This window comes from Nannobrachium achirus (assembly GCF_963921795.1).
Source record: "Nannobrachium achirus genome assembly, chromosome: 11".
NCBI classification, from domain to species: Eukaryota; Metazoa; Chordata; class Actinopteri; order Myctophiformes; family Myctophidae; genus Nannobrachium; species Nannobrachium achirus.
Window position 1 is genome coordinate 30,349,081 of NC_137820.1, and position 111,578 is coordinate 30,460,658.

Consider the following 111,578-nt stretch of genomic DNA (forward strand, 5'->3'; position numbering starts at 1 on the left):
AGAAATGCCATTTCAAATTTTGCAAATCAGCCTCATGGTGACGCTATAACAGGGCAATTTGTGTTTTTACCTTTAACTCCACCGATAAGTGGGATAGTGGGACTTTGTATGCGCACTCCCTAGAGGCTAAGGATAAACCTTTGCCCTGCATTTTTCACATTTGCCTTTTAAAGCGCCACCAGGAGGACAACTTATGTAAAACACATTCTTTGCTTTTACTCCATCAGATTTTCTCCAACAATCATGCAAATCAGTACACAGTATCTCTATAGTCATGTGATCAAGTCCGATCCATCTAATATTTCATATTCCAACCTAATTGGCTAATATTGGCTTCCAAAGTTTGCAGGATTGCTCAGTTTTTGAAAAAAATGCCTCAAATCATCAACGCAGTTTGCGATTACCGTGAAAGTTTGCCACACATATTCCCACTAGGTCAAGGAACAAATGCTACCCTTTTCACATTGGCCTGTTATAGCACCACCAGGACCCCTGGCCTGGTGGAGACCTGTGCTCGGAAGAGCACTGTTTCTAGTTTTTCTTTGATTTCTTTTCCCACTTTTCTTGCTTTTCCTGCTTTTTTCCTTTCATACTTTTTCTGGCTTGGCCACTTTATCGCTGCTTGCAGCTTTATTATTCTAATACTTCATATTGCAATATGACGTTCATGATTTAATCTAGAAAGATGCAATTCTGGTGTGGTTGCCATTTTTGCATTTTCCCATTCAAGTCATACTGCCGATTTTGATGACGTAATCGGCCGTGTATCTATTGACCAGCATTGTAAGCTGGTAAAAAATATTATTTTATTTGCTACTTCTCCATCACTTTTTTGGGCCTACTCAGATCATGATGTGCTCTAATTGGATAGGGGGGGGAAGATGAGTCAATATATATATATATATATATATATATATATATATATATATATATATATATATATATATATATATATATATATATATACACATTATATATGTAAGTAATATATATATATATATATATAAGTCATATTTAGATTCTTCGAATGAGAGAAAGGGGAAGACGGAGAAGGAGATTAGCCGGAGAATCGGAGCAGCAGGAGCGGTTTTGCAGTCGATAAATCGCACTGTTGTGAAGAAAAAAAGAGTTGTGCCGGAAGACAAAGCTCTCTGTCTACCGAGCAATCTTCGTTCCTACTCCTATGGTCATGAAATGTGGGTCATGACCGAAAGTATAAGGTTGCGGGTGCAAGCGGACGAAATGGGTTTCCTCAGACGGGTGGCTGGTATCTCCCTTAGAGATATAGGGTGAGAAGTTCAGTCACCCGAGAGAGACTTGGAGTAGAACCGCAGCTTCTACATTTGGAAAGGAGTTCGGGCAACTAGTACGGATGCCCCCCAAGCGCCTTCCTAGGAAGGTCCTCGATGCACTAGGAGGAGACCCCGTGGCAGACCAAAGACCAGATCATCATCATTTTTGTAACAAAAAGCGGGGCATAGGAGCGGTTTGCACCGCTCAAAAACGGAGGTCTAGGAAGAAATAAAGCAAGCTTTTTATTTTCTAGCTTTTAAAAGCTAATTCAAATTTATAAATCGCACCGGTGCAAAGTGAGCGGTGCTTACTTCGCATGGTATCAAACACGACACATGTGCATCTCTCCTTGTATGGGCCATTCTGTCTGTGATGTCAGCTATAGGCTATCTCTCTGGCTGATCTCTGTCTCTCCCTTTCTCTCATTCGTGAACAAGACCCAGGGATACTTATGCTCCTTTACCTGGGGTAAAGTCTCATTCCCGACATGGACTTCTGCTTCATGTTGAGAACAGTTGCCTCAGATTTAGAGATGCTGATTCTCATTCTGGCTTACTTACTACGGAGCACATGGAAACGGCTCTCGCTTTGGTTGTAGAGACTGGATGGCCCTCAACAAGGCCCCCCTCACTCCATATTCCCGCAACATCTCCCACAGAACCCCCCCGGGGACCCAGTCATATGTCTTCTCCAAATGTCTTTCGGGCAATTAAACAGCAGCCAACAAGGCACCCAATAGAGACGGATAAAGCCAGTAGGATGTAGGTCAGGGTAGTGGTCCAGAAAGCAAACAGGTAGAGGGTCTTGTTACAGTACAGATCAGATGTCATATTATTGTAGTTGGGTGCATAGATAGAGTAGATCCACACGTTACCAGCAATGAACCAACAGGAGATGAACAGAGAGATCAAGGAATTCAAAGTCTTGCAGAATTGGTTGACGGTGCCATCCTTGGACTCTACATTATGTTGCATGAAGGAAAGCAAAGCCGACAGTAGGCCAAAAGCTCCTGACACCAGCAAGTAGATGGGTATCATGTGCTGCCTGGGGCATTCATCCAGGTACATCGCACCTATTGCAATCTGTGCAGGGGACAAGATGCCGAGAAGGGTACATGTAAAAGCATGAGCCTTGGAGGCGGATGTTGACGATGTGGAGGATGTTGACGTTGTGACATGTTGCGTGTGGGAATACATGGCTGATATTCTACTGAACTGAGAAATAGCTTGATTCGGGATGTGTTGGTTGAGCTAAGACTCACTGCAGTGGTGTTGAATTAGATGTCTTATCAATGGGAACTAGAGATATGGAGATATGTTTCAGTTCTTTGTTCCTTCGTCAAAAGATGCTACTTGAAGCTCTCGGATGCAAAAGTGGTGGTTCTGTGACTGCGCTGGTCCATTTTATACTGTGTCTAGTGGGATGCCTATTATCAAGTCTCTACGCCTCAGCCATAACCATATATGGAGTTCTCACCACAGCTACGCCCAAATATGGTGTACGTCGTCTAATCCATTGGTTCCCAATTTTTTTCAGCGGAGACTCAAATAACAGTCTGAATAATGTTACTCTTGGTACGGTACAATTTGATGCCAATACGTTTGTACTTTTACTCAAGTAAATTTAGAATTCCAGACTTTTACTTGAGTATTTCTACATTGCAGTATTGATATTATTACTTTTACTTGAGTAAAAAAGAGAGAAGATGTCATGATTACAAGCAAGACCATTCCAAAACTGACGTACTTTATTCCTCGGGCCATGTCAGAGGCTCTTTAAGTAAAACAATTGAGTACTTTTTCCACTACTCAGCATTTGCATCACAAGTGAACATTGTCTTCATACAGGTGAAAAAGAGGACAATAATCTCCCCCTTTGGAGGGGAGGGGGAAACGAGCATGAACATGATGTCTGTCACCTCTTTGTCTGAACTGATCAAAGCTGTTGATGACGATGATGAGTCAGGCTATATACACAGAGACCAGTGGTGGAAGAAGAACTCAGATTTTTTGTTTTACAATGTAAAACTAGACCAGGTCAACCTGGTTGTGCCAGACCCCCTGTCTGTCATCATCATTTATGACATCATGCCTTTTGTAGGCATGTCATCATCATGTCATCATCATATATACCCTTTATATAGAAAAGGGACAGACCGACATTTGCTTATGTAGGCCTACCCATTTCATGGGTCTGGCAAATATAATGAGCAAAAGTACAAAAGTGATTGTGATGTCTATTGTTTTTCATGTTTAGTATTTTTTTTGTTGAGGACCGCAATGGAGATAAGACCTCAGGCGTTCTTGTGTTTTCATCCTTGATGATGCATTGACTGTTTGTTGGAAAGTGCTCTGCACATGTGCTCTTTTATGACACCAAATAAAATCCAACAATCAATCAGTCATTGATTTGGTTCTACATTTTTAAATGTGTTCAGTTATACCACAAATAGTGTAATGATCACTATTTCTATATGACCTCTCACCACGCGCGCGCACACACACACACACACACACACACACACACACACACACACACACACACACACACAGGTGCACGCACACATGCACGCATGGCGCACGCGTGCACATACATGCACGTGCGTGTGTCTGTGAGAGAGAAGAGAATAGTGGTGGTGATCATGCAATGAATCATTCAGAAAACAGCAATGCAAGAAAATGGATTTTGTAAATCCTCATTTTGAATACTTGCGTATTCATAGTAGCCTACTTAAACTCAAGGGCTACTGAGTAATATTTGACCAGGAGAATGTAGGCTACTTTGACTAGAGTGCTGGTATTTTAATCTGACCATGATGAATGTTCAACTTTAGGCTAAATGCACTGGGTTCACACAAGTAACTCTGAATCACAACTTGCAGCATAATGAATTAATGTGGTGTAAATTGATCATTACAAATGAAACCCTCACCAATTCAACCTGGTTGATACGGTCTTGTTCAATGCACTTTTGGTGACAGTGTTTTCACATACATTCCAGAGGGAGAAGAAACAATTCTACATTTTTGTATTGGGCTACACAACACAATTATAGTGAGTTGTAAGCATGCATGCATGGTCGACAGGGGTCATCGACCTGCTAGCTTGTGGTGGACATTTTTGTCAAAATATATATTTTTTGCCACAGCCATACAAAATGAGTGGACACTAATATTTCCAGAAAAAACATAGCCCTGAATGAATGACCACAACCAAGTGTTTCAAATGAAACCAAATGAATTTGAATACTCTCAGAATTTAGGGGGTCCTCTTAAAGGTAGGGTGACCCTAAAAGCAATGCGCACGTTACCACGCACGCGCGTGCCCATTCTCTAACGTTCGTGCACACACGCACCGCAGGGTTGCAAACAGGCAGTGAGTGATTGACAAACAGGCTCAGTGTTGAATTCAGACACGCAGTGTATTTGTTCATGTTTTATGATTGGTTAGGTCAGGTGAGCATGTTTTCGTGAAAAGAACATGATAAATGTCTATGCAACCACTGAAAACAGTTACTATTATTTTAATTCTGGCGAAAACCGGAACAATTTTGCAGTGTATGTTGAAAACAGGGACATATTAGTGTTTTAGAGATATTTGTCTGAACACCGGGACACACAGCTTGAAAACGGGACTGTCCCGGGTAAACCGGGACGTCTGGTCACCCTAGTTAAAGGATAACTTAGTTTTTTTACAACAAGGGTTCATATTTTAGATAGTCATTAGAGAAAAGATGAGTGTTAAAAATGTTTCCATTTGCTTCTTTCTATTATTTTAGTGATTTTAACAATTTTGATTTGCATGCATGCCCCCAGGTTGGGGGCATGCATGCAAGTGGCCAAATATGTATTTTTAGACATAATAAGCCCATTCCCAAGATGCACCGCAATCTTTCATGGGCAGATGTGATTTATGGGGGCTGGTGTAAATAGTAACAAAGAAATTGCCAGCTTATTGTGTCTAAAAAGACATATTTATCCACTTGTACCCATGCCCCCAACCACTGAAATCAAAATACTAAAATAGGTTTAGGGTTAACCCTAGCAATAGAAAGCAGTAAATGAAAACATTTTAACACTCATCTTTTCTTTTCTCTAATTACAATCTAAACTATGAACCCTTGTTGTAAAAACAAAAACAAAGTTGTCCTTTAAAAATAAAACATTTGAGAATCACTAGGCTATACTAGTGGACTCTTAAGTGTCGTAGTAAACCAGTGTCATACCTATTCTGAAGGAACCCTGGAGACTGACATTCAGTAATTGGGTATTATGATCAAAATAAGAACTGCAAATGGTGTGTAAAAAAAATCTAACATTTTCCACAAAATATGAAATGAAATAAAACACATTACTTTGAGATAGGCTTTGTGGGTACTAATACGTTGTTACAGTATATGTGTTTCACTGTCTCTTATATTCCTGTGTTTTCAGTTGTGTTGTGTATTAGGCTAGTCTGGCCACCTCCATCGACCATCGGTCATCCTAGGCCAAAAACTCTGCAGGCTCAAAGAGGTGAATGGCCCATGCATCCATAATGTGATGGTTAAGGCCTAGATTATGTGGGCAGCCATTAGCAACTTGATCACTGCATTTTCATTGTCTAATCCATCAGGATGAGACATCATCAATAGCCTAGGCTATATGCATTTTAACCAGGTGAAAGAATGCGGTGACATTTGCATTCAAATGCACTGAACGAAAGTAGGCTACAATCCCAACCTGAAACTCAGTTCACACCTGTGTTCAGAGACAGCTCCCTACAGTATGTGAGGAGCAGTGGTGGAAAGTAGTACATTTACTTTTAACTTTACTGGAGTATCTCCAATGTCTTATACTTTTACGTTTACTCCACTACATCCCAGAGTCAACTATTGTGCCTTGTAATGCAATTTTGAATTATTAGAAAATTGTGCTGTGAGCTTGTAGATTTGCTATTTTCAAAGGATGTTTAAACATTTTATACATTTGAAACCTGTGAAATGGGACATTCTGCACAATGGATACTTTTACTTTTGGTAGGTCTACTTTAAGTATGTCTATTATTACCTTTGTACTTTTACTCAAGTACATTTAGAATTCTGGACTTTTACTTGTCACAGAATATTTCTACATGGCAGTATTAATACTTTTATTTAAGTAAAGAAAATAACACACACCAGCCACCACTGGCGAGGAGACTGTGTTACTATGTTTATTTTATTATTTTGGCAAAAAATATACTCTAATTGAATTAATAACAATAATGAATAGCCTACATTGTTGCATACTTTCCTAAATAATTATAATCAAATTCAATCTTTGTGGGTTATAATCTAGCCTATATCACTGCGAGTGACTGTTCACAGTAAATTAGCATGACATTATTTATTTTGCTGTGGCTCATCACTTGAAAATGTGTCAAACATATCAAAACACCTAAGGAAATAATTTGATGTTTGACATACATAATACATATAAATATATTTGAACTCTGTGTGTACTGTCCACGCCTACAGACAACTTTCTGATTTCTGTGGAAAATAAATGTATTTCTCTTTTGCCCTATAGCAGTCTAGTTTCTATTTACATTTAATTGATTGATTTGAGTGTATTTCCTCACACATGGAATACTGATTATAATGTTTAGTGATATAAACTGTAGAGTCAACCTGTTTATTTGTGCATAGGCTACTTTCTGTGTTTGTTTTCTGTAGCTGCATGTATAGAGGGTATGCACGTGACATCACTGTTGCTGGAAGTTATGTGGGAACGTCTACTGAGTGGCAAAAAACTAATTTCTGCCATTGACAGCCCATACATCCAAACAGAAAAGACCTTTCTTATTAGATTAAACAAAGTTAAACTCATCAACATTGAGGCTGTACTGAAAGATTGAATTATCCTCTTTCTATCTGCAAAGTTTTTGTTTCACAAAAATCCACCCTAGCCTAGGCATGTTATGAGCTACGTTCTGTCAAGACATTCTGTGCAGGGGATTATTTTTCCAAGTGTCAGACTTTGGAAGCACTCGTTTTCAACAACACAACATCCTGCTGCCTCCTGCATTATGTGCAATTTAGAAACAGGTGGTATGCAGGACCGCTGAGTGATTTGCAACTAGCACTTCCAAATTACAATGCTCCATGCTGCTCAATGTTTTGCCACTCAGTCTAGATTAGGGGGGCGGGTCCCAGTGGACGTGCATACCCTCTATAGGCTATACTGCTGAATCAGAAACTTGATGGTTTCAAGGCTATTACCATAACAATAGATGGCAATCACCCGCTTTGCACAAAGGCCACTTGCACTTCAGGACACAGTATATAAACTCCAGAGAACAGAGCAGGTTACTACTACAGTGAGTACAGTCCGCTTAACGAAAATGACTGAGCCACCTACCAAAAAGAGGTTTGTCCAAAGCAAACTTAGCCTTAGTTTTGCGGCCTGGACACCTAGACCTGCACCAACATCCCAGCCAGTGGACGCTTTGCTGCTCTCAGATGACGAGGAGAAACCAACACTACCTCCAACAACAACTAGATCTGCACATACATCCCTGCCAGTGGACACTATGCTCTCAGATGATGAGAAACCAAAACTACCTCCAACAACTACTAGATCTGCACAGACATCTTTGCCAGTGGACACTCTTCTCTCAGATGAGGAGGAGAAACCAACACTAGGCCTGCCACCAACACCACCACGGGAGGAAAGAGAGGAGTCCCACTCGCAGCTGCAGACCCCCGCTGCTCCTCCCGGGCTTCAGTTTCCACCCCCGGTGTGTGTGGATACCTGCTGCCGGGACACGGAGGCCCGCACCCCGACGCAGCCTGTCGTTCTTAAGAAGGACACTGGCAGGACCTATGGAGGCAAAACCGGCGTGCGCTACTGCAACCCAGAGTGGTACGCCACTCGAGGCTGGCTTGTGCTGTGCAGCACTCGAAAGAGACTCATATGCCACATTTGCCGTTTTGCCGCGTCCCGCAACCACACCAGCACAGTCTCAAAAAGTGGAGAGGACAACTTCACGGCCACGGGTGTTAACAACTGGAAAAAATGCCCCCAGATCCTGGACAACCACGAGAAAACACAGAAACACCAGGACGCCGTGCTGAAGTGGCTTTCTCACCAATTGCAGCAGACATCCGCCGACGTCCAGCAGGTAAAGAACCAACACAGACAACACTCTGCTGACCAGAGCCTGCGGCGAGAGGGCATGCTGCAGGTACTCGAGATTCTGCGTTTTCTCGTGAGTGTGGGGCTCCCTATCAGGGCACATGAGGATAAGGAGTCAAACTTCCATCAGCTGGCTACCATGATGGCAGGAGCTCACAACAAAGCGCTGGAAAGTTTCATGGACACGGGTAAATACGTCTCCCACGATATCCTGAACGAACTGCTGCAGCACATGTATCGTATCTCGTTTAATGCGCTGCTGACCAAGATCAGAGGTGCTAGACATTATGCCGTGATTGTGGATGAGATCAAGAACGAAAGCAGCAAAGAGCAGCAGCTGTCCATTTCTATTCGATGGGTGTCAAAGGACTACACCGTACACGAAGACTTCATTGGGATACACGACTGTCCTGCAACTGATGCACAGTCCATAGCGCACACGGTTGAGGACATTCTGTGTCGGTGCAGTCTGGATATGATGGATATGCGGGGACAGACATATGACGGTGCGTGTGTTCTGCAGGGCAAAATGTCAGCCGTGACCAAAGAAATCCAGGATAAAAATCCAAAAGCACTTTCCATCCACTGCATGAATCACAGCCTCAAACTGATTCTCCAAGAGGTCGCATGGAGTTGTCCAATGATTTCGAGTGCCCTATTTCTTGTTCACGAAATTCACAAGATGATCGCCTCCTCACCAAAGAGACTAGACATCTTTGGGAAAATGCGTGCCTCCCTCTCTTCCAATCAGCCTGTCAACAGGGGTGGCTTGAAACCCACCTGCCCGACTCGTTGGACCTGCAGAAAGTCAACTGTGAAATTCCTACTGGATAACTACGAGGCAGTGTATGATGATGTGTGTGATCTAGCAGAATCACGCTGCGAAGTCGTCATAGGGGCCGTCGGGGTGCAATCACTGATGCCTCTGTTTGAATCTCACCTGGGCTTGAAGGTTTTCCTCTGCCTGTTCTCCACTGTTGAGGAGGTAGCGCGAGTCCTTCAGACCAAGGACGTACGCGCAGCAGCGGTCCATTCCAGTGTCAAGATGCTCAGCGCACACTATCAGGGAATGAGATCGGAAGCATTCTTTCATAGAATATACGAAAGTGCAAAAAACAACGAAGTGACCCAAGCTCCCAGGCTGCCTCTGACTCGACCGCGCGCTGGTGTGGTGCCGGATGCACGGGGAAGCCCAGAGGAGTTCTACAGGAGCCAGTTCTTTGAGGTGCTTGACCTGCTGACGTCTGAGCTGACCAGTAGGTTCAACCAGCCCACCCTGGAGCTCATGTCTCACATCGAAAAGGTCCTGCTCGATGCTGTCAACAGGTGTGTTTTCTATTCATGCCTTTGAGAGAAACCAAGTAACATTATATATATATATATATATATATATATATATATATATATATATATATATATATATATGCTTACTGTAGAACATTATTGCAATTGTTTGTTATATCATTGTACTAATGTATGCCTATTCTTGTTTTAACAGCTCAGGTGATGGGCCAATTGAATTGCCTCACGAATGCATGGCAGATGTGGACATGGAGAGGCTCTCCACACAGCTGTCAATGCTCCCGAGCCTTTTGACAGTCTACAACCACAGCACGAAGAACACACGTGTCGCAAAGGTAACCGACATAGCCACACTGGTGGAAGTGCTGGCTGCATTGGGACACACAATGAGTGCCTTTAGCGAGGTCGACAAGCTACTTCGCCTCTACCTAACCGTGCCAATGACGAGTCCTACCGCCGAGACGAGACCCTCGGGCCTCAGTCAACTGAAGACCTGCTCCTCGATGAGTGAAAAACGCCTCAACCACCTGCTTTTCATGGACGTTCACAAACAGCTGACCGACAAGTTGGACCTGAACGAGGTGTTGAGAGACTTTTGTTTTGGGAATGACAGGCGTACGCAGTACTTTGGGAGATAAACCGTGGCAGCTGTCAATGGTGCTGACTGACTGATTCTTGTATATTGTTATTGCCTTCAGTGCCATTTTGTCCCAGCTTTTCCAACGTTCAGTAAACTTGTCGTTCCAAACCGGCGCCCCTGGACTGTAGTTGTGTATTTAGGCTACAGTAAATAACACATCTCAGTTGGTTGTCACATTCAACTCAACTATACATAGGCTACTATTTTAAAATTGTTGTTTTTCTGAAGCTTGCGCCTCGTTTTAACGTGAATACTGTAGTCTAATTGTACCTCTCTTATGGACATGTATTGTGAAAGATTGTGTTCTGTCATTTCTTAAGCCAATAAAACAGTTTCAGTAAATTCACATCTCCTTTTTTTTACTCGACAATAGGCCTGCATTCAAAAGTTGCTTAGTTGGATACTTTGGGACAGTATCATAGCCTATTCTTAAAAAAACAGTTTACAAGTAATGCATCCATAGTTGGACTCATCAAGGGTCAAGTAGATTCACTTATCATTCAATGTTTAGCACACATGCATTTTGAGTATGAAAGTATGATTTTAGACAATGCTTGGTCTTCAGAGGTAACATTATGGTATACCTACATAGTATGTAGGTATACCATAATGTTACCTCTGAAGACCAAGCATTGTAGTACATAGGCTACATTCAATAAAGTACTGCTGCTATATGATGTCCCTACGTAATCTGGGTTTCAGGTAACTCATACTCACTACTATAAAACTACCATAAATTGACACTTCATAGACACCAGATGGCGCCAAAGGTACACATTTTCGACCCTCTGCTTGGCAAAGTAACATGTCTAAGTGACAGTCAAAAAATGATGAAAAATATGCGTGTGTATTTCAATCAGTCTGTGTGTGTGTGTGTGTGTGTGTGTGTGTGTGTGTGTGTGTGTGTGTGTGTGTGTGTGTGTGTGTGTGTGTGCGTAGTTATTATACGCTTACGTTACATTGTGATTGTGTTAAGTGTGTATAACAGAGTTATAAGTTTTATGTAAAGCTTTCTTGAGGTGTTTATCCTTTTAGTTGACCTTAGTTGTACCAGTGAACTGTACTGTCATGTAACACATGTGTACCCTTTCCTATGCAACCTTCGAATAGTCTTCAATCAATCAATCAAACCGTATGCTACATTCTGGATCATGTGCATGTGGTGGAAAGCCTTCATGATGACGTCAGATCGCAGGGCGTGGTTTGATGACGCATTGCGGATCGAGCGAGAGAGAGAGAGAGAGAGAGAGAGAGAGAGAGACTCGTGCATGTGGTCCCTATGTGTGTGTGTGTGCTGCTGTGTGAATGTGTAGAGTGTTATTTGTTAGAAAGCAGAGAATGAACGCACCACGCAACAAGCCTGTGCGCTGCAGCCAGCAGACCGCGGGGACATGAGGGCATTGCACATTGCTCTCTTGTGTTAGCCGGTTGTTATGGTGATTATTACAGCTTCTACTGACATTATTCATAGATATGGCGGTGGTGGTGTTGAAGGCGAGGTGAGAGGAGGAGGCTGCACGTTCCACTCTGTACCAGCCTGCTTGTTGTGTGCAGCAGGCAGCGCCACAGCTTCTCCACAGCCACGACAACAAGTGAATCCAATGAAAAGAATTTAACCAACGCCACATTCCGAGAAGAAAGGGAAATCCGTTGTTATTCTGCTGGAGGAGCCATCATGACAACGGGCCAGGATGAGAGCACTGTTCGAGTGGCACTGAGGTAAGAGACCCTGACACTGCTCTGCTGCTGCACCTTGCGTGCAAGTTAAAGTGGAAAAGGCATCTCTGTTTTGAGTGCTGCTGCGATATGTTGATTGATATTATGATTATGTTAATTAATTGCACCTGGCTGGCTGTCTGTCACTTTCTTCTCATCGCCGGGGGGCTTGATGGCCAACTCAATGCATCTGTTGATGATAGGCCAGCAGCAGATTAATGTTTTTTCTTTTCTGGCTGTAGCACACATTGACCCATTTCCAGTCAGCCGGTAATAATGGGGATATTTTTTTCTCCTTCCTACACTTGGCATTCTGCATGAGCCGCATCTCCATGACCCGTTGTTGCTGCTTTTTTTTTTTAAATTAAAGTGTCATGACGCAGCAATGTACCGATGCAAGGTGCATAGATAGGCTGCGGCGCATATGAGCCGTTTGCACGTTTTTTTTTCTGGGAGGATGATATCATCTTTTGTAACGGCCAAAGCTCTCGGCCAAAACGCGTTGATAGCTTGTAGATCAGCTTGTAGTCAGATCATCTCTTTTTGGGTGCATGCCAGTGTTAATACCCACCCAAAAAAGAGTCATGCTTCGGTTTATAAATGAGGTTTGAGAGTTTGTCAGAGGGAGAGGGAGGAGGGTTGTACTGTTTGTACAGTAGTAGCCCGTCCTGCACTCAAGGCCTTCTCACCGGGGGCATAGCGTTTCACTCTCCTCCCGTGGGCGGCCATCCATTCATCCATCCCTCCCCATCCATCCACCCATCCCCTCAAAGACACGACTGTTTGTTGAGCGACGGTTAATCGATGAAAGAAAGTGCTTCATAGACAGCTAACCGTCCAAAGGAAAGACAACCGTTCAGAGCTTTGTTGCACTGTTAAATGTAGTGCTTTGTGTTTTCAAACGAGACTGACTGAGCTACTCAGTCGGTCGCGCACTAATGCGAGGTTGTTGATTGAGACTTTTTTTGTGTGACTTTGAGGTGCCCACCACAATGTTTAGATGCCCACTCTTCTTGTAACCTCCCTTAGCTATCATTACCTTATATTGTCAGTAAACTAACCAGAATCAGATCCACTGTTTCTGATTAGTCCACTGCAGGGCTACATGTGTGTTATTGATATGCCACTGTATTGAAGTCGGCCGCTCCCACCCAGCTGGTGATGTGGCACAGTGACAGACACAGGATGGGCAAGACAGCTGGCATCACCATGGTCTGTTTGTCTCTTTCTGTCTGTTCCTCTGTCACCCTTTCTGTGTGTCTCTGACTGTCTCACTTTTGTATGCAAAATGCAAGCATGCACATCAGGTTTTACTCAAAGCACACACGTTTTGCATTTATTGAAAAATGATAATTGGTCATTATAATGTCGCAGGGTTTTGAATTCCTATTGTGTGGGTTTGGGTGTGACTCTCTGCTTCCCATCCTGTGTGTCTGACCATGATTGCCTTGAGCTCGCTCACATGTTTCCAATGTTTACTGTCGAGTGCTATTTCGATATACTGTAAGTGCGTAATGTACACACACTTTTGACATGTGTATTTTGGAGCCTGTCCGATTTGACATTTTAATATGTAGACATCTTGCCGATTTGCTTATCCAGTGTGACTGATAATAGGATAACTGTGTGTGTGTGTGTGTGTGTGTGTGTGTGTGTGTGTGTGTGTGTGTGTGTGTGTGTGTGTGTGTGTGTGTGTGTGTGTGCTTGTACGTGTGCAATTGTCCATGTGTACTGCTAAAGGACACACTGTCTAGCTACTAGTATATTGTAGTAGGGATTAAACTTAACAGGACTATTTCCAATCTCTAGTTAGTAGACAACCTCTCCTGTCGTGTACTATTTGCTAGTATTGTTGCAGAGTATACCATTTGTAAATGGCCCTTAAGAGTAGCAGGTGTTCCTCAATCCCCATGTACACATCTGCTCATACTTTATGTGACCCTACAATCTACCTGCACACCCAAAACGATAGCATGCAATTGCTCTGCAACGTTTCAGGTTACAGAAAATTATTCCCTACTGAAAATCATCTTTGTAATGATATTGAGTACATGCTTTATGTCACAGTTGTTTACAGAATGGATTAAGGAGTGACTTGCATTGTCATCAAGTCTAATCAGAACATGGTCTATCAATCAACCGGTTCCAGACCCTGTGTACATAATATCCTCACTGTTAATTTAACTCTGGTCCATTTTACATTACATGAACGGACACAGGGGATTCATTCAGTTTTGGCCGCCCTTGAACCTTGGCTAAACTACAGTGCTCAAGGTAGATGGTAATTTCCAATAAGGTTCATTGCTGAGGTTTTCCCATAAATGTTAAAATATGTCAGCAGATACACAAGCTCACATTTCACAGCAGCTTTTTAAACAATGAAAATACAATTATCTTAAAAACAAAACCAAAACACTTTGAAAACAAATGTAAAATGGGGCTTACAGACTTTCTAGGGAGGGGTTCTGTTGCTTGGGCCTAAACATGGAGGCTGGCTAGTTTTCCTTGGAGGGGAGTGAATCCATAACAAGTTTAAAAAGATTCAGAGCTGGGTGGAAACTGTACTCTTCATGCTGCTGGCTGCACCATGACAACAAAAACACTAAACGACTCACAAGAGGAAATGGGAAATTGAAATAACAGTGCAATTCACCAAAATGCCCCTGTTTTATCTCAGAGATGTTTAGTCCTGAGGTTTAGAATACATGCTTTTATAATGGTTAAGTCAATTGGTCTGAGCAGCTCACCGAGAGATGTCTCAGAACTGTAAAGGGACTAAATAAGGCAGATGTGGAGGAGGCAAAGCTAGAATTACAACCAAAGCACCACCGAGACACAAGATTACAGAGGAACCACTCAGGACTGTAGTCGGACAGGGCTAATCGTTGCATCCTCCAGCCAACACTAGGGCTGTGAGCAAGCAGCGCTGCAGTGTAAACAAGTATGATGCTGCGTCACAGTTGTTCCAGTGTGACTACAATGACAGGGTGAACAACAGCTTAAATGGTGCTGAAGAAATGACCTCTGATGAATGAATACAAAGACAGATAGAACAGGCGTTAATGGTAGCTTGAGGTTCAACTGGAATATCAAGTGTCCCATTTGAAGTTTATGGCTTAACACGTCCCAAACGGGTCATCAATTTGTCCGTACGTACACGGACAAATGTGTCCGCGTCAAAGACTTGGTTCTTGTCCGTGGCAAATTTTAGATGTTCTTTTTTTACACACCATTATAATGTTTTTGTTTTGATCACAAGACGCAGTTAGCGAATGTCAAGTATCCAGGTTTTCTTAAGAATATGTACTGCGACACTATGGCATATTAGGAGTCCGACTACAAGCACTAGTGGTTCTCAAATGTTTTATTTGCAAGGACCCCCCTAACTCTGAGAGTGTACAAATGGATCCATAAGGGCCCATTTGGTTCCATTTGAACACTCTCAGAGTTACAGACCTCTTATGGCCATTCAGGGCTAGCTCTTTATGTTTTCTGGTAATATTATTGTCCACTCATTTTGTATGTCTGTGGCCAGGTACGCTGGTTGGGTAGTCAGTTTGTGCTGTTAGTGTCTGTGGGTCCGTGGCTGACTCCTGACCCAGGCTGCTTGGTTCGGCGGAGCTGAACAAAGCAGAGGTTCTGGGGAGGCTTTAGTCTCTGTCAGGCCTTTTGTGTTTGACCACTGCTGCCATGGGTGACAGGCACACATCTGAGCTCCTCCTCTCATCCATATTAAGTATGTATTTCATTCAGAATCAGTGAGCGCTGTTTGGTATTGAATCTAAAAATGTATAAAAGCCTTTTGGCAAAGGGTAAATGGTGCATTTATATAGCACCTTTATCCAAGGCGCTTTACATTCACCCATTCACACACACATTCATACACAGATGGTGGAGGAACCAACCTTCTCACCAGGAGGAACTGTTAGACACTAACTCTGGGGGAGTCCGGGATTGAACTGGGAACCTTTCGGGAACCTCCGTGTTCAAATGATGGTTTCTCTACCCCTGAGCCATTAGGGTCTTGACAACATGATCAATCAGTGACTTAATGTTACATTTTCTAATTGTCAAGAGCCCAAGGATCAGACAATTATGTGACAAATAGTCCAATGTTTCTATCATGTACTACACATGTTCTTTTAATAGTCTGCCTTGGTCTTTATACAGCTGCGTGTTCAGTGCTTACATTCCCCCACGCACCAATGACAGATTGGCAGCCAAGAGCCACGGTCCAAACCTTCTGGTGGTTGGATGCAGACAGGGGTTCAGTGTCCTCCTGAGCCCCAAAGTCAGCTGCCTGGCTGGGCCAGGGCTCAGTACTGTAGGCCAGCAGAGATACATGACCACACAGAACTATCAACAGATGAACAGCAGAGTGATGGATGGATGGATGGATGGATGGGAAGAAACAAAGCAGACAAAATAATGTTGTCTATATCAGTGGTGCTCAAACTTTTTAATGTCAAGGACCCCTAGAATTATATGTATTTGACCATGGACCCCCATCTCAAAATATTTTCTTCCAGGGACCCTGAGAAAGAAGGATTTGAGTTACAAATGTTTGCTTAAAAAAAAAGATATATTCAAAGATTTGCAATCATTTTTCAAAAAATCAAACCTCGGTTTGAAGTGGAGCGGTGAATCTGAGCAGCTATACCCTGTGTGTGTGTGTGTGTGTGTGTGTGTGTGTGTGTGTGTGTGTGTGTGTGTGTGTGTGTGTGTGTGTGTGTGTGTGTGTGTGTGTGTGTGTGTGTGTGTGTGTGTGTGTGTGTGTGTGTGTGTGTGTGATGCGTGCATGTGTGAGTGAGTGGTAAGTGTGCCTGGCCTGCACAAAACAGCGCCCCTCCTTTAACTAGTGTGTTGTGTGTGGCCACTCAAGGTATTGCCAGGCTACGGACGGACGGATGGACACGGCCAGCCAGCCAGCCACATACCCACGGACATACCTGTCTATTGGGAGCGCTTTCACCGCTCCAAAAATAGCAGATCTACAAGCTCAAGCTCACAGCTTGCCTTGTATATCTGCTATTCTTTAATAGTTAAAACACAAAAGAATGGTTAAAGTGGTTCAAATCTAACCCGACACAGATGTGCTCTAGGTCTAAATGGCTTAAGAAATCACAGAAATCTGTATCTGAGATGTTAAGCGAGGTCTTATTCTTGGGCACAGGCCCAAAGGCCCACTTGTATAGTTGGCCCACTGGGCATTTGCCCGGTATGCCAGATGCCCAGTCCACCCCTGGGGTTTTACGTATACATGCAAGTTAATACTTAACCACTTGAAGCCTAGCTTCCTTATTCTGGGGGGGGGGGGGACATTGGGTAGAAAAAGCATATTTACAAGCCCGGCTGTGATGCTTTGTGAACTTGGGCTTGTGGGCCTAGTATAGAGCCCTGGGGGACTCCGGTCAACTATAAGTATAGGGTTTAACATAAGTGGTTGAGTGATGTAGTGACACATTTCTTTCCATTAGCATCATTATTATGCCCTTTAACCGTGCAGAAACCTCAGCGTGACATTATCAGTAAGCAGGAAGTACACACCATCTGCTTTGAAGCAACTTGGATGTGGCCACCGTTTATCCTCCAACTAAGCCTACATCAAGTTTTAATTTGAAGCTAAACAATCGTGTCAGTGGTAATTGCAAAACTACTTCCAAGGAGTTGTTAGGAGCAGTTAGAAAATCACAGGATGTGACACGCCTTCTATATTTGATCCACGCTGCTTGTCTATCGTCACCTAGAATGTCAAGCAGGAGCGCTGGCATAATACAGTACAACTGGTCAGCCCTGTTGCTATTAAAGAACAAAAGAGAGCAGATGAATACTCCTAGCTGGTAGTTTATTCACAAACCATAATACCCCCCCTGTCGCTTTGATCCTTAAAGCTTGTCTGCCATCAACCTGAACATCAATTATACCTGCCTGTCCCTGAAATAATAACCTCGGTGGGCTGGTTCAACCAGAACTGTTACAGAACCACCCTTCCCTTCAGTGTTGACCTAACCCTCAACAACAAACAATGGTGGCACGTTGCACTACGCAAATAAAACGTTCCTTCCAAAAGCTACAATATTGTAGTCAGGAATGTATGCATGCTGTGATGCTTTCAATGCACCGTCTGTGCAGCTTGCAGATTGCACATTATGTAAACAGAAAGTATGGCCCGGGCTAAAAGCACATGCAGGGAGCAAATGTTCAGAGTGTTGTGTACCTGTTTTGACGGAGTTTGGGAAGAACAGGTCGACTTGTGTTGGAACTAAGCTGGGGGGAGGTTAAAGGGATTGCTCAATCCCCAGGCAAAAACCTCAAGCTCCTTAACCCCAACCTATTATACACAACAACATTGCAACTCAAGTTTGTATGAGAGAAATGCAGTATATTAGAGGGAAATAATCGCAGGAAGGAAACCGCTAACCTCCAAGGTGAATCTCATTGCTGTCGGGCAGAAACCTTTTATCTCGTATTGTATAATTAACAAATTAATGCCCTACTTATACTTACATACTACAGTGTTGCACAAAAGCAACACAACGTACCAAAAATAGCTCTATGAGCTTGTAGATCAGCTTTGTTAAATTATTCTTTTTAAAGTGGAATTGAAAGTGGTTAAGTCTGTCTGTGGGTTTATTGAACCAATGAATAGTAATAACAAGAGCTTGAGAGTAATAACTATAATGTATCCATTTGGACCACAGATTCTCTTTTCCATTTCCTTAAAAAGTAAAGCTTTTGTAAAGCTTTTGGACATACAAAGTTTCCACCCGAAAGACAATATTGTTCATATGTTAGTTTGCTTAGTCACTGCTGTAGTAATTATTTTCAGAAGGCATTCCATAATCATTCCCTCCCACACGCACAGCACATGCACTCTAGGCCTATAATAATACATGGATCCACACATAAGTGAGCGCATGCAGTACGACCGTGTACAATTAATATGCTGGGACGTAAGACGGGATTTGATCACCCCGGCTGGGTCACCTGGGCGAGGGTGTATGATGTTGGTAGACCTGAAACACCCGTCAACCTCGGGCTACATCTCGGATGATACGTCCCAGTTGCATCCTTGTGATGTTTTTTTTTCATTATTGTACTGATTTTCTACGGTTTCTAATGTTAATCTCCCTGTAGATGAATGTTCCCTGTGGTTTTATACTGTGTGCAGTTTGAATACTAATCAAATGTGCCACATCTGTTGTTACGTTGACGTGTGAACTAGTTGGAAACTCCCATGGCCAGCGGTCATTCACCTCACAGGTCTAAGCCTTCACCTCAGACTCAGATATACTAGCTAGGATGGTTGGCGGACGCTACATGTATTTCCGTCAAATTTCCGTTGAGGTCATACCATGTATAATAGCATATATTTGTAGAACACACTACTGTACTTGGTGGAACGGTAGAAGATTGATATAGATTTACATTTAGGCCTATTGCTTCCAACTATTTGGCCCATTTTGGAGCTGGGACGGCTCTGAACATGTCAACAAAATGCAGAGGGAGTGGGTGGACCTGTCACATCCAATTAGAACTGAGAGCACACACAAACACACAGTGATCCTCCCATCCATAATCATATCGTGTTGTGAGCTTGTAGATCGTCTATTTTCAAATAGCCAATTTATATATAGGGTTACATTGGCAAAACAGATTTTGATGATGCTATAATTCATTTTGCGGAGAACTCCCTGGAACCCCACTTTGAGAAACCAGTTAGATATGCTATCCAGATGGAAGCAGAGCTATGAATATCATTACTTTGCCTGGAGCGCTAAATAGAAGGATTGTTTGGAACTTAACCAATGGTCACCTTTGAAATAGACTTGGCTCATAGCTGATTAGACTTGAATAGCTCACGACATAACTGACCTTACTTGGTGTTGTGATGAGTTTCGCATTGACACCACTACACCTTGGTATCACACAGACGCCTCACATTATCAAAGCGTTTTTCCTGAATTCAAGGATTTTTTGGTGCAACCCAAAATAGGTTTTAGCTACTCACAAAGGAAAATTTGTTAAATTACCAGCGCTGAAATGCACGAGAACAAGATAATGTATCCTTGGTGCTCAAGTAAGATGAGCTGTTAGTACACATCAGTCACTATCACCTGCCTCTTCGATTGGCTCATGGCATTCCTCTCCCCTCAAACTCACTCCCCAACCACCTTCCAGTGTTCTAGTACAGTTATTGTTCTTTCCACCATTTTGTTAATTGGGCTAATTTAATTTCCTCAAGCTAAATAGACATTTATATTCATCAAAATGGTCAGAAATTAGAAGGAAATGCATAGATTTACTCCCAGATCAGGTAACAAGACTAAATTGCCTTTACTGTTATGTCTCAGAAAGATCATGCTTTATGCGTAGTCTAGTCACCAAATAAAAGCCCCATTACCAGTAAAAAAAAACCTGAATGGTAAAGGCCTTTGTCAGAAGAACCCTATAATGCAGTCGTCTAAAACAGTGGTTCTCAACCTGTGGGTCGGGACCCCCAGAGGGGTCCCCAAATTATTTTGGGGGGTCCCCAGATGTTTAGATAAATGTTAACATTATATTCTCACTCAACAGTAAATAAACCATCATACAGTATAAGTGTATAGAAGGTATCTAAATTGACAATTTAAGGACTTTAAAAACCTTTTTAGTACCTCTGGTCAAACATTAGTCAAATTGTCAAATATTAGAGGCAGAAATTGTGAAAATAGCAGATCTACATGGCGCAACACGAGGCGTTGTGAGCATGTAGATCTGCTATTTTCACAATGGTATAGATCGAGTCAAACTAAATGTAATGCCAACTCCTGCAATTCCAAGTGTTTGTGCAGGGTGAGGGGTCCCCAGTTCAAATATGATTATTTTGGGGGTCACGGCCTGAAAAGGTTGAGAACCCCTGGTCTAAAAGAGCGAGACACAGCGGTTCTCCAGAGCTTTCGCTCTTTAGCAGCCACGCTCCTCTTCCTAGACTGATGAGTGTTGTGTTCCAACGCACCGCTAAGCATAGGCTACACTTAAGGCTGAACTGGCCACCAAAATAGACGCGGAGCGACCACGGCGTCACTGGAAGTCCTCCAGTTATCTATATATCATGACCTCTGCGTGAGGAGTCAGCACATTTTTCTGACAGACGCATCCGCACCGACGCGGAAACCGTGCTGCACGCCCACCACTGGCCACCACGTGTAGACATGTTTATGGCATGGAATGGGGGCTGCTATACAGTCTCCTACTGTTTGTTGTGGGGCGGTGTGTTTACTGTTTACACTTTCGAACTGATAAACTTCCTCAGCAGAAGACTTTACTGGACCTCCTCTAAGGCCTGTGTGTGTCAGTGTGTTCCCGTGTTTTAGAAAAAGGAGAGAATATGCATAACATAACAGTGGTTTTCAAGGATTCTGTGCCCATGGCACACCGAAGGGCAGGTTAAAATCTCAAGGCATACCCGTTTTATTCATATCCATACTTAATGACCTGACCTCTATGCTAAATAACGTCTGTAGACATGTTTATTTCATTTACTAACGCCAAATAAAAAAGTTACACTGCTGAAGCTCTTATTTCATACTTTTACACAAGTAGCAACAATTGTTTTAAAGTAGCAAAAATTACCAATCTATGAACTCACACAGTGTTAGGAGGATGCGTCGTGATATGCTATTTACCGCTATTTTTGAAAACGGGCACAGAAAGCAAGCAAGCTGACACGCAGGATAATTTGGTTGTAATTGCATAGTACTACAGCACAGTTACTACAGTGACTCACTTTCACTCCACATGCATGAAAGCAAGTCGCTCGTTTCTGTTCTTGGCTTTGTCTTTTCATGCTGCACTGCACTGCACTGTACTTCCCCCCCTCTCTCTTCATTGTTTTCTCCGTCCCTTATTTTCCTGTTCCCTCTCTCGAACCTTTTATTTCAGTGCCGTACAATGTTTTATATGTTTACAGTGTTGCCCTTTTCCTCAAGATACCGTTCAGCTGGCCTGCTATACCAGCCCTGCTGAAGTGGATGAGGTTTGCACCTCCTCATCTATATATGTGGAGGCCTGGCCATACTACAAATAGGCTATGGATGTAACTTAACTTCCACCGTCATCAAACTGCCAAGAACAGCGTCATAAATAGATCTCAGACAGTCACAAATAGCACGGTTTGCTTGTTTTAGTGAGCTGTCACCTTGTTATTTATTGCTCCAGTCTATATCTGCATATGACCAGCAAAGGATGTGTTTCCTAGTACAGTAAGTCAAGCATGTTGCTGTGAACTACGCACAGCTTATTATTATTCAGTGCTGTTTAGCTGTCACACCGCCGTGCAGGCTAGAACGTCTTGACACTGTAGTGTCTCTTGACTAAAATATAGACTACGTTCAGACTGTGTAGAGAACAGTGTATGCAAATGAACTCCCTTCCACACCTGCTGTTATCGCGCCCGCGGCTGTCTGGTTCTGCATATTCATGAAGTGTGAGCAGTTTGCGTATTTGCATCAGGTGTGAGGAAGGATCCACCAGACAGTGTTATTACCTCGCTCTGCCAACCAAGTAATGGTGTATGTGGGCTGTAGCTAGAGAGAGACAACACTGTGGCAGCTGAATTAATCGTATCACTGTTACACAATTCACCCTTTGTTAGCCTCCTGGTTGGTCCCTGACTGACCAACCAGCAGGCTCTATCTGCCTTGTCCCGCCCTGGTTCCGCCTTTTTTATGTTGAATTAGCTAAAACATAATCTTTGGAGAAATAAAAACATTTAAAAACATGCTGATTCACTATGCTGCCACTGAGCAGCTCCAATTGACTGAAACAAAGTTTGAAATTAGAATTGAGCCCACAGAATAACAATATGAAGCAACTGAATTAACATGGCAGTGGATGGAATGTCCCACTGAATGTCCCACCAAGACACAGCAACCAATGGGTGTGGAAAGGGGCAGGACAATGGGCGGGACTTGACAAAGGGTGAATTCTCACTGGCAAAAGATAGCAGTACAGTTCTAGGGCTGGGCAATTAAGCGAAAACATATTCCAAACTGACATTTAGAAGAACCACTTATGACTTAATCTTGCTCACGCAGGTTATTTGAATAACCGAGAAGAAGCCGTTTTTTATGCAATGTGTTCTTTCGAAATTTCGTTTGAAGAATGTGAAATATATTTATTTTCATAATCGACTAAATCAACTAGTGTGATTAATCACTTAAGCCCTGTAATATACTTTGTTGTACATTGGTGGCATACAAAAACAGTGAGCCCATACTATTTACAGTACAGACCTTGGGAGAACTATAGAGGGAGTGTATTATAATCCTTCATGAATCGTAATCTAGGCAAAAGTGATTATGATGTTGATTTGAAGTCATATCTCCCAGCCCTTAGTTCTACAGTAAAATCTTCCCAACTGGATCGATATACTGTAGATGCAAAGGTTTAACCACAGACATGTGTTAGCTTTGTCGTGACCTGTAATATAACCAGTGGTGGAAGAAGTAGTCAACTTTCCCTACTTACAGTAGATAAAAGTAGTAATGACTCAATATAGAAATACTCTGACTGTTACAATAAAAGGCCTGTATTCAATACAATAAAAGCTGCATATATCCTAACCTAAATATCTCCTGCCGACCCATTATCTCTGTTATCTTGTTTCCTTGAAAGCTGTTGGCCAGCCATGTTTTTCGGGGCTGGCCTTTGTGTCCCTCCCTCCCTCCCTGGGCCACTGGCCCGTTGTTAATGTTGACACAGACAGAGATGGTACCCTGTGTCAACAGGACATGGCTGAGTGCTGGTGGAAGGGAGAGGGCAAAAACACCATGCATGTGCAGCATGGATTAAAGTTGTCAGACGCCACCACCGATTTCAGTCATTTTCACAAGTTTAAAGAGTACTAGAATGGGTCAGAGTAGCCATAGAATACATGTTCTGTTGCTTAAATCCAGAGGCATCCATCTTCCATAAAACCATAATGATCTTAGATATTTCATGTACAGTAAGAGTAAAGGTTAATGCCTCCATCTGTGCAGTTCTTTAACTGGGTGGTCGTATGTAGAACTGCAGGAACATAGGTTTAGAATGTTTTTAGAATAAACGTCATACTTTTACATGTTGTGTTGATTGTTTAGGAAACAAAGCACTAGTGTGTGTGGAGGACTCCTTTTCACGCTGTTTCACAAATCACAGACTGGGAAAATGTTCAGACGTGAGATTAGTTTTCGCTTTAATCCGAGCATGTGACGCACGTCTCACTTTGTTACTCTTTTTCCGTCTGTTTCAATTGACGCTTATTGCCACTTGCGCTCCACACCTATTCTTTAGTTGTTGTTGTTGTGTGCTTTGTGGACCAAACTGTGTGTGTAGACAGAGTAGCAGACTGCATTTAGGGGCGCAAATGGCAATCAAGGCTACTGTATACCGAAATCTTCAAGGCTTTATGCTTTGTCTGTTTGTTTTGACTTTTATTTTATTTTATTCAGTACACTTCAATTATGTAATTTGGCATAATGACCAGGAAGCATTTTTGAGTTGTTTTAGGAGTGATCTGTGCTGTGTCATTACATTGGCGCACGCCACTGGCTAGCTGCCTACAGGTATACACTTTACAGTTGAGCATGCGGCCGTATGAAGTTAAAAGCGTGTAATTTTTACCCTTTTTCACCCAGGGAGCTGTAGGAAATGAATACTGTAAACCTTAATTGTGCATTGCCAGATGTTTTTCTGCATACAGTTGTCAAGTGAGGCTAAGTAGTAAAGGAGTGCATGTGAATGTGTGTGTGGTGTCAGCAATATGGATATGCGAGGAGGGAAGGGTCTTGTTTCTGTCCCCACTCTATGTTGACAGCTAGAGATCTTCCCTTCCTGACACCTCCTGTACTCCCCTCCCTTCCCCTCCAACACACACACACACACACACACACACACACACACACACACACACACACACACACACACACACACACACACACACACACACACACACACACGTTCTAACTACTATGCTTCAGAGTACACCAACATTTTAGGACGGCATTGACATTGGTAAAAATGTTTTGCTTAGATCATCTATGTCTCAATTTGTGACATAAACCTAACCTCTAAATGTCTAACCTAACCCCATCCTGAATCTCTAATCATCATCTGTTTTAAGTCCGCTTTCCAGGCACCGCTGGGTTGGATCCTGAATCTCTAAAAAAATCTACTATACTTATTGGGACATTTGGCTCCAACAAGTATAGTAAAAACACACGTGCACACTCACACCTCATAATGAGGGGGGCGGTCTGCTCGGCGACCCCCTGACCCCACAGGAAGTAGTAAAGCCATTATCAACGTGCCACAGAGGGTTACATGGCCTTGTTTGTTTTGGAGTGTGTGTGTGTGTGTGTGTGTGTGTGTGTGTGTGTGTGTGTGTGTGTGTGTGTGTGCGTGTGTGCGTGTGCGTGTGTGAGTGTGTTGTGTGCTCACTAGATCTCAGTCAGATCAGCTTCACTTCTGGACATACACACAGCACAGCAGCCATTGTCAAGTGGATGATATGCAGCTGGGCTCAGATCAGTGTTAGAAGAGCCCTTCGTTAGCCAGTGGAGGGATTGTTTGTGTTGCTTTTTTTAACAGGGTTCCCACGGTCATGAAATTCCTGGAAATTTTTTGAAATTAGAAAAATATTTTTTCCAGTACTGGAAAAGTTTTGGAATTTATCAAGGGTCCATGGAAGGTCCTGGAAAAAATAGCTATGCTTTGTCTTTGGTTATTGATTTTGTTAATACCTCTGAAATGACAAATTAAACACTGGCCAAAATTGTCAAATAATAGAGGCAGAAATTGTGAAAATAGCTGATCTACATGCTCACAACGCGAGGCGTTGTGAGCATGTAGATCAGCTATTTTCACAATAGAACCGTGTTATACAAAATTCCTCAACTTTTAGTGCTCATCAGAGAGGGGTGTCCCCAGTTAAAATGTGATTAATTCGGGGGCCACAGCCTGAAAAGGTTGAGAACCAATGGCATACACTACCTGTCTTTGGGCATTGTGCATAGGAGTAAGCGACCTGTTATTGAGCTGAATTATTGTTATATAGTCCTGGAAATTGGGTTAAATATTCTGTAAAAGTTTTGGAAATTAATTGGTAAAGATGTGTGGGAACCCTGTTTTAATAATAAACACCCAGTGCTACCAAATATACAGTGTATTTGACATTGTATTTTAGACAACATTTCCTCTGTGTGTCCAGAACAGGCATGCCAGGGTTCATGTGGATACTAGACAGTTCATGTAATCGTAATAACGAGGCCACCCGGCTGCCGACGTGCTTTATCTTCATTTGTAGTCGGTGCAACGTTAAGTTCCTCACAAGTTGCCATTCCAGACATGTTCCACGTCCAAGGTCTGGCTTCAATTTCAGGCTGTTAAGTCCAATAATAAGGTCTCCGATAAGGGTTAGGTGGGGCTGATGCATGCAGGCCTGTGGTTACAGTGTCTCTCTGCCTTCCCAGAGGTTGTTAAAATGTCGACAAAACGTACATGTGGGTCCGCTCCTCCTCCGTCCGCGTCTATGGCAACTGAGCAAACGGCAACAGACCCCCATGAATTATCCTAGGAGGGGGAGGTAATGGGTTTTATGGCCTTTTGATATCAGACGCACCATCCACCCATCACATTTTTACCACTTATTTCCCGTGAGTGCTTTTCAGGAGCTGTCATTTGGGAGTATGCTAATAATAGTATTTCAGCCCAAGATCCAGTTCACCCTAATGCCATGTTTCTCCATTATTATAATTTTTTTTCCCTGCTCTGGTCTGGTTTTCTTCCAAAGGATTTTGTAGAACTGGAGGAGACGGGTCTAGGCCTAGGTTAAGGGCACTTTTACACAAGTACGAATTGCTCTGACTCCGCTAAACTAAACTATAGATACGGTGATATTGACACACAGAGACACGTATTTATGACCCAGTCCACATCTTTTTTTGGTTACGGCTCCCAGGGTGTATTTCCTCGTTTTCGTATTGAGTACGAAGCTGTATAAAAGGACCAGTACGGAGAAACCACAACGAGGACCGTCCTCGTTTAAACATAACCTTAAACTTGTTATCCTGAGTAGAGTACAGATACCAGCATTGGAAATAAATGCCTCCAAATTTGCCTGAAATGCTGATATTTGGGAGTACACAAGTCTATACAGGATAGATTTCTTTAAGTTGATGCTGTACTATTGTTTTATAAATGTCTTCTTGTTTCACTAAATTGTGGCTGTGCTTTCAGGGTTTCATAATGAAATTGTTATTTCGATTTATGCTCTGGCATCAGATCGATATTATTATTATTATTATTATTATTATTATTATTATTGACCCTTTATTTAGTTAAACAGATGAAAATCCCATTGAGATCAAGAATTATTTAACACGGGAGCCCTAGGTCTGTTCGGGGTAGCAGCAGGACAAAGCTGCAATGTACACAACATAAAACATAACCTGCAACATAGGACAATATTCTTGCAAGTTCAAGTGTCGGAAAACATTGTCATCAGCACACCTCTAATCCTAGGTCTGGTCGTACAATAGAACTCCTGAGTTATAGCTACTGTATATAATAAGCCAAGAAAGTAATAAGCTGTCTACCTTTTCCTTTGTGTACTCCTGAGTTGAGTGCACATGCACTACTACTAATAACAGTATTTCCACCAGGCTCTAATCCATCATTATGACATTTTTCTTGTGTAGAAACCACTCCAATTAATTCCTACCCCTTTTTGTTTCTTTGCACAGGAAGATTTTAGGCAGCACAAGGAGAGGTTTGAGCAATGGTCTAAAGTAACTAAGTTCATTTACTCAAGTACTCTACTTAAGTACAGAATTGAGGTATTTTTTAACTTTACTGCCTGGATATTTCCAATGTTCTGTACTTTTACTTCTACTCCACTAAATCTCAGAGGCAAATATTGTACTTTTACTCAACTACAATTATTTGAAAGCTTTAGTTAGGCTACTATAGTTACTTTGTAGAATCTGATTATTACTAGTCCTGTGCCCGGGGGGTATGCACACTCACAGTATATGAGGGATTGAATGTAGGAGTCTCAGAAGTAATGTTGGAGAACCCAGAACGGTGCCTGTTGGGAAGAATAGTCACCATTGATGTCCAGTTGTGCAATACCGTTGTATCAATCTGTGATGTCAGCACTATGACGTTAGAGTATGACGTCAGCATGCAGACAGACAGCGGACATCATCTCCAAATGTGGGCATTGTTTCAGCATGCGGCTGTTACCATAGTGGCCACACTGTTTAGTATCAGTGATGTCAGCATGCAGACAGACGGTCAGACGCCGGATGGACAGACATTCGCTAATTAGCGTAATTAATTACAAAACATGCATTACCCACTTCGGCCTTATATACATTTTGACCATGTGAAAATAGCAGATCTACAAGCTCACAATGCATCGCATGATTGTGAGCTTGTAGAAGATTGAAAATTTGAAGTGGGACATTCTGCATAATGAGTACTTTCTACTTTAAGTACATTTTGATACTGATAATTTTGCATATTTTCTCAAGTACATTTTGAAATAGTCTGTTACTTGTAACAGAGTATTTCTTCAAGCTTGTAGATCAGCTGTTTTCAAAAGACCTTTAGCCTACACATTTTATACATTTGAAAACGTGTACATTTTGATACCAATACTTTTGGACTCTTTTACTTTTACTTCTGCTCCGGACTTATTGATGCTTTTACTTGAGTAAATCATTTGAGTACCTTTTCCACCACTGGGTTAAGGTTTGGTGTCCTGACACTGTTACAGCGTCTCCATGGAGAGGGACATGCTTTTACCTGTTAGACTAGGATTACACTGAGCCTTCCCATTAGGGGCTCTTTTTTGTTGCAATCAGTTGCCAAAACAGCTTTTGTTGATATTGGAACGGTTGAGATAAGGAGACAGATTTACAGAGGTGATTGGTTAGACTCTATGTGTACATGGGTCATGGGGTTTGGGGGAAAAAAAACCCTACCCATTAAGACCTGAAAAATACCCTGATACCCTCACAAACACATGCAGTAATCCTGGTCTCAATAATGCCTCCCCCTGGCCAGCCGGGGCGCCTGATGGAGGGGAAAGGAACTGGTTGGAATAACGTGTTCCTTCCACGTGCTACGTCCATCCCAGGTAAATCCCCCCTGTCAGGTGAAAAGAAACAACTTGGACTACCCATGCATTGAAGGAAGCATGAGGTTTGTCCGTTGTCTCCCCAGGCGCGGCAGAGGGAGAGCAGAGCCCAGGATTACATAGGCAATTGGCACTGGGTGAAAAATGGGTTACAAAAAGTAAAAAAGAAAAAAAAAGACCTGAAAATACCTTAAAATGTCTTCTAAATCTTAACGGTTTTCTGAAAAACTTTAGATTAAAAAAACTCACTCATTGATTCACTCGTTCAACAAAATGTGTTTTACTTGAAAAAAATGCTTTTCAGGTCAAATATTTATATGCGATTAAACATGCGATTAATGAATTAATTACAAAGCCTCTGATTAATTCGATTAATTTTTTTAATCGAGTCCCAGCCCTAGTTATAACCTTTTAATGTCAAGGACCCCTAGAATTATGTCTTGACTGCCGACCCCCATCTAAAAATATTTTATCCCACTTTGAGAACCACTGATATAGACACTGTGTGGTGACATCTTGCAAAGCTGGCAAGTTTACACATTGTTTGGAGAAATCTTCAAAGGACACCAAACAATAAAGTGAATGGCTGCATTTCCCTCGGGCTTAAACCTTGTGTCTGAACCTAGTTTGGGAAAATGTCACTATATATATCGTTGTTGTCAAATGCGGTTACATCACTGGTGATCCCATTTCTGCTCTGACAAACGTTTTCCTCCCAAAACAATGCCAAGAACAGGACCCGCAGTGTCGGAATACATGTTTCCAAAATGACTCGTGGTGACGTTAGGAGGAGTGGTCCAGCTAAAGGAAACAATGAAAGACTGTGAGTTATGTTGTCTCTGGGACAGTCAGGGACCACTCCAAAGGCAGAGGGCATTTTTAAGTCCTAGTGCTGCATAGAAACAGCATACAGTACATATTGTTTATCTGATTTGACTGTTGCATGGCTCACACTGCTAGAGATGTATTTATACATTCCACTATCATTATGCCCTGATGAAGACCAGCTGTGTGGTCGAAAACACGTTGTCATCTTTTTTTTCTTTTTAACTATGTACAGTAGCTAGCTCTCTAGGTCGTCCTCAGACGAGCCCTCCATCGTTGTTTCCAGTCATCTCGGTTCTCCATACATCTGGCCAGCTCATTGGTGTTCTGTGTCCCTACGTCTTCCTTGAGTACGTCCACGTATGTTTTTGTGGGACGTCCTCGCGACCGGTGCCCATGTGTTGGCTCCCACAGTACCAATTTGCTGGCTGGAAGCTCCGGGTGTCTTTGGCAGTGTCCTGCTAGTCTCATTCTTCTGGTGGCAATTTTCTCGCTTACCCTTGGTATTCCCTCATACAGGCTCCTGTTGGTAACATGTGCACTCCTGTTGATGTTGAGTACTGCACGCAACATTCTAGTGTAGCATCCATCTAGAGACTTCTGCAGGGTTGGCTTCAGGGTCCAGCATTCACTGCCATAGAGGAGAACAGACTCCACTGTTGCAAAGAAGAAGCTAAGTTTGATTTGGCGGGGGAGGCTAGAGTTCCATACACTGTTCATGCCGTTCAGGGCCCTCCAAGCGAGTGCCTTCCTTACTTTAAGGTCTTTCTCAGTTGAGTCGACCCATGCGCCCAGGTACTTGAAGTCCTTGACTTCCTTCAACACAGCTCCTTCTGTTGTTGTCAGAGGTGAGTGATCAGGTAGGTTATAGGTGATAACCTCATTTTTCTTAGCATTTAGCCTGAGACCAACTTTGGCACACTCTATCTCTGGTAGCCACCGTACCATAAAGGCTTTTACATGTATTTGTTCTATCCTGCTACAATTTGTTTGAGTGCCTGGGACCTGAAACACATTTTCTTGTTCCCATCATTCCAAGAGCACCAGGTATTATTATAAAAAAAGACTTTGTATTCAACTCACTTGAGTGCCTGGATGTTTGTTCTACTGCTAGGGATATACTTAAAGAACATTCCACCTAGGGGTGGGCGATATGGAAAAATACAATATCACGATAGTTTCCCAAGCTGTATCATGATACACGATTTTTATGGTTATTTTTCAAGTTACTTAACAGTACAACCATTACATGATAACAAAAACTAAAACAAAATGGTGGAACAGACCATTTAGACCAGTGGTCCTCAATGTGGGCTCCAGGGACTCTCTGGGTTCCTTTTGGGAGGTCTAAATTGACCCTTTCAAGTATTTAACTCTCACAGTATACGAATGAAACCATTTGATGCAGCTGTGCTCAGATCAATGTTAGAAGAGTCCTTTGTTAGCCAGAAGAGGTATTTTTTGTGTTGCTTTAAAAACACCCAGCACATGAGCACAGTGCAACCAAATATAGAGTACTGTATTGTACATTGTATTTTAGACAACATTTCATCCATGTTGTGTCCAGAACGGGAGCGTGTCAATATTACGAAATAACGTTTGTTCAATGTCCCATTAGTTCGACACTGGTGAATGTTAACCTGGTGAATGCTACTATGCCTAACCCTAACCTCAGTAAAACTACTGTATGCCTAACCCAACCCTAACCCTACAACCTAACCGAACTAATGGGACGTAGAAATATTGATATTTTACCGTCCAGAGCAGAGATGCCAGGGTTCATGTGGTTACTAGACAGTTAATGTAATCATAATAACAAGGCCCACCCGGCTACTGACGTGCTTTATCTTCATTTGTAGTCAAGGCAACATTCGCTGTGGGTGCGTGTGCATGCGTGTGCATGCGTGTGCGTGTGTGCTGGTGTTTATTTATTTGTCCTTGCCTTCCCCTAACACCCTGCCTTATTGGCATGGTTGGCATTCCTCAATGTAGCCAGGAGGCAGTGGCTCAGGGGACGCAGCAGAGGTAGACATGACTTGGATGTAACTGTCCAAGTGTCTCTATCTTTTCATGATTGCCTCAGTATTCACTATCCAACGCACCTGCACCTATCCAGTGGATGTGCGAATATTTCCCTTACATAAGAATCTGGCTAAAAAGGAGATTCTATTCTTTTCTCTCTATCACACAACAATTTGGAGGACCCCCTGTAGTAACTCTGAGGAACCCCTAAGGGTCCCGGACCCCCTGTTGAAGACCCTTGCTGTAGGGTGTAGAAATATATACTACTGTACACTCACTGTATAGAATTTGGTGACATCTTAGATGTGTTATTGGCGGAGGATAGATTGGTAGGTAGATGCACATGGATGGACACAGTAATTAGTCATTGCAATTAGCCTACGGGCTAATGATATTACATGCTTTGTTGTGCGTCACAACAGTGAATTATCCTCTTAAATGGAGTCAGTGGGTTCCAGACAGTCACGTCTGCCTCTTAACGTTGTTGACGGACGGAAAGCCTCGTCACGCTGATATCCTGCTGCCGTGATGGGATTATTATTGCCTTAATTCCCTCTTCTATCACCGGTCCCCATGGCAACCCTCCTTCCTCGTATCTTTGGAAAGCCATAACGGACTGTCCTCCGTCATAGAGAGAGAGAGAGAGACAGAGACCCCTTTATTGTTTTATTAAAGAACATTGTGAAGATCAATGGATATGAATGTGTATATTGTTGCTGTCGGCTTATCTCCATATTTTAAATGCCCGACTTGATCAAACTATAATAGCGTCACACACACAAATGTCATTAGTAGCAGATCTACAAGCTTGAGCTTGTACAGTAGATCTGCTACTTTTGAGATTTTTTAATTTGAATCCTGAAAAGTAACAATTTTGGACATGTGACGTTTCCACCCAACATACGATACTCTTTTACGGATGGCAGGTTTTTACTGTCTTGACTGCTGTTACAGTAGGTACTACTGAGGAATTAAGAGCCTCACAAACGCACATTTCACCACAAGTCTTAACAGCTACTTTTCCAGGCAAAACCCCGGATAGCGTTTCAGTTTCCCACAGAGTAAATTCTTCCACTTTGGGGTGATAAGCTCTCACTACCACCTTCAACCACCGCCGATCTGTATAATAATCCCTGCGGTGCAGAGGCTGTAGCTTGCACACTGCTATTCTGTACCTGCAGTGCGTGCGCTGAGATGGCTTTGTGCTGCGCTACAGCAGTGGTTCTCAAACTTTTCAGGCCGCGACCCCCAAAATCATCATATTTTAACTCAGGACCCCCCTGCATTAAGAGTTGAGGCATTACATTTTGTATAACACGGTTCTATGGTGAAAATAGCCGATCTACATGCTCACAGCAAAATAATCCCGACCCACAGGTTGAGAACCACTGCGCTACAGGAGGTTTACATGCCGTGGTGTAATGTACAGGTAACTAAGTACATTTACTCACGTACCGTTCTTAATTACACTTTTGTGGTACAATATTTGTACTTTACTTGAGTATTTCCAATTTCCAATGCTTTTACTTAACTCCACTACAATTCTTTGAAAAATTAGTTACTGGTTACTTTGCAGATATAAATTATAATATTGTAATACATAAACCACTTTAGCCCTATTTTATACCAAGGCTGTTTGAAAATATCTATAAATGGCTATTTTCAAGCATATTTGTACTTCTACTTTTGGTGCTTTAAGTAGGCTACATTTTGACACCAATACTGTCATACCTTTTTGAATTACAGACTTTTACTTGGGGGTACATTTATTGTTATCACATTTTTGTCTTAGGAATGCGACAAAAAACTAAAAATATTATTGAACTCAAGTCTCCATGGCGTGACTAATCAAGTCATTTTGGAGGTGAACTACTCCTTTAAGTAAAACATGTGAGTATTTTTTTCCACCACTGTTTAAATGTATATCAGTCTACTCTCTACTAGTGAATGATTGTCTGTCGTGCCACTGTTCTCATATCATGGTCACTAGTAGACTGTTAGGCGTTGTGAGCTTGTAGATTTGCTGTTTACAAAAGGTTTGCCTCTTTCTTATGTTTGACCAGTTTTTATCATATAGTTAGTTTGATTACTTTTGATGCAGTAATGCTCTTTTTATAAATTAAAAACCTCTTAAAAGTCCCAGAATTGTCACTTCACTGTCATCTGCCCCCCCAATCAATCAATTAATGAATTGATTTGCATCCCTACAGCCGTGCGATGAAACATACTAGTCATTGCACTGCATTAGCGCTCTCTCCCAGTTCTAACTACACTGACAAACACGACAAACCCACCTGACTGGTACTGTACACGGAGCAGGTTAAAACAAACGCTAAACTGTATTTGCTGACTCTTATTTTGCCCCAGGCCTATAGACTCCTATAGTGTCTGTAAATGAGCGAGGCTGTATGCCTCTACGTATGTATGTATGTATGCCCCAGTGTGTCTCGGTCCCACTCACTATGGCTACAGAAACACAAGCAAGCAAGCACACATGAACCGCAACGTGGCACTGAGCCAAGTACATGACTTTGTGTGCATGTGTGTTTATGTGTAAGCATACACACACATACTGACTTCTTAAACTTCAAGTTTATTGTTGTCACATCGTTGTTTATACATGAAAAGTGAGTGAGCACACACACACGCATATGCAAGCCCGCGCGCACACACACACACACACACACACACACACACACACACACACACACACACACACACACACACACACACACACACACACACACACACACACACACACACACCTTTCTATGTCTTGCTATGCCTCTTTCAACCTCTTGTTCTCGATGTTCCATCTCTCTTTCTGTTTTTCTCAGTTTCTCTCATTCACCTTCCTCTGCCTCCCCTCTCTCTTTCTCTCTCTCTCTCTCTCTCTCTCTCTCTCTCTCTCTCCCTGTCTGTCTGTCTGTCTCTCTCTCCCTGTCTGTCTCTGTCTCTCTCTCTCTGTCTCCCTCTCTCTCTCCTCTATGAAGGACAGTCATTGTGCTTTAACTCCAGTATAGAGAGCCCAGTGGCAAATGACATCATCAAAGGGATGCTGCTTGTCTCAGCAAATCTAGACACTACCTTGTGTGTGTGTGTGTGTGTGTGTGTGTGTGTGTGTGTGTGTGTGTGTGTGTGTGTGTGTGTGTGTGTGTGTGTGTGTGTGTGTGTGTGTGTGTGTGTGTGTGTGTGTGTGTGTGTGTGTGTGTGTGTGTGTGTGTGTGTGTGTGTGTGGGTCTGTGCGAGAGACACCACAATCTTGTATTTAGCTTTTTGCACGGCTTTGACTTTTAGAGATTGAGTGTGCCATACCAAACGCGCGTGCTCGCGTGTGTGTGTGTGTGTTTATGTTTATGTCACGTGAACAGCAGCTATAGCTTCCTCTGCAGTGAATTGGGTTTAAAATTAAAACATTATGCATACACCATACAGTATGCATGCATGCATATTGTTTATGTTTATGTCACGTGAACAGCAGCTATAGCTTCCTCTGCAGTGAATTGGGTTTAAAATTAAAACATTATGCATACACCATACAGTATGCATGCATGCATATACACACAGAGGCGAATCAAGGGTATCTCTCTCGCACGCAAGCACGCACACACAGAGTAGTATACAAACATTTGTGTTTCTCTTATTAGGTGAACCAAGGACGCATTGTGCGTGCATGCATGACTCTTTCATACATGCCCACACATACGCCTACACGCACACGCACACGCACACGCACACGCACACACACACACACACACACACACACACACACACACACCTGACTGCCTCTGCCTTGTGGCGGTGTGTGCAGTTCTCTTAATGATTTCTAGAGTGAGCGTGGCTAGAGGGAGCAGGCAGCTGTAACAAGGTTATTGCAGTTTTTATTTGTATTTCCTTTTTCTGTTTTTACTTGTTTTTTACATAACAAAACAATAATACATAAATACAAAATGTACACCTCTTTTCCCTCTATACCAGCATCAATCATCAGCAACTGGAGAAGTGTGGTTGATCTCGTAGACTAAAACTATGACAAAAAACTTTCACTGATGAAAGTTAAATAAAAACTAAGCTTTGATGACTAAAACTATGAGCAAATAATATACTGACAATTTCGTCAACAAACAAAAACTAGACTAAAATGTTAGGGAGGGACTAGTAGAACTAAAAGACGAGTCAGTTTATGTTTGTTTGCACTTGGGTTGTTATGCTCTGAAAATAGCCGATCTACAAGCTCACAACGCGTTGCAGATCGGCTATTTTCACCATGCAACCAAGTGAAAAATCAGGCATTACAACACCACCGAGGCCTGCCAAAAAACACATAGTAGTCGACAAAATCAACTGTAGATTCAGTCGACTACAACCTTAGGATATTTAGTTGACTAAAACGACCAAAACTACAATGTTTCAGATGACTAAAATATGACTAAAGCTAAAAGGAATTTTATGCAAAAGACTATGAAAAATTGCTGTTAAAATCGACCCTAGTTTTAGTTATTTTGTTCATTTGCGTTAACTATACTAAATCTGCATCGGAGGGAGGTAGGGAGGGAGGGAGGGGGAGGGGGGGGGGGGGGGCAGGAGCAGAGGTGGTTGTGGGACACAGGGTGCAGCAGTAACAGGTTTAGGCCTGTTGGATTCTCATCTTGGCAGTGGTGGGAAAAGTACTCACATTCTTTACTTAAGTAAAAGTATCAATTCCTGCAGTATAGAAAGTAAGTAAAAGTCAGGAATTAAAAATGTACTAAAAGTATGAAAGTGTTGGCATCAAAATGTACTTAAAGTACCTAAAGTACAAAATGTTTGAAAATAGCAGATCTATGCGACGCATTGTGAGCTTGTAGATCGGCTATTTTCAAATAGCCTTGGTATAAAATAGGGCTAACGTGGTTAATGTATGTCTTATAAGATTAGAATTTATATTTGCAAAGTAACTAGTTAGTAACTAAAGTTTTAAAATAAATGTATTGGAGTAAAAGTACAATATTTGGATCCAATATGTAGTGGAGTAGAAGTAAAAGTATTGGAAATTGGAAATACTCAATGAAGTACAAATACCTCACAATTGTACTTAAGTACATTACTTAAGTACATCTACTTAGTTACTTTACACCACTGCATCTTGGTTCCACAGTGTGTTTGGTTTAGGAAAGATCCCCCCTCCACCATCCACTGCAGAGCGTAGCAAGGCCCAGACACTAACACATGGGGGGATAAGTGTTAAATTGTGCAGATAAAACCAGGCTGTATTTTTTTTTGCTCACCGCAGGTTCTTTTGTTTTGGATCTTGTGGAAAATGCACAGAACAAATCATGGTTATTATCCACTGTGGCGGTGATGCTTGGCAGCGTGACCGAACCATTTAGGGATTTTATTCACAGGCGACGATGCGTCGAGTGCAAGTCCTTCCGCACAGGGTCAGTCCCAACCACGTAAACGTATTGATTGACATTTAACCCATTTAGGCCTAGGATTATTGACTATATATAGCAGATATACACTACATATAGCAGATATACAAGCTCTGCTATTTATGAAAAATCATGATTTTTCTTTGCAAGTCTTTGAATATATCTATTTAAAAGCGAACATTTGTAACTCAAATATTTGCTTCTGGGTGGTCCCTTGAAAAACATATTTTGAGATGGGGGTCCGTGGCCAAATACCTGTAATTTTGGGGGTCCTTGACATGAAAAAGTTTGAGAACCACATGATTTAGAAGAAGGATTTAGGAGTCGGGTCAAAGATATTCAAAGACTTGCACACATTTTCATCTTTCAAAAATAGCAGATCTACAAGCTCGCAGCGCGGCACTCGGTGCCGTGCTGTGAGCTTGTATATCTGCTATTTTTCTAAAGTTAAAGCATAAAATAATGGTTAAAGTGGTTAAAATCTAACGCAACTCGGGCGCGTTCCAGGTATTTGAGAGTTAACAGCACTCCTCCTGTATACCGGTCATTAAATACAGCTATTCTACAACACGTGGGTTTAACAATTTACAATTTAGTTATTTAGCAGACGCTCTTAATCCAGAGGGATTTACAGTAAGCAAGGACAGCTCAAGGAGAAATTGTCATCTAGGATCATAGGTAAACAAAGAACCTATCAGTGTAAAACATAGAATATCCAAGAAATAAATGATCTGTACATTGAAACTAGGTTCAAGGTTTGTTTATTATTATTTGTGTCCCCAAAGGGCAAATTGGGTTGCAGCAGCATAGACAACAATACATCTAACAATACAATAAAAACAGCAGAACACATGTAGCGGATAGATACCTGAAAATAAAATCAAGTGCATATTGACCATAAAGTGCATGTTTTAAAGTACCATGCAATAAAGTGCACATTGTCCATGAAAGTGCATCTGCTTATAGGAAAGACAAATAAAGTGCACATATGAGGAATAGGTTATCTCCTGGACCTACCCAGCGCAGCGTTCAGTGTGCAGATAGACACAGGTATACATTGCCTGACTGCGAGCGCCAGACATCTCACACTACGTTTCACTTCGGGAGAGAGTCTGAGATTACGGACGGAGATTCTACTTCGGCGTGGGCGGGCTAAAGCCTATTGACGTCACACACACACACACACATACACACACACACACACACACGCGACGGCGACGTGGCGTGACATTGCAAAAATATGTTATTTCTCATAACATATTATATGTCTGCATGTTTACGTTAGTGCAAAATGGTATTAAAACGTGATTAAACGGCACTATTTCATAGTTTATTAAAATAATACGAGTCGAGTCTGACTCCGCCATGACAGTTTTCATGGACCAATCAGAGTCCACTAGACTCTCACGTGGGCAGAGGACACCAATCAGAGTCCACGAACGAGTCTCACGTGAGCTCAAGAGCTCTGTTTGGAGGGGGCTGGGACCGGAGCAGCCAAACCACGTGCCCCAAGCATACAACCCTGATTGGCCCATTCAATGCGCCCGCTCTTCAGGCGCGCTCGAAATAAAATAAAATATGTGCAGCTTCAGTCCACACTACAAACCACCCACCAACAGGGGGTGGTGATGTGCGGACTGAAGTATCAGGCTAAGGTATACACACTTGATTATAGGATACCTACAGGTCTGCAAATGACCTGGCATCTATATAACATGCTACCTAATACATTTTAGCCTTTGCATAAGCCTCCAGGGTCGTTAAGGCAAGGGCTACGGCAAGTGCCACAGGCTTTAGAGATAAAATATATTGTGTATTTGAATTTCTTTAGCTCATTACATACTGTAGGTAAATGCACAGGCTAATAGGCTGGAATAAGTACTGTATGTCTAGCCAATGTAAAATAAAATGTTACGCTTCAAATTTACCTTAAAACCACAAGTGGCTGTTAATGATAATGTTACGTCCCATGGAGACTTGAATTCATGGATATTTTCTACAGAGTTTTGTCGCATTCTTAAGCCAATAATTTGAGACTCTTTGTGTCTCCATAGGGAACAAAGCAGGCTCTTTGTGTCTCATCAAATGATTGTCTCAGGAATGTGACAAAAACAAAAAGATATCCATGAATTCAAATCTCCATGGTTTGAGTTATAGATAGAGAAAAAATATTTTTTGGGTGGACTATCCCTTTAAATACTTTCTCATGCCATTTTGGATTTTGCACTTCAACTGAACATATTGAGTCTCGACTACTAGAACTAGATAATTCCATGGAAGTGCAATATCCAAAATAGACATAACTCTGTGTGTGTGTCTGGACTGGTCTGCATCCAAATGTCAGTTTTCTTTTACCATGTTGACCACGCGTGTCGGTGTCTAGATGGGTCAGTGTCTAAGTGAAGGCGACAGCAGGCCTCTGTGGCACCTTTAACCCTTGAACCCTCCGCTCAACTCTTTAACATTTAACCTTGGCTCCACTCTCCCCTTACACAAAATCAAGCTCACCCAAATACTGTACACCCAGAGACTGTAATACGTTTCCTTGCGGTGCTCGGCTCGCCATTTGATGTCATTAGATTCAGGTTCCAAAGTATTATGCTTATTTTAATGAATTGTTACTGTTATTCAATTCTGTTTTATCAGTCTGCTGGGACATCTAAACAAAAACAAACAACATTTTTCTTCATTACTCAATTCACAATCCATTTTAGCAAAATGGCTACATGTAGGCTACAGTCAATGGAAAAAGGGCTAATTCAGTGCATTTTATGAAAGAACGTGAAACCACCAAGCAGAAAGTGTAAAAAAAAATCACACCCGTGTGAAGTGGAGCTGTGTGTGTGTGTGTGTGTGTGTGTGTGTGTGTGTGTGTGTGTGTGTGTGTGTGTGTGTGTGTGTGTGTGTGTGTGTGTGTGTGTGTGTGTGTGTGTGTGTGTGTGTGTGTGTGTGTGTGTGTGTGTGTGTGTGTGTGTGTGTGTGTGGATCATGTGTACCGATTTTTGTGACATTTGAAGAAAATATGTAGGAAAAGGAGCAAAAAGTGTGTTTTGGAGAAAATTCAAGATGGCGGAAAATCTATCATGGCGCAAATGGGCGTGGCCTATATGGGGAGATGCGTCATGACCCAAGGAATCCAGGGAAAAATATTTTTAATTTTCCGACCTACGGTTCAAGAGTTACAGGCCAAAACGTAAAGTGGGGTGTTATGGCGCCACCATGCGGCCAAATGACACAATTATTTTTTATTTAATCCTTGAAATCATTATGAACCTCCTCTCCAAGTCTTGAAACTCTAGCCCCTATGGTTTGCGAGAGACAAATAATTGAATGTGAGTTTTTGCGATTCCCATTATAAGTCAATGGGGAAAATTAATTCACTAATAAATTAATATCAATTAAACTATTGAACCTTTCTCTTAGCAAGTTACTAGCCCACGATTCCCGAGTAAGCCGGTCGATTTGACATATGGCGCGAGTGTGTGGTGGCAAAACTGTGGGACTAGTAGCGTGCCGAAGTTCAGGCTACATACAGACACACACACAGACAGACACACAGACAGACCCACACGGCCACGTATAGGGAGCCTGTGCTTCACACAGCTCCAAAAAACAGACAGGATTACACAGCCCATTAACAGCCTAAAGACAAAGGAAAGGGATTAGTTCTGCTACAGTCTTGCAATAACTGGATGTACTTGGTGTAGAGGGGATTGTTGCATATTATGAATTTGACACGGCAGATATTTAGACCCCCCCTCCCCTCTTATTGTAGCCTATTATTTTTTTACCACCTCTCTCCCCCAAAAAGGGGTTAATTATGCCAATGAAATCAACCGATTCCCGGTTCCTCAATGTTGGATCCGGTTCCTTCGGTTCCACCGGTTCCGGATTCCAACCCTACCCTGGAGGGCATTCTTTCAATAGTTTTAGTTTTGTATTGCTGTGCACTCTCTGTCTGCATGGTCATTTTGCTGATGCACCGCTATATTGACTTAAGAACAGAAGCTGGCGAGAACGAAGCTGCAGTTCCTAAATTGCTGACAGTGCAGTCAGTGCAAACAAGCAGCAGCAAGATGCACATGTAGCATATTGTAAAAGCTGATGGAGGGGATGTATGCATTGTTCGCATCAGGAGTTGGCTCACATTCATATACCTCTTTGACATTTTACTGTCAGCATGGCCCTTTTCTGATCTGATATGATGTGTAGGGTGGTGGTTCTCAAACTGGGGTCCAGGGAGGGGGGTCCTCCTTGAGGGGGGTTCCAGGGGGTCCCGCTCAGCAAAATTGGTAGCATAAAAAAAGAAATTAACCACTTTAACTTGTATGCATCCCTTATGCAAGATCATGGCGTGACGCAATGCAACACATTTTGAGCTAGTATATCTGCTATTTAAAAAAATGGTTTAAGAAAAAAACTTTAACTTTAACTACATGAATCTGGTGGGGGCGTTCCTTGACATAAACATTTGAGACCCACTGCTGTAGTGGTCTCGCGTGGCCAGACTGTTGCATCCCACAATTTGCGAATGCTTCCGTCATACAGTCTGGACTCTGGAGAACGGAAGCTCTGATCATGAGTAAAATATAAAGCGTATGTGAAGCCTCTTCTCCACTTCTGTTTTGTTTTAAAAAACCCTGCAAGGCCCAGAGTTGCTTTTTGGCAAAAAAATTGTAAATCATTTAAAAAATATATATAATTAGTTTTCCTGTTCTTTTTTCACATTAACATCACCATTAAATACTATTGTTTAGTAGTACAATGCCATTGGCCACGATATTTGCATATAAATACCCCCCACAGAGGCTGACATTCACACCTCCCAGAGAAGTTGAAATTCCAGCGTCTGGAAGAACAACATCTCACTTTTTAACCGAAGCTATTCCTCACTAAAACATAAGTAAAATGCCTGTAATATTTTTTTGGGTGATCATTAGAATGTCTAGAACATGTACATATGTTATTATTGTGGAATAATATCACCAAAATGCAAATTAGAGCATGATTTATGATTTATGATTTATGATTTATGGCTATAAAACCTTACAAAAACATTATTATTTTTTTAACATTAAATTTTCCTGTGATTAGGACTCCTACAACACCATCTGATTTTTTTTTTGGCCAGTAGAAATTAATTCGGGTCTTGCAGGGTTAACAGTCGCACAAATTCATCCTATTATAAATCTAAATCATCTAATAATTTATAGCTTGCTTCTTAGCAGAAATTATATTTTTAAATATATATTTTTTTTGGGGAGGTGTAGTTCCAGAATCTATTCAGGATTCTGAGATTGTGGAATAGTTTTCTGGATATGTGAGACTACTGCTGTAGGGAAACATGTTCCATCTTTTCTCACAGAACAGCCATGCTCAGCTCAGCATTACTCCCACTTTGACTGTACTGCTGATGCACTGAAATCTTCAACTGCTTCTTCATACAACAAAGGCCAGAGGAAATTGACAATCCACCGTTTGTCAGCCTTCTGATTGGTCCCTGAGACTCCCTGACTGGCCAACCAGAAAAAATCATTCACTTTTTGCTATCGGGGGTGGAGTTTGTGCAATGGAGAATGTTGCTTTAGGCTTTCATCACCGTGGGCACTGCGCGACACAGCGTTCGTGCAGTACGGCCCCGCGAGGTGATAGCGATTTCGCTCATTATAATGAATAAGCTTCAACAGACTAGTTCACATGGACCTTATCAATGTAACTAAGAGTTTCGATTGGGTACATATATTTTAAATGGGCAGAATTACGAAAGCCAGCCTATTATGTGAGTAGAACTATAATCTGTCTGTCATCTTCCTACCCAAGATGCACTGCGCTTTCTCTTTCTATTTATCTCCTGTCTGATCCAGAGGATTAAACTAATTAAAACATATATTTTCGGGGGAAAACTACTGTTTTGCTATGTAACTACTGTACTTCTTTCTTCCCTTTTTATTAATATCACGTAGATGTGTTTTTATTGGTACTTTATATAGCTGTAATGAGGCTATGAAAAATCTTTTTTCCCCATTAATTTCCAATGTAAAAACAATCTGCCATGATGATTCTGTCCCACTGGGATTAAACTAATTAAAACATATATTTTCGGGGGAAACCCCCTGTTTTGCAATGTAACTACTGTACCTTTATCTTCCCTTTTTATTAATAACACCTAGATGTTTTTCCTTTGGTACTTTAAATTGCAATAATGAGGCAATGAAAATACCCTCTCCCCCCATTCACTGCCACTATAAAAACAATCTGCCCAGGGTCAATTGTACCACCATAGTAACAGGGCAGAATGGGGCGGGATTTGCAAATGAGAGAATTTACAATGATCTTGAAGCTCATATATTTCAGCCTATAGAACATCCACACAACTGGATAGGCGGCTAGGCCTATATAGCATAGAACATCCACAGGCTGTACGGTTACTGAGCAGCTGTACTAGAGCACTTATACCTGAGTTATACTTACTTGCACTCCGGTGTCTCGCACACTGTTGCCAGATTTAGCAATTACAAATTAATTTGGGGGTCCTTGACACGAAAATGTTTGAGAACCACAGGTTTAAACGACATTAGGAAACAAGCCCAAATAAGCAACTACACTTTCGAAACAAGCCCAAATGCCCGGGCTGCCGACTTGGTTGTCCGGGCACCCTAGGCTGCAATGCCAGCTTGACAGTGTGCCGTGGGTTCGAATCCCGTTCCCGACAACCTATGCTGTCGGGTCAATAAAGGCGTAAAAACCCATAAATAAATCTTTAAAAAAAAGAAAGAAACAAGCCCAAAAAAGCAAGTGACTATACAGAAAAACAAACCCAAAGTCGCTTATAATAAGCAGACATGGCATCACTGGTCTCGCACCAAGCTTTAGCTGTGAAGTGGCTTCTCAAGGTCATCTTGTTGATACTAGTTGACGAGGGAGGAGGAGATTATTCACTCCTTGTCAGACTTGTCTTGCATTGCCGTCCCTTGAGCCTAAAGCGCCGTTCAGACCAAGCACATAACTATAAATATGTTGTTTAAAAAAATCATTCTAACTCGTGGATGGCAGCCTGGAGTCCTTGAGAGGGTCCACGTTTTGAAACATGTTACCAACATTAGATATTAATTTGGGGGGTCCTTGATATGAATTTATTTTGAGAACCAACGGGTTAAATAGTGTACCAGTTGCCATCATATTAGCCGTCATCATCAGGGATGTTGCTCTCCTGCCCTTCTTTCATCCTTCCATCTTTCATCCCTCCATCATTCCTCCCTCCATCCCAGAGCAGGAGCCTACAGTGCAGTAGGCTGGTGGGATCCTGTGTCACACAGAGACAGACACAATGGCTGCACTGTACTCCCTCTCACAGCATTGTTCTGCCCCCTGCGCCCCGATGCACAATACAGCCCTTATTATCCACACAGGAAAAGACACGCACATGCACGCGCACACACATGCACACGCACTGCCAAACCTGCAGACAGGCAGAAAGTAAGATGCACATGCAAAGAGGCAGGGTCTTCCTGGCATGTATTAGACAAGACAGACAGACAGGGGGACGGGGAGGACGGTATGAATCAGACTAGAGTTCTCAACGGGCCTGAAAATGAAGGCCCGGCCCTAACTGGGCCCTAACTGGGCCCTAACTGGGCCGGTCTGAGGCCTGGCCCGACTACTTAGCATGTATTTTAGACCCTACTCGGTCCGAAAACATCGGGTCGGGTCGGGTTTGGGAAGAATTTGAGAACTCTTATCACAGAGTAAAAGTAATACATATTTTTTCATTGAGGCCCTACCCGGCCCAACTAATTAGCATACATTTTAGGCCCTACCCTAAATGTCGGGTCGGGTTCGAGTATGGTCAGGGCAGAATTTGAGAACTCTAAATCAGACAGGCAGGCAGGGAATCAGATTTTCTGATTTCTAGCGAGATTTTACGGTCCACCCATTTTCCTTTTCATCAGCAAGCCGGCTTGCTTCTAGGTATGTAACAATATTGTTACATCGCTGGACAAAAACATTTCTCAGTATTATCGTAGGCCTGTGTCATCATCTACCAATATGGTATTCAGAGTTCAGACCGACAGAGTAATGAGAGTGCAACAGCCTGTCTCTGCTTTGTAGTGGCTGATTGCTCGGTTGTTTAGTTAAACGTCTAACCTGTTGTTGTTGGCTGAGCAACATAGCCTTGTCATTTAGCTTAGCAGCTAACAAAACATAGCTTTAGTCAAACGCTGCCAGCACTGTACCAACAGACACAACTTAAAGTGGCACAAACAAGCAGAGTGCATCTCTTTAATCACAGGAACCATAGCATTACTATTATGAGCATATCATAATAAGGAATGTGGAACGTAATTGTATTTGTTTATTTGGTACCGTGATATTATCATGGGATCAGTGGTTAAAGTTCTCAGTTCTGGGGACTGATTTCAGTCAGATCCACAAAAGAATATATAAAAATAAAGTGGGCGTGAATGGCAAAGTCGTCAAAACGCTAGTCAGGTGATATCAGGTGATATTTCAAGATATGAGTATTTGAATTGGCCAGATTAGCAATAGAATAAAACACAACTTCAGAAGATACTTCTATAAAATGAAGCATGGATTGGCATGCACACATTCAGTGAAGGCATTTCAGGGAAACACCCCAAATATTGGTGTGCGCTGCGCGCGCCATGATTCTAAAATCACATATTGGGACTTTTGGTGTTGTTGCATCCCTACTTGCTAACTCATGAATACAATACTGAATAGTCGTCCTTATTTTCCGTTTCAGTTTACACCATCATGTCATGCCGGTCATGGTCTTTGTTTTCCTGTAACCACAGTGATTCCACGCCAGATATATTTCGGCGTACAGTATACTGTCCTATTTCATCTGATCAGCAACAAAGGACTTTAGAGATATACAGCATCAGAGCTTTGTCCCATTTTACTTTACACACACACACACACACACACACACACACACACACACACACACACACACACACACACACACACACACACACACACACACACACACACAGACATTCACAGATGCAGTATTCACATAGATACAAACATTTAATCCTGCAGATTCTCTCTCTCTCTCCCTCACACGCGCACACACACACACACACACACACACACATACACACACACACACACACACACACACACACACACACACACACACACACACACACACACACACACACACACACACACACACACACACACACAGGCACACAAACACAAACATAGACACAAATTCAGAAATAACACGCTTACATCATGCACAGAGCCATTCTCAACTCCACACATAAACTGACACGGCAGAGGTTTTTAATAGGACACAGTATTAGGTCAGGGAGCCAGGGGAGGGAGAGCACTCCCACTGCAAGGCTTACATGATGATCATGTATTATGATTATACTAGGAGGAAGATTTATTTTCCAAAAAAGTGTACAGAAAGTGTTAAAATTATGCTTTCATGTGGCCACACCCACCAGTTCATTACAGTTTTTCACGATTGTTAACACACAAAAATCTAAAATTCGGCACAATTTTCACAACCTTCACTTCATGTACCTATAGCTTGACCTGATTTGGCACTACTTCACACTCCCATTTCATGCATTAGACTCGGATTTTCCTTCTTTACACTCTGATGTCATGTTGTTGCACACACTTCTCATGTAAAATCTCAAAGCATCAACCTATAACACACGGATGTCAATTACACATCACCTTGTTGTCGAAACACTATACACAATGTTCAGTTGTTGCACACACTTCTCACGTAAAATCTCAAAGTATCAACACACAACACACAACTATTCAAAACTCTACACATTCAAGTCTGATGTCAATTACACAAGCACCTTGTTGTCTAAACACTACACACAATGTTCAGTTGTTGCACAACTGAACATTGAGACAGGAACCAGAGGCAGAGATGGGCACAAAATACAAAAATTATTTGAAATACAAGGATAGGCCTACAAATACCAGCCCAGGATATTGTCACCAGGATAGTATCCTGGTCAATATTAGACCAAGTACTGACCAAAGTATTTAGATTATTTTCAAAATAATTTTTTGTATTTTGTGCCCATCTCTGACCAGAGGCATGATGCCTAAATCTACAGTAAATAATCATGTACCCAAATACGTAAAACTTTTTGGATGCACATTGCCATATTGTGTGCTGTTTTATGTTTTACAAATAAAAAAGTAGCCCAAACTGAGTAATTTGACAAAAGGAGAAATAGTTCATTCTCCCGAGTCAATGTCATTCATATGGTGTGTTCCAATTCAATGGTGTGTTTTCAATTTTGCACTCCAGTGTGCTGTAAATGCTAGGTAGGGTGCAGCAAACGCTTAGTTGTGTGTACTGAATGAAAGGTATGTGTCATTTGAAAATATGGCAGTGTGTACCAAATAAAACATGAGTTCCATTTTGTGAACACAGTTAAGTGATTTTATGACAAAGAGTCATCTTGGGAAGGGAGTGTCAGGTGAAATGAAAACACAAGTTCCATTTTGTCAACACAGTTAAGTGATTTGATGGCAAAGTGATCATCTTGGGAAGGGAGTGTGAGGTTTAGCATTTTGTGTGTGAGGTTTTCAGTTTTGTGTGTGCAGTTTTGAAAAAGCCGTTAGTGTAGTGAAAAACGTGTGTTAACAATCATGAAAAACTGTAAGTATGCCTGGTTGTCAGGTGGTTGGTGACACCTTCGTGTAAAAAAAAAAGAAAAAAGGGGAGGGGATGATTTTATGATGTCATTAAATCTGTGTTTTTCAATCGGGCCTTTTGACTCTGAGGCTTTCTGCTTTCAGGAAGAAACCAAAAATACACAGGGAAGGCACATTATTATAATTTTCACTATTTATAGCATATCGTCGTTGTCGGGTAGATCGGCTGTTTTCACTAGTTTTATGCGACAGTCTTGTATGATGAATTATGATGATTATGTTCCGAGGAAAACTTTTAGATAATAGCCATTTTGGTTAGAACAAAAATAACTTTGTACTTCAAGTTTAAAATGATACTAAATATTTTTTCAAGTGTCCAAATGAATTCCAAATATTATCAAATTATCTCGTGGCACCCCTGGACTGCCGCCGCGGCACCCCAGGGTGCCCCGCCACCCACTTTGAAAACCCCTGGACTAAACTTCCATGTTTGTTACTGTTTCTTTTTTACCCACGCATGCAGGATCCGTCCTCAGCTGGCCAGGGAGAAGATCGAGGGATGTCACATCTGCACGTACGTGATGCCCGGGGAGCCCCAGGTGATCCTGGGAAAGGACAAGGCCTTCACCTACGACTACGTGTTCGACATGGAGTCGCAGCAGGACGCCATCTACACCCACTGCACCGAGAAGCTGATCGAAGGCTGCTTCGAGGGCTACAACGCCACCATCTTCGCCTACGGACAGGCAAGATTATGTTATGCTTTTTTTTCTTTTTTTCTGTCTGTAACATTCTGTTCCATTCTGTTCTCAATGTCAAGAGCGGAATACTATCCAAGGTTAGATGAGTAAGGGAGTGTGTGTGTGTGTGTGTGTGTGTGTGTGTGTGTGTGTGTGTGTGTGTGTGTGTGTGTGTGTGTGTGTGTGTGTGTGTGTGTGTGTGTGTGTGTGTGTGTGTGTGTGTGTGTGTGTGTGTGTGTGTGTGTGTGTGTGTGCTTGCATACACGTGTAAGTGCATGTCTATGTTGGTGTGCTTGCGCGTGTGTGTGACTGTGTGTGTAATTGTGCTTGTGGATAAGCCTCGCGCGTCAACATACCCATAGCATCCTATAATGCATTACATGTGTGTGTGTGTGTGTGTGTGTGTGTCTGTGTGACTGAGGTATAGAAAGTGGAGAGTGTTGACATTTGGGTAAAGATACCCAGTAGCAGAGATTTCAGTAGCGGAAACTCAACCCCTGTGACCTGTAGGGGTTTATCCAGGAATAGATTTATCACTGCACATGGTACGTATGTCCATGCACAATATGTGTGTGTGTGTGTGTGTGTGTGTGTGTGTGTGTGTGTGTGCGTGTGCGTGTGCGTGTGTGTAGTGTGTGTGTGTAATGTATGTATGTTGTTGACGTGTCTCATGTCTTTGACATACTGTAGTACTGGTGGTTTGTAGAGGCGCTAAAGCAATAAGTCTGATCATGGGTTTCACCACGGGTCTTGTTTTTTTGCAGTAATCCCACACGGTTGTTATGGGGCCCACAGAAAGTATTGTCCTGAGAACTTGCTGTCTGTATGCAGTGGCGTAAAGCAGGGGTCTTCAACGTCTTCAGGCGCTTGTAGATTTGCTATTTTTGGCTAAAGTTCTCACAATATTGACACTAGGGTTCAAGTGAATACAACACAAAGATTTGGAGGACCCCCTGTAGTAACTCTGAGGACCCCCTAGGGGTCCTGGACCCCCTGTTGAAGACACCTGGTGTAAAGTAACTGAGTACATTTACCTAAGTACTGTGCAATTTTGAGGTACTTTTACTTTACTAAAGTATTTCACATTTTCAATACTTTTACTCCACTACATCTCAGTGGCCTTTACTCCACTACAATTATTTGAAAACTTTAATTACTGGTTACTTTGTAGATTTCAAATGGCCAAAATGTACAGGGGTATGGTTAATGTATGTTTTGTAATAATGAACAAAATCTACAAAGTAGCTAGTAACTAAAGTTTTCAAATAAATGTAGTGGAGTAAAAGTACAATATTTTCCTCAGAGATGTAGTGGAGGGGGCATGGTGGCTGTCGCCTCATAGCTGGGTTCGATTCCCGCCGGGGGGCGCTGTGGGTGCTGGGGGCGTGTTTTCTCCTCCGCGTCATCAGCGCCTACACCCTAGGTGGGGTTGGCAAAAGGGCCTTTCTGTGTGGAGTTTGCATGTTCTCCCCGTGTATCCTAGGGTAGGTACCCTCACAAATAAACATGCAGTAATCCTGGTCTCTATAATGCCTCCCCCTGGCCAGCCGGGGCGCCTGATGGAGGGTAAAGGAACTGGTTGGAATAACGTGTTCCTTCCACGCACTATGTCCAAACAAGGGAAATCTCCACTGTCAGGTGAAAAGAAGCAACTTGGACTACTCATGCATAGAAGGAAGCATGAGGTCAGTCCGTTGTCTCCCCAGGTTGGCAGAGGGAGTGTAGCGTCCAAGATTACATTAGATAATTGACACTTGGGGAAAAATGGGTTACAAAATCGTGGGAAAAACTTTAAAGAGAGAGATGTAGTGGTGTATACGTAAAGGTACTGAATATTGGAAAAAACAAAAATGTGTACTTAGTTACTTTAGTTTACACCACTGGTTTCTACCCGCTAGCGAGTCACTACCCTGCCTTCATGAAACGTTGAAGGATATTCCCAAGGTGTGAGTTAGTGGACGTTCTGTTCCTGAAATCAAGTGCATATTTTGACGGAGCAACTTTCACTTGTAGTCGAGTAATATTGACTGTGTCCTATTATTTATTTGAGTATCTGTACTTTCACTCAAGCACTGGAGTTGAGTACCCCCCCTCCCACACACGCACGCACGCACGCACGCACGCACGCACACACACACACACACACACACACACACACACACACTACTGTCTAGGTTTCCTTGACAACAGAGCTGCTTTCCGCCTGGCACTCACAGGAGGCAAGGTTCATAGAACTCTGTGTAAAGAAAATAGAGGCTTTTTAGGGGGGAAGACTTAAACACACACATACACCACACCACACCACCATTTTTAAGGCCAATGGCACAATGTAATTCACACACAAACACGCACGCACACACATGTGCGTGTACATGTACGTGTAGCAGTTGCAGTTGGGCTGGTTTTCTGTAGTCTATTGGCCTGGATCAGACCTGTGTACCAGTTTGGTTCAAAGGTGCGAATGTCAATATACTCTAGACCCAAAAAGGGGGTTGGGACCAATGTTTATGGTTCACAGCAGGTAAATATATAGGTAAATAAATGCTTTTTTAGTTGTGTCTTCATTTTTATTATTTAAATGGCTATTTGCAGCCCTAACAGACATAGTAGACTGCTGTTATAAGTGTGATTCCTAAACCCACCAGGATTGAGTTAAGACCCGCCTCCTCTCGATAATCTTAAGTATGAAAGTGCCCATGAACGTTAGTGCTGCTCGCTCAAGTGCAAAGTACCTACTACCTACTGATCCATTACAATAATACACGCAGCATAATAGGCCCAAAGCCATATCCAAACCATAACAATTTAACTGATAATCAGTAAGAGTTTTTATTTTGAGCACAGTAGTGACAAATTAATAGCTTTCTCAGTACGTTTTTCTCTTTAGCAAAGTTACAAAGTTTTCCCTTTATTAAGCACAGTACAATTAAGTCAGTTTCAAGTTTTTTTTAGCACAGTTTATTTTGAGCACTGTAGTTTCAAATAGTTGTGCATTGTGCAAATGCAGGCTTTTCTCAAGTACAAGTCTTCATGCCTCTGACTTTATCCACCCTCCATGTGTCAGGCAGGGATTTCAGCCACTCCTGGAAGTCCTCGCGTTTCCGCGAGGCGGGTCTTAACTCAAGCCTGGTGGGTTTAGGAATCACGCCTGTTATAAAGAAGGACAGGCAGTCTCCTTCCCCTGATACTCTGTTCTTTGTATTGGGATTGTGGATTAAATAACTATTAATTATCTTTTTAGCGATTTATTCTGTCGATTCTATGGTTCTATCGATTCTATGCAGTGTGAAGTGAGCGGTGACTTTAACCAGGAAGGTTCCCAGTTTGCTCCCGGGCTCCCCTAGAGTTAATGTCGAAGTGTCCTTGAATGGTTTCCTCCACCATCGGGTTGTGAATGTGTGTGTGAATGGGTGAATGTAATGAACAATCATGGATAAAGGCACTATAAAGGCACCATATAAATGCACCATATACATAGTCCTCCTTTGCTGCTCCTTATCATCTAGTCCTTGCCTTATCACACTGTCTAGCTTCCTCCTCTGTATCAAAGCTTTATGTTTCCCTGCCCACCTCCCTTATCTTAATGTATTCTAGTCCTCTCCGCCCTCCATCTGACACCACCTCTGTGTCATCCCTCTTTCCGTCTGTCCCCCCCCTCCCCTCTCTTCAATTTCTCCCACCCCTCCCTCTCTCCTCTCCTGTACGTCGTTGACATTGACCACCTGGTTCTATTTCCTTTAAGCCGACTGCTATTGGATTGTGTGTGTGTGTGTGTGTGTGTGTGTGTGTGTGTGTGTGTGTGTGTGTGTGGGTGTGGGTGTGTGTGTGTGTGTGTGTGCGCGCGCGCGCCTCTCCATGACGTGGTCAAGCAATTCTGAGGAACTGTCTTCTCACAGGCCCTAAAAAGCATAGCTCATTGACTAATGCTTTTGCATAAAGGAAGCCGAGTCACAATGCATAGTGTGATAGTTAAATCCTTGTTTGATTATTATAATCTTGTATAATCTGATATTTAGTGCAATAGTGCAATGTTTTTTTCTAATAAGTTATACGAGTTTTGTTTATTTGCAATTAGCTGCTACAGTAGATTGCATCCGTTAGAAATTGTTGTGACATTTCTGAAATGATGTATTGTTCAGCCCTAGACCTTATGAAGTAAAGCAAGGGGTTCTCAACCTTTTCTGAAGCAGGGCCCACTCGAAAATCCTGGAAGTGTTCGTGTTTATTTTAATGATCAATCAAACGATTGTGTTCCACGTTGGACCGAAGGAAAGAACATAGTATACATTTTAAGTTCTTATTTATTGGTATCACCTTTTAATAGGGATGTAACGATACATTTTAACGATACTATACGATACGCATCACGATACATGGTTGACGATACGATACATGGACGATATTGGTTCATTGATGGTGATACGATATGATACAGACATTAAAATCTGTGTGAAACGTGTCAATAGTGCATTTTTTTAGGGAAAAATCTATTATTATGGATATATAAGTAAACACTGTGATTCTCTAGTCTAGCAAATAAATGGACATTATACACATATGGACAAACCCGCACCTTGACATGAACACAGAGATTGCACACACATGTATCGATAGACCAAGAGTAGCTATATGGATTGGAAAAGTAATTAAACCCCTCTTTTTTCATTTTCATTTTTAAAATTGCTAAATACAAGGCACAATTACTTATAGTTTCTATACAATAAATTATTTACACTACAAAACATTTCGATACCGATTATCTGCATTTTAAACGATACCGATGCGATACAAAGCCAAAACGGTACGACATGTGCTTTTGCATATCGATATAGTAGATCATTGCAAAATAAGTTACTATATCGTTACACCCCTACCTTTTAATATTAATACTACATTATCATTCAAATCGTAGATCTTTTGCCAATTATTTGGAGGCCCACTTCAGGCCACAACCAGGGGGTTTGTTCTCATTATTGTTGACCTTTCCATGTGTGCGTGTTTTTTGACGTGACATTCTTCCCTCCCCCCTCACCATGCATTGCAGACGGGATCGGGGAAGACCTACACCATGGGAACAGGTTTTGACGTCAACATCGGAGAGGAGGAGCTGGGCATCATCCCCAGAGCCATTCACCACCTCTACAAGGGCATCGAGGAGCGGCGGCAGGCCGCCCAGGAACAGGGACGCCCCGTACCGGAGTTCAAGATCAACGCCCAGTTCCTAGAGGTACCCATAAACCACCTGACCTACTCACCTACTGTAGTTAACACATGTACTGTACTGCAGAAATCATATTTTACTCAACGCCCAGTTCGTAGAGGTACCCATAACCACCTGACCTACTCACCTGGGAGTGACAGTGACACACTGCAAAGGCCGCCCGGCTCGGGAACCGAACCTGTGACTCACTGTCGAGCTACATTAGAGCCTATAATGCGGTGTGTGCACCTTAACCGCTAGGCCATGGGCTCCGCATCGGCTCTGCTTGAACGCCAAATGACAGTTCTGCTCTGCTCAAAGCGGGCGTTTACAACCACCGTTTTTCAGAACAGACTTACGTGTCGTTGACACCGCTTATTTAACGAGCTTCTAACATTGGCTCTCCATCAAGAGGAACATGCCTCCACTGACAATTGAAGTGCAGCAGCTGTCATCGTCGGAGGGAAGGGGGGGTTAGGAAGTGTCGAGTCAGGGAGAGGGGTTGAAGGGGATGGGATGCACACACAGACAGCTGCACGGGACCGTGGGTCTGTCAATGCTGACAGCAGCGGAGCCACGGGACCCTCAATGAGAGGTGTGGGAATCACACAGATCCAAGGCCCACCAAAGAGCTTCCTCCCGGGCTGAAAACGGCAGGTGCTCGCCTAAAAAAGAAACGTTTCTGTACGCCCAAGTTGACAATATTTCAGCTCTGATAAGGGCCAGTCCACACCAATGCAACTCCTTGCAAGTAACCATTATCTCAGGAGTTGCATTGGTGTTGACTGGCCTTAAAACTGTTGCAAGGAGTTGTGACTAGTTGAATTGGCGCTGGCCTTAAAGCAGATATACAGTATGTACTGTTCTGCTGACATAAGCAGATTTGTAGGTGATCTTTGCAGTAGTATGCCTCAGAAACTATTCTTTTATCTGTGAGAAGCTCTGTCATTGGTCCAGAAAGTACAGCTCGCTCACGATTAACCAATCAGGGTGCCTCTTGTTCAGATTGGTCTATCAATCCTTTTAGCCCCGGGTTGGCTGGTTCATGCACCAATGAGCTGCCAGTGACAGAGCTTCTCACAGATAACACACTAGTTTTGGAGGCAGACTGCAGACCCTAGAAGTGTCACAGAGACTAGATTTATTTTAGGGGGCTTTGTTAGCTGTCTGAATATTATGAGCAATTTCCTTTTTTCTGCTATGTCAGCAGAAAACTACCTATATCAGCTTGTTAAGTATAAGCCTTTAGGAGCCATGTGGCCCATAGGGGCAGGAGTCTACCTGTTTCTATAGCTTGAGGCAGCTTGGTGTACAAGTACACCCCCTGGACATGACGCTAGTATCCAACCCTTAATGCTGAGTGCCAAACAGGGAGGCGTTGGGTTGGGTCCCCGTTTTTATAGCCTTCGGTATGACCTGGCCTGGGAATCAACCCCAACATCCCAATCTCAGGGCGAACACTCTATCCCACAAGTTCAGCTCTAGGCAAGTAGTGTACTGTACAAATGGAACCAAATTGGTTCCATTCTCTGTGCTGTCAGAGTTGAATCAACACAAAATGATTGTCACTGTCTTAAGCGTTCCGATGGTTTGGATTATCACTTTTAATCCCATGCCATTTTTAGTTTCAAAATCCACATAATGTTGAGTTTCACATCCTAATCTCACTGGCTGTTTTTGCACGTGGGAATTAAACTCTGCATCTTCTCGTGACAAGTGGTTATAGATCTAGTCTTAAGTTATGTCAGGACAGTATTATGAAGCTGTAGTGCAAGGGTGTTCAACGTTTTCAGGCCAAGGACCCCTTAGTTGAGAGAGAGATGAAGCAGGGACCCCCACAACCTGTTCATAGATTCCATATAGTTTCATTGTTTGACAGCACAATCATCCGTGTATTTTGGATTCATGTCAATTTGTGTTTTCAGATATTTAACCGCTTGAACCGTCAATACTTAATAAACTTGACCTTTCACTCTGTACTTAGTCTGCTCTTTTTCCCCTCTACACCAAACCTCTTTGCCGATCTACAAGCTCACAACGCCTCGCAGCGCGAGGCGTTGTGAGCTTGTAGATCTGCTATTTTTGGCTACAGTTCTCAGAACATCTACACTAGGGTTCAAGTTGTTAATATGAAAAGGATTGGACGATTTGGAGGACCCCCTGTAGTAACTCTGAGGACCCCTAGGGGTCCCGGACCCCCTGTTGAAGACCCCTGCTGTAGTGTATTATACATTTTTTAGGCTTTTCTTAGCCTACAGTTTAGACATTTTTAGGTTATGTATTCTATGTGTTATCTCAGGTGTTGCATTGGTGTTGACTGGCCTTAAAACTGTTTTGTTGCAAGGAGTTGTGACTAGTTGAATTGGTGCTGGCCTTAAAGCAGATATACAGTATGTACTGTTCTGCTGACATAAGCAGATTTGTAGGTGATCTTTGCAGTAGTATGCCTCCAAAACGATTCTTTTATCTGTGAGAAGCTGTCATTGGTCCAGAAAGTACAGCCTGCTCACAATTAACCAATCAGGGTGCCTCTTGTACAGATTGGTCTATCAATCCTTTTAGTCCTGGGTTGGCCGGTTCATCCACCAATGAGCTGTCAGTGACAGAGCTTCTCACAGATATAACACACTAGTTTTGGAGGCAGACCCTAAAAGTGTCACAGAGACTAGATTTATTTTAGGGGGCTTTGTTAGCTGTCTGAATATAATGAGTTCTGTTCTTTTCTGAACGACACATTTTCACAGATACATCAGCTGTTGATGGACACATGGGCTAGAAATTGAACACTGGCTTAGAACAATAGAAAGGCTTTCATTTTAGTCATTTTAAAAGCCTAAGTCACAGAGCTATTAGACCTTATATTATTGCTATAACATTAAAGGAGCAGTGCAACACTGGTGAAGTGGCTGCCCGGTCATTGCTGGTGGTATATAATTGCGACCGTAGGTCGCAGTTTAGTATCAAAACCTCCACCGGCCGTCCGTCGGTCGGTCACACGTCACACCTTTGCCCTGCTCATATCTCCGATGTCATACTGATGCGGAGATATGAGCAGGGCAAAGGTGTGACGTGTGACCGACCGACGGACGGCCGGTGGAGGTTTTGATACTACCCTTTTTTTACCCTAGCAACCATCTGTTTACCATAGCAACCATGTTTTTTTTACCTTAGCAACCAACTGTTTACCATAGCAACCATGTTTTTTACCATACATCCCTCCATATATGGAGATAACCGACGAATCTCACTAAGTCTGACCTCACAAGCCCCATATTTGGACACGAACAACATATAACTCCATATATAGAGACATAGCTGCTGACATCAGTATGACATCACACTGCTGACATCAGTATGACATCACACCGTACACAAATGACCCTTATATAAGACCGGCATTATCTACCGACAGATTGTGGAGATAAGCGACCAACGGTCGCTTATCTCCCGATTAGGGAGTCTTACTGGTACTAGAAATAAAAGTGAGCACTTAAAGTACTTCTCATCCACAATGGCTTGACAGTTGCAATTGAATGTTCAGCTTTCTTACAAATTCATCTTCTTAGAAATGCTAACAAGGGCTGCAAGAGTTAATCTAACTAGTACATATTAATCAATTCTTTAAAAAAGTCAACCATCATCTTGAGTTTTCCGCATCAATTCATTGATGTAAAATAGTATTTTATCAAAAACAAATCGTATTCTCAATTAAGTATAACGGAAAATAATTGCCAAGAAAGTAATTGATTGTAGCCCTTATTGCGACCGTAGGTCGCATTTACTACCAAAACCTCCACCGGCTGTCCGTCCGTCCCTGAGTCAGTCAGTCACACGTCACACGTCACACTTTTGCCCTGCATCATATCTCCACAACCGTTGCTCCCATCCATGCCAAATTTTGCACACACACTCCTTACCTGCCAAACTACAACCTCCAAGGACCCCCGGAGCTCCAGGGACCCCCAGGTCCCTGGGGGACCCCCAGGTGTAAAAAAATGTCGGTCCGTGAGTCATACGTCACACGTCACACTTTTGCCCTGCTCATATCTCCACAACCGTTGCCCCATCCATGTCAACTTTTGCACACACACTCCTTACCTGCCAAACTACAACCTCCAAGGACCCCCCCAGCTCCAGGGACCCCCAGGTCCCTGGGGGACCCCCAGGTGTAAAAAATGACCAAATGTGCAAAAATGACCACCCCAACGGGGCTGCTCACAGGGAATTCCTGGGGACCACCCACTCCTGGTGCTCCAGAACGGATGCAAAAGTGGTGGCACCCCCAGTGGAGGACCCTCCACTGCAGCTCACATAAAATGCCGTAACTCGGGCTAGGAGCGTCCGGGAGAGCCGGGGCCGGTACCTATTCGTCCGCCAAGGCAACGCGAAGACTCCACCCCTCATTTCTCACATGGCCCTCTTCTAGCGCCACCTTCAGGCCGATTTTTAAAACACATTTTTGGACACTGCTCCTACAGTTTTTGCCCTAAAATCATGCAAATCGCTACACAGTATATCTACACTCATCCCATCAACATGAATCTGTCCCATATAGCTCCACCTTCAGGCCGATTTTTAAAAACACATTTTTGGACACTGCTCCTACAGATTTTGCCCTAAAATCACGAAAATCACTACACAGTATGTCTACACTCATGTCATCAACATGGATCAGGAACATTTTGGAAAAACACATTTTTGCCCTATTTGTGGAGATAAGCGACCTATGGTCGCTTATCTCCCGATTAGGGAGTCTTACTGGTGATAACAATAAAGATAGGCATATCAGAAAGAATTAAGCACTACAGCATCTCAGATGATGAATTGCCTTTTTATCTTCAGGGTGCTTATGTTATACCTTGTGCATCAGTCATTGTCATGACTCTAATGAAGATGCATTAGGCATCGAAACGTTAGTCATTGTTTTTACTTAGCAGTAAATAAAATGCACCAGACCTTTTGAGGTGCGTTGGTACTCTTTCTCCTCAACTGTGTGTGTGTGTGTGTGTGTGTGTGTGTGTGTGTGTGTGTGTGTGTGTGTGTGTGTGTGTGTGTGTGTGTGTGTGTGTGTGTGTGTGTGTGTGTGTGTGTGTGTGTGCGCACGCACGTGTGCGTGTGTCTCCTAGCTGTACAACGAGGAGGTGCTGGATCTGTTTGACTCGACTCAACGCGAGAAGCCTCACATCAAGATCCACGAGGACGCCACGGGAGGCATCTACACCGTGGGCGTGACCACGCGCACCGTGTCCTCTGAGGCAGAGGTAGGTGTGAGCGGCTTCTGATTCGTTTACTGTGCATAATCTTTATTTCTTATTTCTAACTGTTATATTATGAATGGATTGAGTACAAAGGAGCCCAATGGAAACAAGCCATTGTGCTTTCTTGGGTTTGAATCCTCTTTGCATTTATTCTATTGAACTATACTTTCCTGTGCTTTTTTTCCCACAAACTGCTAATAAAGTATTCAATCAATCTGTGTGTCATTGTAGAAACATAGAAACGCACACATTTTCAGTATTCTTTCATGCACATAGTTTCAGACATGCATAGATCAGGGGTTTTCAAAGTGGTCGACAGGGCACCCTGACAGGGGTGCCGTGAAGGCAGTCCAGGGGTGCTGCGAGATAATTTGATAATATTTGGAAATTATTTGGACACTTGAAAAAAATATTTAGTATAATTTAGTACAAAGTTATTTTCAGTCAGTTCTAACCAAAACGGCTAATATCTCAACGTTTTCCTCGCAACATAATCACTAAAATATCGTCACTGTCGGGCAGAAACCTCGTATCTCCAAGTTTCAAATGTGTACGTCTTTTGCTAAAGCAAAGCCCTGCTTCATCATACAAGACTGTCTCACAAAACTAGTGAAAACAGCCAATCTACAAGCACACAACGCCTTGCGATGCGAGGCGTTGTGTGCTTGTAGATCGGCTGTTTTCACTAGTCTAGTAGTACATTTTAGATGATAAATACAAAACGAACGGTTTTGGACATACAAGGTTTCCACCCGACAACGACGATATGCTATAAATATAAGGTGCTGGGAGTGAAAATTATAATGTAGGGGTGCCTCGGATAAAAAAAGAAAATGTATGGGGTGCCCTGAGACAAAAAAAGTTTGAAAACCCCTGACATAGATGACGGAGCACATGTTTCTGTTGACCTTTCAGATGATCCAGTGCCTGAAGCTGGGCGCTCTGTCCCGCACCACAGCCAGCACCCAGATGAACGTGCAGAGCTCTCGCTCCCACGCCATCTTCACCATCCACCTGTGCCAAGTCCGCGTCTGTGCCTCTGACAATGTACGTCTGTCCACCTGGGGGAACTGTCTCTTTGTCACGCCTTTGTGGTCGACTGTTTCATAGCTATAGGGCTGGGTGATATGACTTCAAATCAATATCATGATTATGTCTAACTTTTCCTCGATTGCTATTAATGAGTGATTATAGAGAAAATAGCAGATCCACAAACTCACTCCCCATTTATGTATGGCACTATTGTACAACAAGTATAATACAGGGTTAAGTGGTTAATCAGACTGATCGAATTTGATTAGAATTTAATTAATTGGTGTGTTCAGTTATGCAGTATTTACCTATACACATGATGAGAGGGTACTTTACTCCATCTGTATGTCCATACACTGTCCATCCTCAGTCTTAATTTTAACTCTTGCAAGTGTACAAATGTAATCAATGGGAACCTTACGGGTCCAGTCTCGGAGTTGCAAATGGATAAATGAACACTGGAGGTTTTGCTGTGTACATTTGTGAAAGTGGAATATTGATTACCTGAGAATTATCTCATAATAGTAGCATCCTGTGCAAAGCCCACCTGTGGCTTTACTTTCTGTGTCAGAGAAGTTTGGTGTGAGTGGGGAGGCGATGGTTCACTTCTACAGAGCTACTGTGGAGAGTGTCCTCGTCTTCTCAATCACAGTGTGGTACGGCAATACAACCGCCTCAGAGAGAAGGCAGCTGGAAAGGGCAGTGCTCATTGCATCTAAGATCACGGGCTACGGGCTATGACCTTCCAACTGTCTCCTCCATTTCCACCAAACACAGGATGCAGAACATGATCGCCGACCCCTCCCATGTAATAAATACATAAACAAAAGAGAGAATATCTTGCACTGTGTGATATATGTGCTGTGAAATTACTATTATTTTAATGCTATATGTCTGCAGGAATTTATTACAGTAGAATTAACCATTTTCAAATGCCTACCCTTCTAAAAGACACTTGCCTTTTGTCTTTTCCCGTACCCAGCAAGACAATGAGACTGTTGAGAGCGTGTCCAACGGAAACTCTGAAATGCACGAGGAGTTTGAGACACTGACGGCCAAGTTCCACTTTGTGGACCTGGCCGGGTCCGAGAGGTTGAAGAGGACGGGAGCGACGGGCGAACGAGCCAAAGAAGGCATCTCCATCAACTGTGGACTGGTGAGCTACTCTCAACAGTTTTGGGGCCAACGGCACATGACCATTATACTCTCAGAGTGTACAAGTGGAACGGGTTCATTTGGTTCCATTTGTACACAGTCAGAGTTACTGTATGGGGGTCCTTGAAAATAAAACGTTTGAGAACCACTACCTGTGGACTTCCTAATGCAGTGGTTCTCAACCTTTTCAGGTCGCGACCCCCAAAATAATAATATTTTAACTGGGGACCCCCACCCCACGAGCACTGAGAGTTGAGGCATTACAACATTTACACGGTTCTATTGTGAAAATAGCAGATCTACATGACAAATTAAACATTGGCATGTAAATTGCAGAAATTGTGAAAATAGCCGATCTATGAGCGAGGCGTTGTGAGCATGTAGATCGTCTATTTTCACAATTTCTCACTCTAATATTTGACAATTTGGCCAATGTTTAATTTGTCATTTTATAGGTATTAAAAAGTTCTTAAATTGTCACTTTAGAAATGTGTAGACACCCTCTATACACTTAAACTTTATGTTGGTTTGTTTACTGTTGAGAGAGAAAACAATGTTGCAAATTAAGTTAATCATCTGGGGACCCCCCAAAATAATTTGGGGACCCCCCTGGGGGTTCCGACCCACAGGTTGAGAACCACTGCCCTAATGTGCCATAGTGTCATGGTAAATCAGTGTCATACATATTCTGAAGAAAACCTAGGGACTTGACATTCAGTAAGTGGGTCTTATGATCAAAATAAGAACATTATAATGGTGTGTGAAAATCTAAAATTTGCTACGGACCAGGCCAAGTCTGTGTAGGGACATATTATAACTAAAGGGCCACAGCGAGGTGGACATCAGGGATGTGGACATCAGGGGTCTCCATATATGGGAATAAAAGGGATTTGTTCCCCTGGAATCACAGGGAACTCCATGGCATAAAAGGGATCATGTTAGTGTGACATCAGAGTGAAGCCAGAGCGTGATGTCAGAGCGGAAAACCCATTCTGGTAGAGTGGTTCCATCCCCTGACATCACAGTGACATCAGAGCATGATGTCAGAACGGCAAACCCATAGGCCGTAGAAATGTGTACACGTCTACACGGATGGACGCGGAAAAGCTGTGACGTTTCTCATTGCAACCAGTTTACCAGAAACCTCACAGCTTGTCCATGTGTAGACGTGTATACGGCCTATGGGCAAGGCAAACCCATAGACCGTAAAAATGTGTCATCATGATGTCATCATGCTTTGATGTCACTGTGATGTCAGGGGAACCACTCTACCAGAATGGGTTTGCCGCTCTGACATCACGCTCTGGCTTCACTGTGATGTCACACTAACAGAATCCCTTTTATGCCCATATATGGAGTTCCCTGATGTCATCAATATTAATGATGCCCTGTTAGAGAGAACCCTGTGATGTCTGTGATGTCCCCTTTTATGCCTTTTATGCCCATATATGGAGATATGTAGATCCCTGTGAGGCCAGGGGAACAAATCCCTTTTATGCCCATATATGGAGATCCCTGATGTCCACATCCCTGATGTCCTCATCACTGTGGCCCTGAGGCGTCTTACTAGTAGTAAACTGTGACCTTTGTTCGCAATAACTATAATTATGTATGTGAGCATCCACACTGATGTACGATAACGTTCTGTATACAGTGCACATTTTAAACAAATCTCTTTGTTTACCTCTACCACACTGGTTGAGCCCTTTTATACTTTCAACGACAATAGATGATCTACAAGCTCAGAATCGCGGCAAGCTGTGAGCTTGTAGATTGCCTGTCTCTTCTGTTTTTGACATTTCTGATGATGTCATGACATGGTCAAAAAAGGGCTATCAGGTTGAAAGTACTTCAAGTGAGGTAAGACCGACTCCTCACACAATGGGGCCATCTAGTGGTTGGCTCATGTACCTGTAATGACAATAGATTAATGGCATGGACAGACAGGTACTGTTGTCAATTTTTAGACACTAGCCCTTACCCGTTCAAAGATATGAGCTCCAAAATGATGTGCAGTGTGTGGGTTATGGTATGTGCACTGTGCACACAGTATATGAGGGATGGAAAGTAACTTTAACTGGTGCTTGCATGATGTAGGAGCATCAATGTAAGAAACCCGTTTCGTTTAATGGCTACAGAGATACTGTTCCCCCCCCCCCCCCCCCCCAGCCCGCCCGCCCACCCGCCTGCCTGCACACACACACACACACACACACACACACACACACACACACACACACACACACACACACACACACACACAGAGCTGGTTAAACATTTTGCCTCAAGCTAGATGCAGAATAGATGTGCCTCATGCTAGATGCAGAATAGATAATAGATACACCATAAAAATGCTAATATACAGCATACGATTTGTGAAAGTGACAAACGGGCTTCACAGTTATGTCAGGTGTGTTCATATGCTAATGGTGATGCGATTTCAGATCAATTGCTCCAGCCACCGAGGAGAAACGCTGAGACAGACAGACACTCACTCACTCACTCACTCAGTCAGACATTCGCAAAATTATAGTATAGATTAGAATTTGTTTATTCAATCAGTTTATCTAAAAAAAGAAAAAGCCTTTTCACATGCTATGTTCAACTTTACCTGACAAATAAACAGATTCTTATGTCCAGAATCTGTGAAGTGCTGTGTTCCTCTGGAATGACAAACATTTTGTCACATTTTTGAGCTGTGCCTCTGAGATACAGCGATAGACAGAAATGGTACCATCCTATAGCGAGCACTAATGACGACCCTGAGAACATAATGGAGATTAAGACCTGAGGCTGATTCTAAAAATGCCCAACTAAATCAGAAACAGTTTTCTGAAAAACACGTTGCTACATCAGTGGTGCTGCTTCTTCTTCTTCTTCTTTCGTGTATCATCGTCCTTGATGATTGGTTGGTGACATTTTGTTTTGCAAGAGTTCCTATTCCTTTAGTATAATGTCTAATGACAACCTCACTTTGTGTGTTTTTGCTCACCCATGTTCTTTCTTTCGCCATCGTGTGTGTGTGTGTGTGTGTGTGTGTGTGTGTGTGTGTGTGTGTGTGTGTGTGTGTGTGTGTGTGTGTGTGTGCGTGTGCGTGTGCGTGTGTGTGTGCAGCTTGCTCTGGGGAATGTAATCAGTGCGTTGGGCGACAGGAGCAAGCGATCCTCCCATGTGCCTTACAGAGATTCCAAACTCACCCGTCTGCTGCAGGACTCCTTGGGTGGAAACAGGTTAGTGGACTAATGCAATGGTTTTCAACCCTTTTCACATCAAGGTCCATTATTTATTCAGCGTTTGAGCCACGGATCACCATTTGATGACATTTAGCCTCTCACACCCACACAACTGTGAATATTTTGTTATAGTTGGATAAGATATAAAGATATTGTCCACAATTCCATTCTGTATTGATGTTGGTACCATAGGAGAGATAACAGGCAAACGTTAATCAAGATAACGATTCTTCTACATTCTGAAACGTTTTTTTTTTTTTTTTTTTTTTTTTGAAAGAAAGCGTAGCCCTCCACAAACCATTTCATCCATTGAAAATGCGGTTATTCCTAACCTTAACCACTGTAAAGCAAATGCAAGAATACAAGAACTGATGGGGAGAACGGTCCGCAGAAGAAATTGACCCAGCAGCAAGCCATCTGCTGGGTGAATGCAATAAAGCAGGGGTTCCCAAACTTTTTTGTCTCAGGGCACCCCATAAATATGTTTTTAATCCGAGGCACCCCTACATTATAATTTTCACTCCCAGCACCTTATATTTATAGCATATCGTCGTTGTCGGGTGGAAACCTTGTATGTCCAAAACCGTTTTGTATTTATCATCTATAAAATGTACTAAACTGATCTACAACCACATCGCGAGGCGTTGTGTGCTTGTAGATCAGCTATTTTCACTAGTTTTGTGCGACAGTCTTATATGATGAAGCAGGGCTTTGCTTTACCAAAAGACGTACACATTTGAAACTTGGAGATACAAGGTTTCTGCCTGACAGTGACGATAATTTAGTGATTACCGGTATGTTGCGAGGAAAACGTTGAGATAATAGCCATTTTGGTTAGAACTGACTGAAAATAACTTTGTACTTCAAGTTTAAAATGATCCTAAATATTTTTTCAAGTGTCCAAATGAATTCCAAATATTATTATATTATATTATATTCCAAATGATTTCGCGGCACCCCTGGACTGCCGTCACGGCACCCCGGGGTGCCCCGTCACCCACTTTGAAAACCCCTGCCATAAAGTAATTTCCACTTCACTGGGGACAATTATGCAATGCTCCCCTTTACTCCTCATTTACACTGTAAACACCAGAATGTACCTGTACTTGAATTTACTGTGTCTGCGTCTTGATTATTCTCTGTTTATTTCACTTCTTTTATTAACCCACTACTCCTTGCTGTAAAGATATCTCATCATACGTGTACTGTACATCTGAAATTGATAGCCTCTAAAGCAGGTTTAAGATGTCGTATGATTATTTATAATGCTTAGAAAACTGACCCAGCATCCTGGTAAGCAGTCTCTGTAGCGATGCCAGTGAAAGACAATCAGGAAAGACGTAGACTTTCAATCAATAGGCTTCTAGAATTCCATTTAACTATTTCAGTCTTTACACATTCTAGGTCCTCTCCCTCTCTGCCTCTGCCTCTCTCTCTCTCACTCTCAAAAAGCGGAAGTTTTTTCCAATGCGTGCGTCTCTCTCTCTCGTCTCTTTCTCTGTCTCACTTTCCCTGCTGTCTTCCCGGTCAGCCAAACGGTGATGATCGCCTGCATCAGCCCGTCGGACCGCGACTTCATGGAGACGCTGAACGCGATGAAGTACGCCAACCGCGCCAGGAACATCAAGAACAAGGTGGTGGTGAACCAGGACAAGGCCAGCCAGCAGATCAGCGCTCTCAGGACCGAGATCGCACGACTACAGATGGAACTGATGGAGTACAAGACGGTGAGAGAGTCACACTCGACACCTGTAGACTAGATCCGACCTACAAGCTGACTTGTTGAGAGCTTGTGGTTCGGATCTCGTCGACAAGTCATCATACATTTATGCTACGCTCACACAGGCACCTACTGTACAAGAAATGCAAAGCTACAAAGTGATGCAGAATATCTTTCCCTGAGTCGCTGTTGAAGTGTTGATCAACATGCTTGTTGACATCAATAGTGCAATCAGAGGAGCAAGAAATATATAAAGTCTGGGGTTAAAAAGAACTGGTCGAGACAGCGAGTGGAAATGGTTAAAAAACACTTTTGTAGCTGCAGTTGAAGCCAGCTCAACCAGCTTTTGTAGATTTCGTAGCAGCCACAACGTCCAGTGTTGCTTTGTATCTCCACGTCGCTGGCCTCCAATTGAAGATGTATGGTAGCCAGTCACTCTGTAGCTGGCTGTCTGATGCACGTAGCCTTTGCATGCACGGTGTTCAGAGTTTGGCCATCGTTGTCCCTGCAGGGTAAACGCATGGTGGGAGAGGACGGCATGGAGAGCTTCAGTGACATGTTCCACGAGGTGTCCATGCTGCAGACGGAGAACAGCAACCTGAGGGTGCGGGTGAAGGCCATGCAGGAGACCATCGACGCCCAGAGAGCCAGGCTCACCCAGCTGCTCAGTGACCAGGCCAACCAGGCCCTGGCCAGGGCAGGTACAGTAGGGTGATGGGGGAAGTGGTGTCCAGGGCGGGGTACTTAGTTTAACCCATTTAGGAAAAGAAAAAAGCCTTAACCCATTTAGGCCTAGAATTATTGAATGCTTTAACCAGTGAAAAATAGCAGATATATACAAGCTCACAGCGCGGCACCGAGTGCCACGCTTGCGAGCTTGTAGATCTGCTATTTTTGAAAAAGTCGTGAAAATGTGTGCAAATCTTTGAATATATGTATTTTCAAAGCAAACGTTTGTAACTCAAATTTTGCTTCTGGGTGGTCCCTGGAACTAAATATTTTGAGATGGGGGTCCGTGGCCAAATAAATATCATTTTGGGGGTCCTTCAAATGAAAAGGTTTGAGAACCACTGACATAGTAGTCTCTCAAGAACAGACTAACTGAGCTCCAGTTAAGTGAAAAGGACCTTTTCTTTGACGATGGCTAAGCCAGATTGCTGACATAAAAACATAGGTTTTTCAAAAAACCTTAGAAGGATTCAAAAGACACTTATAGAATCGGGTCAAAATTCAAATTTTCACGATTTTTCAAAAATAGCAGATCTACAAGCTCGCAGCGCGGCACTCGGTGCCGCGCTGTGAGCTTGTATATCTGCTATTTTTCAATAGTTAAAGCATAAAATAATGATACACAAAATGTGTACCCGTTCTAAATGGGTTAAAGACCTATGTCCGATTTGAAAATTACCCCCTGTTTTTCTGGAAAACTAGGGGAGGGAGGGATGGGGAAGGCAGGTAGGACAGCAGGGAGGTGAGAAGGCATGTCTACTGCACGTCCTGAAAAGGTTTTTGTGTTCATTTAACTCTGAGAAGAGTGTGCAAATGTAACCAAACGGACCCGTAAGGGCCCATTTGTAGCCTTTGTGTTCACTGACGGATAGCTATCACAATTATTTTACTGTGTAGGCAGGCCTTAATACAGTATATAAAGGCTTAAATACCATTATCATATCATGTGTCTTAAAACCAGCCTGAGATTCACTGAATAAAACCCAGCAGCTGTGTTTCTGTGCTCAAGCTTGCAGTTGTGTGCAAACTCGCAGAGACTTGCAGTCCCCTTGTGTGATGGGATAAAATGAGTTCAAGTAAGATTAGATAGAAAATGATATGAGAGAAGGTAAAATGAGACGGGAAACGATTATCTTTATTGTTCCGCAAGGGGAAATATTGGGGTTAGTGCCGCAGGGATTAATAAAGTATAGATAAAACTATGATGAAAGCCAAAGAAAGAAAACTATATTGTGAGATCAGACCACAGTCAATTCAAACTTTATTTAATTCTATAGAAGCGAAAACTTACAAAGTCAAACCACAAAATTCATTTAGAAGATAGCACATTTCCATTTCCTTTATTCATCCCTGGAAGTGATGACATTGGGCCATTGCTGCACCAGAGAATAGAAAACCGATAAATCTCATTAAAACCAATTACTATAGAGGGTAAAACCTGAAAAATGCTGCATCTTCCAAAATGTGAATAGATGAGATGACGACAGGAAATGAGATGTGACAGGTTAGGATTACATGAACGTCATTGTTTAATCAATTTTCTTTTATGTTTTTTAATTGTATTGGATGATATGAGTGCTGTGCAGGTTCTATTGTTTTCCCCCCTATGATTATGTTTAACCAAGTACCCCATAAAATGATTAATGCTAAGTATTTATCTTTTGTAACATTTTCTATATAAAATATAATCGTATACTGAACTCTTGATTGCTTCATCTCCCAGGTGAAGGAGGGAATGAGGAGATTGGCAACATGATACAGAGTTACATCAAAGAGATAGAAGAACTCAGGTAAATAACTGGGTACAGTGTCTGTCTGTCTGTCAATCTGTTTATCTTTATATTTGGTGAAGGTAGGGTTGTCACAATCATCAAATTTTCGTTGACGATTAATTGTCGTACAAATAATTCTGAATAACGATTTAATTATGTATTGGTTATTGAACACTGGAACATATGAATCAATATAAAATGTCTTTCATGCTGTTTGTCTTTTATGCTTTTTAAACACAAATGGCAACGGCAGATATGACAAATAACTCACACTGACAATTCATTACTACAGATGACTAGCAACGATTCTGATGATCATGGCAAATTATTGTGATTATGTCAAATCATTTGCGATCATGTATGTCAGTGGTTCTCAACCTGTGGGTCAGGACCCACCCAGGGGGGGGTCCCCAAATTATTTTTGGGGGTCCCCAGATGATTAACTTAATGTGCAACATTGTTTTCTCTCTCTCTCAACAGTAAACAAACCTAACATAAACTTTAAGTTTATAGAGCGTATATACACATTTCTCAAGTGACAATTTAAAGGAGTAGTTCACCTCCAAAATTATTTTTTCTTTCTATTGATTACTCGTGCTATGGAGACTTGAGTTCAATAATATTTTTTGTGTTTTGTCGCATTCCTAAGACAATAATTTGATTACGATACTGGATGGGGACCCGGATACATTTAGGTCCCCATCCGGAATCAATCGGGCTACATTTACTATAATCAAAATGTTGTCTTAAATACCAAAAAATATTATTGAACGAAGTCTCCATGGCGTGAGTAATCAATAGAAAAAAAGTCATTTTGGGGTGAACTACTCCTTTAAGGACTTTTTAATACCTCTAAAATGACAAATTAAACATTGACCAAATTGTCAAATATTAGAGGCAGAAATTGAGAAAATAGCCGATCTACATGCTGAGCATGTAGATCGGCTATTTTCACAATAGAACCATGTTATACAAAATGTAATGCCTCAACTCTTATTGCTTGTCGGGTTGGGGGACCAGGGCCGGGGGGTCCCCAGTTGATTATCTTTGGGGGTCGCAGCCTGAAAAGGTTGAGGATCACTGATGAGTGTGACCCGTGTTGTGTCTCACCTGTTTGTGTCTCCCTTCCCCCCTCACAGGGCTAAGCTCCTGGAGAGCGAGGCGGTCAGTGAGAACCTGAGGAAGAACCTGTCCCGCGCCTCCAACCGCCAGTCCTTCTACGGCGGGCCGGGCTCCTTCTCCACCATGGCCCCCGAGAAGGAGACCTCGGACATCATCGAGCTGGCCAAGAAGGACCTGCTGAAGCTCAAGAAGAGGGAGAAGAAGAAGAAGAAAAGGTACCGACGGCCGCGTTACAAGGCTCTGAAGTCGGAAGCAACTTCAGTTCAATTCACCTGGCCTTTGCCAAGTCCCGCCCGTTGTCCCGCCCCTCTTCACACCCATTGGTTGCTGTGTCCTGGTGGGACACTCGGTGGGACACTCCATCCACTGCCATTTTAATTCAGTTGCTCCGTATTGTTATTCTGTGTGTTCGATTATAATTTAAAACTTGGTTTCAGTAAAATGAAGTTGCTCAGTGGCAGTATAGTGACTCAGCATGTTTTTAAATGTTTTTATTTCAAAATAAAAAAGGCAGATAGGAAACAATGCCGAGGCGTTGTGAGCATGTAGATCTGCTATTTTCACAACGTTCGCCTCTTGCTTACTTAATATTTGACAGTTTGGCCAGTTTGGTATTAAAACGGTCTTGAAAGTCCTTAAATTGTGACTTTATAAATATGCGGATACCCTGTATACACTTATACTGTGTGTTGGTTTGTTTACCGTTGAGTGATAAAAAATGAATTACATGAAGATAATCATCTCGGTACCCCACAAAATAATTTGTGGACCCCTCTTGGGGTCCCGACCCCAAGTTTAAGAACCGCTGCCCTACTTTGTCATACTAAAGTGTCACACAAAAAGTAACAAAACTAGTAGGGCTTGTAAATCTGTTATCCATCGGAACACCCATTTTCTGAAGTAACAGTTTTGGACAGGTTTCCACCTAACAAGCGACAAATCTCTCATAGATGCTATGGATTATGTCTGCATTTTTACCCTCTGACCTTTCTTCCTTGCATTTTCCCATCCCTCCTTTTCCCACATCCCCTGTGTGTGCCTTCAACCTCTCCCCCCGTCAAGACTCCAGCAGCTGCTGGAAGAGAGACAGATGGAGGAGGGGGAGGTGGAGGTTGAGGAGGAGGTTGAGGTCGCCAGGTTTGTCTTCCACCCCAAAACGCTCCCCTCTCCCCCCCTCATTGTCTTCACCCAAAGATTACCACACATTCCTTTGCTTCCTTCTAATTCACCACTTCGAGTTTTTTTTGTTTTATTTTTTTTGACAGGTAGTTGCCACACCTGGAGTGAAAAACCTGCTACTTTTTAGCAGCACATAATTTCCTCACCAAAGACTTTTAACATTCACTAAAGCCTTAATGTTTCCTAGATGCTCTGTAGTGGCTACCGGCTATCCCTCAACCATTGACTCATAATCCCCCTTCACACTATTTCCCTAATAATTAGTGCTTTCCTCGTGGCCTGTCAAGACAAGCTTTGAGACTGGAAAGATGTCCAGCCTGCATTCCGGATTTTCCACTGAGAATTTCCACGATTCTCATGTTCCCCTCTCTAGGCATTCTCCTGGGGTCGATCTCTTCGCGCTTTTCCCATGTTTGGAGCAAACATGTCGGCTTGGGCAGACAAAAACTTTGCGGCCCATGGTTCCTACCCCTGCCGTTTCTGCATTCAGGTTACACACCAAATGTGAAAGAAAAAGATACATTTAAAGGGATCCCTGGCTAATACGACAAATATGCCTTAATACATTATAACTGTCGTCTATAACTACAATGTAAAATTAAAAACACCTAAATTATTTTATTTCTTCTAGAAATAGCTAATCTTTCACTCAATAGGGGAAATGCCTGTCACAAGTTGATGATGTTATAAATGTCATGTGTGATCTATCCCTATGGAATTTATGGCATGCATGTGCAAATAAAATAAAAATAAAAAAACGTAATAGTTCCTATGGTTAATATGAGCATCGAATCAATATTTCAAATGTGTTTTTTGCACATGCATGCCATAAATTCCATAGGGATAGATCACACGAGACATTTATGACATCATCAACTTGCGACAGGCACTTCCCCTATTGAATGAGAGATTAGCTATTTCTAGAAGAAATACAATATTTAAGGTGTTTTTAATTTTACATTGTAGTTATAGAGGACAATTATGATGTATTAACTCATTGAGTGCCAATCCCGAACTAGTTCGGCTTTATTAGCGTATCGCAGAGTGCCGATCCCGAACTAGTTCGGCTTTAAAAAAAAAATTGAAAAAAAATGAAAAAAAATTTTTTGAATTTTTTTTTTTTTTTTTTTGGACCCCATCAAATCTGGTGAACATGATTTCAATCGCGATTTTGCATGTTCCACCCCATACAACCCCATCTAACATACAGGGCAGCCATTTTTGTTTACATAACATGTAAAACATAATGGCCATTATCTCAAGAATGCCTGAACGGATTTCCAATCGGATTTTTTTGTTTGAAAGCTGTGAACAAACTGCACAAATCCACTCCAATGCAATCCAGGATTGCATTGGATTTTTTAGAGCTCATTCTTCTCTGTTTTTTTCCCATGCATGAGGTGTGCAAGGTTTAATCGTGGCTAAATTGCAGAAAATAGATCTTCTAAAATGCTTGGTAGCCAATAGCTAACTTCAAGCTAACTTCATCCTCTTCCTGTACATGCACAAAGGAAAGTGTTCAGGCAAGTCATGGCTGCAGGGCTTCTGCATATACCAGCATATCTCTATGGGATTTTCTATGGCCACTGGGCGCCCTCTAGTGGTGAACGGGGTGGCACTCAAAGAGTTAAGGCATATTTGTCGTATTAGCCAGGGATCCTTTAAAAATGACCATAACCGGTCTGTAACACTGAGAGTGTACAGATGGAACCAAATGGGCCATTTGGTTCCATTTGTACACACTCAGCGTTATGGGGTCTGTGCAAATAAAACATTTGAGAACCACTAGTAATAGTGGACTCCTAATATGCCATAGTGTCATGGTATATAAGTGTCATACATATTTGGAATAAAACCTGGAGACATTTAGTAGGCCTAATTGGGTCTTATGATGAAAATAAGAAAATTATAATGGTAACGTGGAAAATCTAGAATTTGCCACGGACAAAACCACGTTTTTCCACAGACACATTTGTCCGTGTACGGACATGTTGACGACCCCTGCTCCTCGGGTGGCATATGAATATCACCCAGGTCCTAATAATTGATCCTAGTTGGATGGAGGAATAAATGGCCAGTGCCCCTGTTTTTGGTCGTTTGACGACAGAATAATCCATATTTCCATTGCGGATGTTGGAATCTTTCCAAGTCTTGAGTTGTTTTGAGAAGGTCTTTGAAGTTGAGCGCATACTGACTACTTGTGATATCTTACATGCTACGTATATGACACTTTTACAGTATATATTCATACAACATTTTTATCTATATGTGTAACTTGACGTGGTATGGTAACTACCTATTTTTCCTCTCCCCTGTGTTAATCTTTCTTTTCCCTGGTTTATTCAGCCTGTCTGGATGATGTTGTGCATATCCACCACCACCACCACCTGGCCTGCTAACTCTTTGGATTGGATAAAGCATTATCCAACAGATCAGAGTTCTCAGATTTCTGTTGTGCTACTTATTCCTGTCATGCTTTTTTTTTGGCTGTGGGTTTTTATGCAGAATCTTGTGACATGTTTGAAAAGCATCCCATTTCTGTGTTAAAGTGGAATACTGTAGTTTTTTGGCGGATAAGTTCAACATCAACGCAACAGTTTGAAGTGAAGATGTATTGATTTATTGTTTAATCGTTAGTGTGTGTCAACACTGTAGCACTTTTCTATTTATGTAGCTGGTGGTACAAGCTAGCTTTTAGGATCGATTGCAGCTGTCGATTATCTTCTTGGTGATTATTCTATCGATTACAGTTCCGATTAATCAAATAATCAAAAAGCATGTTTTTAAAATATATTACACCAAAAAAATCAACAATCATCAACAAATCCACAAGCGTTATTATCTTAACTCTTTTAGTGCTAAAACCGAACAATTTCGTTTCTTTTTTTCAATCCAATACTTTTTTTTTGCTATTTTACTTACCCTGAGCTGCTAGTAGCGACGTGGGTGGTCCTGGCTCGTCCATCGCTTTCCAACGAGCCATGCTACATGTTGCGACAATTTATTCCATTGAAAATGGTTTAGAATAAAGCCCCCCCCCAAAAAACTCTATTTTTGCCCGACATATCCGAGGTGCCGAAACCGAACAATTCCGGTTTCTTTAATAAAATGAATTAAATAATCGGAGGCCTCGACGAAGCCTGACAAAAAAATTTCATCCAGGCCGCCTACAGCGATCTCTTTCCACGGGCCCATAATCGGGTAACGCCGCCGCACCGCGCCGCCGAATCCAATACATTGTCACATCTTTAGAGCTCATTTTCTCTGAACTGTGTTCCTAGGGCAGCGGAAAAGTTTTTTTTTTTTTAAAACAGCCGATAGCTAACTGTTAGCTCACTCCCTCCGGTTCACTCTCATGTTAGCTCACTCCCTCCGGTTCACTCTCATGTTAGCTCACTCCCTCCGGTTCACTCTCATAACACTCATTGCAGTGAAAAGCCAAGCCAGTTCTGCCTGGATACCCGGATGTGATAGTGAAGGCTTATGGGAGAATGTCTGGCACTCTAGCGGCACCTTGTGGCCCCTGGCTGTTATCCAGTTAATCGCAAAACAGTCTCATGCAAAAATATTGAAGACAGCCAGTCTACAAGCTCGTAAACTGGCATTCGTCACTATTTAATTAAGGAAAAGTAGTAAAACATTTAACCTGTATTTTTTACAATCGATTATTTTGATTAACTGTCAAAAGTCATAGTGGTGCACTAAACTGAACACACAGAGGTGAATGCAATTATTGCACTCCAGTCAGTGTTCAACTTATCGCCAAAGTCTACAGTATTCCTTTGACTGCAACAGTGTGAGGCTGTTATGTATGACACACACACACACACACACACACACACACACACACACACACACACACACACACACACACACACACAGATTGCCGTGGGCCACATACAGTGATGAACTTATTCATTGCTCCTGTATGAATTATGAAGTCTTTGTACGCTTTTCTGTGGTCATGTACACTACAGTGCAGAGTGCCTTTGGAAGTGCACTGCACATTGAAGCCCATTGAGATTGCCTTGTTATGTGCTTGCAGAATATGAATGAGTGTCTGTATTTCATTGTATTGTATTGTAGTGTGCACTGCTGCAAGTTGGTGGATATGAATGGTGTTGACACTGTTCTTGTTTGAACTGTTTTCAGCGCTGTCAAAGAGGAGGTCCCTGACAACGACCAGGAGAAGGAGATTATAGAGAGAGCGAGTGAGGAGGCTGAGATGGTAATCAAACTAATCAATGTAATCAATTATAAGAAATCCATTTGAACATTTGTTTTAGTTTTTTTTTTTTTTTTTTTTCGGTGGAAATATACTTTATATATGTAGCGGTGCGAATACACCACAGTCGGGCACCTTCTTTATCTTGTAATTAAAATGTTATTTCCTATACGTTTAACAATACTAAAATCAGGGGGAAATGGAGGTGGAACAATAGTTGGCATCAAGTTGAGTTCTTCAAACAATCACTGAATCTAATCTGAATGCAGGTGTTTCTGTCTGTCTGATATACACTTGCAGGGTTGGGCCCAAAAATCACTTAATCAATCAATGAATTAGGGATGACATCAATGACAATGGTCAATGTCATGTTGTCTTAAAGTGACAAGTGCTTCATGGGGTGTGTGTAATCGACAGAAAATAACAGCTGCCTTTTTAGATCTATGGTTCTCAAAGTGGGGTCCGGGGACCCCCAGGGGTCCTTGCGGGTGTTTCAGGGGGTCATCAGTGTAATCACTTTAACCCTACATAGGCTGTACATAAACAAATGTGCAAAATGTGGAATATAATATTTTGTGCCAGGTTTCCTGGCACAAAATATTTGCAGATTGGGGTCCGTAGCCAGCACTAGGGCATTAACGACTTGTGATTTTTGCAAGTCGACTCGACTCAGTAAAAAGTTGAGTTGAAGTCAACTTTATCGTTTGATGACGTCATCACATCACACACAGATGATGATTAACTTAATGTGAAACATTGTTTCTCTCTCAACTGTTAACAAACCAACATAAAGTTCAAGTGTATAGTGGGTATCTTCACATTTCTAAAGTGACAGTTTAAAGACTTTTTAAGGACCTCTAAAATGTCAAATTAAACATTGTCCAAATTGTCAAATGTATAGAGGTTGAAATTGTGAAAATAGCCGATCTACATGCTCACAATGCCTCGCGTTTTGCGAGGCATTGTGAGCATGTAGATCTGCTATTTTCACAATAGAACGCTTTTTTATTTTATTTTTTACTTCAACTTTCGACTTTCTCTGGTCGGAGTCGACTTGTTTGTTAATGCCCTAGCCAGCACGGTTTTTGATGACTTGTCATTCTGTGTGACAGGAGGTCCAGGAAGGCAGCGAGCACGAGGATGCAGATGAGGAAGAGGAGGAGGATGAGGAGGAGATGGACGTTGAGGAGAGCTCTGACGACTCTGACTCTGAACAGGATGAGAAAGGTACCAGTCCCTCCTCTCAGCCTTGAATTATTTAATGCTTTAACTATTGAAAAATAGCAGATATACAAGCTCACAGCGTGACACCGAGTGCCGCGCTGCGAGCTTGTAGATCTGCTATTTTTGAAAAAGAAATGTAAGTCTTTGAACATATCTTTTTAAAAGCGAACATTTGTAACTCAAATATTTGCTTCTGGGTGGTCCCTGGAACAACATAATTTGAGAAAGGGGTCCACGGCCAAATACATTTAATTTTGGGGGTCCTTGACATGAAAACGTTTGAGAACCACTGATTTAGAGGAAGGATTTAGAAGACATTCATAGAATCGGGTCAAACTATTAAAGACTTACACACAAAATAATGTTTGTGATTTTTTCAAAAATAGCAGATCTACAAGCTCGCAGCCCGGCACTCGGTGCCATGCTGTGACCTTGTATGTCTGCTATTTTTTTTAACAGTTAAAGCATATAATGGTTAAAGTGCTCCAAATCTAAAGTGACACAGATTTGCGGTTCAGGTCTAAATGGGTTTTAAAGCAACAGTACACTTTGGTTTGGGTTGTGTTCTTACCTTGTCATGATGTTACTATGATGTTACTAGTCCAGTCAGCGACACATATCGCTCCGTTGCGCAGTAGGGCTGAATAATCTAAGGCGTGTAAATCCCTACTCTCCTTCAAAACGTCTCTAAAAGAGCGCTTACAGGTGGCTTCAATTCGAAACTGGCCCCTGTAAAAAGTCAAAGCCTAATTATTTCATTAGTGAAACTAGCAGATCTATAAGCATGTGCTGGTAGATCGTTTTGAAAATAATAATAAAAAAAAAGATTGGTTTTAGATATAAAAGGTTTCCACCCGACAACAAGGATATATTATCAAAAATAGGCGTCTTTCGGAAAACTTGCGATAGGATTTAGAATTCATTTTTAGAATCGGGTCCTAACTGTCCTACTGCCAGATGTTATTATTTATTTATTGGGGCTGGTGCCAGCAAAAAGCAGCTTACCTTTGCGATGTTATAGAAAATTATCTATTGGTTCTTTCTAAACTAATTCATTTCACAATGGACGCTCAAATGTGTACTTTGGCCATACTGGCGGCAGAGGGCAGCCTTATGCAAGAATTAATGTAAATTGGGCCGCTCCGGTTGCCATACATTCAGGTCCACAGGTCCACAGAAAACAGCTAGGAAGTGATTTGGGACTCCATTATTGCTAATGTGCGGTGGATTTTTGAGAGCAGCATTATGGGAGATGTTCTTACTGTACACGGCGGTGCGACCCCCCATCAGCTTACAGTCATCAGAACGAGCCGTATTGGCAACGCGCCGCCGTCAAAATTGGGGCGAACGGGAACGTCCGAAGCGGTAAAAGAGTTAATGAGTTCAATCATGTGCGTCTCATCTCATCTCCACTCTACAGAGAACTTCCAGGCGGACCTGGCCAACATCACCTGTGAGATCGCCATCAAGCAGAAGCTGATCGACGAGCTGGAGAACAGCCAGCGGCGCCTCCACACCCTCAAGCAGCAGTACGAGCAGAAGCTCATGATGCTGCAGTGCAAGATCAGAGACACGCAGCTGGAGCGAGACCGCGTGCTGCAGAACATGGGTAAGAACCCAGCCCTGCGCTGGAATTGAAGCTCTCCTCTGGGTTCTCCTAACCCAATTAACCATTATTCTTTGCTTTAAAGGCCTAGAATTATTGAATGCTTTAGCTATAGAAAAATAGCAGATATACAAGCTCACAGCGCGGCACCGAGTGCCGCGCTGCGAGCTTGTAGATCTGCTATTTTTTTTTAAAAGTCGTGAAAATGTGTGCAAACCTTTGAATATATGTATTTTTAAAGCAAACGTTTGTAACTCAAATTTTGCTTCTGGGTGGTCCCTGGAACTAAATATTTTGAGATGGGGGTCCGTGGCCAAATACATATCATTTTGGGGTTCCTTGACATGAAAAGGTTTGAGAACCACTGACAGTCTCTCAAGAACAGACTAACTGAGCTCCAGTTAAGTGAAAAGGACCTTTTCTTTGACGATGGCTCCCCAGATTGCTAACATAGAAACATAGGTTTTTCAAAAAACCTTAGAAGGACACTTATAGAATCGGGTAAAAATTCTAATTTTCACGATTTTTCAAAAATAGCAGATCTACAAGCTCGCAGCGCGGCACTCGGTGCCGCGCTGTGAGCTTTTATATCTGCTATTTTTCAATAGTTAAAGCATAAAATAATGATACACAATAATGTGTACCTGTTCTAAATGGGTTAACTATTGAAAAATAGCAGATATACAAGCTCACAGCGCGGCACCGAGTGCTTTGTAAGCGAACGCTTATAATTCAAATATTTGCTTCTGGGGGGTCCCTGATACATAATGTTGAGATGGAGGTTGACATGAAAAAGTTTGAGAACCACTGACATAGAAACATGAGTTTTTCAAAAACCTTAGAAGGATTTAGAAGACATTTTTTAGAATCGGGTTAAAGATATTCAAAGACTTTTTCACAAATGTTCATGATTTAAAAGAAATAGCAGATCTACAAGCTTGCAGCACAGCACACGGTGCCACGCTGCGAGCTTGTAGATCTAGATTTTTCACTATTTAAAGCATAAAATAATGGTTAAAGTAATAATCTAAATTGGTTAAAGCAAGCAGTTGGCCCAGCAGATGTTGCTATTTCACCTTCTAGTACAGCTTGCAATACAATATACTCTTAAGCCTTTAACTGCCCCAGTTAGAACATGGGTCTATCCGCCACTGCCAAGATTAAGAGAGTTTTTGGAGTGGTGAAAGCACTCCCAATAGACAGGTATGTCTGTGGGTGGCTGGCTATGTGGCTGGCTGGCTGGCTGGCTATGTCTGTAGCCTGGCAATACCTCTAGTGGCCACACACAACACACATGTTAAAGGAGGGGTGCTGTTTAGCAGGCCAGGCACACTCAACACGCACGCACGCACGCACACACATGGTATAGCTGCTCAGATTCACCACTCCACTTCGAACCGAGGTTTGATTTTTCCACTAACCTTGTCTCTCGTCAATTACATCTTTAGCAGCGTGGGCTTTGGAAAAAATAAAACATTTTGTATTTGGCCGTGGACTTGATTACACTTGATTTTATTACCTTAGTAAACCTGTTCTTAAACAAGCCGTGTGTGTCCCACGTTCCAGGGTCAGTGGAGAGCGGCCAGGACGACAAGGCTCGCAAGATCAAGGCGGAGTACGAGAAGAAGCTGAGCGTGATGAACAAGGAGATGCAGAAGCTGCAGTCGGCTCAGAAGGAACACGCCCGCCTGCTGAAGAACCAGTCGCAGTACGAGAAGCAGCTGAAGAAACTGCAGCTGGACGTCACAGAGATGAAGAAAACTAAGGTGAGGACGGTTGTGTCATACTGTGTATGAAATGAAGAAAACTAAGGTGAGGACGGTTGTGTCATACTGTATATGAGGTTTCCACCCAACAGAGACGATGTGACTTTAAAAAAAAAAAAACTTTTTAGACCCTTGATTAGGGTCTGCATACCCTTGGGGGGGGCCTGCACGCCCCCCAACACTCAACCTCCCCCCTCTTACCTTCGCATCGCTGAAACGCCAATTATAGTATCATAAGACGATAAGAAGATTAAGATTAACACATTTCACTGTTCCCCTGAGATGGGGTCGGCATTGCAGACTGTACCTGTAATGATAAACTGTAACGTTGTTGAATGTCTACCATGTGGTCGAGAGACCAGGTCTGTGATAGACTGTAATATTGTTTAATGTCTACCATGTTGTCAGGTCCGTCTGATGAAGCAAATGAAAGAGCAGCAGGAGAAGAACCGCATGAATGAGTCTCGCAGGAACAGAGAGATCGCCACCCTGAAGAAGGACCAACGCAAGCAGGAGGTCAGCCACTAAATGACAAGGCACTTTTATTTTTGTCGATGAACACTTATCAGGTGTCTCGTTATTATGTCTCTCTGTGACCGTCGGTCTTAAAGGACATTAAAGGACATGATGAAAAGATGAGTGTTAAACATGTTTTCATTTACTGCTTTCTACTGTATTGTTTTAGCCATTTTAGGGATTTTGATTTCAGTGGGTGGGGGCATGTGTACAAGTGGCTTGGGAAATGGCTTATGTGTTTAAAAATACATAATTTGTACGCATGCCCCCACCCACTGAAATCAAAATCGCTAAAAACGAGTAGTAAATGAAAACCTTTTAACACTCATCTTTTCTTTTCTCTAATCACAATCTGAAATATGAACCCTTGTTGTAAACAATCTAAGTTGTCCTTTGGCCATGGACGACTTAAGTCGTCAGACAGCTTTAGCGGTGGTTTACCCTAGACTGCGTTCTTCTCCCGCACCCATGAGTGATGCAAGGACTGCAAAAGTAGTGAAACTCCCTGCCCACCACCACGGAGGTTGTGAGTTTGAATCCACCGTGGTACATCTGGCTTTGTCGAGCGTCTATGCCAACACAATTGGCCCGTTTTAGGGGAATTAAGGAGCAGGAGGGTGATATTTATCACTGAATGTATTCCTACGGGCTGGGGCGGCACCTGGTAGCAGGGAGTGTTGGGCGGGAGGAGTAGGACGAAGGCCTTACGTCCTCCCAGTGGGGGCTACTCACTGGCAGGTTAGTCAGTGGGATGCAACAGCAGTGACAACACAGAAGGAATTCATTGTAATAACAACTACATTCAGGAGAAGAAGGGGTAAATAAATAAAATTATAATTTAGCTACTCTAAATATATATTTTTAAAGTAGCTTGGAAAATGATGGTAGTTATGTTGATGTTGGGAGATGTGAAACAAGCTTTAAATATCTGCAAATCTTTACCAGTCCACTCATTAAATGTTTGCATTAATCACACTCTGGCGTTGGCGTGTCTTTAGCACCAGCTGAGGTTGCTGGAGGCTCAGAAGAGGCAGCAGGAGTTGATTCTGAGGAGAAAGACGGAAGAGGTGAGCCATCATTATGACACATGGTTCTCAAGACTTGTTTGTGTCAAGGACACAAAATGTTTTGTGCCAGGAACCGTTCATAGACCAAATTGTGTACACATCTCAAGCCTATATTCAGGGGTTCTTTGTCTGTCACTACAACTTTTGCCTGATGAAGACATAAAGTCAAAACGTTGCAGTTGCCTATAATAAAAGTGAGTTTTTGGAGCAGTGTGTGGACGTTCCTCTCCTTCCATTGTGCCAGGAACCCCCAGAAGAGAACCACATTTTAAAACAAATTCAAATCTATTCAAAATAAATATATATATTAAAAAAAAGCTTTTATATCTGCTATTTTCGAATAGCCAACAATAGCTACATTAACTACGGTACTTTTGCTGGGGACCCCCTGGTTGCTTTTTGCTTTTAAGTTTTCTTCTTGTTTGTGCGTGCGTTGCGTGTGCGCTAGGTGACAGCTCTGAGGAGGCAGGCCAGACCCGCCTCAGGGAAGGTCGTCAGGAAGTCCAACTTTACGGACTCCCTACAGGACTCCGCCCACAGACCCCCCTCTGGACGCATGTACGCACCTGGGAACAGCGCCCCCAATGGTACCAGGTCAGTACCTGTGTGTGTGTGTGTGTGTGTGTGTGTGTGTGTGTGTGTGTGTGTGTGTGTGTGTGTGTGTGTGTGTGTGTGTGTGTGTGTGTGTGTGTGTGTGTGTGTGTGTGCGCGCGCGCGTGCGTGCAGTCTGTTTTTGCACCTGTGTGTATAAGGGCTGTCACTATTACAAATTTTACTTGACGATTAAATGTCACACAAATAATTGTGATTAACGATTTAATGGAACATATGAATCAATGTACTTTTCTGTTTGGCTTTTAGGGTTCGTAAACAAAATGTGCACAGGGCAGATACGACCAACAACCTAGCTAATTCAATAACTTTATACTTTATATGAATAGTGGAAATCTACAAGCTCAAAATGTGTTTTGAGCTTGTAGATCTGCTAGTTCCACCATTTTTGAAGTCCAATGTGGAAATGATTATGACGTTTATGCTAAAATAATTGCGACTATCACAAATAATTGCGATTAGACAGGTAGTGACGGGCCTTCCTATGTACTGTACGTGTCCTGTACGACAGTGGTTCTCAACCTTTTCAGGCCGCGACCCCCAAAATAATCATATTTTAACTGGGACACCCCCCCCACCCCCACCCTGACGAGCACTAAGAGTTGAGACATCACATTTTGTATAACATGGTTGTGAAAATATCAGATCTACATGCCTCGCATTGTGAGGCGTTGTGAGAATGTAGATCGGCTATTTTAAAGATTTTCGCCTCTAATATTTGACAATTTGGCCAATGTTTAATATGTCATATTAAAAAGTCCTTAAAGGCCCACTTCTAAACTTCTAAACTATCTCAAAACACTGATTGAACACAACAAATTACTCAGGATTGTGTTGATCTTGTCCCAAACAACAATAACATAAGATCTGGTTGTCCCAGAGGTGAAGTGGGCCTTTAAATTGTCACTTTAGAAATGTGCAGATACCCTCTACCAGTAAGACTCCCTAATCGGGAGATAAGCGACCGTTGGTCGCTTATCTCCACAAATAGGCTAAAAGTTTGTTTTACCAATTATTACACTCTATGTGAACATTTACATCAACAAATCCCAAGTACTGGTTTTTAGGGGTGCTGAGTGTGGCGCAGCAGCGTGTCATGCATTTTCTGCAGGACTTTGTCAATGGCTTTGTGTTCTTGCTGCTTTTTGTTGTTGTTGATCCTCTGGAAGCGCGCCCACTCGTTTGCGTGCAAATCAGCTGGATAGAGGCACAAGCCTTGCAGGGAGGTAACTCTGGAACAGCCAACGTAAGTGATACCCAAGGAGTGCTCAGAGGTTCCGATGTCAAGGCGCACTTTGTCGCAAGTCCAACCTTGGCTCTTGTGAATGGTGACAGCGAAGGCCAGAGAAAGAGGGATTTGGGTGCGTGTGCAGACGTCGGCTGCCTTCATCCACCTGTAAGTGTGCGGCGGAATTGGCACAGTGCGCGCATGATGCGGGTGGAAGCTTGGCCCTTTGTAGATGTCGAATTGAACGAAGACAGCAAGTAGCAGGGCAGGTGGCGGTTGGCCATTGGGGTCGTATAGGATTCCTAGGACTGTTCCTAAGGCCCTGTTGGTCAAGCCAGCTTCGATCCAAAGGTTTTGGCGCAGCATGACGCGTGCGCCCTGTGCAACGTGCAACAAGGGGGGTAGGCCTCCAGCATCATCAACAGTGACAGAGGAGGATCCAGGCCCTGCGTTGACAGCGTAGAGCTTGGCTTTTACACACACCCTCTCCTAACAGGGCATCATCTGGGATACAATCCCTTTTATGCCCATATATGGAGATCCCTAACATAATCCCTTTCATGCCCATATATGGAGATCCCTAACAGAATCCCTTTTATGCCCATATATGGAGATCCCTAACAGCATCCCTTTTATGCCCATATATGGAGATCACTAACAGCTAACAGAATCCCTTTTATGCCCATATATGGAGATCCCTAACAGAATCCCTTTTATGCCCATATATGGAGATCCCTAACAGAATCCCTTTTATGCCCATATATGGAGATCCCTAACAGAATCCCTTTTATGCCCATATATGGAGATCCCTAACAGAATCCCTTTTATGCCCAGTTGGTTGCTAGGGTAAAAAAACATGGTTGCTATGGTAAACAGTTGGTTGCTAGGGTAAACAGTTGGTTGCTAGGGTAAAACCATGGTTGCTAAGGTGGTTGCTAACGTACACTAACAGACCAGCAACAACAGACTGTTGCCACAGCAACGTACACAAAGGTTTGTGTACACATGTGGTGTGATGTCATACTGAAGATATATGACATCACACCGTACACAAACAAAGGTGTGACGTGTGACGGACGGACGGACGGCCGGTGGAGGTTTTCATAGTAAACTGCTCCCTGACGGTCGCAATAAACGTAAACTTTATGTTGGTTTGTTTACTGTTGAGTGAGAAAACAACGTTGCGCATTAAGTTAATCATCTGAGGACCCCCTAAAATAACCCCGACCCACAGGTTGAGAACCACTGTACGAAACGGACAATGAATTGGGTCTCGTTCATTCAGCTGACGACCTCGTCAACTTCACCTGTGCTGTATGTTGGCACACCCAGGTCTCTGTACAGGCGCTCTGCGGGCGTCTACTCCACCCGCGTGGCGCGGGGGAAGTGGCAGTCTCTGGAGCGCCGCGTCACCGACGTCATCATGCAGAGGATGACCATCGCCAACATGGAGGCCGACATGAACCGCCTGCTGAAGGTAGACCACACTTAGGGCTGGGTGATATGGTGATAAATATCGTTGAGATGATACGATGTCTCCACGATATGCCTTTTCAGAGATATCGTATATATATCCTGATACAATGAGGGAGAGCCCTATAAAAGATCCTGTTGAATTGTCAATACAGAGATTAATTCCAGAATTAATTTCAACCTGCATTTTTGTCTAAATCAGTATCTCATACTTTAAAAAATACTCTTCCAATCATTGTGAAGCAGAATTCACCAAGCGTTGGATTGTTCACCCACTAATAGGGAACGTGAGCTGGGTTTAGACAGGTTAGTTTTACCCTACTGATGATGTGTTGTTGCAATAGTAATCCCGCTCAGTAGAGGAACCGCAGGTTCAGACATTTGGTGCACAGATCTGCGGGAAAATGGATTTATCTCGGAATCTATCTCCAAATCGCGTTCTTGAACTAGCCCTTCTCTACGGACCATAACAAAAGCACGGATGGCCGTGGTTATACTTTTTCTTTACCGTATGAAAGAAAAGATGAATCGCAAGAAAAGATGAATCGCATCGTCCAAACTAAATAGTCTGCAGTACTGCAGGCAGTACTGTACTGTAGGCAGTCCCATGTTCGTCCCAGAAGCGGGGCGTGGTTATGGCACGAGCGGTATAGGCTTTGGAATCTCGCCCATTTAATCGATTAGAAAAGAAATGGATAAAATGTGTCCTGTGCCTCGGTTCCCGTAGCAACGGGAGGAGCTGACCAAGCGCAAGGAGAAGGTGATCAGGAAGCGGGAGCGGCTGTCGGGGGAGGGGCCAGAGGCGGAGAAGGCGGCGCTCCACCTGAACGAGGAGGTGGACACGCTGACGGCCAACATCGATTACATCAACGACAGCATCGCAGACTGTCAGGCCAACATCATGCAGATGGAGGAGGCCAAGGTGACATTCTAGTTATCCCATTATTCGGGTACACATTATTGTGTATGTTATTTTATGCTTTAACTATTGGAAAATAGCAGATATACAAGCTCACAGCGCGGCACCGAGTGCCGCGCTGCGAGCTTGTAGATCTGCTATTTTTGAAAAATCGTGAAATTAGAATTTTGACCCGATTCTATAAGTGTCTTTTGAATCCTTCTAAGGTTTTTTGAAAAACGTATGTTTCTATGTCAGCAATCTGGTCAGCCATCGTCAAAGAAAAGGTCCCTTTTAGTCTGTTCTTGAGAGATTACTATGTCAGTGGTGCTCAAACCTTTTCATGTGAAGGACCCCCCAAAATTATATGTATTTGGCCACGGACCCCCATCTCAAAATATTTAGTTCCAGGGACCACCCAGTAGCAAAATTTGAGTTACAACCGTTCGCTTTGAAAATACATATATTCAAAGATTTGCTCACATTTTCACAACTTTTTCAAAAATAGCAGATATACAAGCTCGCAGCGCGGCACTTGGTGCCGCGCTGTGAGCTTGTATATCTGCTATTTTTCACTGGTTAAAGCATTCAATAATTCTAGGCCTAAATGGGTTAAGACCTGCACATGCCTTCTGGTCTGTACTGGGGCCTTGACTTTCTATACACTATATACTACAGGAAGAAAATACCCAGAAGAAAATCTGCTGCAAGTAGCAGGTGAGGGGTCTAACTAGGAGTTAGTCATGATTCTGAATCCATTGCAAGCATTTGTTTTGCTCAAAAAAACTTACCTTGGGCTAAAAACAGCCCCACAAAACGATGGTTTAGTGATGAATCATCACTTTTCACAGTTTTGTGGTGGCCATTTTTAGCCCAAGGAATGTTTTTTGGGCAAAACAAATGACAAACCCCTAGTTAGACCCCTCATATCCTACTACTAAAGCAGATTTCTTTTTCTGGGTATTTCCTTCCTGTAGTATAGTGAAAGTCAAGGGGAGCCCAACTTGATTTGGCCGCTGTGGCGACCCCGAAGGTCACCAACTCGGGCGCCCTAGCTAAATCATTAGAGCGTGCCCTGGGCTACATGTGCAAAATGTGGTGCTTTTAGACTAAATACCTAAGGCCCCGGACTATTCTAAACCAGTAGCTCTCAAACTTTTTTGTGCCTAAAGACCCACAAATTGATATATTTTGGCCCGTGAACCTGTACCAGGTAGATCCATGGAGTAGATACTGTATGTACAACTGTATTAATATATGGCAGGCTGATGACGTCCTCAAAAAATTGTTAACCATCCCAAATCAGAAGAGTTTTCTTTCTCAATTAAAGTGAACTAAATGACACGGAAATAATCTTGTGCGTTTTCAGGAGGAGGGAGACACGGTGGACATCTCCGCTGTGATTGGCTCCTGTACGCTGTCGGAAACCCGCTTTCTCCTCGACAACTTCATGTCTATGGCCGTCAACAAGGTACTGCTGTGTTCTCAGCTCACTCTCTTTCTCTCTCGCTCTCTGCTTATTATATTATTTAGTTTGTTGTTATTTATATTAAAAATAAAAAACTGTTTTTTTCCCCCATCTGAAAGTGCAGGGTTCTCTCATCCTAAGTTGACTTGTATGGATGGACATTAGCTTATAGCTAAATCTGGCATACTGTATTTACATGATATCATGTTTGATTGAAATGTTCATTAACCTGCATTGTCCCGTAAATTAATAGATAGATAGATAGATAGATAGATAGATAGATAGATAGATAGATAGATAGATAGAATAAATCGTTGTCGGATGGAAACCCTCTACAGGTATGTCCAAAACCGCTCATTTTGTATTTATCATTTTAAAAATGATTTCAAATTGTGAAAATAGCCAATCTACAAACACACTGTGTGCTTGCAGATCAGCTATTTTCACTAGTTTTGCGCGACAGTCTTGTACGATGAAAGCAGGGCTTTCTTTACTTTACAAAACAACGCACACATTTGTAACTTGGAGACACAAAGGTAAAATAAATAAGGGCCGGCGGTGCTCTCTTTCCCGTGGCGCATGCAGGGCCTCCAGGCGGCTCAGAAGGAGTCCCAGGTGAAGGTGATGGAGGGCCGTCTGAAGCAGACAGAGATCACCAGCGCCACACAGAACCAGCTGCTCTTCCACATGCTGAAGGAGAAGGCCGAGTTCAATCCTGAGCTGGACGCTCTGCTGGGGAACGCTCTGCAAGGTAAACAACACACACACACCCTGCCTGGAACTCACAGCAAACCGGACATGTAGCTGTGTGTGTGTGTGTGTGTGTTTGTGTTTTTATTTCCTCTGAGTTGGAGTAGCTAATAATATAAACCAGGCTAAAAAAACAACAACCCTTGGCTCTGCCCCTGCTCCTGGAAGTGTGGTCTCCTTGCATATGGGGTTTTGTGGGATTCATGATATGGATGTTATTGGAGCGGTGTTTCCCCAAAACGGTGTTAATTTCGTCGAATATGACTAAGACTAAAAGACTACAAGCTTTTGATATTTTGTCCATAAGACTAGACTAGACTAAAACCTTTCAGAAGACTAAGACTATTATGTGTGTTATTCAAAAGACTAAGACTAATAAATCTAACTGAGCAGACACATAGAATAGAACAACATATACGATACCTCCTCCATTCACGGCTCATGCTCATCTATCAGGAAATTGACTGAGGTTAATTGAAACGACAGTTGACATTTATCAGATATCCTGTCCAAGGTTTTGCGCTTCCAGAACCAGTGCTGTGTGGCTAGTTTGGTTTAGTGCATGATGACCGGGCCTATTTAGCTGCCCTTTGCCTGTTGCCTGTCACTGAACAGATGCTGGTATTAAAGATCCCGCTAAATTTTGATCCATTTAGTATGCCGACATATTCTATTTTGTGGTATTTAATGCCAGCCTCTGTCCAGTTAAAGTAGCTGTTTATCTTGTGCACTCTTTTCTTTTTTTACTCTGGGGGAATGTGTTTTTGATTTTGTGTTTGTTTCCCCCATGTGGCCTTGATTTTTGTCTTCTTTCCAGAGCTAGGTAACATCCCAGCCGGTAAGTGGAAAATACATTAGACTCTTTATCTATATGTTTACCAATGCATGGTGGCCTCCCCCCCACCTCCCCCTCCCCACACTGTGGAACTAACTAAACAACATAACATATGCAGGTGCATGAGGTGCGATGCAACCAGGCTTCCCTCCATTTGTCTGCTGACCCCCCCCCCCCCCCCCCTTTTTCAGCCTGATTTATACTTTGTTGTAAGACCATGTCCCGTGCCGGAGATACGACCTCTAATAGTCAGGGAATGTTATCAGAATACCTATCAAAGCTGGGAATAAATTCCTTACCAAACGATTTCGTAATGCGTAACGATGCGACGCATTGTGAGCTTGTAGATCGGCTATTTTCAAGATTTTTATACATTTGAAAACTTGAAATGGGACGTATTCTGCATAATGCGTACTTTTACTTTTGATACTTTAAGTACATTTTGATGCCAATACTTTGGCACTTTTACTCGAGTAAATGTTGACTTCTGGACTTTTACTTGTAACAGAGTATTTCTACATACTGTAGCAGTATTGATAACTTTTTCCACCACTGCAACTGAGCAGCAGAAACTAGGCATTCTTCTTTTTCCTCTCCTCCTCCTCCACTTTACTCCACACATCTCTTCTAGCTCACCATGTGCTACAGCCACCATGCTTAATAGCACTTCCCTTCCCAGCTAACTCCAGAGCCTCCGGAACCTTCCTGCAGGAACTCTAAAAAACACAGTTTCTGTTTCATTCCTCTCAGAACTCCCTGGGAGCAACGGGCTAATAATACTCCCTTTGACCCTTCTTCGTCCTGTATGATATCATATCGGGTTTTATTCATCCCTCTACTCCCACACACAAGCATACTAGGGCATTCACCAAATATTAGAATATTCGAATACCAAAGTCACTATTCGACGTTGTTCACCGAAGTTGAATATTCGCTTATTATAATTTTTTTATTGATTTCTCTTTAAAAAATATATAGTTTATAAAGCTTGGCTAGATAGGAAGTCATAAGAATGAGTGGTCAATGCCCCTGGTGGATGAATTTGTTAATGCTCTATACCAGGGGTTCTCAAACCTTTTTAGGCCGTGACCCCCAAAATAAACATATTTGAACTGGGGACCCCCACCCTGACAAGCACTTGGAATTGTAGGCATTGCATTTAATGTGACTCGGTTCCGCAGATAAATATTGTGAAAATAGCAGATCTACATGCTCACAACGCCTCGCAACGCGAGGCGTTGTGAGCATGTAGATCGGCTATTTTCACAATGTTCGCCTCTTGCTTACTTAATATTTGACAGTTTGGCCAGTCCTGTCGAATATTCGACTATTCGAATACTTTGAGGTCGAATAATTCGAATACTAAAAATCACTATTTGTGAATGCCCTAGCACACACATACTTATCTTTATAACCCGTTTCCCAACTGACCTGTCTGTAGACCTGTGAACCTCCTATTCTCTCCTGTTTTTTGGTCCACCGTTGAAAGCAGTGAGTGGACGAAGGACCGTGCTTTTCATGCCGTTTTATGGATAAAAAGGCATGGCACTAATGCTGACATTGTTATTACCATCTGCTTCTCTCGTTCATCACTACCCACATTCATTCTAGATCGACTAAAACTAATGGCGCTCTTCCATTGCATGGTACCGCTGGTTCAACTCGAACTCGCCTCTACTTGCCTCTTTTGGTTTTAACTGTTCTGGTATCGCCTCCGTAGAGGTTTCAAGCAAGTTGAGGTGAGATGTAAACAATACGGACTGTTGTGGTCTGAGAGAATCATCACTAGCATCATGATTGCATCATTGCATCATATGAAGGACCCCCCCCCTGTACGCAAGCTCTCGAGTACTGTTAACTAACTTTTAAACTAGCTGTTGTAAATGTTAAATTAATCAAGGTTTGAGCAACTACGAAGCCCATTTCTCGCATAAAATGCTATCAAACTGTTTTTGTTGGACTGTACAGGTGAGATAGATATAGTTTCCACACAACATTAACGTTAGCTTCTACTTCAGAATTAGCACTCTCCCACGCACGGCCAGCTATAATACTGTAAAGCAGAGTCGAGTTGAATTGAGCCGGTACTATTCTGTGGAAAAGCCCCATGAATGGATATTCATTGATGAAAAGCACATATAGCCTTTTAGTGCATCGGTTCTCGAACTTTCTTTAATTTCACGGACCTTCCAGAACTCTTGAGAGTGTGCAAATGTGTACAAAAGGTTGGTTCCATTTGTACACCGTCAGAGTTACAGAACTCCAGGGTCCATTTTGAACCCCCCAAAAGGAGGGTTCCTTTTGGGGTCTCTTGAACCCACTTTGAGAACGACTGCTTTGATGCATCAGAAGTCTAGTTATTTGGACATATGAGGAGTTGTGTATCAGTTCAGAGCATTGTCATTTCAGTCACTTGTTGTCACCCATGAAATGTTCAATAGCTGTAATAAGTTTTTTTTTTTTTTCTCCATTCTGGTTTTGTCAGAAAATGGAGATGACAGCAGCAGTGATGAGTCTGCCCAGAGCCCGTCTGCTGATGGAAAGTAAGTACACAGCGCCATCTAATGGTTAGGAACATTTTTGTTGCATTATATTGTACAGTATATCATCTTTGTCGGGTGGAAACCTTGTATGTCCAAACCTGTTTGTTTTGTACTTATAATTTTAAGTAGTTTTGTGAAACAGTCTTGTATGATGAAGCAGGACTTTACTTTATGAAAAAAACTTGGAGATATGAGATTTCTGCCCGACAGTGATGATATCCAAGTTACTTTCTAACACATATTTTTTTGCTAAGGACTCTTATTTATTGCTTGACCGCTTGCCCCGTTGGTTGACTAGGGTTCATGTCTCTTAAGCTGATTTTGCACATTGTTGCTCTACTTTAAAGGAAAATTCCAGAATAAAACATATTAATCCTTAATCAGCCTTTTATCACGTATGTACATACCTGGTATGATGGTTTTCTGTCTTAGTGGTCGATTTTCCTTACAACACAGGACTCCTCTAGATCTCTCCCCACAGCCAAAACGGTGGTCAATTGCGGTCCTCCAAAAGCGCTAATTTTCACCGCTGCAAAGTTACTTTTTTCTTCATAAATCTTCTATTTATAGTTCCCTTCTATTTATAGTTCCAAGAGAGCCAGTAATCCACTGTTTTATCGCGGCTTCTCTCGTCGGAGGGAAATGGCCGTTGTTTACATTCCCAATACTAGCACTCAGAGAAGAAGAATGAAGTCTCGCGTGATTACCGCGTCCCTTTTAGCTTTTTCTTTAGCGCAAATGAAAGCTTTCTCCTGGAGTTATTACAGCCAGTATGTACACAACAAGGCATCGTGGTATATATATAAAAAATAAGAAAGCAGAAGAATATAATCTAGTTAGTCTGTTGATCGCTAGAATCTAGTAATATGACTGAGAAGGATTCTAAACAAAGCATAATAACGGACTTCCTGTGGTCATAAGGTAATTCTATTACCTTATTTATTTTTATTTTCCTCAATACATTTCTTCGATTTTATTTATTATTTATTCATGGAATTACTTACAAAATAACTTTGACATTTATTATTATTTGTAAACAATGTAGGCTACAATATAAACACAAAATAATCGTATTTTCCTCAAGACATTCTGCAATGCCTCACCAAATAAACTTTAGGTAAAAATTACCTCATGACCACAGAAACGTGTCTTTTTATTTTTCTTCTCAGTCATATTACTAGATTCTAGCGATCAACAGACTAACTCGATTATATTCTTCTGCTTTCTTATTTTTTATATATATACCACGATGCCTTGTTGTGTACATACTGGCTAGGAGAAAGCTTTCATTTGCGCTAAAGAAAAAGCTAAAAGGGACGCGGTAATCACGCGAGACGCGAGACTTCATTCTTCTTCTCTGAGTGCTAGTATTGGGAATGTAAACAATGGCCATTTCCCTCCGACGAGAGAAGCCGCGATAAACAGTGGATTACTGGCTCTCTTGGAACTATAAATAGAAGATTTATGAAGAAAAAAGTAACTTTGCAGCGGTGAAAATTAGCGCTTTTGGAGGACCGCAATTGACCACCGTTTTGGCTGTGGGGAGAGATCTAGAGGAGTCCTGTGTTGTAAGGAAAATCGACCACTATGACAGAAATCCATCATACCAGGTATGTACATACGTGATAAAAGGCTGATTAAGGATTAATATGTTTTATTCTGGAATTTCCCTTTAAGGTCATCTTCTAAATGCCTTTGTATTGCACAGTAACACAGTAGTATTCATTTATCAAAATGTTCTATTTTATCCAGTACATTGGCATCAGACCTCATGAAACTCTGCGGAGAAACCAAATCGAGGAATAAGGTAGGCCAGTTTTTGCTTGTAATCATGTCATCTTATCTCTTTGCATTCTATATGCAGTATGTGTTTACCTTGCTTATTGCAAGTACCGAATTCCGAAAGTAGAAAGTACTCATTATGCAGAAGTTTTCAAATGTATATAGAAAAAAACCTGATCTACCATGCGACACATAGATCGGCTATTTTCTAATGGCCGAAATATTAAGGCTGAAGTGGTTAATGTTTTTTTTGTATTTATAATCTAAATCTACAGTACAAAGCAACTAGAGTTTTCATACAATTGTAGTGGAGTAAAAGTCAAATATTTGCCTATGAGATGTAGTGGAGTAAAATGGAACTACTCCACTAAAGTAAGTACGGTACTTGAGTAAATGTACTTAGTTACTTTACACCACTGATAAATAGTAATTGAAATGTATTGCGCTGCCTACAGGCCCGTAGAAGGACCACCACCCAGATGGAGTTGCTTTACGCTAACAGCGACTCGGCCCCTGACACCCCCACCACTGACTTCTCCAGCCCCATCCTGTTACCACTGGCTGAGACACCTGACGGATGTGCAGACAGGGACTTCACTGCTCACTCCCCTGGCTTTTCCTCTAAAATGGGCAGCATGTAAGTCCAGGCCTGACGCTTGGCTCACTCTGCAAGCTGCTGCTGTTGCTGCCGCTACTGTGCGGTTCCTGCATGTTCATATGGCCTTTTTAATATTATTATTTTAATATTATATCACCGTACAAGTTTGCCTGACATTGTCCTTTAGCCCTCCTGTATATCAAATCATTCTCTAACCAAGACAATTGTCTAATCTTAGTCTTAGTCATTTAGGCATGTTGTAGGAAATAACAATTTAGATTACTTAAACCCAAAGTTTTTTCCCTCTATTTTCACTGCAGTAGCGTGCAATTTATTCCTTCTTTTATTTTATTAATTGCATTGTTTTCATTCATATGCACTAATAGCTCAACTTCTTGAACCAATTTTGGCTCTAAAATAACTCGCAGAAGGCCGTCTCTTCGAAATGTAAACTGCTTGAATTGTTTGCAAGAGTAACTTGGCTGTCAGCGTGCCCTCAGTAAAACTATGCAGTGATTTTGGGTGGACACTGTGTAGTGTGAACGCTACACAGTGCCCAACAGTAATACAATTAATCCATTTGGCGAAAGAAGAGCCACTGTTTTGGAGACTATATAAAATGTCAGGTAACGTTTCTATGTGTACTGCATGCTGCTCATTATATTGCATCGTTATTTTCTTTTTGGCTTCACACATCATTCTTATGTTATGTATGTTTTTGGTGTCCTTATGTCCTTCGTTTCCGTGGCTAACACTAAACAAACTTGCGAAACACGGCAGTCCCGCTCCCAGAACTTCAACGGCGGGTTCCGAAAAGCGAGTGCCGGAACCTTCCCCGCTCTCTCGCAGGAAGACCTATGAGAAGGCGCAAGCGGCGTCTGACCGCTCCAAGGTCAAGGAGATGAAACAGTAAGGAGACAGTTTGTCCCACATTGTGAAGGCTGGAGAAGCCGACGAGTCGCATACTGTTAACTGTTACTGTAATCCTTCTTCCAACTCCACTAATAACTCTTCCTCTGGGTGTACCTGCTTCGGGAAAGCATGGTGTGTGCGTGTGTGTGTGTGTGTGTGTGTGTGTGTGTGTGTGTGTGTGTGTGTGTGTGTGTGTGTGCGTGTGCGTGTATACACTAAATCAGTATTTCTGCTGTGCCTGGTGTGTCTTGTCAAGTTCCACACTGAATTTAAAGTAATTGTTCTTGAGGGTATACATACTGTCCACTGTGCATATAGACAAGTGGTTCTCAAACCTTTTATTTTAAACCAGTGTCCATTTGGTTTGGTTGGGTAGAGTATTAAGGTAAGGTCAATGATATTCTTAGGTAAAAATGAAACATTGTTTGGTTAAAAGGTTAAGGAACTTCATTGCCATATAGTTTGTTCAGTAACAGTAGATGTCTCTCCAGGTCTTTAAGTGAAAATACATTGTCAGGTAGGTTACAATATTTCAGCCATTCAGGAGAGAGTACCCATTAATCAGCTTCATTTCTATAGTGTGCCAGTTCCAGTTTTATTTCTGTGTGTCATCACTTCCAACTTGTTTAATCTGTATCCTGTCTGAGTTCTCTATCCTGACATACAATCATCTTTTAATAGCAGAAAAGGGCTCCAAAAATATCTTAAGAAATAAATAATAATAATAAAGAGCCATGAGAGATTGGAGATTCCTATTACTGAACAAACACACTATAGCAGTCAGAATATAGAGCTATTTAACACTTGTTTTAACCTAAGAAAATCACTTACCCTACCCTTTTAATGTGTTTAATCAATGTTTAATCAATGGTTAATTAACCACCCATTTTCAATTTTGAACTATGTCATTAATATACCTTAGAGGAGTTGGAAATAAATAATAAATAAATAAAAAAGTTCCCCCCTTCTGTGTTGACAAATACTGGAGGATATTTTTGGGGTTTGTATTGCAAAGTACACCGAGATGACATCACACCGGTGTACTTTACAATACAAACCCCAAAATCTATCCTCCACTTCTAGGCAACTTTTTTCCCCCCCACACAACTAAGGTATATTAATGACATAGTTCAATATTGAAACTGGGTGGTCTTCCCCTTTAATTAACATACTGTAGACAAGCAACTGATTTGAGTAAAAAGGGCATAGAGGCTCTAAAAAGAAATCAGTGTCCCATAGGAATGAATGCTCTTCTGGTTCGATGCGTTCACAAAACGAGTGGAAACGAATCGTAAGGTATAATCGTTTACAATTTGCTACCTAAAGCAATGTCTGTGGACCATTCCTTATGGGTGGTTAAGAATTTCTTGCTTCGTCTGACAAGTTGAGACAGATAAGTCCAGAGAGCCCGTTTTGTTCATGGCATTTTAAGGCATAAATTCAGTGTTGAACTTGTTATTTAACTACTCAATCAATAATCTAAACAATATAAGGTCTTATGCCTGTATATTGAAGACATTGCTATCTTTACACTTCCTGAGAAATGTGGTACTAATTTTCTGCGATTGCCAAAAAACAAACCTGAGTGAGCTGCTCTCCGCTGCTTGGGAATTAATTAATGTGTCTGCTACAGTACATGAGGCTATTAAACACAAAGAAAATGTCATGTCACGGTTATTGTGACCAAAGAAATTGCGATTTACGACATTACCGCGATAATCAAAAATATCCCCAACATCCACACATCCAGTGGCGGAACATTTGCAAAAAAAATAGCAGATCTACAAGCGGTGCGACACGTTGTGAGTTTGTAGATCGGCTATTTTTTGGCAAAGAGATTTGGTAGAGAGTGAAAAAAAAGACTGTATCAAGTACGTTATTTCCAGGTCCGTTTTACCAATTATAGAGGGTTTAAATGGTACCGGATATAATGGAGCTTGGCAAATAAAAGGTGAATAACCCAGTACATGACGGAGTATAATTTCACGACAAAAGTACATCTCCCCGATACGATGTGTTTTTATCGCGATGAACAATAATAACGATTATCGTCCCATCTCTAGTAGAGAGAAGTGAGATTGATGTTAGGCATAGACCTGAGACGTTTGCCAGTGTAGTTCTACATGCAGTGCAGCACATTGCACTGACACAATCTGTCAAGACTGTGCGGGCAGCTTGTCCAAAATGGCTGGCTTATCAGGATATAATATGTGACAGACCCTGAATGTCTGATGCAATGTGGCTGTGCTGGTTAAGAGTAAGTGACAATAACCGAGATGTCAGAAGAGCTGTATAATAGCTGAGAGGTATATCTACTGAATAGGTTAGTTTTGACATCATGATGTATCATGTAATACATACACTGTAGATCATAAATGACATGTTACAGTAATAGCTTAAAGGTGGGGTAAGTGATTTCACTTAAGTTTCAGTTTCAGTTTTCATGTAGGTGCCTTCCTCCAATCATGATCAAGTGGGGGCGGGCCTTGGTGTGCATAAGCCTGCCCCCACTCGACAATGATTGGAGGAAGGCCCCACTCTATCCTGATTGGAGGAAAACCTGTCACCCAAAAGTTTTGGTGGAGCAACTGAAACTGTTTTTTTTCCCCTTTTATTTAGGTGATAAGGCTGAAGTCCAAATATGGACCAAACACTCTATAGTAACTAGTATTATCAGACCCATTTTGTTATTATTTGAAATAAATGAAATGGCTTACCCTACCTTTAATGAAAAGAGAGATAAATACTACAACATGTTGTGTAGAAAACATTAATCTCAGAAATATCTATTGCCTACGTAATCACAACTAGGAAAGGGTTGAAGAAAGAGATAGAGAATGATAGCTGAGTCAGGGAGAGCTGCAATGAGACAAACTAAAGAATGCGGGACACTTCATTCCCCCTCCAGGATGAGCGGACGCCTCCACCACTTCGTCTACTCCGTTCCCTCCTCCATCCCCAAGTATACATTTTGTTGTTTAACCGTGTGGCACAAACTGGAGGTGATTGTGTAGAGCGTATTCACAAGGTGTGGTTTCCCAACTCTCATCACGACCTGCAGTGCTGCTCATCAAAGTGAATTGAGAGTAATTTTTCAAGCATCTAAAGTCCATTACTTCTGACTTTCCCCATTACAGAGACACATGACTATCCCTTTAACAAAGACTCGACTAGACATGGTAAATGTGACATTACTGCCGATCAGAGTTACTATAGTTAGTTACAAACTAAATAATGGAAACTTAAATTAACAACCAGATTTTTAAACTGAAATAAAAATTTAAACAAGGCTTTACAAGAAAACTAAGTGAAATTGTATTGTCTGTTTACAAAACTAACTAAAACTATTTAAAAGAATAGAGAAAATGTCCTTAGTAAAACTACATTTAGCTGTGCCAGTTTTAAGCCCTGTTGTAAAAACAAATCAAAACCGTAAAAAGGTAGACATTGAGAAACAGTAGAATAGACAATGATTGACACTGGCTTGGTCATTTTAACCTTCCTCTTCCCGCACCTCACCAGTGATTGATTATATTGACAATGACATCGGTGACAACCAGGCCATCAGCCCTTCCCGGCAACAGTCAATAGCCATGTCTTCATTACTGTACATACAGTTCAATGACACCACGAGCCAACGTGCTGACAACATCAGTCAATCTTTTTATAGATCCAGCTGCCTTTGACGTTATCGAACAAGCGTCCCCCCCCACTCGGTCACTAGTTTCCAATGTCCTGTCTTGACCGTCTTTTCTCCTTGGGTTGTGTTAATCCATTGTAGGCTGGATGAGCGAGGCTCCTCGGAGCTCGAGGTACACAAACGGGGGGTTGGTTCTGTGTGTCCTCTGGGTTGGTCTTTCATCGGGGAGGGGTTGGCTTTTGTTCGCGTCCGTCGTACCCTTCTCTTCTGTGCTTCTGTGTTTGAGTCATCACTTTCTCCTATGATTTGCTGCATGCTGCTCACTGGCCAAGCGGGATGCACGTTTTCCCCTTTTTGTTGCATGACTGCGAGTGTGCTGATGATTTGATTTACAGTATGTGGTGTCAATTCTTGTTCTCCAAGGTTATTACACTTTAACAAGGTTCTTTTCATGACTAGTGTGTGTGTGTGTGTGTGTGTGTGTGTGTGTGTGTGTGTGTGTGTGTGTGTGTGTGTGTGTGTGTGTGTGTGTGTGTGTGTGTGTGTGTGTGTGTGTGTGTGTGTGTGTGTGTGTGTGTGTGTGTGTGTGTGTGTGTGTGTGTGTGTGCGTGTGTGTGTCAGAGGTGTAATCAACCCAGTGCCATCCTCTAAGGGCAGCAGGTCAGGGACATTGCAGTGTGTGCATGTGGCAGAGGGCCACAGCAAGGCTGTCCTCTGCGTGGACTGTACTGATGACCTCCTCTTCACCGGATCCAAAGGTCAGCACCAGCATTCCCTCCGTTCCCTTTCAATCAGTGTTCATTTTGTTAACCAAAACGGTCAACGGCACGGCTTCTACTGGGCCATTACCAGATTTTTTTTTACAAAGACTCAAACTGAAACTGTGGTTTAGTTTAGTAATGCACAGAGCACTTTCAGTTAATTATTTTTTAAAGCCTAGATTTAATGTTTAAATGTTTTTGTCCAATTCTAATTTTACTTATTACGTTAGCTTTAGTTAAAGCTATACTGTGTAAGTTGCTCAACTAGTGGTCAGTAGCTGTATAGCAAACCGTGGTCGCATCCGCGTCCGCCTGCACCTCGCCGAGATCTATCTTTAGAGGGGTCCCTGGTTCCTGTGCGTTCAGGCATTCCGGAGAAACGGACTCCTTCACCTGAGTATATGCTGTTATGTTGAGGCAAGCTACATCCTGAGAAGTCAGCAAGATGCGCTGTGATTGGCCGGCAGTGTATAACCCTCGCTGTGATTGTCCGGTAGTGTATGATGACGTAATTTTGCCGCGAAATCCGGTCCCCGGCCAGAATCATAGAAAACATATTTACAGAAGGCTTTAGGGGCTGAAATTCACGGAGTGGGTGTTCTAAAACTTTAGCGATTTAATATTAGATCAAATTTAAGATTTGTTTAATTAAAAAAGTTGCATAGTATAACTTTAACTAGTATAACCCTGCAAACCACAAGGCCTCTGAGCTGGTCTGAGCAAAATATTCCTTCCAATAAAAATGTGTTCTATTGATTACCAATGTAACAAATGTACAAATGTAGCTCTCAGTCTGATTGCGACCGTCAGGGAGCAGTTTACTATGAAAACCTCCACCGGCCGTCCGTCCGTCGGTCGGTCACACGTCACAAGTCACACCTTTGCCCTGCTCATATCTCCGCATCAGTATATAGGGCTTGTTTGTTTATTGTATGACATCACGCCACATCATCAGCTGTGGACTCTGTGATGTCATCGTATCGCATCAGTATATAGGGCTTGTTTGTTTATTGTATGACATCACGCCACATCATCAGCTGTGGACTCTGTGATGTCATCGTATCTCCATATATGGCCATCTCCGTATATGGAGATATAAGTCGTCCATGCCCAAGTATGGGCTGGTGAGGTCAGACTTTGTGTGATGCGTAGGTTATCTCCATATATGGAGATTCAACATTCCAGGTGTAACTATGGCTACCCGTATGACGTGAGAGGTGGAGGTTGTGATATTTGTGGAGATAAGCGACCAACGGTCGCTTATCTCCCGATTAGGGAGTCTTACTGGTGACCTAAAAAGTCTTGATATCTCCCCTGGATTATAGGGACTTCACTTTAGTCTAGCGGTTAAGACTTTGGCTTTCCACACGGGAGACCCGGGTTCGAATGCCGGGTATAATAACACCAATTGCTGTGATTTAGGGATAGGACGATAAGCGATATTATAATTTATCGTGATAAAAAACACTCACAATTATCGAATCGTGGAGATTTAATCTATCGTGATATCGTCCTCCGTCATGCACTGGGATAAATTCACCTTTTATTTGCCGAGCTGCATATCTGGTATCACTTAAACCCTCTATAATTGGTAAAAGGTACTTAGATACATACTTGATACAGTCTTTTTTTCACTCTCTATCAAATGTCTTTGCCAAACAATAGCCTTGTAGATCTGCTATTTTTGGCAAATGTTCCGCCCCAGGATAATGGATGTTTGTTGGGGATATTTTAATTATCATGATAATATTGTAAAATCGAGATATCTTTGGTCACAATAATCGTGATATGAAATTTTCATATCGTCCCATCCCTACTGTCATTACAATATGTATCTCTCCTGGCTCCCTTGCAGACCGTACCTGTAAGGTGTGGAACCTGGTGACGGGACAGGAGATCATGTCTCTGGGAGGTCATCCCAACAACGTGGTGTCCGTCCGCTACAGCTCCAGCCTGGTGTTCACCGTCTCCACCTCCTACATCAAAGTGTGGGACATCAGAGACTCTGCCAAGTGCATCCGCACACTGACGTGAGTGGGCTGGACAGTATAGTATGTACCGTTAGTGCCTATTGAGATTGGCAGATTTCACCCAGGATTTTTTTTTTTCCATCTCACTCACTTCATGCCTAGTCAACTGACACCAGTCTACTGATTTCACACTCCTTTTAATAAAATGTAGTCAACCACTAATAAAACACTATAAACATTTTTGTTGGTTTTGCTATTTGATTTATTAAAGACGTCTTAAAAAAGTTTTTTTTTTCTCCTTTGTTCAATTCAAATGAGCTGTTTGCTTGAGAAACCATAGGAATACACTGTGATCTGGGCAGATTGCCCCAGAAAATGTGCCAAGCTCAATAGGCACCAAGGGTATATCGTTGCTGTAGGAGCAGACACCCCTTATTCTCCATGTTCTAACATTTTGTGTGTTTCAGGCTTTTGGGAACACCCTGAACAGTTTTTAATTTGCTTCATTCAGTATTTCGATATTTGATCATCAGGCGACAGCAGCACATTCAAGTGCAATCACTGCCAGAGAGACATTCGCAAGTGGGACTGTACAGCCACACTAAGAAATGCTCCCTCGGCACCACCTGATCTAATCAAGTGCGCTTGTGCCATGTGCCATGGTCTCTCAAGACTGACGGTCGCTACTATCAGTCCCTCTCAGTTCAGAACCCCTCCCCATATACACCCATTGTAACTTTCAAACTCCATTTTAACCATGATAGATTCATTAAAACACCCATTATTCTTTCTGGTGACTCATCCTAATACGTGAGCTGGCTGTGTTTTTTCGATTCATACAATGGGTGTGTATGGGGAGGGGCCCTGGATGGGGAGGGCCTGATAACATTTACATCAAATATCTAAATACTGAATCAGGCAAATTAAAATGTGTTCAGGGTGTTCCCAAAAGCCGATGATGGCGATAAAATGACCAAAAGCTTTTTTTGAAAGTGAAATATCCCTTTAATTGCCCATCCCTGACAGATCTACATGCTTTCTCTTCTGCTTTTCATGGTGTGTGGATGCGTTTGGTTGATGTTCTGTGTGTTGTTCCCCAGGTCCTCGGGTCAGGTCAGCATGGGAGAGGTGTGCGCGTCCAACACCAACCGGACGGTCACCATCCCTGCGGGGGAGAACCAGATCTACCAGATAGCCCTCAACCCCAGTGGGACGGTCCTGTACGCTGCCGCAGGCAACTCTGTCCGGGTCTGGGACCTCCGGAGGTATACAGTGTGATAAAAGTTTGTCATTAATTGGTAGCTGTCGCGTGGCATTAGTGGTGGTAATATTCAGGGTTCACAGAGAATGGAATTCCTTTTTTTTCTGTGCTTTGCCAGTCATGTTATAAGGACTAAGGAGTAGTAAGACTTGAATTGAGTGAGCGCAGTGGTGTGTTGCCCCCTAGTGTCATTTGCCTATATTGTACCTGTTAAGTTTGTGACATGAATGCTTGTGAAATTGTTTGCGTAAACCCAGTATGATACCGCCATCACTGTTCTCGTCCTTTCTCTCTTTTATTTAAGTTTTGTAGCTGTTAAATCCTGTATTTATTTTTTTTTTTGTAAATGCCTTTTGTATGAGGAAAACCTACATTAGTTTTACTCTTATGTACCTGTACAAAAGACTTAACAATAAAGTACAACCTTGAACCTTGAACTAGTTGTCAAAGTAATAACTCCTGTTATGTAAAGCAGTGGTTCTCAACCTTTTCAGGCCGCGACCCCCAAAATAATCATATTTTAACTGGGTACCCCCCCACCCTATGAGCACTAAGAGTTGAGGCATTACATTTAGGATAACACAGTTAGTTCTATTGTGAAAATAGCAGATCTACATGCTCACAACGCCTCGCAACACGAAAGTGGTTAACCATGGATTTCCTCTCCTATGTGGTCGCCAGGTTTGCATCCACAGGGAAGCTGACGGGTCACACCGGTCCCGTCATGTGTCTGACCGTGGACCAGACGGGGAATGGCCAAGACCTGGTCATCAGCGGCTCCAAGGACCACTACATCAAGGTAGATGTAACAATGTCCACTACTGGTGTACGTTATCTGGGATTATGTGGGCATCTCCCCATTCCTAATGTTTCATTGATTTCAGGGTCATGACATATTCAGAATTCAAATAAACAATAATCAATTCAAATAAGAGATTAAAACGCCAGGGACAAGTAGTTAATAAAGCATCACATCATTTAACCACTTTATCCATTTACTGTATACGTTGGTTTAGGCAGGAACATTCACGTCAAGCTGATTTAACCATTTATTGCATAAATGGACTACAGTTAATCTTGGCGTTTGAAGGGCTCCGCGTTTGGAGATGTTCCCTGAATTTTGGGCAAGCTTTTCTGAGCATGCTAAGCAAAACAAGGGAACACAAAGCAATACCCCCCATAGGGATACAATAGCAGAATAATAGCAATACATTGACATGTAACTTGTCAAAATCACAGTATTTGAGCTTAACCATGACATGTAACATAGTCAAAAATCACAGTATTGAGCTTAACAACATTGACATGAAACCTTGTCAAAATCACAGTACTTGAGCTTAAAGACAGGGTGAAATCAAAAACATGTTTTTCACACTTTTAGAGCATATCTGTAGTGATAATGTGGCCATACCTAACACTAGATGCCAAAAAAATAGAAAATAAACAATTTTTGTGTATATTTAATCAAAGGTCCCTAAATAGGCCATTCTTAACTCATCCAGAGCCCAGGACATTAACGGATTAGGGGGTCCAGAGTGCCCCCTCCCGGCCCCATTAACGGCCATTGTCTTATTTTGAAGGCCAGAAGTCTAGACCGGAAGTACTTCCGGTCTGACGTCATCGGATCCTGCGACGGAACCGATCATTGTTTACGTGGTGCCATGCTGGATTGCATAGGAGCGTTTATACATGTGTTTTATAAGCGAGCATCTGCCTCCATCTTCGCTTCTAAAGTGTTGTTTTGAGATAATGGACATTAAAGATGAGATCGGCCGTCCACCTCAATGTTATGGGATGACTATTGTGTGCTCGTGGAGCCGTGATGATGACAAATCAGCGCGGATTTCGTCTCCGGAGCGTCGGCCATTGTACTAGGTATTTTTACTCGCCGTTACAGTAATATATTACTTTTCGCGCGACATCGCGCATTCGGCACTATACGTACTCTAGTACTTATTGCGTGACATCACGCGAAAGGCACTAGATGAGTTAATTACTTCCTGTGAACAGAAATTCAAAAAGTGATGACATAGATAGACTTTTTGAATATAAATGAACCTTTGATTACATTCACCTGTTTGTTTCCCATTGCTGGCTCCCATTACTCCCATTACTCAGATTTTAAATGCCATCGCCTGAAGGGCTGGTCCCCTCGGATTGGTTCAGAAACACACAGGCTTCCTTTTCAAACTGAAACTTCAAAATAAAATACCCAAAATAGTCATTTCATTGGGTCTTTAACCACTTAACTTAATCAGACAATCACAAGTATTTGAGCTTAGCCAGACTGATCGTGCAAAGGTGGAGGCTGGGGTGGAGGAGGCAGCTATAGCAGCGAATGATTCCGAAGCTTCGGAAAACCAAGCATTGGTAGAGAAGCAAATCTTCTCCTCTGGGGGGGGGGGGGGGGGTCCCTGGCACAACACATTTTCAGATGGGAGGTCCGCAGCCAAATGTATATCAATTTGGGTGTCCTTGGCACATAAAAAGGTTTTAGAACCACTGGCTTCTGACAGCTGATGTTTGTGTCTGTTTGCAGCTGTTTGACGTGAGTGAAGGCTCTCTGGGCAGTGTCGTCCCCACGCACAACTTCGAGCCCCCCCACTACGACGGCATTGAGTCCCTGGTGGTCCAGGGAGACGTGCTGTTCAGCGGCTCCCGAGACAACGGCATCAAGAAGTGGGACCTGTCCCGCAAAGACCTGCTGCAGGTACACTAGACCACTGGTTCTCAACCTTTTCAGGCCCCAACCCCCAAAATAATCACATTTGAACTGGGGACCCCCCACCATGACGAGCACTAAGAGTTGAGGCATTACATTTTGTATAACACAGTTCCATTTTGAAAATAGCAGATCTACATGCTCACAACACAGCAGCTACACAATTTCTGCCTCTAATATTTGACAATTTGGCTTAATTTGTCTTTTTTTTTTTTTAAGATTTGTTTTTTGGGGCTTTTTATGCCTTTATTGATAGGACAGTAGACTGACAGGAAATGGGGAGAGAGATGGGGAATGACATGTGGCAAAGGTCGTCCGGATCGGGAATGGAACCGGCGACGCCACCAGGCATCATAGCCTAGTATGTGGTATGCGCCTTGACCACCAGGCCAGCGGGCGCCCCTTAATTTGTCTTTTTAGTATTAAAACCTAACCCTTAAATTGTCACTTTAAATGTGTGCAGGTACCCTCTATACACTTAAACGTTATGTTGGTTTGTTTGCTGTTGAGAGAGAAAACAATGTTGCACATTAAGCTAATCATCTGGGGACCCCCCAAAATAATTTGGGGTCCCGACCCACAGGTTGAGAACCACTGCAGTAAACCACACAGAGAATGGACTTTAATCACTGTCTCTGCACACTCTAGCTATCATAATAAAACAGTAAAGATAGAAAAAAGGTTTCAAAACGTAACTTTTAATATCTCCCATGGAACAACAGCAAGTGCCCAACGCCCACCGTGACTGGGTGTGTGCCCTGGGGGTGGTGCCCGGCTCGCCCGCCCTGCTGAGTGGCTGCAGGGGAGGGGTTCTTAAGCTGTGGCACACGGACACGCTGGGGACACTGGGAGAGCTGAAGGGCCACGAGAGTCCCATCAACAGCATCTCTACCAACAGCAGCCATCTGTTCACCGCCTCCGAGTGAGTCAATGCACGCACGCACGCACGCACGCGCACACACACACACACACACACACACACACACACACACACACACACACACACACACACACACACACACACACACACACACACACACACACACACACACACACACTAATAATTTATAGAAAATAAGTCATTTTTTGGGTGAACTACTCCTTTAAACCCTGATTTATTCTTTCATTGTACAACGATGTTGTGCAGCGAAAATGCCTGATCTGTTGGTTGTGTTATAGTCTTGGAGGATTTGCCTTGATACGTGGGCTTTTTGAGACATAGGTAACCTCCTTCATCTTTGCCTCTGGTTACTAGGGCTTTCACATCTAGTATTTTTTACAGATCGACTAGTTGAAGCCACTGCTAGTCGTCTAGTCGTTAACATATTAGGTCATTATAAAGAGCGCTGTGGCACGGCTTTTCACATCAGTCAAGTTACCATGACAACGTATACTCACACAAACCCACGTGTGCACGTTATCGCAACATAACAAGACCAGCATTTAGCTGCGACAGAATGGAAACATAGACTCACCAACATGACTGTAGCTGCTGTCTCTCGTTAAACAAAGTACACAATAATCCATTTGCGTGGTCGGCAATGGCGATGCTAGGCTTAGTAGGCTAGCTCGCTACACAACACAACACAACCACACCACCGTCTTTTAGTGACTTCTAATCAAACGAACGTCGGGCCGTCTGTTGTGAACTGGCAAGAAATGGGCTGTCCTCACTTGCTGCTTTGATCGCGCTACTATTTTATACTGTTAAACAACTATGTTCTGTAGAACTAGTCCCCTTGTAGTGGACAACGACTCACTCCTGTGTGCAGACACGGACTTTCACTTTGGGTGAACTCTGGGTGAACTCAACTGTCTTTGGGATTATTAACCCTCGGTAGGGAGATGCTGCTAGATGTGTGTGTGTGACTGGATAATAATATTCCGTTTATAATGGTTGTTAAAAATAAAACAATAACTATAATCGAATTGAAATTAGTTCATTAGGACATTAAAAAAAACGAAGATGTTTTTTTTTTCTTATTGACTTTTCGACTAGTACCTACAAGATCGACTAGTGGTTATACTAGTCGACTAGTCGGTGAAAGCCCTACTGGTTACCCATACTTGTTCAACTTCCTGCTACCCAGATTCTGTGCTGGGCTGACTTCCGGCCCAGAGATATAAGGGTTTCTTCCCAGAAGTTCTTCTCGCCCACCTAGTGGCAAAAAAAAGAACTTATGGGAACTCAGATTAGTTGCGTTATACCAGTTCTCCACCCTCCTGTTTCTGTCATCCGAACCAACACACTGTTTGTCCGATATTCCCTTTTGAGGTCATTCAATATCACATATCACATTTATAATGAAACGTTAATAAATAGAAGAATGTTTATATACAGTATAGGCCTATAAGTATTTTAAAATATTAATGTAATTATGTTTATTCAATAAAATACAGCTGGTTTATGCATCGGTGAGTCTCTAGACTGAAGTCAAGTCAAGCGGTGTCATGTATTACATGCACGTGAATATGTCTTTTCCAGTGACCGGACAGTGAAGATCTGGCGAGCACGCGGTGGATTGGACAGCACCTTAGACGGCACCGAAAATGCGGATGAGGTGGCCAGCAACTGAGCGCTGGCGCCCCCCCCTGGTGGTCACAACTGGAAGGACACTCTTGACGGCAGCCTGTGGTGCAGCTGCCCTGCACTTTGCCACGTTTGTTCGTTTGTTGCTTAGTACAAATGCTTGTGCCATGGATTACTGAATCCAAACAAGGCCACCAACACACACACACACACACACACACACACACACACACACACACACACACACACACACACACGTGCATATCCTGAACTCCTGAAGACTATTGCTGACACTATAGCACTCACTCACTCACTCTCTCACATACACACTTTAACATAAATTAGCCATCTGCGCTGCTCAGCTAATTCTGTGCTAGCGTATAGCTTAACACGTGCCGATATATAGGGTAATTGTGATGTTATTTGGAGGAATCAGCACATATGATTGAATGAGAAAATGAGACGGCAGAGAAATTATTTTTTATTTTTATTTTTTGCGGAGATAGTGGGGTTAGTAGCTGGCCTCCACAGCCCCCATCTCCTGGGAATGGAAACAATTGTTTTCTCTGCACTGTAATGAGAACCAATGTCCCCTCGGGGACATTTCCCCTTCAAATATCAAAAGTGGCTTTATTTATGTAGAAAGAAAAATAAGAGAAATCACCCTTCCCCCTTTAAAAAAATGCCCTCTCTCGCTTTGTGTTTTCCTCTTCAAGTTCAAGCGGCTGCTTAAAATCGGCGACCAAAATCCGTGACACGTTGTCTTTGACTTGTACTGTGGCACCGTACTTGTGAATCAAACGCACCACTATTAGCAACTCACACTTTAGCACTTGTTTGAAAAAAGAAAAAAAGAAAAGAGAAGAAAAAGAATAATAACCTACACTACTATTACTACTACTTGTCTTCTTGTTCCTGACGAATTCTCTGTCTGTGCAAGTACAGCGTTTTAAGCGAGGATAACCACTTTTTGTCATTGTGTCATTATGTGTAGCGATGGACTGTTCACTCTGACATGTGCCCCTCCCCAAACCACACAGCTGGACTCAGAGCTAACACCCCAATGCTGCTAGGTTGTGTGTTCGCCTCGGACCCCGAAGACGAGGGCTTCTCAACGGACTCCAGGTGACGTCCACCTGGTTATCGTAGCGATCTACTTGTATATACTGTAATTGTATCTTCTTTTCTGAGAAGAGGGGCTTTTGAACTCTGCCTGCGCTGTAAGCCTAAACCGTGTAGACTGACAGTCTTCCCTGGGCTAAGAAATGTAACTTCGTAACACTTTCGCTCTACTCTACTGTATGTACATGCCAAATGTCTTTTTTCGGAATAAGAAGAGAGACTGCGTTTGGCTATTTGGCTGGTCAAAGTCACCAGCCACCGTTGCCAACATGTGAGTAGTATGTGGTAGGGATGGGACGATACGCGATATTATCGTTTATCGTGATAAAAAACACTTGTGGAGATTTAATTTATCGTGATATCGTCCTCCGTCATGCACTGGGATCAATTCACCTTTTATTTGCCGAGCTGCATATACCACTTAAACCCTCTATAATTGGTAAAAAGGTACTTATAATATACGTACTTGATACAGTGACAGTCTTCTGTTTTTTTTCACTCTATCAAATGTCTTTGCCAAAGATAGCCGATCTACAAGCTCAAACGCGACGCGTTGTGAGCTTGTAGATCTGCTATTTTTTGGCAAATGTTCCGCCCCAGGATAATGGATTTTGATTATCGTGATAATATCGTAAATCGCGATTTCTTTTGTCACAATAATCGTGACATGAAATGTTCATATCGTCCCATCCCTAGTATGTGGTTGGTGATCATTTCTCCTCCCTGGTCTGTCTCCCATTTCTGGCTGTGTGAATCTCCTGTGTTCAGCTGGTTTATTTGTGAAGATTGCGTGACGTCGCTTTTGAATGTTCAGTAGAACGGCGACAATTAAATACAGTATGTGCTGTATGTATTCAGCAAAATGTTGAAAAAAGTATAATGTGACTGAATGTTTAATGGGACCACCGACCCTAGAGGCAGCCTCTGGCAGAGAAGCCAGAGGTCCAGAGACGGAGACTGATACGTTTGAATGGAGCCTGGCCTACGTGAGGCAGCAGGTGATGTTTTAATGGCCTATACTTCTTGTCCTTTTGATCGTTGAGGTGTTGCTTAATTCAACAGGTTCTGGACGAACCCTCCCCTCTTTTCCCCACTGGAGTTTTAGCAGCTATTCCAAAATGGTTGACTGTAGCGATTCTAATGTCAGATGCCTGGTGAGAATAAATGTCATCTGTCAAAAACATAATTTCCTGTGTCGTCTCTCGTCTTGTGTTTTGTCAGTCATTCTACAAAGGTAAATGGGATGGGATCCAACTGTAATGTATGCATTGCCAGAAGCCTCTGCAGTCAATTCTGGTGTTGCAGAATAGCAATTGATGGCGTAGGTACCGATATGGAATGTCAATTTTAATGCATTTTCAAATCCTAGTTTCATGGAACCAGAATTCTAAGACTTGTTATGCCAGTGTTTCTCAAGCTTTTTTCAGCATGGGCACACTTTTCATATCCCAAGAATCCATGGGCACACCAACATAATACGGGGGTGTAAATATCGTCACTGTCGGGAAGAAACCTTGTATCTCCAAGTTTCAAATTTGTATGTTTCTTCGCAAAGTAAAGCCCTGCTTTGTCATACAAGGCTGTCGCACAACAATAGTGAAAACAGCAGATCTACAAGCACACAACGCCTCGCACCGCTAGTTTAAATGATTTTTAAAATGATAAATACAATACTGGCTTTCAAGCAGTTTCAAGGGTCACACCAAAGGTCCCCAGGCACAGTGGTTGAGAAACACTGTGTTATGCACAAGTAGCTCCTGATTATCAACTGCTATTGCTGCTATTCTGTGTCATTCTGTGTAAATACCTGCTTGTCTCTCTTACATAAAACAACTCACTCTGAAGTAGATTCAAGTATGTGTTTCAATTAAGTAATTCCAGTCCAGGAGATCCAGACAGAATACTCCTTGTTTTCCATTCTAGCCAGATCATAATCTAATAACTGGTGTGCCCAAATGTAAACCTGGGACACCAGTTAAACACAATCACCACTTGGTAGACTTGAAAATCAGCAGTAGTATTTTAATTATCACATGACTTTGCAGGTCTAATATTGATTAGGATCTCCTTTTAGCTAATCATCATTCATTAGGCTACTGCTGGTACCGATAATAAACAACCTTTAAATAGCTTTTTTGCCCGCATGCACTTTAACTATGCTGTTTATAGCAAGGTTTTTGGCAGGAGTGCATGAAGGAAATATTGTTTAGCAGGCAAATGTCCAGTGGTGTGTTCTAGACTTTTTTTGAGGGCATACTATAATCTATGATCCGCGGCTATTCGTGTGGCCAGGGCATACGCCAGTGCATAATGCCTATCAAATACGCTACTTTGAAAGGTTCACGAGGGCTGGCACTATTCATATTTTTATTTCCGACAGTAGACGCTGTATACGTGCGTTACAGGTAGAACACAGCACTGGAAATGTCTATACCTGTATATTATTGTGTCATACTGTGTGGGTGGTGCACTGGTGCAAGATACATGTCCTCATGCAACCTTGCCGTGACGCCATAATCCTCAAGGGGGTGCTGTAACTCCAGCCCTTCACAGAGTGCTTGGCATGAAAATGTATAGCCGACCTCATTGAACCTCTGGACTCTGACTGGCTCTATGAATTCAGCTCGTGTCAAAACGTATAGTGACGTGTACATGTATGTTGACTACAAGCTGCCCTCGCATTATCTTACTGTACATAATAAAACATACAATAGTAGGCCTGTTGGCAG

General features: G+C 42.4%; 1 protein-coding gene across 3 annotated transcripts; it reads left to right on the forward strand.

Moving 5' to 3' along the window:
• Window positions 1–11,703: 11,703 nt before the first annotated feature.
• kif21a (kinesin family member 21A) lies at window positions 11,704–110,000 on the forward strand. Of its 3 annotated transcripts, none has more exons than XM_080737809.1 (34): window positions 11,704–12,110; window positions 48,724–48,946; window positions 53,985–54,167; window positions 59,267–59,401; window positions 60,314–60,445; window positions 61,413–61,586; window positions 64,700–64,815; window positions 66,350–66,545; window positions 67,050–67,239; window positions 68,991–69,057; window positions 70,179–70,376; window positions 75,493–75,586; window positions 76,678–76,792; window positions 78,210–78,398; window positions 79,962–80,161; window positions 80,570–80,677; window positions 81,676–81,744; window positions 82,193–82,338; window positions 84,917–85,061; window positions 85,785–85,979; window positions 87,325–87,426; window positions 88,009–88,174; window positions 88,991–89,011; window positions 91,494–91,551; window positions 93,304–93,358; window positions 93,789–93,970; window positions 94,712–94,840; window positions 99,105–99,241; window positions 101,100–101,274; window positions 102,315–102,479; window positions 103,157–103,274; window positions 105,015–105,185; window positions 105,920–106,119; window positions 107,683–110,000. In XM_080737809.1, exons 1-34 carry the CDS (start codon window positions 12,067–12,069, stop codon window positions 107,771–107,773), a joined length of 4,689 nt encoding a protein of 1,562 aa, XP_080593935.1. In that variant the 5' UTR covers window positions 11,704–12,066; the 3' UTR covers window positions 107,774–110,000. The 3 variants fall into 3 exon arrangements, with proteins under 3 accessions (XP_080593935.1, XP_080593936.1, XP_080593937.1); XM_080737810.1 differs by having other exon boundaries at window positions 75,493–75,568; XM_080737811.1 differs by lacking the exon at window positions 88,991–89,011.
• The last annotated feature ends 1,578 nt before the right edge of the window (window positions 110,001–111,578 follow it).

What these genes read in the sequence shown, in the direction of transcription:
- kif21a (XM_080737809.1), top strand. Translation starts at nt 12,067, where the DNA reads ATGACAACGGGCCAGGATGAGAGCACTGTTCGAGTGGCACTGAG. An exon ending in GCGTCTGTGCCTCTGACAAT is followed by an intron (nt 60,446 to 61,412) that starts GTACGTCTGTCC and finishes TCCCGTACCCAG; the next exon opens with CAAGACAATGAGACTGTTGA. An exon ending in TGGTAATCAAACTAATCAAT is followed by an intron (nt 75,587 to 76,677) that starts GTAATCAATTAT and finishes TCTGTGTGACAG; the next exon opens with GAGGTCCAGGAAGGCAGCGA.